The sequence below is a fragment of the Zosterops lateralis genome, assembly GCF_965231275.1.
Source record: "Zosterops lateralis genome assembly, chromosome: 13".
In the NCBI taxonomy this organism is placed as follows: Eukaryota; Metazoa; Chordata; class Aves; order Passeriformes; family Zosteropidae; genus Zosterops; species Zosterops lateralis.
In genome coordinates this window covers 10,221,209-10,365,387 of record NC_139773.1, presented here as the reverse complement: position 1 = coordinate 10,365,387, position 144,179 = coordinate 10,221,209, and the positions used below count along the sequence as shown (strand labels likewise).

General features: G+C 36.8%; 3 protein-coding genes and 1 long non-coding RNA gene across 8 annotated transcripts in view; 1 reads left to right on the top strand and 3 right to left on the bottom strand.

The window, feature by feature from the left end:
- Positions 1-54,299: 54,299 nt before the first annotated feature.
- Positions 54,300-63,112, bottom strand: DTWD1 (DTW domain containing 1). 3 transcript variants are annotated; one of them, XM_083871302.1, is made up of 6 exons: positions 63,058-63,112; positions 61,175-61,224; positions 60,579-60,857; positions 59,437-59,580; positions 58,328-58,601; positions 54,300-54,585 (listed from the first exon to the last, which is right to left on the bottom strand). In XM_083871302.1, exons 2-6 carry the CDS (start codon positions 61,190-61,192, stop codon positions 54,356-54,358), a joined length of 945 nt encoding a protein of 314 aa, XP_083727428.1. In that variant the 5' UTR covers positions 61,193-61,224; positions 63,058-63,112; the 3' UTR covers positions 54,300-54,355. The 3 variants fall into 3 exon arrangements, with proteins under 3 accessions (XP_083727428.1, XP_083727429.1, XP_083727430.1); XM_083871304.1 differs by lacking the exon at positions 54,300-54,585 and adding an exon at positions 56,466-56,797; XM_083871303.1 differs by lacking the exon at positions 61,175-61,224 and having other exon boundaries at positions 63,058-63,102.
- A 1-nt stretch (position 63,113) lies between these two features.
- LOC310914846 lies at positions 63,114-73,105 on the top strand. 2 transcript variants are annotated; one of them, XR_014591107.1, is made up of 3 exons: positions 63,114-63,181; positions 66,722-66,766; positions 71,828-73,105. It is a non-coding gene; the product is annotated as an uncharacterized lncRNA (long non-coding RNA). The 2 variants fall into 2 exon arrangements; XR_014591108.1 differs by lacking the exon at positions 63,114-63,181 and adding an exon at positions 65,648-65,724.
- A 5,848-nt stretch (positions 73,106-78,953) lies between these two features.
- On the bottom strand, positions 78,954-103,761 carry FGF7 (fibroblast growth factor 7; the record flags this gene model as incomplete). 2 transcript variants are annotated; one of them, XM_083871268.1, is made up of 3 exons in its annotated part: positions 78,954-79,626; positions 79,985-80,088; positions 103,476-103,761. In XM_083871268.1, 3 exons carry the CDS (start codon positions 103,759-103,761, stop codon positions 79,432-79,434), a joined length of 585 nt encoding a protein of 194 aa, XP_083727394.1. In that variant the 3' UTR covers positions 78,954-79,431. The 2 variants fall into 2 exon arrangements, with proteins under 2 accessions (XP_083727394.1, XP_083727395.1); XM_083871269.1 differs by having other exon boundaries at positions 78,954-79,623; positions 103,476-103,758.
- Positions 103,762-136,498: 32,737 nt separating this feature from the next.
- The window catches only part of GALK2 (galactokinase 2), a 46,527-nt gene continuing 38,846 nt past the window's right edge, over positions 136,499-144,179 (bottom strand). Inside the window, exons 9-10 of the mRNA XM_083870994.1 lie at positions 143,743-143,944; positions 136,499-136,970 (exon numbers count right to left, since the gene is read on the bottom strand). Of these exons, the coding sequence (XP_083727120.1) occupies positions 136,763-136,970; positions 143,743-143,944 (410 nt within the window). The 3' untranslated portion in view covers positions 136,499-136,762. The remainder of the gene's footprint in view (positions 136,971-143,742; positions 143,945-144,179) is intronic.

Genomic DNA, 144,179 nt, shown 5'->3' with positions numbered 1-144,179 from the left:
TTTAAAATGCAATAAGCTTTTGGGCAATACTCTCAACTAGGTTCACCAGAGGAAGGGATTGTTTTCAACATTAACACTGGAGGATAATAAAAATGAGGCGTTTTTACACATTTTATTCCTTTCTATTGTCCTCTGTCTTAATCCCCCCCATTTGTTTTCCATTAATGATCTACAGCAACCTTTCCCTGACTCAAAACAATCTTGAGCTTTAACTCTCTGGCTCTGACAAGAAATAGGAAGCAAACTGTTCAGCTTTCACTGTTCTAAAGAGTCCCCAAAATGCACCACAAGTGCATTTTGAAATATGTCTTACTGCTCTGTCAACACACAGGATTTTGTTATTATAATTTCAAATGTTAAAGCAATATTTTTGTTAATCCTTTGTCTTCTTTTCTCACTCATATTATCTTCTAATATTTTGTAGAGAAACAATGCAAACCAGAAATATTTAATTTTTACAAAAGTTTAAACTTTTGGAATGTCTCAGGAGTGTAAGTGATAGTCTTTGTTATATGTCTTCTTGAAACTGTCTGGAATGCTTGGTGACCTTTTACTATAACTACATTTAATACAAGTAGTATTTATTACTCAAATTTGGAATGTTTTTAATTCTGAAGAGAACCAGTTGCTTAAGTCAGGGTAGTAGTCATCAGTTTTGTCATTGGGAAAACTTACATTTTTTTTCCCCACAAAAATGGCACAGTATTTTCCAGACTATACAGTACTAATTTAAAGTTATCACTGTTTGTATACATTATACTGGAGTACAGTTATACCTCACCTGTCCATAGTATAAATGTGCAATTATATCACTTGACTTCAACAATAAATATTTTATATATCTTATCTGCAAAAAATATGGTGGATTTTTTTTCTTTTCATGTAGGATCAAAACTCTTGGTCGGGAGATCATATATTGATTGAAAGAATTATTGTGTTCTCATGCTGGTTTGTCCCACAAACTCGTGCTGATATAATTTGTACATTATATGTACAAATAGGCTGTGAACATATATCCTCAGTTAACCCATGGCATATTAAACCCCATCTAGCCATTCTGGCACAATGTTTTATCTCCTGTACTTAGCTGTAATTAAAAACAAGGTTGTAATACTTGAGCAGAGAATGGCTGTTTAAATATTCAGACTCATTTACAATGTTCTATAATGCATTGCTCTGTTGGGACAGTGATGTCTTCTAAACTTTTAATGGCTTAATAAACTTGAAATTTCACTCTCTGTGGCCAGAAAAGGGCATAATATAACTCCAATTGTTCAATTTTAACTGTAACGTGTTCCCAGTTCTGTTTATGGCCTTAGCACCACTACTCTGACCAAGGAAATTACTTGCTAGGCCCTTCTGCAATTGTTCTCAAGAACATGTCTGCTCGTAATTGTGAAATGCAAAAGGTAGACTTCAGTGATAGGTTTTCTTGGCTGGTAATTTCCTTTGAGTCTCTTTTTAGTATTCCTGATAAATTTCCTGTTTATTTACACTTTGGCTACACTGAAGTTTCTTTAACTTGTGTAATACATTTTAAAGAGACAAAGGTTGGGATTCTAGTACAAGAATTTATCATAAGATTCACTCATAAATACAATTTTTTTGTCTGGCACCCACTTTATACTGCTTCTTATTAGTTGCTGGCATATGACAAGTTTTTCTGGAATTTTCTAAGGACAGGGTCAGGAAGTTGCAAGTGTATTTTTTAGCTAGGTAGATTAGGATGTCAGTGAAATAAGTGCTTGACTTTCGGATTGACTCTGTTGGTCCCACTTGTGGTAGAAATAATGGTAGATGATTGTGAACGTGGCTGCACAATTTGAGGTGGTTGATGCGCAGGGGTCTGAAAGTATCAGAAAGTTACCAAAGTGGAGATCCTGGCTAAGGAAGCAAAGTTCTTGCTCTGAAGAGTGGGAAAAGTCAAGGCACCCATTAGGGTTGATTTTCTTGCAGATAATTTCTACAGAGTTTGGAAATAGGAACTTTTATACTTTGGCATGTTATAATATAAAATTCTGCCCAGCTCTCTAGAATACTTACTCATTTTAATCAGGCTTTCTCTCCTCCTTGTTGCTTGTAGAATATAGGTTTTCCTCTTTAAGACACTAAGCTGTGGAAGGGAGGGTCAGGAGACCTTCTTCCACAGACTGAACTGGGACTTCTGTGTGGTTCCCCTCCAGTTCTGCCCCCATTTTATATGAGCAGAAGGGTTTTGCTGTTGGTATAAGCAACTTAATGCCTGATGCAGATAAAAAAGGTGTGTGATCTGTCTAGAACAGAAGTGAAGTCTTTCAGTTACAGAAGTTGTATCAAAGGGAGGAGATATTGTAAGTCTTCAGAAATGTGTTTGGTACCCTTCGTCCTTTGGGAGAGGAGGAGGATTTCTATCAAATCAATTCAAATGAATAAATGGAACCTCCTTAGGCTTAAAACAGTCTGTCTGTAGCTATGGCACATATTTAAGCAGCTAGATACATTTAAATGTTACAAAACTGTGGCATGCTGCTTAATCTGTTTATTTCCACTCACTTGTGTATTTTGATAAACAGGGGGACTGGTACAGTATAATAAGCAGTCAAGGAGGATGTAGTGATAGGACAGTGTGGCATAAGCAAGTTATAAATTTCATTTGAAGGATTACAGTAATCTATTATATGCTTATTATAAATATAATGACTTCATTTGATTAATCTACAGGAGTTAAAGTTTTATGCTATTATGAATCTATGGTAGCAAATATGGACTTTCTAATTGCATTTTATTTCATTGTTTTGGGGATGCTTGTAGCTTGAATGAAAAGTTTTTTTCCAGTGTTTTAGGCAAAGTTTTTTGATGTTAACTAGGATGGACTTGGAGAAATATTACGTCTTTTATTGCAATATAGAAAAGGATTCCTTAAAGTTCTGTTTATACATTAAATGACACCTATTTATAAAGTTATGAAAGACTTCACAAACATGTTTTGTGAGAAGAATATTAAATTATTAGTCCTCAAACCTGTAAGCATTGTTTTTAGGATTTACTAATCTAAGTCTATGCTGGCCAGTACAAAGGGGTTTTTGTAATGGTATATTTACATCCTTTTAATAATAATGAAAATACAGAATTGGTATCTTGAATAGATCTCACTTGTTGATCTAAGAAAAAGTGTAGTTTTTCTGAAATAACTTAATACAAATTTTAAACTTGTGCAGATACTTTTAACACTGGAACAAATTTTTATACAGAATTGGATTTCATTTCTTTTGTCTCTTATTGGAATTTTATAGGCATTACAATTTACCAAGTAAGGGAAATCTAAAAATATCAGAAGCTTCACATACTTGGGTATTATTTCTGTATGAAAGTACAGTATATGCCATTGTGCATTTAATACAGTCTTGTCTAGCAGTCTGATTTTTGACTTTTGTTGTGATCTGTTTTATGTAACTTATGGCAAGTTTACATATTTTCATGACTGTTAATACTAAATTCTATACTAGCAAAAGGTTTAGGAGTTCTTTACAGGGAAACATCCAATACCATGTGGTCATTTTGACAATTTATGAAAGGGAAAAGGAGAAAAATATATAGGACCAAGCCTGGCAGAGTTCAAGAAGTGTTTGAACAATACTCTTGGGTACATGGTGTGACTCTTGGGGATGGTGCTGTGCCAGGCCCAGAGTTACACTGGATGATCCTTGTGGGTCCTTTCCAACTGAGCACATTATGTGGTTCTGGGATCTGCTTAGTGAAATATCTGTTTTATACTTAATTCTCCTGATACCATACATAGCTGGAAATGTATTTATGTTTTTCTTCATTTAAAACAGTTCAAGAACTGACATTAAAAAAACTTGAGACTCAGATCCTTGTTTTTAAAAAGAAAACCATAGGGGAGACAAGCTCAAGTGGGAATTTAACAGATATTACTTGTAAATCCCACTGTTGTGTCATCACCCCTGCCTATTATCACCAGTCACTGGGGTGTTTTGTGTTCTTTTAAGTGACATGGATGAGATTGGATAAGTTATACTTTGTTAATGTCATGTTCCCTAACCTGCAAGAGTTCATAGTTAATTCTTTGCTTTCCATGGTGAAAGCATTTAGCTTATGTGCGATGTCTTTTGGGCTGTATAAAACCCCCTGGTTTCGTAAGTGAATAATATAAAGTGAAGAAGGTAAGTTAGTTGTGTAGTACTTCAGAGAAACAGGGATGAAATCCGTGAATTCCAGCTTGCAGTCAGCCCAATGTAGCTGTGAACAGAACCCCATTACATTTACTCTGCTATACTGTACAGTCTTCTAGAGTTGAGACCTCAAATTACTTGTTTTCACATAATGCTGATGTAAAAAGAACCACTGAATAGCTGAGACTTTTGTATATTAAATAGCATTTAGCTAAGGTTCTTTTTTTTTTTAGTGGGATAAAACTGAAATTTTACTGTGACTATTGAAATTAGCTTTGCTGAGGAGTCAGATGCTCAGTCTTGTCCAGCAATAGGTCAGTGAAACCTTTACAGGCTTTGGGCTCTATCTTTACAGTAATTAGCCAGTGTAAATTGAAATAGGTGAGAGAAATAGTCTCTCAGGTTTAATTAGCACAGGCAAATAGGGAAATGATAGTCAAAGCAGAATGTTCATGTTTTCCAGACTTCACTTTGCCTCCATAGTTTATTTTTCTGGTTAAAATAATCAAGAGTATTCCAAAAGGCTGTTCAGTCCACACAGCTTAAACACCATTTCTGCATGTAGTTCTCCAGAGGAATTTCATTGGTTGTGAAGAGAAAGTTTGTAATTCCCCTATCTTTAAAATCTGATTTAGCCAGACAATGCAGATGTTTAAAACTGAATGGTGTTGCACAGAGCCTGAAACAAAAATTCGAAAGCTTTTTTTATATTCAGATTTGAGTGTGATAAATGTGGTGTAGATAAAGAGTGTCAATCAAATGGACTATATAAAGTTAAACTTAAAAATACCAATCAGATCATCCTGCTAAAAGTTCTTACTCATAATTATTAATCTAAGTATCAACTTTAAAACACTTAGAGTAGTAATAAACAAAATAAGTAAGCAGTGATGAACCTGTAACACAAAATGCATAGTTCATGATAGAGGATTTTGGACTGTGGAAAACATGAGAAGTGAGAACAAAATCCACCAGTGATTTTTAATATGAAAGAATTTATATCTATCAACATTAAACACATACTTTGAGGGGTGTGTGAAACCAAATGTGCTTCAGATTCTGTAAAAGGCAATTATTGCACATAGAATTGAGCTACAAACTGTAGCAATCAGTTAACTGGTGTTATCCAGTACAGTTGACTTTTGACATATTATATTGCCTTACGCTCTTAAAATTTAGCTTATGAATCAAGGACAAATGCTTTGTTAATTTGGAACCAGCAACTGAACTTGAGGCACTTAATTTATGTCACCTCTACTTTTGTGGGTGGCCAGTGATTTCACACTCAGTTCTCTGTTCCTCCTGCAAGCTGCAGGGAGCCATTTCTGTCATGGTAAAGAAGTGATTCCAGTTGGCTGCAACAAGTCTTTGCTTTGGTCTTGCATCAAAAGATGTCCAAGTTACTGTTAGTGGCATGTCTTTAGAATATCTTCCCATCTGCTGCACAGGACTATACATTTGCTGGTTTTCCCAAATTTGAGCATTGACTAATTAGGACCATGGAAAATATTAAACAAAAGTTGAGTAGGGAAATAGTAATAGGACAGCTGAAAAGAATCACTGGCCTTCCAATACTCTTTAAATAAACACAAGCTGTTTCATGCACTGTACTTGTTTTGAGCTTTAGCTTTCTGTCTGCAATATACAACATTCATCTAGGGGATCATATCTATTTATGCCAAAACATTTAGAGAAACAAGAAGTGTTCTACTATAAAGGCTCTGAAATTGCAGCCTGACTTTGAAGCACGATAGAATTTGGAGCTTGATCACAAGCAAAATACCAGAAATGTGATTTAAAAAAAAAAAAATTCTTCCCTTTTATTTTCTTGAAAATAGGAGTATTTCACTCTAAAATGGGGAATAGGGGAATGCTTGATAGGTACATATCTCAAAGGACTGGTATCCTTTCAGTCTCAGTGCTGTCCACTTGATCCCAAGAGCAGCTTAAGCAGCAGGTTTTTAGTTATTGTGAGAACACTAGGTTTTGTTATTGTGAGAGATGAACAGAGATGTTTCTCTAGGGGCTAAACCATCGTCAGGTGTGTCTGGAAACTGAGCTCTAAAGAGTGAGACTTATTCTTTGCTAGGTGTAATCTTCATTAAAATTTTCTGTTTATTAGTCTTTGTCTGTGCATTTCATTAGAGTTCTTTTTGTGGTGCCTAGGGCTGTCTTCTCTGAGCCAAGCAATGCAAAGAGCCTGGGAGGTACTCCCAGCAGTCAAATTTGGCACCTGATGTAATCATTTAAAACTGAGCTAGGAAGCCCCAAAGTCAGTGGAGGTAAAAAATACACTTGGGCTATTTCTGTGTCATAGCTATTTTTAAAATTGGTATGTGCAATAAAAATGCAATTAGACCTGGGAGGTAAAACAGTTTTAAAAAAAGCCCAACAACAGTGGCTAACAAACGGGCTTTTTGTTTTAAATTCTTGTTGTCTTTTTCATTTAGAAATCCCGACGATCAGATAAAGCTTCGTTGTAAAGGGAGAGGTAGTGCTGTATTTGAACAGCTTCATCCAGAAATGGGGTACCAATGTCTTTGGCATCCAACTGTTTTAGTGTAAGTGCTTCTACTGGGGATACTGATTCAAAAACTCATTAACCAGTCAACATAATCAATTTAAAATAGAAGTTTAAAATATCATGTGGTGTTAGAATACTCTTCTTAATGTAAAGATATGCATAAATGCAGGAGGACTTCTTGAATCAGAACTAGAATGTTTTGCTGTGAAGTTAGGCAAATCCAAATTCTGATTAGAGAGCTAAATCTACTGAAATAATACGAGTTCTGAGGTTTTATGCTGATATTTAAAACACATAGAATATCTACATTGTGCAAGTAATACATATCTCAGAATTCCTAGTTTGGAATCTGCAAAAGTCTATGAATGTGAATACAAATAATCCAGTTTCATGTTATTTTAAAAAGTATGCTCTCTGCTTGTTTTCAGGGGTCTACCCTAATGTGAACTTAAATAAGAATTTTACCTAGTTTTCCTTTCTTGCTTTAAGAATTCATGTTCTTTGTAAGTGTCCATGCCCAATACAAACCATTCCATGATTTTTAAAATGTCTGACAAAACAAAACCATCATAACATATATTTAATATGGATTACAAACATAACTATTGTTTTCCTCTCTGTAATAGAGAAAAAGAAAGCTTTCTTGGCTTTCTTTTAATCCTTTCCAGAAGGCAAACATGTTTTATATGAAAACAAAGTTGGAATCATAAGCATCTGATTTCTTTTTAAACATCTCCTTAGATGATAAAACCTTGACTTTTCATTCTGCCTCTGCAAGTTTAAGTTTTTGTATGTGGCCAGGGTACAGCTGCTGTCGGGGTAAGGGAACAAGCCATTGGTAGGGCTGAAACCCTTACCAATGCAGCAGGAACACACTGAATTTGATGATGATTGTGGCAAGTTGTGTTCCTTTAATCTCTTTCTGTCAGGTTGCACCTGTGACTTCAGAGTCAGTGTCTCTCCTTTTTCTCTCTTCCCCTCTCTCTTCCTCCCTGCTTTTCCTCCTCACACTTCTGCACATCTTTTCCCAAACAGTTTTTCCTTAATGCTTTATTCATACAGTTACAAAACTTTTTGTAGTTCATTAATTTTTGATTTTCATGTTCTTTTTTTCATTGTAATATCTTATACCAGAATTTATGGAATAATCGAGATACATTGTTGTTAGTGGTAAAGCATACAAGAGCCTGTTTTGTTGATTTGTGTTTAAAATGAAAAAAATTTCTGCAAAAACATTTCCTCCTTTTTAGCAATGAAACTCATGATCTTTGCACTTCAAATATATTTACTCACTAAATTTCAACTTATATGTACAGCAGTATATTTTTCTTAATAAAAATGCTTCATGTAGTAGAGTACAGTAAAAGCACAAAATTTAAATGCCACCACAGATATACTAAGAGTGATATTCAAGAAGTAAGTTATCTGAAGTTTTTGAGTCCAGTGGTCTCTTAGGACTTTACCCAGTGCAACTGAAATGACCATAGGTCTTTAGGATATCACGAAGGATAAAAATCATAATCACATGTTTCTTAATATGTTTGGAAGGCTTGTAACTTGCCAGTAAATTATATTTATTTGTGTACAGGCCAATTTTTACCTAATTATATCCTTATTTTTCTAGGTGTTAACTAAAACTGAAAATGACCTTGGGGGCTTATGTCAAGGGAAACATAATTGACTTGAACATAATTGGCCATGAAAGAGTAATGTGGAAGTGTTGTAGTTGAAGGTGATTCTGCAAGGCTTTGGCAGTGCTTAAATGAAGTTTGTGTTCTACCTCTTTCTGAATACAGTCTGTAATTACTTGCATACAAGTTTTGGACACCCAAACCCAGGATACCCTCCAAGCACAACCAATCCCTTACTGGCACACAATTTATCAAGGTTTTGAAGTGAACTAAGAAGTATTTGGTTTATAGTTAATACAACATTTATCTACAAATGGAAAATACGTATTTGCAAGAGTTACTTTTTCATTTCTGCTTGTAATGTATGTGTGGTATTGACAATGTTGTTATATCAAAATGCATAGTTTAGACTGTGAAAATGAGTTTTGCTAATCAATTGTACTGTTTCATAACTTATTTGAAATTGTTGTGTGAACAAATTTAAAATACAGGAGGAAAACCTGGCATGAGCACTAATCATGGAGGATTACAACTAGAGAGAACATACGTTCAGAATTAGGTAAGAACAATATAAAATTATTCTTTTTCTCTTGAAAACATTTTTCACTGTTAGTGTTACCACAAAGGTTGGTTCAACATGCTGAAATATCCATCTCAAACTCATTAGTGAAAGTACACCTTCCTAGGGTGTGACATTACTCAAGTAACAGTACTACAATGTTATCAGCTCTTATTCAAGACTGGAAATACGTGAATATTTTTTAATGTGGTTTCTCCCTTTGGTGCCCGTTGTGCCTCCAGGCCAGTCCGGCCTGTCCGGCCTGTCCCTCACGCTCAGCCCCGTCCCCCCCCGCCTCCCGGCCCTGCCCGGCCCTGCCCGGCCCTGCCCGGCCCTGCCCGGCCCTGCCCGCTGTGGGCGCGAGCGGCGCCCGCGCTCTGCAGCGCCCGCCTCGGCCCGCAGGGGGCGCGCGGGAGCGGCGGCGCCGGGCCTGGGGCGCGCCCGCGCTGCGCTGCGGAGACACCCTGAGCTGCAGGGCCGGCGGGGCGGGGAGGGAACGGGCATCCCGCTGCCCTCAGGGCTCCTGGAGACCCCGAACGCTCCTGGAGACCTCGAGTCCTGCAGGCCCGGCAGTGAAGGGAGGGAACGCGCACCCCGCTCCCTTGGGGGCTCCTGGAGCCCCCGAGCGCTGCGGGGCCTGGCGGGGCGGAGCGGGAACGGGCACCCCGCTCCTCTGAGGGCTCCTGGAGACCTCGACAACTGCAGGGCCCGGCAGTGCGGGAAGGGAACGGGCACCCCGCTGCCCCGAGCGCTCCTGGAGACTCCGAGAGCTGCGGGGCCCGGCGGTGCGGGGAGGGAACGGGCACACCGCTGCCTTGGGGACTCCTGGAGATCCCGAGCGCTCCTGGAGACCCCGAGTCCTGCAGGGCCGGCGGTGCGGGGAGGGAACCCGTATCCTGCTCCCCTGAGGGCTCCTGGAGACCCCGAGTGCTGCAGGGCCGGCGGGGCGGAGAAAGCGCCCGTACCCTGCTCCCCTGAGGGCTCTTGGAGATCCCGAGTCCTGCAGGGCCCGGCAGTGCGGAGAGGGAACAGGCACCCCGCTCCCCTCAGGGCTCCTGGAGATCCCGAACGCTCCTGGAGACCCTGAGCGCTCCTGGAGACCCTGAGCGCTGCAGGGCCGGCAGAGCGGAGAGGGAGCCCATACCCTGCTCCCCTGGGGGCTCCTGGAGACCCCGAGAGCTGCAGAGCCGGCGGGGCGGAGAGGGAACGGGCACCCCGCTCCCCTGAGCGCTCCTGGCCGTTGCTGCTGCCGCCAAGTACAGCCTTGCTGCTCCTTGCTGATACCGCCTGCTTTTGTGCAAGCTTATTCTTTGCATTGTTGTCCGAACAGCCTTCTGAAACGTGAACATTTTTGGAACAAAGCATCAAGAAATCATCCGTGCTGATAGCATCTGCCATGTGCTGTTGGCATTTTAGAAGCTGGCATATACTGAGACCAGTTTCCTTTATGTTAACGCTTAAGAAAGTAAGCGGAGTAATTTCTAGAATAAAAGCAGCTAAAATAAAATAATAGGTATTGGTAACACCTGTTAATTGGTTCAGTACTACAGTTACTAGAAGTGCAAAAGTGGGATAAAAAGATACCAAATTAATTTGATGATCTCCTTCGGGTGAGATATGTGAGCACACTCAGGTGTGCCTTACAGCCACAATCTACTTTATTGCCTGCAGAGCAGGTCAGCTAAGGTGGTGTGCCAAAACACTCCTAAGCTACTGTTGGGAATACCATAGGAATTAAGACATTTAGAAAACACTTATTTTAAAACCCTCTTTATGCACGTCCTGTGTGTAATGGTGTTCCATCCAAGAAGAGCTTCTAAGTAACACTTTAATTTGCAGCAGTGCCAGTATGATTTTGGTGGCTGTGCGTTGTGTTTGGTGTTTTTTTTGTTGTTGTTGTTTGCTTGCTTGTTTGTTTGTAGTTTTGGGGTTCCCCCCCCCCAGAACAACTCAGCAGTGTTTCCTTGGTGAGAGAGAAAACTTCCTGGGCAAAAATGAGACCAGTAAGCTCAAATGGTTATCAAATAAGCTCATATAACACAGTGCTTGTTTCACAGTCCTTGTTTCTACTTCTAATTTTTCTCCTTTCCTCTTCCTTTCCTACTCAGAGAGCATTACAGGATATTCATACATCAAACACCCAGACAATGAGATTAAATTTAGTTTTCATAAATTTCTTCTGAACAGCTCTATGTTAGACACAAATTTAAACTTGCACAAAACATTTAGAAAGCAAGACCAACAATATTCCTGGCAGAAAAATTCTAGTACTAAAATTAAGAAGAAAAGAAGAAAGTTAAAAGCAAGAAGAATCTGCTGACAGACTTGCTGATGACACCTCATAGTTACTGTCGAGTGGCCATGTTCCATCCTTACATTCTTCTTTTGCTTCCTTTCAAGAAAAAAAGAAAAGAACTTTAATTCTCAGTCACTCTGTGGAGAAAGTGCAAAAGTGCAACCAGGACTCATTTTGTCATTTTGTTACAAGTCTGTCATTGGTATTTAATTAATTCCTTAGCAGTTAATGGTTATGGTCTGGTAAGTAGGTTTATCCTGCCTTGTTCTTCCATTCCCACTGCAACTGTGTGAGTTCTGTTTCAGGAAGGACAGGTTTGTTTGGGTTTTTTTTCAGAACTGCTTCAATCTTTAAGAAAAAAATAAAATTAATGAAAAGGAACAAAGGTAGTATTCTGTACAGCTTTTAAAAATAATTTTTACTGAAGAGGGTCTTGTAGTCAAAAATGTTTCACACAATCTCCATTCCTTATTAAAATGTGCCATTGCTGCTGTTCAGTGCTCGTGTGGGAGTAGCCACACAGGAGCAATGCCAATTAACTGGAGTTTAGGTAAGCAGACACAGTACAGCTTTCTCCCTCATTTTTCTGAAGAACAGATCTTGTGCTTAAAATCATTACTATGTCAAATTAATGTCACTGTTACCTCCTTACTGGATTTTCTAAACACAAGCATTTTATGAGAGTGCCAAAGCAATTTGATTTGATTAGAAAAGGTGGTTCCTCTTGTAAGAACAAGGCTGTGTTCCTTTTATGTATTTAGGGTTTGGGGTCTTTAACAAAAAATCTAAATGTTATTTTTTTTCAAAATAATTTGATAGGGCTCTGGGCTAACATCATGAGGATGTTAGCTGCATTAAAAAATACAGATAATATAGTTCTGCTACTGGCCTGTTCTGATGCGTGTTCTCTGACTCTTGCATCCTTTCCTCACTTCTGAGCTTTTTTTTCATGTTTCACTGCCATATCCTGTGATTTACAGCATTCCAAGACTTCTGATATTCCTTTTTTTTCCTTTCAGAAAATTTGCTTTTTATATTTTAATGTAATCCTTTTTAGGATCAATTAAATCATGTGATATGTATATATATGCAAGGCTACAGAATTTGTGTTCCTGGCCACATACTCTGTGTTTAGCCATAGCATTAGATACAAATCCTGAAGAGGATTGCTGGAGGTTATGTAATGATAACTTCAAAAGCTACAACAGGACATTTTTCCAAGTACTGAGTCAGAGAACCACATTCCTGAACTAAATGCCTATTGAGTTGATAGTTCAATTTAGTGAGTCTTTGTTTACTCTTTAATCCTCAGAGTGTCAGCTGGAAAACGGAATGTTTTTCTCTAGTAGCCAAGTTAAGGGAGTTGTTTTCTTTTTAGCATTTAGTAGGTAAAAGTGAAATCAGTTTTGCAAGAAAATGTTTTTTAATCTTGTTTGTGTTGAGATAATATATGCTATGTATGTGTCTATATACAGACAAGAGGACAATTTATAATGTTGAATAGGATTCTCTTGCTTAAAATTTGAATTTGTTACCAAACCCTACACATTAAATTCCGGGAGTGATCAACATCATATTGTTTTATAATAGTTACAAAACCAACTGGCTTACCAAAAGTTTTCAGGCTCTTGCTGTTTGGGCTGATTTAGAGAAAATTCTTTGAACTTGACTGTCTGTGTATAAGTGTGCTTGGCTGTTGAGTCAGTCCTTTAAAAAATGCATGAGTCTCACAGCTGATTAGGAAACAGGAAGGCAGTTACTTTGGCAATAGGAGATAAAGCTAATGACATCAGCATGATCAGAAGTAAGGGCAAATTTAGAATTTAAAATGTCAATACAAATTATGGTTTATTAATGAATTTGTATTTATAGCAGGCCCATTACATTTTCATTTGAAGAATTACTTTTCCTTTTATGGAAAAAATAAGACCTACTCAGATCAACCTTTATATTTGGCACTTGAAAGGAGCTATGACAAAGAAATAAATTAGTTTATATGGGGTGAACCTAAACTGAGTCAAACCAATGTCTAATCCAAGGTCCTATCTTTAGCAGTGACCAAGAGCAGATGCTTAGGAAAGAACAAAGGAAGAGGACAACCATTCCAAGTTCCTTGTGCATCTTCCTCCAGTCTGAGTTTCAGAAAGATGTGTATTTTTAATAGCTCTTGATGGGGTGTTTTTGTCCTATATATTGGTCATGTTTAATTTTAAAGCATGGTAAATTATAGCTCCCACAAAATCTTCCAAATCGTTATTATTTTCCTGAAATGTAATGTTGCTGTTACAAATGTTTGCATTAAACACAGATAATGGACTATGATTGAAGGACTTGAACATGTTGCTGTGTTTCTAAAATAGTGGTGCTGACAACTGTTACTATTGTCCATTTTATTCACCACCCATTGCTTAAGTGAAGGATACAGCCCATGTAGCAACAGAGAGTACGAGCAGAGTTCTTGTTCTCTTCCTGCTATCCTGGACATCCTTCTCATTCAAGGCATTTACTGAATACTGCATTGAGTCCTTTCAACTGCCATCCTAAAAACTTAGCTTTTCTTGTTCTTTAAGGAGATTTTTTTTGGTTGAAAGTGTTGCATCTTTTGCTATTAGCTGAAATTTCTTTCATGGCTTCATTTTACTCATGCCTGTGTTTTAGGAATAAAAAATAATCCAAGCTTGTTGTACAAAGATGTAGTTATTTTTCCCACTGTGAGCTGAATATTCAAATGCTTGACCTGATGGAACTTCTACTGTTCAGGGGCAACATGAGCCACAGAATGTAGTACAAGGTATCTGTATTAGGGCTCACTTAGTCACATGCAATCAGCACAGAATTAATGCTTCTAGAAAGCAGAGAACTATTGTATTAGTCATTATGTTTTGATAGTCTGTAAAATTTCCCAGCTGACTGATGTTCCTATTAAGAACACAGTGTGATGGGGTTAGAATATCAGACACTATTAAGTATAGAGATGATTTATGCTTAGTTAATATTTGTAACTGCTGTTTATTTTACTGTCAGATATGTGGAAGATCCTTTTTATAGAACAATGGCTATGTGAGACTATACAGTAAAATGTAACTTTCTAATTAATTGATGGGCATTCTTAAAATGATATAAGATGACTTCATGATGAAAAATGGCCCGAGTTGTTTGCTTACATTATTTCATCTTGCTCTTACTAGCTTTGCCCTATAAATTTGTCAAAACCTTAAATTCCAGCAGCGTAATGTTGAAGCAAGAAAAATAGCAAAATAGGCCTCCACAAAATATTCAAGAAATGGATTGTTCTGTTGTAATTATATTTTATGTTTTGCTATGACCACCTAGGTCTGGAAAGGGTTATAATTGGTGTCAAATTAGGTTGCATTTTCTTACCTGTTTTGGTGGGAAGAAGAAACAATGTAAAGGGGATTTAAACAGGGTTTTTAAGGAAAGGAAGAGAAACTGGCTTAGACAAACAATAATCATAGCAATAAATTATTTTGCACAGGTTTCTTCTTAACCATCCCTCGTGGGATGAGAGGGACTGTACAAACTAAGTCACAAAGGCAAGTGTTGATAAGAACTTTGATGAACACTTCTGGTGCTTATTTCAAATTTCCTGTAATCTAAGATAATGTTTTCCATTGACAGTAATTATATCTATTGTCTGAAACTGTCTGTGCAGTAGCTTAATACCCTGACATCTGGCTTTCAGATGTTCAGTAGAAAAAAGTTTCCTCTCTTGGCTTGCAGGTGTCCACACAGGAGTTGGCATCAGTGGCTAGGAAGGAATGGAAGCAGCCTTGGCCAGTGACTGACAGCCCAGTTCAAATACCTCCAGAGGCTCTTGGAGATTCCTGGCAGGCATTCCTGTTTAAAAATGTGCAAGTTCTTACACTTTCTTCCACAAAAATTTTGCATTTACACTGCTGTGTTTCTACTCTGTCATCTGTGACTTCTCTACTCAGGTTTGTTTCACGTTTTTCAGTTTATAAGTAAGCAAAACAGTGACTTGTACATTTTAGATACCTAGAAGTTACTGGAAGTCTGAATAATGAGTTAGGCAATCTATATATTTGAGTACAAGTGTTTTGGAAGTTAAATAAAATATTTGTTTCTTTTTCTGTTTTGAAAACATAAATGTATCTCTGCAATTACTACACTTAATGAGCTCCTTCATTTTCTCAGTTTGTTGAGACATACTGTTTTCATGTGTTATAAACTTCTGCCTCATACTTAGAAAGAAAAAAGAACCATATGTTGTGCTTTAGTGGTAAATCCATGGGATTGCCTGTGTGGTTGTAAGGGGTGTCTAGATAAGCCATGACAAAATTACTGCCCCTATCTAAATTACATCTACCATAGAAGATATCTAGTAAGTAATTCTGTAATTCTACTAAAGTAAAGAGCTCTCTCAATATCTCATGCTTTTTTAGAGATGACCTAGGTTTTGTAGAGGTTTTTTTATGCTTGCTCTATGAGCATTTTTATTAAGGAAACATTAAGGTAATGATTTAAGAAATGTTGAAGGAGTCCAAGAGTGGAGTCTTTGCAATGTAAACATCATGTTTTAAAATTATTAGTATGTTGAACAGGGAGACTTTTATGGGAGACCTTTGGGAAATGTTTAATCAGATTCCCAAACTTTATCTCCTGAGCATTTAAAAGGTGTTTTATGAGAATGAAGGCCTAACTTCCCCATTTTTATATTTCTTTACTTAGTGATATGTAATATCAGAAAAAAAATTAAAATCAATATTTAATTAATTAAAACAAACTCCCTAATTTTAAAATTTGTATGTGAGATGTGCCTATACTGTAAGCAAATGGGTTTTGATATGTCCCTCATAAATACTTTGCTGTTCAAAATCTTTCCCCTCTGTTTAGGAGCTTTCAGTAGACCTTAATGGTCATATTAGCCAGTCCAATAACCTTGTATTTCAAAAATCTATACTACTGATTATTGGTATGTCACTTTTGTGACATAATTAATTCAGTTAGGGACAATTTTTCTCAAAGTTTTTTTCTGACAGTATAACTTTATTGCTCTGGTTTCTCCTGTTCTGGGATGAATGGATACAGTACAGACATTACTGGAGATACTTTTGGCATGTGTGAGATGTAGAGGGTGAAAATCATCTTATCTGCTAGTGTTAAACACAATCGACTGTAAAGAAGACATAGTTAAGGATTTTTTTTCTCCTTGTTCATATTTAAAGACATTGACTGGTAAAATCCAGCTGAGTAAGATCTGCTTATGCTTTTTCTTATCAAGAGTACTATGGGAAACAACATCTGGAAGGGATATGTATGTCAGTAAGTCATGTTTATCCTCAGGGTTATTGAGGACCATGCAGAATACCACAAGTGTATTGATAATTTACTTAAGAGAACAGTAGAGATACTGAGTTGTTCTAGTAGTGACAGAAATCTGAAACGTTAAGTCTGACAGGAAAAACACTATTTTTTCTATGTTTCAGCTGTTTATTTTCTAAAGTATCTTCCTGTGTAAGAAATAAAGTCAGATAAATATTTTGGCCCTTTCTGCAGATTAAAATTATCATCAAAATTAATGTGACTAAATAAGGAAAGAATTCAAGTGTTTGGTAAAGTTTTTCTGAAATTATACATTTGATTATTAATTGGCTACTTGTACTTTTAAAATAACTCCATAACAAATTCCTTTTGTTCTATAAAGCAGCTGCTCAGGATTAATGTCGTGTCAATGTGACATTAGGAAGAGGATGCATGAGTAAAGGCTGCAGGAAGAGGATGGATGAGTAAAGCTAAACCTCAAATGTCAGTGAGCTCTTTATTTTTACAACAGAAGATTTTTGCAAGTGATCAAAACAGCTGTCAGGTTAGATGGAGAAGAAAACCAATGACTTCAACACTCTATTGCTTTACCAGTGGCTTTTTTTTTTTTTTTTTTTTAAAACGAAATTATCTTCTCTTAATGGTACATTAACTGATTAGGAACTGATGGCAGTAACAAGGATTGATCAGTATCTGCTTTACATGCTGAGCACCTTCTGACATCTGATCTGCCTCATTGACACTGTTTTCTTACTCCATGTTGCCATATACAAGAGACATGCAAGCAGTCCACTTGATAGCAAAATAACATGCCTAATGTATCTATAGTGGGATTTTATCACTGAGAGTTAATAGAATATTCAGGACTAACCATTGGAAATTTTTTTGAAGGTTAATTATAACGTGAAAGAGTGGTAGGAGAAAAAGTCAATTCCTGTCTTTGGGAAGGGAGAGAAAGCAGGTAAAATGTTATAGGTAAGTGAATTTTAGCTCAGTTCCCATAAAAAGAAATATTTTTTTTAAAAACCCAAAACAAATCAAGGCGATTCACACTCAGAACAGATTTTTCAGGGGGAAATTATACCAAGCTGGTTTAATTTCTGTCTGCCAGGGCATTAGCTCTTTTCCTCTGTGACTAGAGGTGAAGCAGTGTGACATATATCTCAACTCTGAGGTTCATGTAACCAGGCTGGTAAAACTTAGTCTCGATGCATCTTCTGTGAGGTGGGTACTGTTGTGTTCTGTAGGAGTATTTGGAGGTAGGTGTCAATGCTTCCTTAACTGGAAAGTTAAGTACTGAGTGAGGATTGGCAGGAGTCAGTCCTGGATTAGGTGCTACTTAATATTTTCATTAGTGATCTGGATGATGGAATAAAGACTCACTCACTGAATTTGCATTTGAGATGAAGCTGAAGAGCACAGAGGTTTTATTCTAGGATAAGATTTAAACTGAAAGTTACCTTTGCAAGTTGTGAGGTGCTCGGAGAAGGGAAAAAGAATACAAGTAGCTGTGAGGATGGCAAGATCCCACACATAGTATTTAGGAGATATCTGCTACTGAAATACCATGATAACAACAACTGAGTAGGTAACAGTTCTGTAGGAAATGATCTTGATGTTACACTAAGATTGAATGTGACTTGACCCTGCTGCAAAGTTATAGGGAAGGGAGTCACCTTATGGTGTCACACTTTAGTATGACCAGGCTTGATTGTCACATTTAAGGGAAGGTGTGGACCAGACAAAGAGAATTATTCACCAAGGTGAAGGATAAGAATGACTGAGTGCTTAGGAAATATGATTTACAAGGAAAAGACAAGTGGAACTGGGCTTTCTTCACTGACACTTTTATATCAGTTCCTTGATATGTAAAAGGCTGTTGCAAACCCAAAGTAGATGGGTTTGATGTCTCTTGTGAAGATGTATAAATGCAGATAAATTAAACTAGATACTTGGCAAGTTAAGATAGAGAGAAATGGAATACATTTCCTAAGGTATTGTAGTGTCTGTGATTATTGACATTTCCAGCAATTTCATACATAGGCTTGATACTGTCTTGGGGCAGAAAATGGTCTAGATTGTCTTGACTGCTTTCAAGTCCTAAGACTTCATGAAAATAGTTTTATTTACTTACTGATGTTACTGGTTAACATTTGGTTTCAATCTTTTGTGATTTTTGTTGGAAAAGGTGTTTCATATGAGATGTTTGACTCTTACATATCTGGGGAAAGGAACACCTGTACTAATGATGATTTATAAGCAAATTAGCTCACCAGGTCAGTGAAAGTACATTTAAATTGGAGTGGTGTACAGACATAGCTGGGTGATCTGTCAGTGTAACCCTGGATAAGATCTGGGGTCCCTGCTACCATGAAATAAAGATGAACTGTCATGTTGATCACTACTTCTAGGAAGTAAAATATTTACATTAAAAGATGGAAGTAGTGCAAACTGAGAATGGAGAAAAAAACATTGTTACTTATAGGAACCTGGAGAGGAAGTAGAGCTTCTTGATGTTTTATTGTTCACAATCCTGTAATTTTGCTGTATATCAAATCGCTTCTGGGTGTCAACTTTAGCCAAAAAAATGTTTTCAACAAGGTAAGTTAAAAAGTATGCAATCTGTGTCCTTTGCATCCTGAATAAAAGAATACATTGGAAGAAAATTAATCCCATCCCCTATTTTGCTTTCTGTTAAAACTTTCCATTGAATTTGTAATGAAAAAAATAGCAAGTTATTTTTTTGTTTTAGCATAATTTCATTCCAGTACCAACAGAAAGGTGACAGTAACTTTACCACTAGCTATGAAATCTGTAGTCATTGTACATGGAATATGTAGACTTAGACCATTAAAAAAGGCTAAATTATTTTTGGAATAAACAAAATTAACTTTCTATACCTAATTTTTATTAAATACATCAGTGATAACTCCAGAGAAATGTAGACGTCAGGCAGAATTGTGGGAACTTGATGTCATAGTAGAGTCAGTGTTTTGTCACAAATGTAAGATGAATGCATTAAGTTTGCTATTTGTAAGAATTTATAAGAAACTGTTTATTTATTCAAAGCCCAGTTGGACTGGATGCTTAATGTATTTGAACTCCCAGTGAGGACAAAATGAGGTCATGAATTTCCCTAATAAACATGAGTATATACCTATGCTTTCACAAACATTGCTGATCCACAGAGCTTTGTTTTTTAGCTAATTAATCGTAAGATAATTTGAATTGGAATTATTCTTTAAAGATCCTCTAGTCCAACCCCCTTCTGTGGGCCAGATCAAGTTACTCAACCTGACCTTGATCACTTGCAGGGATGTGGCATCCACAGCTTCTCTGGACAACCTGTTCCAGTGGCTCACAGAAATATTTCTTCCTTAGAGCCAATCTAAGTCTATCCCCATTCACTTTAAATCATTTGTCCTTTGTCCTGTCACAGCAGACTGTGATGTAAATGGTGACATAACTTGCAGGAGGATTGTTCTTTGATGTGACTGGCCACTGAGATGAGGCTGCCTGGCTGGTAGCTCCCATGGTGGTCCTTATTTTCCTCTTTTTAAATGGGTGAGATATTCCCACTTTTCCAGTTACTGGGACTTTGCCTGATAGCCTTGACTTTTAAATTATGATGGAGAAATTCTTCTCAAGTACACCAGGTAATTCTTTCAGGACCTTGGGTTACATCTCATCAGGTCCAGTAGACTTGTTTATGTAATTAAGCTGTCAGTGGAATGAGTTGAGATGTGTGGTCATTCATGGAGTTGAAAATAAAACAAAAATTTTAGAGGATGTTCCTTCTCAGCCTGTCTTTGTCTGTGCCATCTTGTCCTCCTCTTGGTTTCAGGTTGAGTCTTTCAGTGTCTTTCAAGAGTGTTAGTAAATGTACTGTACTGGAAATTTTTAAGTCAGCAATCTCCCACAATCTCTTTTCAAATCAACCTGTAACCTACTGAATTTGCTTCATGACGCTAAAAAATTTATAGCTACTGGAATGCAGTTTTCAAAATGGTATGAAACTAATTTATCTGCATCTACTTCTATGAACACAGAGTATGAGTTCTGCAGTGCCTACTTTCTATACCAAGAGTGATGCATGCTGCCTTTAAGACTTGTGTATGTGCTTCCAGATCATCCTCAGGTATGCTGGGCTGAAATAATGACTCTGGCACAGTTTTATCACTGTGATGCCAATAGGAACAGGATAAGAGTATGTATATCTGCCTTTTCCAAATGTTGTACTACTTTTCCTGGTGAATAATGTATCTGCTAGAAGTTAAAACACTCATTTGGCCACATAATATTTTTATCTGGGGCATAGTCTTGTGGCAAATAAAACCAAGGTTAGGAGTCTTTGCAGAGGTACTACAGCACCTATTTACAAACTTTTTTCAATTGCATAATTTACTCCTTGGTGAAACCTTTTTTTCTGCATTACTTGTTTATCACTGTGATATTGCAATAATCATCCCTGCACTGTGAACTGAATTAATTGGTATTTCTCAACCACGAATGCAATCCAAGCAATTGTTTTTGTAATTAAACTGAGTTTCCAGTTTACTTTACTTTGCTTACATTATCTGGTTAGGCAATCATTGTCTGGAACATAATAAAATAATCTAAATTACTGTTCTTGTAAGAATAAGCCAAACAATAATTAATATGCTATTGCTTCCTTAGGGACATTCTTTGAAGATTTCAATGAAAAATTAGAGAAAACAAAGAGAAATCAATAGAATATGGGAATTGTGTTCCCATAAAGGCGTATTTAAGCACTTCATTTCATTTGAAGTGCTTAGGGAATGTTAAAGAATTAAATAAAATGAAAAACTAAAATGGCAGGAAGCCTTTGAGGCAAAAGTGTAATGAATCATGTGAGGAATATTATTCAAGTGCAGTTCTTGTTCTTAGAACTGAATGAGTGAGACCTCTCCAAAACTGTGGTGTTGTGTATACTTTTGTGTACCCGTGTGTGCTACTTTTTTTATTCAGACTATTGCAGACATAGTTAAACTAGATTAGCAGCATTCTTCACTGTAGCCCATAGTAGACTTCTGAAAGGCAGAGTAAATACACAAACAATACCTGCAGTCAGGCTTGCTGTCACTGACAGATATACACCAATGGCTGGTTTTGAGGTAATCACTAGAAAGCCAGTTGTGTGAGTACCTGTAAGTCTAAACATTTTTCATAAGTCTATCACATTAATTTCTGCTCCTAAATGAGGCCTTTAAATCCCTTGCTTTGCAAATAGTAACACCTCTGCAAACAAATTAAAAAAACCCCAAAAATCAACAAACAGCAAGAGATGATAACCCTTCTCTAAAGCAGACTGCAAAAGCATTTCATTCTAGTAATGCTTCCATGTTTAGAATAGACTTCATAGATTGTCATGATTGAAAAGATGTTGCCTTTTCTTGCTGTATACTCCACCTGTGTGGAAACAAGTTACAAATGTTCTGTGCCTCATTATATTTCTCAAATGCATTTGCCTTTTACCTGAGAACAATGGCAAACCCCTGAAGATTATCTTGCTAAATTGCTGGATGCCACTGTTCAGCTAGAAAGGAAATATGCTTTAAAAATGCCTTGCCCACCTTCCCTCACAAATATTTTTTGTGCTTTGCTGGTTTTTGCTATTAACTCCTCAATAAAGGCCTATCTTTTCCTGAATTCCTGGAAAACTCTTAGTATATTCTGTGAACAGCTACGGACAAATAACACAATTGTTGTGTTAACAACTGAATAGCTGCTAACACTGAATAGCTGCTATATTAAAAAAGGTCTTATGTCCTATTGCAAAACCTATTGCTTTATCCAGTGAACTTTGACCTGGAGTGGCTATGTGTGTATTTTATAAATATTTTTTGTCCCAAACTAACTGTTGGAATTCCTTTAGGATATAAGAAGAACATAAAGATGTAGTTTAAATTGCTGCCAACTGTATTGAGACTGAGAAGAGCTGTGGATAATCTCAATTTTCTGGAGATGGTTAGACTTGGATACCCCAAATACTAGTTGCAAGGGGATTTTAAACATTTAAGTTTCCAACAGATACTGAGTCAGAGAGGAAGCACTATAGATTGAATGCACAGTCTATGATCTGTGTGGAATGAAACAATAAAACTAGTGCTGTTATTACTAGGAAAATGAATGTAGATGTAGAAAGCAAACTCTACTGAAACCAAATGTCCAAGGTCAGCAATATGCTGAATTATGTGGTATGCATACTACATGTGAAACAGCTAAAGAAGATTTTGAAACAAAGGAGTTGAACAAATGTTTTTCGGTAATTTACAGTTATCTGTCCTTTCTTAATGGAAGGACATAACACTTGTGGTCAGAAAAATACATATAATAATGAGTTTACTGACCTCCAGGAAGGAGCATGATTGTAACTAACCTTGTACATGTATACTAAAGTGTTTACTGGCTCATATTCTTAATGACTTTTAAGTTTGTTTTAAGATGTAAAGCATGATTATTTAAAACTATTTACATAACAGGAATGTTCCAGGACCATACAATTCAGAGGTATTCCTGGTTTCGCTTATGGCACCCAAAAGTATAATCCATTAACCTATTTCATATCCTAGTTAAAACCATAGAATTAAGAAATGTATCTGAATCCTTCAAATAATACTATTATTAGGTACAATACAATAGACCCAATGTAACTTGGACCATCTGGTAAATGTGCTCAAAAGAGGATCAGGCCTAAAATAGGTAAGTTTACAAGTGAAAGGTACTCATGGGAGCTCATGAAACTCCAGATTTAGACAACACTGTGTTTCATTAGCAAAAACTTGAAATAATCTCCAGCTTTGTAAAGGAAACAAAGAGAATATAAGAGAAAGCAGCAACATTCAGCCTCAAATCCCATTCTGGCTTGATGACAGCCTGTCCTTGGGTTTAGAACGAGCTGTTTGGGTTTTAGGTTGTTGATTCTCATGGTTCTGAAGAATCATTTCTTTATTCTTTTTTTCTTTGGGGACAGCTACAGTAGTAAGCTTAGAAATGTACACAAGTTTAGGGTGAGAATAAAGGTGTTACAATGACAAGTTTACTAAAGGGGAGAAGTATGGGTCTGAAAAATATCTGTTTCACAGGCTTGCTCTCAAGCTAGTCTGGCGGTTTTCAAAAAAGTCTTAGGGAGATTTGGATCCCGTTGATTCTAGGCCTGCCAGAACTTTTACTGCTTTTGCATATATAGAGATAATAAAAAATGACGTTTTCTTTCCCCAAAAAATGGCTATGGAAAGAATTGTATTAACAGAAATAGTAGCTTTAAAGTGGTTTTTTTTATCTATTCTGCACGAATTTCTAGAATAGTATTTCACTTTTGGGCAATAGTGTTTATGACTTGCATGGTACTGAAGCAGTGATAGGTTGTGCAAGAGATCTGAGGATTAAGTCTTTTTAAATTTGGTGAAAAAATGAAAATACCATTTCCAATATAAGACTGGAATCTAAATTCAAAGACCAGATGCTGGTCTGTAGTTCTGTCATAACATCAAAGAGTGGAAGTCTATATAGATGACGTATAGAAATGACTACAGATTGAAGGCTAGTGCTGAAAACCAATTCTTCCTTTATTGTGCAACCAGTGTGCAAAATATTAGAATATTCTTTTGGACTCATAAATGAAATGAGAACAGTGCCTTTCTGTCTGACTTTAGAAGAATCTAGAATACAAAAATTACTGTAGGTTAAATCTTTTGTTTCTTAGACTTGTATAATTCCATTAGCTGTATGAGGTAGAGCAGGATATAGGTTAAGCACTTCCAGAATCCATTTTTGCTTCTCCTTTGGCTTACTTAGAACTTGCATCAGAGATATTCTGTTTGTTTCTTTCCTTCCTACAGCAAATGGGCAGGGATTAAGGGAGATTTTGCTTTACTTTACCTGCTACTCATTAGCCAAGCAGCTGAGATACGGCAAGTGCATTGTAAATAGTAATTGCTGATGGTGAGGAATTACTGCTTCTCTCCCCAAAGACAGGAGAGACCTATTAATTTGGGGAGTGTATCTGAAGCACTTTTTCTTTCTTTAACAAAGTTGAGTATGTATCTTCTCAGAATTGTAGCAAAAACCTCCCATTTTTCTATGGTACTTTACAAACAAAGGTTTTCCTTTTTATATTTTTTTTAAAGTATTTTCTTCTAGTTTTTGCTGCCTTAATGGCCTGAAAATATCATGTGCACACGTGCAGGATAGAACTGAGATTTTTTTTTTTTTTCCAGTGAACTCGTTATGACACTTTTCTTTGTAGAATTATAAATACTAGCAGTTATTTTTTCAGTCAATTAAAGTTCTTATAGTTGTTCCCAGCTTTGCTCTAGTGCCATGTGTATATCTTTTAAGCAAAATGTACTCTGTACTAAATGGCTTTGTTTAGAGTGTTTCTAATAGAAATGTCCCTGCCACATGTATCTGCTTGGTCTGTGTAATCTCTTGTAGAATGTTTTCTGGCATTGAACTGACTGTATGTTTAACCAAACATACTTCAGTTTTCACATCTCTGTTAGTAATTAATGTGGCTTGGGATATCCCCAGTTAATTATGGGGACAACCAAGTTTTATGAAGATGCCTGCAATCAGGCATTTGGTTGTATATAATATTTTTAAAAAAAACCAAACAGAAAAACCTTTGAAACTATGTGGGTGTGGTGAAACATTTGTTTCCCTTTTAAAAAACTGTTCTAATTTGGGGCTAAATGTTGGGTCCACTTGATGTTTGTGAGAACATTCATGTTGAATTGGACAGAAATAGTACTTAGATGAAACTGAGTCAGCTTCCAAGGTATTTCCCTTTTTCTCTGTGCCTACTATTTTAACAGACAGCATTGGATTTTAAGGGTATTCTGGAGTATCAAGCCACGAAGGTAAACCAAAATAGTTCAGGGAAGCGGAATGTAACCCTTCAATCACCCAAACCCTGTTTTGAAAGCACAGGCAGGGGTTTGGTGTAATAATGACCTTGAACCAGTGCTCAGCACAGGGAGAGTGTTAATAATTTGAAATCCAGTTTCCCTGAAGTCAATGAAAATGTTCACTGACTGGAAGGGATGTTAAGGTAGGGCAATAATAATAACAATAATCTAGGACTCCTCCTTCTGTGGATCATCATGTGTAGTATGGGTATGTGTGTACAATCAGACATGTATATTTATATATAAAAATATTTGTATGCATATATGGGCTAAGGAGGAAGAGATGTTCCTTAGTCTGCTTCACAAAGATGCTTCATTTCTTTATTAATAAAACTCACTTTATTCACATGCAAGCCAGGAGCAACAAAGTGTCCTTTCCTAATCCTGCAGTTTTGTTATTGGTTTTCTCACCTCATGTGTGAGTGGAATTGAGGTTGTCACCTCATTGTGGTCAGTTCCACACCTTTTTCAGAGTAAACAGCATGCAAACTTGTATAAGCAGCATCTGAGCCAAGGCCCTTTTACAAACCAAACTTTAATTTGTTATTGTTCTGGCATGTAGGAATGTGTGTGAGAGACCATGTGGGCTGGCTGTGGAAGGCACTATAAAAACTAACAGTGGAATGTTCATCTGGAGATGTTCTGTATTATTTATGAAAACTTGGGGCCCAATCCTGCCACCTTCTCTCACGCTAACCATCCCACTAAGGTCGACCAATTATTCTCTTTAAGAGTAATATATGTGCATAAAACTTTACTAGATTGGATGTATGAATGGAAGTTTCAAACTTCAGAAAAACCATGTCTGCTGACATCCATTGGATGTTGAAATTTGTGCCTTTGAAAGTAAATAAAACTAATTTGGTATGATCTGGAAAGGAAAAAAGCCTTTGTGTTTAGTTATATCTTCTGTTTTAGAGGTGTTCACTATAAGAACTTAGTAGTGAGCACCGTTAGTGTGGGATTTACCACTGTCCTCCGGGCATCTAGTCCTTGATAAAACATCAACTAAAACTGAAAGTGGAGCATAAAGTTGATAAAAAGCAAAATTCTCTGCTGAACAATGCAAACAAGCCAGGGTACAATTAATTAAGTTTGTAATTTGTGAATTATGTAGCCATATTTTTTCTGAAGAGTAATTTGTGTCAAATAAATATGATCATCAGTTTAGAAACTATAGCAGTATGCGCTTTAGGGATACTCCCCCATTTTCTAGCTTCACCTTTACACAAGCAGATCTAGAGAAGTGGTTTTGACTTCTTTCTCAGAAAGTTGAGCTTTTTTATTTATTTTTTTTAACAGGGCACATGTGTCATGTGTTTTGGGTTTTTTCCTGCTGCTCGAACAACAGTCTTTCTTTTTGTGAAATACATTATACATGGCCTAAGACCTATAGCTATTATAGTTATAAAACAAAACTAATTTTAGTAAATCCATTGAGACATATGGTAAAAAATTCCATTGACAGCATGATAAATGTGTCTTATATTTGGCATAGCTTTAACATACCACTTTTTATTATTTTTCCATAATAATCTCTCACATAAGTAGGGCTCTAATCTAAGATTGTTTGCAATGGGAAGTGTGAACTGATCACAACATGCAAACAGGACTGTCTGTAGCCTGAAGCATAACCCATAATACTGTCTCTGAAGCTACTGTGTTTATTTTGAGGCCTTGCCCCAGGGACAGTATGAATTTAGTGAAAGAATTTGTTACCTTCCCAAAACTGCAGCCTCTGACAACTAAAGGTGCAAAATTCTCCCTGCTGGTTCTGAATTCTGGCTCCCCACATAGTATCACATTGCATTAGTGGCCAAACAACAGTCAAGAGCAGTTGTCATTCAATATAAGACACATTTTGAAACAATTCAGATTTGGAACTGATTTCAAAGCCAGTAAGATTTCTATAAGGAATTCATTAAAAAAACTGCCAAACACAAACAACTAGTTTGAATGCTGAACCAATTATTTATGTACATAGGCTGCATATTGAAAGGGTTTTAAATTTGAACCAGTTCATCTGAAGCAGAATCAATATGGTAAAGGTATCAAACACATAACTGCTTCATTGAACAAGGCATTTTCCCTGCCACTTGCTGTCTTGCCACTGTTGTATCCATAAATCATCTGAAAAGAGTTTTTCATGTCACTGTGTATGAGATAGATTCCACTTTGGAGATAAGAGTGAATGTAGTCATCTGTGTTCCACATCATGCATAACAGGCTGCAGCAAAGTAATTTTATGCATTTCTCTTTCTCTGTATAAAGGAAAAATTTAAGTGCCCTGTCACAGTAAAGAGGATGTTTGAACCCATCTCTGGGCCACTCTGTGTGTGTGTTTTTACGTAAAAGAACAACTGTTTCCTGGGATTTTTATTTACACAAAAACTCTCCAGGATATGGGTACCTTAAGTGGCTTGAGAATCCATAAACAATGAGCTCAACTTTTAGTGTTAAAATTGTACAACATTTATGCTTCTATGAAAAACTTAATTTTAATTTTGATGAGCTTTAAGAATAAGTTGTGTCTGGTCTAATGCTTTCAGTTTTCTGGTATCAAGATTTCTCACATCATCCCAATGAGAAACCTCAGTCAGGTTCAGATGGAGCCAGCTCTGTGCAAATGGTGGCAGTGACCCCTTTGTCCAAGTACTAACTCTGACCTTGGCCAGATCAGCACAGTGGTGACCCATCTGCTTCCAAGTGGATGGAAGAAGGTCTCTCTTATGTATCCTCCCTGGTTTGGCCCTCCTCACTTTCAGAAAATCAGAGGAAACAATCTACCATTATTTTTTCCATCTTGGAGGGAGATAGTGAGGTGTTTGCAATGGAAAGAGCCTCATGATCTATGTTGGGGCCTACATTTGCATCTTCTTACCTTATTAAAAGGGGTATTCTTTTTTCTTGATGATGAAGATGAAGGAAAACAAATCACTTTTCATGTAGTTAACCACAGTGAAGTGAAGAGGAGGAAAAATTACAAGCCATGATAAATGTCAGCAGTCAATATTGTTTCTCTTTACAGAACCATAAACAAAATCATGCAACTAGTCTCTAAAAGGTCTCGATGACAGCTCTGGTAAATTTAAGCAATCTGGCTACAAAGATGAATAGTATTTTCCTGTTGCACATTCTCTCTCTCTCCCTGAAACTATTTAAATCTAATTAACCTAGTGTCAAACTCTCTGATTTCCCTCCAATGTTCTAACACAGGGCCTTAAACAATGTTGTTTTTTTTTTTTTTTTAATACCAACTTCTCTCAAAATATTTGGTTTTAACATTTATCCTTTTATTTGCCTGTGTACCAAAATAAATTATTACCTCAGTTATATGGCTATGATGCTGAATCAAATGGTACCCACAGAAGAAAAACAGTTTTTTCTCCAGTACAAAAAGCATGTGTATACAATGGCTGTCTTGCTCTGGCTCAGCTCTTGTTTTTGCCAGTCTTTCATTTTCTTCCACTGCATGAAATTTCACTTCAGTAAAGCTAGTAGAAATTTTGTTATTAAGTTCAGTAAGGAAAAAATTATTATGTACCTTTAGCTAGAAATATTAATTTTCTAGAGTTGTATAGGAATTCCCAGAATCACTGCAGTACCGACAGTGGACTAAATTCTCTGCTGTCTGTAACCAAGGAGTCAGGAGAGTTGCCCTGGATGCACCTTGCTTCAGCATTTAAATCATTGATATTAAATTGGTTTTGTATCTGTTTACTCCTTTTGGGATAAAGAGGATTTTACTCCCTTGCCCTGTTCGGTTTGATTTTTAAGCTTTGAAAGGAGCCGAAGGCTTAAATTAAAAATAGTAAAAAGATGATAACTGGATTTTCAAATTGTTCCATTTTTGTTAAGTGAAATCTTGAAGTTGCTTGACCTTTAGTCCAAAAACTATAAAGGACTGAGAAACCCATAGTTATCTAGTTTGAAAATCTTTTGTTGACAGAACAAGCACAAAACAGCTGCAGCTCTTGTTCAAATTACTACATACCTACATAACTCTTTTGAAGGAATCAGTAATTCTTTTCTTAATTCTTCAATGAGTAAAAACCCCAACAAAATCTGCAAAGAAAACAATCTACAAGCATTTTATGTTGGAAACAAAAAAGCCTGAACAAAAGTATATTCTAGTGGGGTCCATGTAGCTACATAATGTTCACAAAAACATCATTTTAGTGAATATTTTTGGGGCTACCTCCACTACTTTGAATGAGGATCAATAAATTGAAAATATTTTTGAGCAGTAACTTAGTGGGAGAGATGCATGCTACTTAAGCATTCTTGTACAATTTAACAATGCAGGCAGTCTCTGTTTTGAACATATTTCCTTTTGAAGCGAGCTGAAATATTGGACCTATTTTCCAGTTCATGTAAAGTCAATGCCCTACTTTACCAAGGGGATCTGTGCTGTAAATTCCTGGAATAGCTATGAGCAGCCCTCTGCACTGTCCATATTATGTGCAAGTGGGCTGGCAGTCAAATATAAGCCTGTCAGCTGATCCACAGAGGTAAAAAATAATTCAGATACTGCAGTTTCAAGAAGCACTTTATCCTTTGAGTCACTGCTTTCGATATACATTTTTTCCAGCATTTGTCCTCCAATGAACATTTAAGTTTCAAGCCAATGGTATAAATTTTAATTACTTTTGAATGTATTTTTTGAAAACTTATTACTTTAAGATGTCCATTATGCTATCGTTAAGAGAGTTCTGTTAATTATCTAATTGATTTGATTTATGGATCTGGCTCTGCCTCTTTAATTTGTGTCCTGGCATCTGAACCCTAGGGAGTGTCATCCACAGTGTTATTTTATCTGATGGTGTCACAACTTATCTCCAATGATATTTGTTTACTTGTTATAGGTACGAATTGGTAGTGCTGGCATCTAATCACTTTGGCTGGGATTTTACTTGTCAGATAGTGACAGCAGAACAAGTTTCTCCTGTGAAAGTACAGTTGCATTTAATAAATAAAATTTTGTACTGTAAAGGTAGACTACTAATATAACAAGGCAGTTCAGCTCTCCTACATGACCTTTTCAAGAGATACCTAATAGCATTTGATTCCTTGGGGTTTTATTTGGGTTTGTTGTACTGTACTGTCTTTAGATATTTAAGCCATCCTCTAAAAGTTGATTTAACTGTATTTGAGCATTTCTGAATACAGAATTTAATTGATCAGAACCTTTTAAGACTTCCTTGAGGGCTCAGGACTAGATTCTTCCCAGGATGGTCCCAAAAAGGATATTTTACTAGACCTGCTTCTGCGTGGGCAGAAACATCAAACACTTCTGTTTGCTCTTGTCTGCTTTAATACTGTGCAGCCAAGGGCAATTGAAATTTGTAGTGAATGTATTATGTACATCTAAATTCAGCCTTGAATTCTTAATTTATTCTTGGAAATCCTGGATCAATTATTTTCAGTGTAAAAAATGCATTATCAGATACTGCTGCAGAAGGATGTTCACTGGTTTTTAAAGGACTTTATGCCAGTCTGTTTCTTCATTCTGTGACCGAGCCCTGCCCTGTGGTTTCTGTTGCAGCATACCTGTCAAAATTAATAGTTGAGGAGAGCTACAATAAAGGAAAGCATTTGCATAACTGGACAAATAATGTCAGCATCCTTTGCTATCAAAGTTTGAGTTAAGGTCTATGTCCTGTGGAACAGAAAAAGTGCCTCTTGTCATGTCTCGTTTACCTTATTTTTTCTAGCTTTTTTCTTTTATTTTCTACATCTGGTACCTTTTGTACAGATGACCACCTGCTCTTGTAGACCAAACCAGCTGTTTAACAATGCTGTATTGTTGAGATAAGATTTTTTTTATTTCTCTGAAGAACTTAACAATTTTTGGCCTCTGACACTCTTTAAAGTTCAAGTGCTTTTGAAGATAAGGCATATTGCAGACACAGCATGTGATGGAATAAGTGAACATAGAATGCACTTTACTCTCTGTTTGATCTCTCTAGATGCTGATAATTGGTGGTGGCGTTGCTGGGCTGACTGCAGCAGTAGCTGCCAAAGCAATGGGAATTGCTGTCAGGGGATTTGATACCAGGTGGAGTAAGAAAATATGGCTTAGAATCTAGAACACTGTTAACACTTTATAAAACATCCTGGTTAAAGTTCTGCTTTGCTTTGCACTGAAGCAAAACGTTGTCATTCAAAAACAATCTGGAAGGTTTCTTTCTGTCATGAGACTACCAGAAATTTTAGTTAATTAATTGCTGATTAACACAAAATTCAAGTTACTGATTTCAATATCCAGAAAAAGGGAACATCATTTAAAGTATGCTGCCTCCCTGCTTCCCAGGTCCAACTTAAGAAAAACATCATCATCCTCCTTCCTTCCTAGACTCAGCTTTCCTCCATTTTCCCTGCATATTATACCCAGTTCATCCCAGTCCCTTTGAATGTGAGGCTGTGTGCAACTGTTTGACCCCTGACCCCTCATGGCTGTCCCTACCCCAGCCTGGGTCATCCCTGGGCTCCTGTTTCTCAGACAGTAAACTCCCTTTGGTAAGCAGTGCCTGCTGCCAGGAGTGCCTCACCAGATGCCTGTTTCCTCAGCACTCCACCTGTGTCTCTCTGTCTCATACCATCTTCTGCCTTAGGAGCTGACACGTGTGAGCAGGGGTGCCCTGTGCTGGCAGCTTTTGGAGGGTGGGAGACTGTTTATGTGTGTTTTGGAGCCAGCTGGAACTGGAGGCACTGCTCACACCTGAACAGATTAGGCCCTCATGTACCAGGTATGATTTGCTGGTACAGTGTTGAAAAGGGGTACTTGTATTAGTTCAGATTCTGCTTATGGCCTTGGAGACCTCAAACATTATGTTCCTATTAGCATAAAATACTTAGTGAAATATGTATGTATCTAGGTATTTACTAAAAACTATTAGTGACTAATGGCTTCATGATTACATTTCAGCTGTTTTTAATCAGTGATTAGGAGTATTTGCTTTGCTAATGATTTCCTAGTAATTTTCAATTCAGACTCAAAGTAATCAATACATTATATTTACTTCTGAAAGCACCCGTGTGTATGACATACTTCCCTATTTATCCTCTCTAGTAGGAGCTACCATTCCTAGAAAGAGTTATTAAGCTTGATTGGTTTGCTTTCTAAAATGTGAAATTAGGGAAGAAATCGTCAGTTCTAAGCAGGAGTATGATGGAGTCCATGAAAAAATGATCAGTAATTATACAGAGCTGGGAGTAAAGTAGAAATGACTCGTCCTGCAGAATTTGATGTTTTTCGGGTGCAGATTATACACACCAGAAATAACTGATGTGCAGGGAAAATACAAATAACATCAGTGTTGCTCTAACAAATGAAAAAGTAATCAGCATTACAGTAATAAAGATTGTCTTTCCTTGAAGTCACTGCCTTGAAGTCACTGAAGTCTGTCATGGAGTTCTTACAAAAGTGTTGTGGGGTAATAAAGCAAAGTCTTTCATAAGTAATGAAACCACAAATTGGAATATTAGTCAGAGATAATTCTCTCTGTTTTATGTACTGTGACTTTTATAAGCATAGGAACATCCTTTTAAACAGTGACATCCATAAATGCTTTTAAACTAATTCCTTCATTAACAAGAATTTCGAGTGTTCAATTGCAGATATAGCAAAAGAAAAACCAATTCAGAGATTTGCCTATTTTCACAATTTTAAAGTAGTGGTATAGAACAGTTTTTAATATGAGTGGTAGATTTTATGGGATTACAATTAAAATTAATATAATTTTTAGGTGAGGACTAAATTCTAGTGTGATGTGGAAAAGCAAAGTCGTGCAGTGTGTAATGGTAAGATGATATCAAGGTACAACTACATGTTTGTAAATACCCATTAGTTGAAGCAGTTTAAGATGCTATCATTTCAGTATTTGTGAATTTACCCAAGAAGGATAAGTTTCATCAGGAACCAACCTGGGCTGTGGGCTGTGAAGCAGAATGCTTGCTGCCACTGTCCCCCAGGTAGCACATCACTGCAATGGCCTGTTCTGGAGAGCCAGGTGAAGTGTCCAGCTACAGTATTTCAATATTACCTTGTATTGACCACTTCTGAAGCTGCCATACCTCTTTGTTATGTTGTGATTTACTCCAGGATGTGTATGGAAGCCAACGTGCGTGACTTCATATGAGATAAACTGGCAAGTTTAATGTCCAGATGGCTATCCTGGAATGGTGTAATGAAAGAAAGGAACAAAAACTTAGGGTACAGTGTTCAAGGTCAGAATTCAATGTAAATTGTTTTCAGAGCATGGCATTAGGATTTGTTTGATTTTTTTTTGATGTTCTGCTTTCATATTAATACTAAGGGATGTTAGAGATGTGGTATTAATCCAGATGTACTTGCAAGGAATTTTAAGTTTTGAAGGTATCACTATCTTCTTTGGGATTGTCTAGAGTGCAGTTAATCTGTGAAACACATTGTGCAATGTGATTCTTATCAGACAATCATGAGGTGTTTTTTCATTTGAAGAAGTACTTGATTTCTTCTTCTCAAAAATAAGCACCATATGGTTTTGTAACCAGTTCCCTGACTGGCCTCCCAGCTCATTTAAACTCTGGCTTCCTGACAAAATTGCTGAATTTCTTTGGTCATGCATCAGAGTAAGCTATTAGTTTTACACAGAAACCTTAACTTGTAAAAGAAAGCTTTAGTAACTCTTGTCTGTAGTAATATGCAAATTTGATTTACTAGCATGTATAAAGCAGGCATCAGATCTGTGGAGAACATGTGAAAAGTTTCCAACACATGAAAGCTTTGACAACTATTTATTTTGCTTTCTCATCAGGGTGTGGTGAACACTGGTTACAAGGACTTGCCAAGTAGAATGGCTACTCAAGCCAGTAGCCTTTTTTCCAACAACATCTTGAAATTATTAAAGCTGTTTCTCCTGAGAGAGAATATTTTCACTTTGAACAAAAGAACGATTTAGATTATAGGGCTATTGATCATGTCATTAGAGGAATTTGGGTAATAAAGGTGAGTTTCAACACTAAAACATTTTTGATAAAAAACATAAAATGTATTGTCTGAAAGCAGTGATTTTGTTAGGGAGTTTAATCATTCTGAGGAAATGTTATCATTCAATATCTACATGATAATGTTGGGAAGGGGATTTCTTGCTCGTTTCAAGCAGTAAAATATGGGGCAAAAAGACTTATAGAAATGTCGATACTCTAAAATTACTGCTGTCCTTTCAACTCGTGTTTTTAAAGGATGAGTTTTGAGAATCAGCCCATCCCCTGAGCTACTGAGCTCTGCCTTAGCAATAGGAAGTTCAAGTGCTAGAGTTTATGGGCCCAAATGAGCACTTATTGCACACAGGAGCTGTAAGTAGGAATAGGTGAGCTCTGTGTGATACACGAAAGGACTTCAAGCAGTGCAAGTACTTCAAAAGCCAAATGTCTGGTGACACTTACTACATCTTTGTCCCAAGGGCAGGAGGCATGTAGCATTGCTAAAGATACAGTGGTTTTCTGTTGGAGCAACCAGGGGTTTAGCCTGAGAATATCAAACATATTTCAACCCTGATCTGACATCATTAAGCTTTACCCTGTGTAGTCTCCATTGTAATAGCAGCAGCCCTCATGCCTTCCTATATCCTTCAGCCCCTTCTTTTGGAGGAGAAAAAGAACTAAATATACAGTTAAATTGGGAGACAGCCTTAAGATCTCTGGAAACTGATATTACTTGTGTGCTGACAGCAATTTTTTGTATGTAAGATGTTGAGATAAACTGATTCTTTTTCAGTCAAGTTTATTTTGGATCTAGTTAAGAAAAAAAAAATAATTTCTGTAGTCACGGTGAATTGAAGATTGACAGGAATCCATATTTGCCTGCAGGTAGCATTAAACCAATATATAGTCATGCAAAACGTTTACATATTGGCAGACTGGAATTACTTTTCAGCTGAGGAAGTGTTTGTAAAGAGAAGCATATTCATGTTAAGCTTTTAAGGAACACAGTCTAAGATATAGGTATGTTACCTTTTTTAATGTTTGTTTTCTGTGCTTTCTTTTGTGTTTGCTTTGTCTTTTTCTTGAATTTTTTGTTTATGTTCTTCCCCCTTCGGTGGTAAGTGTATTGCATCTGAATACAACACTAGTTTAGTAGGAACACAATTACTATGTTTTTTACAACTGACTGCATTTAGTAGTTGGTGCTGTTTTGCAGATCAAGTGTTACAGTAATCAGTATAAGGTAAAGGCCAAATCCCATTGTATTTACTCATGTGAGTAATCCCACTAATTTCAGAAGGACAAATAAGTCATCATGACAAAACTTTGCTGAAACAGCCAGTCCATAATATAAAGAAAGGTAAGATACAGGAGGAATCCATCATAGTGATTTTTTTTCTGCAACAGGAAGGTATAAGGCTTTATTTCAGTAACCTTTGCCAGGGGCAACACCCTTTTCTGTTAAAAAAGAAGATTAGCACAAGATCAGGAAGAGTCATATCTGTATAATCTAGGAAAATTAGGATCAAAATTGGAATTTATATAAGAGCTAAAAGAGAATTTATCTATATTTCTTGTTACTGGTTGGCATTTTGATGATCAGCCATGCTAGGAATAATTATCTAAAAATAAAATGAGCATCTGAAAGGTCGTGTGGACTAACATTGAAAAGCCACAGACAATGGTAAGTCAGGTTTGCTAACGTGTCCTGTTGCTTTCCAATTAAATTAAAGGCTAAAAATTCACTTTTCAGGGTCCTTGGTGAATCAACATATGCCTTTTGTTACCAATAAATTTCCTCTGATATTAATTACATATGAAATAAAGAGCCAGTATAGTATAGGTTAGGAACCCAGTCCAGGGCCAATTGAATTGAACATAGTCTGTTCTCAAAAGCTTTTGGATCAGGGCCTGTGTATACTGCATAACTCCAGATGTCATTATCTGTGTTGAAATATATGTATGGAATGGGAAAATGAATCATATAGCAAGGTTTTGATTATGTTCAAGAGTATTCCTCTCATAAACAAGATTGTTATGTGCTCTACATTAGAAATAATGATGGAATGAAAGAATAATACAAATGATAACAGAAAAGGATACGTATAGCACAGCTTTTCAAGGGCTCACTACCTTCAAGACTCCTGTTCAAGTTGAATGAGTAACAGTAGAAATATCTATTCGTTCCAGGAAAGCCAATTCTGGCAATATGAAAAGTTGATTTAAAGGAGGAAAGCAGAGAAGGAAGTCTGTTTCACTCATTCCTTAACCAAGCTTTGTACAGCAGCTGAAAGTCCTCCCTTACTGTCTTCTCCCAGGGTCGTGGACTTATCATGTTTTGTCCAAGGTATCAATCTAGTTTGGAGATCTATTCTCCTTGATTAACAGTGGGCAATTTTGTATATACATTTTAAAGTTTTTGTTAAAAACTTTCTTAAATGACAGTACAACTAAAAATTAAACTGTCATTTCTAAGAGTGAGATTGGAATATCTTTCTGTTTTATGCTTTGTCTTGATCAGAGAAATTCATTCTGTACATTGATTTGCTCAGAGCTTCCTTGGGTATATTGAATAAAACCTTGTGCGAGTGATGACAAAATATGTCTCCAAGTAGAATATCATATTATCTTGGATTAATTAAATGATCTGGTCTTTTCCTAAAGAGGGAAAAACATTTCCTTAAACCACTAACACATATGGTCAAAAAGACTAGTACTGGAAGCAATAATATTTTCTCCCAAGGAAGTATTGTTGAACTCTTTGTGTGGTCTGCATCTTTTAACAATGTTCAGATGCTACACTGTGGTCTGCATTTCTACTAATGCAGTAAAGGTTGTGAAAAGCCACTGGGGAATTTATGACATATTTGATTTTGGAGTTTTTTTGGTGAACCATTTCACCATATTTGCCCAAGTAGAATATTTTTTATTTCATAAATTTAGTTTGGCAGTCCCATGTGCATCTGCTGAATCCTGGGGTACACACTTTGTTCTCACATTGGCCAAGAGTCTATTACTCCAAAATTAGTTTTCTGGCAAAAACAGTGTACACAAGTTATGCATGCAAAAGCATGAGCAGGAAATGCCTTCTGCTATCATGGGTGTCTGTGACAACTTCTCTGGAAGGAGGGTTTGGGTTCTACGCCTGTTTTTATTTTATGATTAATAAAGAAAAGTGGGGTTTTTTTACTTTTCTGAGTGCCTAGGGTTTTTTTTTTAAATAGGTTTGGCAGGTATTTTAGGACTCATGCTTGTTTCTCCCAATCCTTTTTTTAATCAAATAGTGAGAAGATTTATTTTTGCTTGGAACAGTAGTTATCACACTACCCAGGGAGTCACACCTGGCCTTCTTTTGCCTCTCATACCAGAAATTGTATTTATTATTCCCAAGTGCATTGTCTGCTGCTTTCTTCTCTCATATGCTTCACTATGACAGATTTGAGTTCAGTTTCATTAAAAGGGACCAACAGGAAATCAAAACAATGACTTCTCCAAAATTAATTACAAATGAGATTACAATTTTAGTTCCTGCCTCAAAACTTTTACTCCTGTCACTAAATGATGTTTTTTTCATATTTACTTTAAATTCGTGATGCATATTCATGCACAAAGATCTACTGGCAACCAAAGGATTGTATAATCATCATATATGAATGCCATCATAAACATCAACTTAATGTTTATACCCATTGTCTCTACAGTAAATATACATAATTTTGTGAGTGATAAGATGACAAAAGAAGAAAAAGTTTAACAGAATTAATGGACTAGTGAGAAGTGATGATAAATTTTGATGCAACCTCAGGTATGTCTGTCTGTATCCTTTGCTTTTTCCTCTGTATAGGACCAGCTCCTTTCTGCCTGATTAGTCCAAAAAGGAATACATCTCCCAAATAAGGAGAGTATTTCATCAGCTGATGAAACTGCTGAGTTAAATCTTACATCTGGGGATGGGTTTGTCATGCTGATTAGCACTCCACAGTTATCTGTCTGTAATTTGAGCAGATGTAGCACATTTTTATAAGCTATCTAGCTGGTTTCTGAGTCATAATTTGTGGTGAAAAAAGAAACCTTGAATCACAATTTAATATTTTCAGTGATTAAAGATAAGAAACCTTCATTCTAGCATTTCTCCAACATACTCCCCAAAACTGCATGTAGAGACAAAGTCTGCAACCACAGAAAAGAAAGAGCTGGGAAACCTATGGAATAGACAGAGCTTACAGTAGCAGTATGGGTTCTGTTTATTGGAATATGAAAGGCTATTGACACATTAAAGGTATTATGGGGCAGTTTTCAAAACACAAGACTGGGAAAAGCAGATAAATTAGATAACATAATCTAGCATGAAGTTCTGTAGCTCTCAAAGTAAAACAAAGGTAGAATTTGTTCAATAGCTAAGTAACCCAAAGCTAGGAGGGTGGTCTTGGCTAGCAAAATGAGTAATATGAGCAAGTAAAGAGCTGGATCCTGCATGAAATATTAGTGCTACAAGCAATGAGGAGCAAGGCCTGTGTGCAGAATCAGGCCCTCTTGAAAAACAGCCCTCTAGGAAAGCCATTCACTTATATGGGCAAATATCTGTCATCCTTCTTCATTAGATCATCTGTTATCCCTAGGGCCAGGGAAACAATTTTATAGCCTTTTTGTTTTCTACTGTCCTTATTTGAGCATATTCCTTTGATTGTGCTATGTTTCATTCAAGAGAAAACAGCTTTGCGTTTCCAGTTCTCTAATGTTCAGTCTGTTACAAAAGCAGCAGTATTCATTGTGGAACTTAATTCATTTGCTCAGGTACCAATCTCTAGGTAGTTTAGAGTTTTTCAGAAGACCATATTTGCCTTTATCTGCTATTTTTAAATCCACCTTCAGGTGCATTTCTTTGCTCTTTTTTAATCCACATCCAGATGCACGTATTGTTCAAAACTTATTAAAACTGAGGTATTTCTTATTAGAGGTAGAACATAACTTTTTCACTAAAGACAGAGAAAGGAAGTATTTTGGGAAGACAAAAATCTGATAGTAATCAGACATGAATTATTTTTTTACCTGCCCTTAAGGCTTCCAACATCCTAAAAAATTGTTCAGCACTTACTCTAGAAGAAATGAGGTGTTGAATTTCATTAATTCTTTAAAGTTTTTCAAACAGTACCATCACTGGGGAAAAAAATCAAATGGATGTCTTGGAACTTGGCAGAAGGTTACATAAGATGTAAAAGCACTGAAGCTAATTTTTTTCAGTTGTCTTATAAATGAGTACTTGAGAGGTGTTCTGGGAAATTTTTGTTGCTTCTTGTATTGCATCCTTTCCACAGGCCATAGTAAAAGCCACAGTGATACAGTCGTACAGCTTTTCTGTTTAACCCCACATTTCCTCAGAGTATAATATCTGTAAACTTGCTCCATCTCAGGATTGTTCGTATCCTTATGTGACAGTTTTCCTTCTCTCAGCTTGAAGCCTTTGGGCTTAGACTCCTGAAAAGCCCATAAATAATTCTTGCAGATACCAGCCAACACATGGTCTTTGGCCTTTACAAATGTTCCAAGAATGTTGTTGAATGGTTATGATTTGAGCATCATGGATTTTTCTGACTATATTGATTTGGATCATACTTTCAACTCATTCAGTGATGTAGGTTAAAGGACAGTTTATTATTTAAAATTGTCACCATGTGCTCTTCAAATATCAGATGGATGACTACATGTTTACTAAATGAGGTCATGTAGGAATTTCAGAGCATTTTTTATATCAAAATATCGAAAATCAAAATGTGAGAGAATCAGAACTTCATATTTACCTTGATAAAATATAAAAATTTTGCCCATGAAGAATATAATGACCGAAACATTTTTAAATCTGCACAGTACAGGGCAGGACTAATCTAGCAAAGGTATTTTTTTCATCTTTCAACTTGAACTAATGTGTTAAGTATTTTTCTGTAAGGGCAGAGTATTAAGAAATACGCCTGAAAACCATAAAGACTAGGGCAGTAATTGAGGCGTTTTAAACTAATATTAGAAAACAATACATCAGTGTTGATGATAATTGAAAACATGTACTCAAATGTATGTCAATGGATCCTGTAGCTGGATTGCTGGGATGCTAATTAATTTCATAGTTGCTTGCTGAATTGGTGTCATAAAAAATACAGAAACCAGAGAATGTTAAGTGAGGAATGCGCAGAAGTCTAATAATCAAAAACGGATATTCGCTCACAATAACAAAGAAAGATGAAATCTTTCAACTTTAAAGACAAACTATTTGTTCTCAGTCCTCCTGGAAATTATAAAATATTTTGAAGTATATCAATACTACATGGTTGATTTTTTTCTTTGACTTTTCTATTTTTAGTTTTTTCACCTAATGTATTTCAGCTCAGTTGTGTGCTGTGCAGGAGGGATGTCAGGGCTGTCAGAACGGTTCTGGAGCTGGAAATACCCCTGGTAGGATTGAGGTGTCAAAGCTTCAGGAGCAAGCAGCAGTGAAAACACTGAAATCTTCAGCAGAAATTCTGGGCATGGCTCTGGGTGGCACAATGGGCACGTGCACTTCTTGTAAGGTAAATGTGTTCAATCCACAATATACTCGTTATTGATTAATTTGTTTTTTGAGATGACAGGAAAATATACAGTATGAAGACAAATTCCTAAAGGTCGAACTTCTATCTAAGGGGTGAAAGATCTTAATTGCTGATTAAAAGTTTGCTCAAATCAAATATTGTTCCGAAATAAAAAATAGGTGTTTTTAAAAAGCACTGATCTAGTTAGATGTTTTTGGAACTTCCCATTTGTTTTCTTACATGAAACTATATTCTTGTTATGAATTTACCAACTACCTCAGTTGATCTAAATTACAATAAATTTATGGGAAAAGAAACGTTTGAAAATTTAAAGTAAGTTTTAATGCTGATTTGTTAAGGAGGATTTTGTATCCAATGCTAAGGAGGCCAACAGAAATTCTCAAAAGTTGAGCCTGAAACTTGGTAAGAGAGAAGAGGAGAAGGCACTACTCTGCCAATTTGTCACTTAGATTGTGGCAGTCTTCTAAAGCATCCAGAGCTGTTTTTTCTGCCTTGATTCTCTGTAGGCAGAATGTGTTTGGAAACTCTGGCGGGTACATCCACACAACTCTCCCATACATGAGAAACAGTGGCTTCAAAGGAGCTGTACTGGCTCTGCTTCTTACAAGTTGTCATCCCAAAATGTTCTAGCAATGTATTTTTGGAAAAGACTTAAATTAGGTTAAAATTTCCTATAACTATTATATTTCTAATTCATTGTATGAAGAGAAAAACAACATAAGTAACTAGTCCTTTCTTGCTCAATGGTCTGTTTATGTTTTGAGTATGAAACACAATGTAATATTTCATTTTGGATCAAAATAATTTAATTTTGCAGGTTTTACCATTGCAAAATGAATTGAATCTCTGACCTTCCTCAGCCTGTAGATGCATTTCACAGTCTGGTTGGTTTGGCAGCAGCAACTCTTACATGAACTGCCAAATACAGAATTGAATATCCACACCTTGATATTCACCCTACTGCCAGCTTTCTCAAAATTGTGGCATATGGGCACTTTATTGGGGTGTAGTTTCAGTGCTTCTTTAGTGACTTTTGTAGAATTGCTGGGTACCCTACTGTAGTCAGTCATATAAAATTTAGAATGCAGTTCACTAGAGGCCCTTTTCTGTTTTCCTCAAAATTCAGTTGGCTCCTAGGAGGAGCCAGGGCATAATTATCTTAGGCCTTTTACAAGGGAAGCAGTCTTACACAATTTAGCTTAACAAATTTGGTAGGACTGGAACACAAGGGAAAGGAGGTTAGTGACTTTGGCTTTTGTGTTGATTAGGAGAGATGATGATGTTGGTCTCAAGGATTTTTTTTTTCTGGATTTGCTAAACAGTATTTGTTTAACTGAGAATCTGACTTAGATTCCATGGATCTTTGTTCCTAAGAGACTCATGTGAACAACTGTTGGCTAAAGGTATTGTAGTAAGAGATCTTTTAGGTTCCTAGGTAGAAATTATTTCCTACTATGAAGTTATACAACTAGTCAGACTTCGTGTTCTGCGTAATTGCTGTCCTATTTGATATTACAAAGCAATCATAGCAAACTGCTTTTGTTTTCTCATCATTAACAAGAATGATAGAAGGAGTCACAGACTGTGATAGGAAAAGGAGCTGGAGCACATCCATTTTTGAGAATTCCTTCCAAAAGAATTCCTAAGTTTTTGTCTTCTATCTGAAATTGGTGGATCTTTCCTTCAGCTAAACTAATCACCAAGAAGACCAGTATCTTCGGTATTTTTATTCTCTACTGTACCCTGTCTTAGTTTCTAGTACTTTAGCATTAAAAATATTTTAGTGGTAGAAGCAATAGAGCATTAGAGCAGGCATGCTCACTTCCACATGTGCTGAACTCAGAACCATTTCTTCCTTGGGCACCACTAGCTGGCTTGCTGACAGCATTCATGGCTAATATGATCAATTTTTGCATTGGGTTCAAGCTGCACCCTTGGAATAGTATACACTCTTGGTGTTACAGGATTCTCCTCAATTATGGTAGAAGTCTCCAGAGAGTAATTCTTGAACCGTTTCATTGCAAATGTAAGTTTTTTGCACGAACATCCAGCACTTGGGAGTCTTGCATGTCAACGGAAAAAATTGGCATAAACTATGAGGAATCAACAAAGCATTCTGCAGAATGTTTATCTAGCCCTATAGAAATCCCTTAACAAGTCTGAAAGACCTTGTAGGATGCCACAAACCACACTGCAGAGATCCAAAACTTTCTAGCCAGCAGCAGTGCTGTAAAATAAGCTGTGGATGTTTATCTAGTCAGATGTATATGTAATCCTAGCCATTGCTGTAATTGTGTACTCATTTTGGAAAGAAATAAGTGAGTAAGGGTCTTGTCCTGCAAACTAACAAATGATTTCAGCTCCTATTATGCTTGTATAAAATCTTTAAGCAAAAATTCTAAAGGCATATTTGCTTATGTGACCAAACCCAATAGAGGTCATAGGTTACAATCTTCTGCTAACTGGGTGATTAAATGAACTTCTATTTGCTTTTATTTCACTTAGTAAATATTTTAGAAATGATATCATTTCTTGAAATATTAGTTCAATTTTTATTTCCCTTATGTGGTGCATACTAGATTGCAGGGGTTGACAGCTGTAGGTGGAGCAGCTATGTCTGTTACTCAAATACCAAACAGTCACTCTGGCTGAGCCTTGTATGCAAAAAATTTTCTTGACACCAGTCTTGACAGTGGTGGGTGTCTTGATTGGTTCCTCTGGATGGAGCTGTCCTGTTGTGCACTGTGTGTTCAGTAAGGAAATTCCACTAGTTTTTTCCTCTTTTCTGTGTGAAAAAAGACAAAGGCATCTAGTTAGGAAACTTTTACAAATAAGCTGTTGCAGGAGATTGGATGACTGGACTGGCTCTGTGACAGAATTTTGCTCATATTGGTAGTATAAAAAATGAACTTATGACAACTGAATATAGATGTCTGGTGGGTTTTCTAGAATCAAAATTTGGCAACTCCTAAAATGCCAATGACGGCAAAGAAATCAAAATATGTCTGGGTTGCATGATGTGTAACACTGTAGAGATATCCAGCCAACTGAAGGATTACAAGCAATACATATGTGCTAGGAGAGCTCCTCCTCATTTTTACCCTGCTTTTTAGTAGCTCCTTTATCCAGAGCTCATGCACTTTCACGTGGCACTTCACTGAACAGTGTGAATGTGCCATCAGTACAGTTCTGGTTGGTCACACCCTGGGTCATGACTGGGATTCATGTTGGCATAGAGTACAAACCAGTGGCCTTGAGACAGTCGATTCCTTCTGACTGAAGTTGTGATCTTATGCCATAAGAGATCTTGCACAGTTTTGCATGAGTTCTAGCCCTGCTGTATGCAAACAGTTCCTAGTACACTGAGTCTGGCAACTGAAAACTTTAAAAACAACTAGAGGAAACAGTAACAGCAATGTGATTTACTTGTGAAACCAGCCATGTAAGTTAATATTTTATAAAACACTGAATGGCCTTCACTGAAAGATCTCACCCAGCAACTGGCTTTGAGGGAAGTGTGAAATGTGCTGTTTCATAACATGCAAGATGGGAAATGTTATTTAAACAAAGAACATCTTTGTTTCACTAGTGAAAAATGTTAAGGTAGTTTAGGGAGGAGAAGAGAAATAATTTTAAAATGTCTGAAAAACAAAGTTTTCTCCAAAGTGTATCTGACAATCTGTTTGAAATGTAATTTTTATGCCAAGTGGGATCCTGGAGCTTAAAAAAAAAAAGGGGGGCAGTGCAATATTGAACTGTTGAACCATTTCTGTATCAGCTTCACAGCTTGTTAAAGTAAACTTTAATGAGCTGAAAAATAATGCAGTCTGACTTCCCAAACAAACTACATGGGAACGTACAGCAAATGCACAAATGAACTATTTATTTTGGGATTCTTTTAATGAACTTGGAACTGTTGTTTTGACCAATATACTAATTTAATATATTCACATTTAGGCTTGATCTTTGCCAAATGTCACTTTTGGGTGGATATGGCACAGCATCTACAGCAGGAAGGAAACCTATGAAAATTGTTGCAAGTTGCACTGAAGCTGGATTAGACCAAGTTATTGAAGAGATAAAGGAGTCTCATTCCATCATTACTCTGGGTGAGAGTTCATATATTTGCTGTTCAAATTACTCAACAGCAGGCTTTCCAAGCCACCTCACATCTTGAGTAACACTGGATATTTCACTGTTCACTTCACATTAATCATGTCAAAATCCTGTTGCTACTTCCTTTGAATCTATCCAATTCACACTTGTAATCCAAATACTGAAATTGTTAAATACCTCTCCTCTCCTTATATTCCACCTGTATCTCATCTGATGTTAGCAGTCATTCCTTTCTTGCTTTTGCCCATAAATTCAGACCTTTACAATTATTAGTCAGCTTCAGAGTATACATCTTGGTAGCACTACAGTGCTCATTCTGCTGTAATGATACAACATATGGCAAAAGGGTTAATCAAGGCCCTAAAACTAATTTCATCAGATTTACACAATTTGTCATAATTGTGAAATTTTGAGGTTTTGCAGTTGAAGTATATTCCACCTCCAATGTAAGTCAATCCTGTTCTTTATGATTACACCTTAATGAATCACTCACTTGATGTCTGTGAACTTTTCTGGGAATTTTCCTCATCTTAAAAAATAATGAAGGCCTTCAGTGCAGGACTGGGAATAGTGGAAATATAAAGAATTGGCCACAAACCTAAATTGTTTTGGTTTTTTACCCTTTTTGAATAGTACTAGTTTATAGCAAAGAAATGTGAGATGAAGTCACTGTTACTGGGCCTCCCTCATTGAGTTAATTCTTATTAAAAAAACCCCCCCAAACTAATTTTTCCTAAAAATGGGTACTGTCAAAATTTATGCAGGGTAATCAGCTATTCAGTCTGAGATTTCTCTAAGAATGGCAAGCTTTGGCCACATCCATTTTCAATTGCAACAATAACAAAAAAGTTTGTGTCATGGTGTTTCAGGACAGTTTAATTTCTGTAGCACAAATATACATGGAAAATATTAATGGAAATCAGGAAACATTCAGTTTTCATGCATCCCATCTACAGCACTAAGCCACTAAGTTGAAATGTGCCAACTAATCATTCCTCTTTCATTATAAAAATTGTAAATGCCTATGAAGTCATGTGAACAAAAGACAATGGTTCCAAATATGTAGCAGAAAACCCTTAAATATAATTGGTTTTGTACACTGGATTGCCTGAAGCAATTGAGTACTTGCTATGTAGCCAGCTGAAGGGTTCTGCACCTCTGCGGAGACCCGAGTGGAAGCCTGGGTGTTCTGTGCCCTCAGTCCCAGGCACTGGAGGTGCTGTACATCCCTACAGCTGGAATGAAGCCGACTTCTCCAGCTGACCCGAGAATACAGTTGGCTTCTTTCAGAGACAGCTGCATGCAGCCTGTAGCCAAATGAATGGGTCATCATGATGAGGGGCCTCTGAGAGGAGAGGGATATGGAAAAAAAGGAAGAGAATTGCCAAAGTGCCTCCCCCAGCAGAGCAGGCTGCTGTAGAAAGTAGTATTAAGTGCAGTTTGGTATAGTCACATTTAAAAAAATCCAACAGAAAACACTCAAAGTCCTAGAAATTGGTTATTAGTCAAGATGTTGATATACTCTTCCTCTGAAGATAAAAGAAATTATTTTTAAAAGGGTCAGAGGCTTTACTTGTAATAAAATAGTGAATTCCAAGTAGAATGGTGCATTGTTAAAAATATACACACAAAAATCTCAATGTTTAGGGTGTTAATGATTTGTGGTTTTAATTTTCACTCACTCAATTGTCTCTTATGGATTTTTTTTTAGGTGTAAGTCCTAAGTTTGTAAGGATGGCAAATATTTCCTAATATATTCAACACTGCATAAGTAAGGAAGGCAAAAAGAGCTGTGGTTATTTCTTTGGAGATGTATATGAGCTGCAGCATTAGGAGGAAAGGCAAGGATGGCTCTGTGCTACCTCTGCCTTTCACTTCCTTCTGAGGCTGCCGACTATTAAACTAGAGACTACATAGGCCACTGGCAGGTAGGGATCTGGTAATTTCAACAGCACCTTTTCAGAACTTTGTATCACCTTGCACTGACCATATGTCCTTCACAGAAGAATTCTTCACTGCTTTATCTGGTTTAGAGCCGCTTTGCATCACTGGACCCAGCTTTTAGATGATTTTGTTCTAAGCAACTATGCAGGAGATAGCTCATAAAGGAAGATTTACAAGCTAAGTTTAGTACCATGGGATCTTGAATTTACTGCTTCTAGAAGACTCAATGTCAAATGTTTTCATCTGCCAATCTTAAAATGTTTGACTCACTTTTTATCCTATAAACTCAGATTGGAAGGACAAGATTATGTATCTGTGTTTCATAAACATCTGAAATAGGTGTGTCTTCATTGCTGTCAATGAGGATAATCTGCTTGCGTTGATGTATTCAATCCTGTAAATTTGTTGACATTACATTTGCATGCACTTTAGGAACCTGGAAACAGCAGGGAAATCAGACATATCTGTATTAGACTGCTTTTATTCCCTTCTATGATCAAAGTAGACCTATGGTTGCCCTAGACCTGGATGTTGCTCTCAATGTAACAGTACACTAAATTCCTTTGGCTCATGCCCCTCAGTCACTTGGAGGGCTGTTGCAGAAGAAAGAAAAATGGTACAGCCAAACATTCTTTGGTTGCCAGGCTCCTGGGAGACATAGCCAGCACTGTAGGTAGAAAGGTCAAGAGAAATGGAAGCTCTAACATGGTACTGATTTTAATACAGACTCCAGGACACTGAACAGATGTACAGACCATTAAGCTTGACTTTACTGGGCAAACTCTGAACAATTTTGAAAAAAAAAAAAAAGGTAGGCACATGGGTAAGTATGTTGGACCTATTAACAGTTCCTTGAAGGATTCAATGAGCATGAGGAGAACAAGGGAAATCTATTCGATACTCCTGGTGCTAAACCTCTAAACTAAACCCTGTATTTTTATCAATAGTGTTACTCTAGAAATATACCTTTTATGACCAGCATGGGTAGAGGTTTTAGGAATTATAAGCAGTTTTTAGAGCTGTGTTTTACTATCTTAAGTGGTGGAATCTCTTGAATTACTAAAATGTTGATTCCTGGTGCTACAGTGGATTGGGTGTAAATGGAGTGCTTCTTGCATGCAGATCTGAGGAGCTGATACTGGACAGACACTGAGGTTTGGCCTGTAAGTGAGCAGTGTTGAAGTTCTGTGTGGTATAACATAATGCACGTCATCCTCAGATCACACTCGTGTGCTCTGTTTAGTGACCTCACCACAGCCTTGTGTAACATGGCCTCTTAAGTCTTAGGAGTATTTATATTTATGATATCTTGCATAGAGAATGCATGAAATTTTTTTAATAGTTTTCATTAGCACATGGAACTGCCAAGATTGGATTCTAGGTTTGAACACCAACAGATGGATTTAATTTTTTCATTCAGATGAAACAACAAACTGTCATCATTTATTGTATGCTTGATTAATATGCTTTGGTGTTGTCTTGATAACTTGAAGTAGTGGCTTTTCCTTTCATAATAACACATTTTGTAATATATTTCCTTTTTGTCTGAGATACAGACTTGGCTCTGGTCACTGGTGCAAATGACACAGTAAACTCAGCAGCACAGGAAGATCCCAATTCTGTTATCAGTAGCTTGCCAATCTCTGGAAAACAAAACAACAATGTGAAAGACAGTGACAGAGTTTAATTCAGAATTAGTTGTGATATATTAACTTTTTACAATAGAAGTGCCAACACACAGAAATACAAACAAGGAATGTCTTTTCTAAATCAATGCCTCAAAGTTGAATATAGATGGACACATGTTTAGCTGAAAATGACCACTGCCTATATATAGAGGGCAGAACTTTGCAGAGGCCTAGAAAAGCAAATCCTGGCCGTTGCCATCAGAGCATCCATATGTTGAAACAGCTGAAGTATTGCATGTTACCTTGATTGCTTCAATCTACTGTGTTAGTTTTCATGGGCTTCAAAAAATTCAACCTTTTTTTTGTATCTTACTTCATTCATTTTTTCAATGAATTCTTTTAAAATGAGCAAAATCAGCTCAGCCATGCCTAGCTTAGAGAGCATTCTACATTCAAGAGTTTGACACTACAATTTTGTTGACCAAGTCCCTGGAAGCTGCTTCAGGCATTGATTTTAAACCAGCTTCCTGGAAAAAGTAAGCCATATTCAAAGAAAAGAGGAAGCTTTTGGTGATGTAAATCTATGTTATCTTTTTTTACTAACACAGTCATGATAGAATAGAATGCAAGCACTTTTGTATTCTTAACCAACAGAGGTATGCAGATGAAAGCCAAAATTGTAACCACACTCAGACAGATGTGGGGTTAAAAGAGGAAGTACCTTACTTCCTCTTTTCAATGATCCAATGGCTTCTAGTAGACTGAGGTGGTTACATGATGCTTCTGACAACTGAAGCTGTATCAAGTTGCTTCCTTGTCTGCTGTAAACATGAAAAAAAAGAAAAAGACTGTACCATTGATTCTGCCCAAAGAAACCTGTGAACAGAAAAACTATACTGCATGTTTCAGCTGCATAGACTAATCACTAGAAAATGCAGTTTTGGGTCAGCTGAAATTCATGCTGCATTTGGCAAACAATTTAGTCATGAAACTGAAACCTCAAAAATAATTTTTGAAATAAATAAAACATTATTATGTTCTTGAAATACAGAATTTTTATTTACATTAGGAAACAAAATGAAGACTGAGTTTCAGCTTGAGCAAACTTCTTTTGCTGGATCACAAAGTATTGTTCTTCTGTAGAAAAGACAAAAGAATGGGTTTTTTTTAAATTTAAAGGAGTTTGATTCTCTTCAGTTCATTATTATCCATCTCCAAAGGAAATAATTTCAGAAATTGTACTAAAGCTTTTAGATTTCACGCCAGTTAAACTGGCTTATGAGCCCAGTTTCATAGATAGACACTTTTATTCAGAGGCAGAAATTACTTTTACAGGTAAGGGAAGCACAGTGCACAGGATCAGAGGAGCAGGACTAAGTCTGGGGTATGTTGGTGGAGCACATTCTCTTCTGTTCACTCTTCTGTGGTATGTTTCTAAACATCCTATTGCAACACCAGTGGTCTGAGAAGTCAGCAGTAAAATCATGTGGCAACCGCACCAGTATTGCTAAAGTGAGACAAAAATTTCCACTTTCCATGAGGTGAAAATACAGTCTGCTGTCTGTTTCGCATTAGAGAACTAGTTCCCACCTCTTACTGTGGAACTTCAGAATTATTTGAATTTATTTCTGGCAGAGAGGGGTGAAGAAATCACAACACTATGAGTAGTTTTACTTTAATGAGATATACTACTTCCAAAATTCAACAGCATGTCATTTCTCCTCTGAATCTGTAAAATGTGTTATCTTTCCCAACAAGTGAACAGGAAGAATGTGGTAGATTTTTCATATAAACACTTCCTTTAAATGTTGGTATTACTAAGTTTGACCAGTCACAATTGACATTCTTAATGAAAGCACTGGAATTTTACTAAAATGATCAAGACAAGGAATAACAGTTTAGGAACTATGTTGAGTCTTTCAGTACCTTAGCAGGTGACTTCATATTCTGGTATCAGTAGATCAGTTTAACTGCCACATATTTTGATTTTAGTGGGAAAGCTTTCCTGCTATAATTGTGCTGCAATCACCATTAACTTATGTGTCCCAGAATACTCTGAGACACAAGTTAATGGCACCTGAGAGTGTATTAACTGCATTATAGAAAGTGATGGGAAATTAATAGGAAGTTTCCCTCCCTCCCTTCTTCTTTTGAGACTTTTGAAGTAGGGGTAGGTAGGGTGGATTTTCATATCACATTACATTTTATACAAGTATGCTGTAACCATCAGTTAAGAAGACTGATTTTTAAAGCATTCAAGCAAAGTACTGAAACACAGCGTGAGGGAAAGGTAGTAACAGATCCTTCTATTACTCTGCAGCTGGGCCTGAAGAAGGCTATGTGGAAAACCAGATGGATTCAAAAATTGCAAGAAGCAGTAGCAAAGGATTTAAATCAGGTAAGATTACAAGTGCTTTGGGAAGTTGTGCTGTAGATTCCAAGTTGGCATCTCTTTTCAATCTCAATGTATCGTTACCCCATGCACTGACATGACCCTTTATTCAACCTCGGCTTGGATGACATTTCTGCTACCTTCCAGGAAAGGAATTGTTTTTTGCAGCAGCTCCCTCTCTTATTCATTTTGAGAAAAGGATTAAATACTCCCTCTGACCAAGCTTACAGGCATGCTAAAGTGAAGCCACTTCATGCTCCTGGCCAAACAAAGAACAAAAATACCCACAATAAGCAAAAGCAGATGGCTTCAGTGGCAGGAAATGAATGAGCCAGAGTGCAGGTAAAATGGTTCTCTGAACACATTGCGGAGTTTTGCACTGACAGGTTCTTTGTTATCTGGGGCCTTCCCACAGAAGGCCAGATGTCTTCTGTTGTGAGAGGAGATAGAGATGCTCTTCCTTTTCCTCCCCCTTTAACTTATGGCTGTTTAAGTTACTGCTAATGGAAGCAGAAGCCTGTTTTTCCCTCTTGGTCTCTGATGTTTTTGGAAACAGAAGAGATAGTGAAGGGGTATTCTGATATGAAAGAGAAGGCCCAGAACTGGCCTTTACCTCCCCATGACCCTCAATTTAAAGAACAGGGAGGTCAGTGCTGCTAATTGCACTTGAAAGGATTAACCACTTGATTGCTTTCATTTAGTGGAACAAATTTTTTCTTTAGTCTCAAAGCTGGGGAAATGTATCAGGGGTACTGAGATGCTTTCAGTGTGAGATGGATGACTTGGTTTGGCCTCTTGTACCCAACATCAAAATTAAATAGAGGATGTAAATACTTTTATATATATGAGAGAAGGGAGGGGCAACTACATCTGCTGCTCAGACAGGACAGATCTGCAGCAGAAGTGACAAAAACCTCCTTCCTGCCCCCATAAAAGGTTATCAGAGAAATAGCAGCAGACCATAACAAATTACAGGTATTAGGTGTGCCTCTGTCCCTTGGTGTAACAAATGACTCTCGCATTACACTGAGACTGCACTGGAAGAACAAGAATCTGAACCCAATTCCTGGACACAGTGTGCCAGATTTAAAATCCTTTCTGTACATTGATTTCATCTGAGAGCTAAAACTAATTTTCTTTTGGAAAAGGTTCTTAATTCCCATTGTTCAAATAAAGTGAGGTACAAAAAACTTAAATTTGGAAACAATTTTTCACCTTATGAAACTATTTTCCAAAAGTAACAAAGAACAGCTTTTACAAGCTTTTATCTGACCTCTGCTTCTTAAATAAAAAACATGTTTTCAGGGAAATGTGTCTTGGAAGTAACTCCCCCTCTCCCCCCAGATTTTTCTCTCTGGTTCTTGTAAAACATTAGGTCAGTGGGTTCATTTTATTTTTGTTTGTTTAAAGTGGGTGAAAGTTTCCTTCTCAAGCTATTATACTTGTGTGATTAAAAAAAAAAAAGTATAACAATCTTTGTTTAAGAAATACAAGAACAGATGGAAATGTCAAAAGACTATCAAAATTCATACCAAAGGAAATAACATTAATCATTTTAAAAAGCCAAAATAACCTTTCAATAGCAATAAGAACCAAATGAATAGGCAGTGTTGTTTCAATAGCACTGAGACATGACTGCTGATTTTTCTCATTGCTTGGGATATGATCTTAATGTATAGGTAGATATAAAAATTACCTTTCGCATTCTGACTTCAAGCCTGTGTTTCCTGTGGTGCTGTTATAGTTCATGCACATTGCATGTGCACTCACGTAACATAACCAGCATTTTGTTCTGCAAATGGGGATATGTTTTTGTTGTCCACTGAAATGCATTTTTATATACACTTATGCAGATAAGCAATCAAACATGAAGTATGATGTAAGAGAGTGTATTTGTATCTTGTGTTTGAAGCAATATTAAGATTTCAGTCCTGAAGCATTAAAAACGCAGTACAAACCAGCTGTTTGAGCCTGTATGGATTGCTGTGGAAGCATAAAAACATTTTCTTGAAGTATTTTCCAAGACTGTTTCTATACTCACCAAAGTGTGTGACTGCCCTCCTAGAGAGTATGCTACAAGTGATAACAAAAACCTGGATGTTTTGTTTAGAAAATAATCTATTGTAATTTTTCAGTCTGTCACTGAAAAGATATATTTTGTCTTAAGTAACACATTTCTGAGAATATTCAGAAATATTTATCCATCTTACATTGTACCTCTAAATAAACATTTTTTTCTACTTAAGAATATAATTTTTATCAATGTATGATATAAAATATACTCATACAACTCTGCTCTAAAGTTGTAGCTCAGGTCTGTTACCTCTAGCAGCACTGGCTGTGCTGGTACAGCTTAGCAAAACTACATTCACACGTCATGACTCTGACAGCAGCACTACACCTCTGACAAAACTCCCATCAGCACAAAGTCTTACTTATGCTGTTCTAACCTGCCCCACTACTGCAAAAGGAAAAGCAGAGCAGATTCACAGCCTGCCTAATTTAGGAAAGCCTTGTCAGAAATGTTGTGGTTAGAACCACCATCTTTTATTTTTGGTTCCTACAATATGCCATAGTGACATTTGTTAGGTTAGTGCTCCCCCAAATAATGATACTATATAACAGTAACAAACACTTGATTTGTTTGAAGAAGTCTAAAATTACCCAAGAAGTTGGGAATAATCCTAATATAACAATACATGAATGGTACTACAGAAATCATACACTGTATAACAGTGTTTAAAGAGACCACTTTTTTATTACTAAAAGAATTTTCCAGAATTAATCTTGAAAGTATATAATTCATATTCAATTAATGTGCTCTTTCATTCTGTATTGCTGCCACTCTCCCTGGCAACTAAACACCATCTGCTCACTTCAGTAAGCCTTTGATGCCATGAAGGTGAAATCAGTATTGCTGTGTAAACCACAAAGAAAACATCTGACATAAGTATTAGTAACAATGAAAAGCCAGCATGCTAATTCCTTCTTACAGTTAAAAGAGATGAATCCTTATGGCAAGAGGTGTCAAATCCTCCACTCCCATCTAAGGAAATGTGCTCATCACAGTGAGCACATCCGGCCTGTAGGTTGAAGTACAGCAATATTTAGCAAAATGTAACTGATTTCAAATAAGTAACTCTAATCAGACTGCTCATCTGAACAGTTCTACAACCTCAAGTGTGCAGGATGAGGTCTGCAGCTCACTTTTAGACATTTATTTAGAGTGCAATCTATTTCCAAAAAAAATCTCAGTAATGTTTGTGCACTTTATTGTTACAAAAAAGTAGTGTCATGCACCAACAGACGGCTTACTCTTTTCCTGCACAACACTTGGCATCTTTAATCAATGTATACATAAATGAAAAGAAAAAAAGCAGATTATCATATTGTCCTTTGTAGCTCTCTTTCAAAATCTCCTGATGATAGTCCACAAGGAAATAATAAATAGCTTCTATTGTGGAAAGGTATGTATCTGGTTTTCCCTTCTGATGACGCCAAAAGCAAGTTTTCCTTGTCTTCAACTCAATTTGCAGTAAGCCTGTCAAGGAAAAAAGAGCTTAGGTTAGATGATGTGGATTGGTGGCCAGAACGTCAAACAAGACTTTAGTTTTGTTTTCTGACTTTGCTTGCTAGCCTGCTCAGTGCCTGCATTAACAAAAATTTCCTCTTCCTGTACCTCCCTTTTTCATCTGTAAAACCAAGGCAACAATTTTATCCTCTTTTTTGGACCACTTTGGAATTTGATGAAGTGCTGTAAGTCCTAGGTTACAATCTTCATATCTGCAGCTAATTACAGGTTACCCTTTCACTCAAACAGCCACACAGCCCTCAGTAAACTGCAGAGCTGCTTCACATGGCAAGAGTGAATGAAACCCACACCTACCACGACTCATCAGTCTTCATAAAATTATTATTGCATCTTTTGCAAAGTTAATACTTTTCAAGTGTAAAACAGAATCCCTCAGACTGTTAGTGTTGCTGAAATGAGGACTATTTACAAGAGCCAGGAGCATTTCTTTTATGCTTGTTAAATAACTGAAATCTCACTGAAATTCCTCAGGAGTGTGACAGCATCTCGTGATTAACTTTATTAGATACTAAAAGCATTCCTACTTAAGATGAAAGAGGGAACTTGGTTTCTGAAAATCTTTAATCAACTTAAGTCTCTGTAACTATTCTATTACTCAGATGAATTTTGAACATGTATCTTGGTTTTTAAGTTTCCTAAGATGCACAAACTATTCAAAACTGAAACCACTTTAATGTGTTATCACTTTGTAAACAAGATGGGCAACTGGATAATGAAGGACAGGGTACACACCTGTCAACAATATCAGAAGCAGATTGTCAAGTTCTCTTTTTCCATCACAATCTGATACTCTGTCTCATGGGACAGTTTAGTACAGGTAACAGTACAAAAACCAATATGGTCTAAGAATTGCTTCGAAGTTATGGACAGACAAGTTTCAGTGAGGTCAAAATTCAGGCTAGAGCCCAGCACTTGCAATTCTACACTTTTAAACTAGAAACTGTGTTTAATTCTTTTCAGTGTAATAGCAACAGGGATTTAGTTGTTTGCTTTGCAGCTAGTAATGTATGGTATTCTGCATTGTAGAAGAAATCTCAATTATAGCATTAAAAAAAAAAAACAACAAACTTGGACAGGAGAGTCTGTCCCTGAATTTAAATGTTATTATTGGCATTTCAGAATCAAAATGTCAAAATAGCATAGTCTAATTATTACCTCTAATAATCCTACACCTGTGAAACTTAAAATAGCACTAGGAAACTGCATTAAGCTTGTTGCCCTCAAAAATTTTCCACACTTGAATTCTCAGCCCTAACCAAAGTGAAAACTTCATCAAACCCAGCAGTGCTTCCAGCCTAAAAGCAGTGAAGTAAATCTCAGGGATGATTCCTTCAACATAAACTCCCATGTAGTTGTGGTTTAAGTACAAACAAAAGGTCACTGAAGGCAAGACCACGGACACCACTGAGCTTACCACAAGTGCAGTATCTGTTACTTTCAAACAAAAGATTTTAGGACCTTTCATTAAAAAAAACAACCAGAGGGGGTTAAGGATAAAAGTTTACTGAGCATGTAGTGTATCTGTATAGAGGCAAGGGCAATGTTTGCTTACAAATAGGCACCATTCATATGAAACTCCACAATACCAGTGTATAAGCTAATAAAATATTTGGCTAATACGAAGCAGTTCAAACTTACAGGAAAAAAACCCCAAGCAACCAGTTTCTTTAAAAATCATGGTGATATTGCCAAAAGCTCCATCGCTCATGTGAGAAAGTCATCATTAACATTAGATTTAACTGTTTTCTGATCTAGAGATCACTTTTAATGAAGTAATCAATCCTAGATATTACCAACTCTCATATATTTCTTGTATTTAACTGATTTAGTTTTGTTTTCTAAAGATGTATTAAGCACTTTTCCAAGATATAGAAGTATTTTTTGTCCAAGTTCTCTCAGCTTATTTTAAGATTGATGTACTCATTTGCTTTCTCGTGCAGCACAATTTACTAGATTTACTGTCTATATAAATATAGGCTTACAAAACACAAGGCTTTTCTTTACATTTTCTTGGCTTCGTTAATGTTTTCATTCAGTATTTCTTGTAACTTACTCTAAATAAGTATGGCAATTACTTTTTATTTGGAATTATGAACACTCCTTTTTGAACTTTAGCTTATGACGAATATTTTGTTGGATGATGACTTCATTTGCAATTGAACTGAAAAATGAAAACAGTTTTTTATTTTTCATGTATGTACAACATAAAAATGTCATCAGTTAATGCCTAAGGAAACTCTGCCCCATTCATCTTGGAAGTGAAAACTTCAATCTCTAAAAGGGGTATTAATGCAATTTATATTCTTTATGACAAGTACTAAGGAAAGCAATGCTTGCACGGGCTGTGCACATTGTTACACCCAATGTAAAATTCTCCCATACTAGAAACTGACTTACATGACACTATTAAACCTCACAGCAATCCTGAAAGGTGCTCAGGAACCCAGAGAGCTGCAAAACAGCTGGAATGGAGATGTTTTAGAAAGGAGAGAGTAATTCACCAAATCAGCATTGTCATGGGGAAATGGGAAACCATTCAAGAGCTCGAAAGTAACACCAACCAGGACTTTTTGACTAATATATGCATCGGCTTCCATGGAAATTTTCAGTTGCCCTGGCTGCCTGTTACTTTCCTTGAATTCATCCTCTTACGTTTCAAATGCCTTATATGAACTTGCAACATGTAATTCCCCTAATCTTTACAGTAATACTTCAATGTAGCTGATAGAGTATGTTTTGTGTTAAACTAAATACTTGTAATAGGATTTTAATTAACTAATACATCATACTAACATGAGGGATTCTTTAATAAACTGACTAGACAGCAAGGCAACATTCATCATCTATGTAAGAAAGTCTGTGAAATTCCTTGTAGGACCAGCGCAAAGCAGTAGTAGTTTATGTGTATGTATATATATGTTGCATATAAACTTGACAACCTGCCTCCCAGCTAAGTGCACTTTTTGTATTAATGAAAGTATTTTCAAACTCCTATTCATCTCAAAGGAAATGGAATGCTATTGCTAAATTGTTTTGTCTTTTGTGGTTTTAATTAGAATGCTTAAATGTAAACTTCTTGTAAAGGACCTAAGACAAAAACTTTTTGCAGAATTACAGTTTCTGCTCTCAGAGTTGGAAGGGTGTCGAGGGCAAGCAGCCATTCCCTTTTTGTTTGGAGTAGTGAGATCATGGAAATATCTATTAGCAACTTCAGGAGAAAGAGAACCCAAGCAAGGACAACCCTGTGCTGAACATCCTAAATCCCTAATTTACCTTCCTGGGGCCTGTCTGCCACCAACATGTACACAAATGGTCCTGTGGGTCTCTGGAAAACAGGCAGCCACCTGCAAAGGAAATCTTCCTGACTTCCTTCAGAGCTACTGTTCTAATGTCTAACATGACAGCTCCCATTCTCTGAGACTGAAGAAATTTGCTTCAACAGAGAAGTGAGACAAATAAATGTAAATGCTTTTTCAGTACTAGGATTATCATTTTGCAAAATAAATGATATGACATGAAAAGTAATGGTATCTTTGGCTCAGAAGTCTTCTATAGCCCTGGAACAGGCTGCTGAATCCTTCATATATATTCATATTCAGATATAGGGGTACTCAGGTCTGTTATAGACAGACGGTCCCTTAATAATTTCTGCAGCAGTAACATCTCAGTATCAACTTGTATTTTTTTTTACCTTGAAGTCGTTCATCAGTTATTATCTTGTTAGTTTGATTCCAGGTACTGTCAATAAATATTATTTTCTTCAGTCTAGTGCCTTCACTCCTGCTGTTTGAGATGCCTTCATTGGGATTTTTTTCTTCTTCAGGTTCTATTTTTGCTTGTTTAAGAACTGGCTCTCTGGAACAGTCATCGTCACTAGCACAGACACCTTTCTTTGTGTACTTTTGGAGATGGAAAGCAATATCTTTTACTGAAACTGAATTGGGGCCAGGAAATATAAGTGCAATCTGAATGAAGAAAACAGAGATCTGAATGTCAATAAAATCTAATAAAACAGGAATTATTGTATTAAAGAACAGAAATTTTCTACCCTGTCTATAAATATTTCAGTCAGGACAAGATGAAATAGTGTCTCTTAAAAATATTCTGTTGTCTTATATAGTGTTAATCCATGTTAAAAACATGTTAATGAATTGAGATCCTTAACAGAGATTTTTTATTAATGTTACTTCCAGGCCTCTAACTCTAACACTTCTGTATAAAAAGATTTTTCCAGTCAAGACAATGGTGTCAGCCCTGAGGAAGCTCAAATATCACTTGTCACTGCAGTATATGGGGCAGGAGGGCCAAAAAGAATAACTTGCCATTTAAATGAACATGTACATCCAAGTTCATGACTCACTTTTTTTATGCTCTATGCTATAACAGACAAGAATTGCATTTTAGTTGTTTTCCTCTATCACAGTGAATATTAAAAAATTTAAGGAGGTTTAAATACTGCAGCTGCTAAATATGAGCACAGCATTCAACTGCTGTTTAACTTTCTCCAAGTAGAATATTTTAATTTTTAGGCAACATTTCTTCAGGTACACAGCAAATCTAATTCTCCATTATATGAGGTGATGAACATACAAAATTCAAGGTGGTTAAATAGTGCTGCAGTCTTTCTCAGCTTTGGAGAAAAGGTTCCAGTCCAGACCTCTGTGTTTGCGGAGCTTTGAGAGAGCACAGGATGGACTGCACTAATGGAACAGTGGTTTCCTCCCAGCAGGGCACTACCACTGCAGGAGGAAGCTGCACCTCCCCAGCATAAAGCCTGGCTATCTCTAGAGAATCTCTTACTTCGTGTCTCTTCTCTTCATATTCTGGAATGCAAGGGTATTTATAAATGGTAACATCATCAGGTGCCAGGAGCTTAGCATGCACAGCCGTGCTTTTGCCGTCGGTTTCATTTGGGTGTTTGATAATGTCAATCTTCAAAGGTAACTAGAGTAAAAGAAGACAAAGGCACTATTTAGCATCATATTCACAAACATCTGTACAGAAACTTATTAAAAATTCATGAGAAATTCCTATGGGTGTGTAATTAAAACATCTGATAATTTTTGACTGGTTTAGAACTAAACTAGAGGCAAGTTAAAAGAAGTACCTTTTACATTCAGTTTATGCAAATACCTAAGTAAGCAATGATGCGCTTTGGAATGCTGCCAGAAGTAGTGTGGTAAAATCTCCAGAAATAGAATCAATAAGGTAAGTTAGATGTGGTCTTGAGCAATGTAATGGTTCTAAATATGAATATCTATCTCTATTAGGCATTCACCCAACTGTGAAAAGGGCTATTTCAATGAAAATACACCTAAGTTTACTAGGTAAAATTTTCAAAGTATTTCTAAAGTCTTTTTATGATGGTTTCAAACTCCAGTGTCTTTAAAATGGATCTTATCTCCTAACTGATTTTGCCAAATGTCTCGGCCCTCTCTGACAGCTTCCCCAAGTATCTTAGCTGAAAGGCATTACACTATTTATATTTTAAGAGCAGTTATCTGAATTATAGAACCATGACATATAGGAATGTCTTTTAGGTCACATTTTATGTAAAATTCACTCTTGGTTATGGACAAAGTTTTTGTTCACATTATAATGTGTTCTGGCCAGAGTTATTAGAAACTGACGAATGCACAAGAGCACCATAAAGAAACTTTCAACAACTAAGTGAAAACACAGTTGCATGAGAAGCTGAGTGACTTCAGCCTATATTCTCATCTAGGAGATACATAAATGTTTATGTGAGGATTGGAACATTTTCAGTGTTTGTACATGTAATTCCTCAAGTAAGAACAGTAATTTTATCTAACTGGAGTTTATTCATACTTATAGCTGTGTTCAAGTTGAATGTCTGTCAGAAAAGAAATGGCTGCAGACTATTCTGTCCACAGTAACTAAAACCTAAAAGATATTATAAAAAATCATTAAGAAATATTAACCTTCACAGTTGGAATTTCTTTGGTAGGGACAGTTTCAACAGGAACAAAGCATGTATAACAATAAAACATCCTTGAACTATTGCATCGGGGGCATTTTGATCTCCCACTCTTTTTTGCCTTTTCCAGTACTTCCTGGGATGCTAACTGTAATTGTTGAAGTGGATTATCTTCAACGGATGATGGAGTCTGCCGTAGGCTTTCCAAACACTCAGGATTTCTTTTTGCTCCTTGAGCGTTTTCTTCATTTAAAAGTGTAGATGAATTTAAAGACATGGTTTGCTGAAACAGACAAAATGTTAAATAAAAATCCAATTACTATGAACTTATCTACTGGAAATTATTCTGTATTATACCATTTAACAAAAACATCTCATCAAAGAAGATATTTCCTATAACAGAAAGAATAATAAAATCATCTGACTCAAGAGATTTCAGGAGCACATGAGATAAACAGCTGGAAAGAACCTGAGATCTGCGTCCTTAATGCACAGATGCACATTCATTATCCCACTCACTGGACTCCTGCAGAAGTCTATTATTTCTCTTTTAAGATCTGTGCCTAAAAGTTTATAAAAACACAGGTAAGCAGTGTTTACCTGGATGAGCAATCCCATTAGTCTCCAGCATGATACAAGAAATTATATGCCTACAGGACAGAAATTTGTAAGACAAAAGTTAATTGTGCTAATTTAGATCACTATCCTAAAATTTATTGTGTGTGGGCCAACCAAATAACCTGAATGAAATCCTGCTTGGTTAGAACTTTGTGAAATAGAAGAAATTTTCCAGGAGAAGAGTTTGAGGCTGAAAAGAAACAGCTAGAAGAACCCTTTGGTGCCTCATGTACCAGATAGTAAGTCCTAACCCAGTCTAGACTTTTGCAAGTTTGTGTTTATTTAGTACCACTGATGGATTTTTTTCAGGCTTTTTTTGAGGACAGCTGTTGTCTCACCCTCTGCAGCTGGCACAGAATTTTCAGCATGTACTGTGAGTAAGGCATGAGAAATATGACCGTGTGCCCACCCCAGGGCAGACAGAATTAGTGCTGCTGTGCTGTGACAGCCCCTTCTGACTGATCACTTGGGGTGCTCTCTCATCCTCAGAGCAGCCCAGGATGGAGGCAGGAGCCTGCACAGCCTGCAGTAGTTACAAACTGCCTTTGGCCCTTTGTGCTGCATCACTCGCAATGAAAGAAGTTATTCTCAGTATTTACTTTCAGCTAATTTAGGTTTACTTTTCCATGTCAAGGATCACACTTATGAAATGATGTAGCAAAATCATGTTTAACAAAAACAAACAGTTAGTCCTGAAATGTAATCCAAAATTAAGTGATTAAATAAATTCAAGTGTAATATAATTGGAAAGTAACAAAACCAGAAAACTCAGCTGGGTTTCCAACACAAAATTAAAATCAATCCCAGAACAAAACTGTTATTTTCTGGTAAAATTAAATACTCATGCATGTTATGATACCTTCTCCTCCCCCTCTGCAAAGGTCTAACTTTTGAAAGGTCAGGGATGTCCACTCAAACACAAAATCTAAAACGCATACGAATTTTCTAGTGCAATTCGTTTTCAAGTTTCTCTGAGATAAAGCAAGTATACTTTACATCTCCGAGTAACCTGTGCTATTATCAAGTTTCCTCAAGAAGCAGAGAGCGAGAGGCCCTGGAATTGGACATGCATTCCCAGCCTGCAAACTGATTCTTTTCAGTGTAATGTCTTACACTCCGTGGCGCTCAACGGTGACACCCCGAAGCGCTTTTGTTATCGATACTGACAGGGGATACACTGTGGCCCCAAAGTAACAGCGGTGCCCAGGCTGCAGCACTATCCATTCAGTACAGTACACTTCAGAAAATGACAGACTACAATGCTAAGACCCAACTCTCTCATCTCAGACACATATTTTTAAGACTAACTAAAAACTCCATCTGCACCTCATCTCCAAACCCCTGGTAAATCCGTGCCGGTGGAGGGTACCCTACACACTCGAGCTGCATTTCTAGGACAACTCAGAACGCGGGCCGGTCCCCTCGGGGGTTTGTGTAAAGCTCCTGGGACGGCACAACCTCCCTCTGTGAGCTGCTGGCTGCCATCAGCCCGGCGGGCTGAGCGCGGCCGGGCCCGGAGCTCCTGCGGGCGGGGACAGCCCGGGGCCGCTGCCTCTGCCGGCGGGAAAACAGCGCGGTTCTGCCGCTGGGGCGTGTGTGAAAGCCCGTCCCGCCGCCTCTGCCAGCGGGGTAACATCGCGGTTCTGCCGCTCGGGGTGTGTGAACGCCCGTCCCGCCGCCGCAGCGGCACCGAGGCCCCTGTGGGCGCAAAGCCGCTTCCTACCGCAGGCCGCCCAGCCCGCCCCGCGCACAGCGCGGCCCCTCGGCGCTGCCTCCCCTCTCCTGCCGCCACCGCCGCGCTGGGGCGGGAGCTCCTGGGCCGCTCCCGGCCCGGCCCCGGGCCCCCCGCGCCGCCCGCTCCTCACCCGCCGCCCGGCGCGGCCCCGGCAGGCCCCGGAACCAAAGTGCCGGGCTCGGCCGCCGCGGGGAGGCGGGAACGGAAGCGGCCCGGGGCCGAGCGCGGGTCCCGCCGGCGCCTCTGCCTGAGGGGTTTGTGTTTGTCTGATGGCCCGCACGAGCTGTTCTGTGTTTAGTGGCACAAAAACCTGGCCAGAAACCACTTCCAGCTACCTGGGCAGGGGGAGAATCCCTCCGTTCCCAGCTGGGCCCTCGCCAGGTGTTTCCTGCCCTGTGTCCCGCACCCAGCGCTGCCCCCTCCGTGAGGCGGCGCCGCTGGAAACCGCTGGGCTGTGAGGCCGCGGCTTTGGCTCCCGTGAGAACTACAGGAAAGATAGATCCGATTATATATATATATATTTTTTACCTTGTATTTTTCCCCCACCCAGTAGTATCCTTAGAGCATATTTATTGCCTGGAAGAATAGTTCTGCTCCATTCCTCTCTTGTTTTGCGTCTCTCTCTCTCAAGGGAACACGGGATCTCCTCTCTGGGGTTCCTTGACCTGGTTGAGGATGCTGCTCCATTATGGCATTTACCAAATATTCAGCCTTTAGGGTGAACTTCGGCTAATCTGCAACCTTCATAGAGCTTCCAGCTCGTAAACAAAATACTGAATACATTAGAAGAGTGGCAGATCTGTCACTTTTTTCTTTAGTGTGCATTTTAGAAGTGCACGAATAATAATAGTATAACATTGTGGAGGTAGTGAGAAGGAAATGGAAGTTCTGTCTTTGTGATTAAATGCCTTTATGTATCTTTCACATATTCACTATGTGTCTTAACAGCTAAGGATGTGTAGTAGTATTTTATATATTTGAAGAACCTACAGTGAACATGCTCTCAGTTTTAGTTGTCTAAATGTGCTAATATATGTTACCTTCGAGGTTTTTTAAAGGCATTTGGGTGAGAGCAATTCTTAATGTCTGTCAGCAGAAAATACAAAAGCCTCCTTTTATTTTTGAACAATTATTAGGGTCTCAAGACTTGGTGAGTCCAATTGGCTGTTGTTGTAACTCCCCATGTGCATGGAGAAGTGAACATGTAGGAGTCAGGTCCTGAGCAAAACCCTATGAATGTAAATACTGAGAATTGAGTTTGAGTGTAGATTGTATTTCCAAGAGCCTTGGGCACTGCAAAAGAGCTTTGTGGAAATGGCAGACCTTGAAGAGAGCAGCCTCTCTGCCGTTGAGTTTCGTTTTTCTCAAAGCTGTACCATGGAGGACAAGGCCTGTCTGCTGTACAGCAAATTTCTGTGGTTGGAACGTGCTGGAGTGACCATACTGAATAAAGCTTTGTTTGAAAGATTTGGCCAGGCCATGCCATTACTAATATAAGAGAAAGTCCTGAGCCCTGAGGCAGAAGGTTCTGGTGAGGATGAAAGGGGGAATAAATAGTTGGTTCTGATTTTACCTTTCTCTCTTTTCTTACACTAGTGAGACTGCTGGGGAAGTCTTTGACCATATATGCCTTTCTGGTTTGTTGAAGAATTCAGTATAGTGCGGTTACCAGTGATTTGTCAGAGTGACAGTCTTTTTGGAAGAAGCAGGACATTCCTTTTGACCTGCCTACATTATTTGCAAGTATTGATTCACTCAAATCTTTTAAACCAGAAAATTTGCTCTTTTGAGCTTTGAACCAGAACTTTCCCCCCCACTGGAACGAAGAAACAAAAAATGTTTGAAAAGATGTGGAACATTTCATTATCAAATTTAATTATTTAAAATTATTTATCTAGGAGGAGGAACCTGACATAAAAATGGAAACACTTTAATTCAGGATAATATCAAAACAAAGTATTGAATAATTTACATTTTTAATTGGTTTTACTTAACCATTTTACTCTGAAATCAGAGCATCACAGAATGAGCATGTGTGTATTAATGGTTTCAGTGCAGTCAATAACATTTCACTGATTTACCTTTTTAAAGAAATAATTTGTCTTCCTGTCCTGCTATTAAAATAGAGCATGTGAATGTTCTTCAGCAATACCAGAGTGCTTAAAACCACACTGATTACTCTGTTTTAATGCTTACTAAGTAATTTCAGGAAAGTGATCAATTCGATGATCAAGTTCAAACAACTACCTTTTCTTCCAACAATTTGCTCAAATATTTAAGCTGCTAGTTTAAATTCTTTGCTAGATCAAGGAGCAGTTTCCTCCTGTGCTTCCAAGGCTGTTCTCAACAGATGGAAGGCATTACTGGCCTTTCCGAGAACTTAAATTGCACATGATTTTATTTGTCTCTTTAGAAACATAATGACCCTTTTTTCCTGAGTTATCTCCTTCTCTAACTAAAAAGTTATAGTCTTTTTAATTACTCTGTGTCTGCTGTGATGGGCCTCCCTGGTCTATTTCTGTTTTTCTGGCTCTTTGAGATGATGTAATCCTCTCTGAATGCAGTACATGAGAGAGGAGGAAAGCACAGACTGCATTGCAATGTTGCCAGAATTGGAGATTCTTAGATGTAAAAGGCATTTTTACTTGTATTGCAAATCTTTGTGCAAAATAAAGTTCACAAAATTACTTAATTTGATCTCTGCATTTGTATAATTTTTAGAAAAAGCTGTTTTTAAAATGATTGCAGAAGGAATGGCTGAGTTGTATCTCTCTTGATGAGCTTTACTTTTTGGTGGGTAAGTTACAAAAAGACTGTTCCTTTAGTGTTCTATGTAAATATCTGTATGGACATCAGGCCACTCTCATACTTGGAGAAGAGAATAAACACATGGCACTGAAGCACAGAAAGGAGCTCAGAAAGTGTTCTCAGGCCAGTGTGGCCCAGTGTATCAGAGGAACATCTCACTGCCCTTGAGCAGAGCACCCCACAGTATTGGCCAGTTAAGTGTTTACAGCTTTCCCTTGGTCTGTGAGTGTGAAGTGTCAAGTTTATAATTTGAAAAAGCCTAATAAACTAAAGTCCCAGTTCTGCCTGGGTTTTAGGAACATTTTGTTTAGGCCTAAACAAAGTGCAGGCAAAAGTCTATGCAGGCACGTTCTCCCCACAGATCGTGGTGTTAGTAAAGGAAAGATGAGCCTAAAATGGTAATTTTTAAGCCTTGTAATCCTTCCAGTGATGGAGGGGACCTGTACAATGTGTTAAGGTTTGTGTGTAGACACATTTAGGTGTAGATCCAGATATATGTAAGGTCTTTGCCTGCTTGGAGTTTTTAATCAATAAAATCATCAATCCAGCCTCAATTTCTTGCTAAGCCTGGCTAATTTTTTAAGACATTGTTACTGAGCAAATTACTGCAGAAGAAGCTCTGACTCAGGCAAGTGAGGTATGGAAAGCAAAGGAGTACTAAATATTTATAATTTTTTATGGATAAGACAAGAAAGATCAAAATTTCTTTTTTTCCCCCTTGGATACAGAAATGGAATTACACCTTTCTCAGTATGTTTCTTAGGGGGTAGAAAAACCCAGCTTGAAAAACTACTTTGGTTTTTTTTATATGTCTAAGAGGAACTTGTAGTCACCTTAAGTATCCTTGTAGTCACCTAAAGTATCAGCTTTAGACCTTTGTTCTTTATCTGAAATACATTCACAGTTCATAGTGTGAATTGTCTGAAAATACTGTTTATTTCATTGTGTGAAATAGAATTAATTATAAATAAGTACAAATTTTTCAGGTTCCCAAATACATTGCTGAGGAGTCAATGGGTAGAATTGTACAGGTGACTTTCTTTAGCTTGTATGTAAAAAAGTACACAGCATTCTGTCTTATGGATATGGTTTGACTTGGAAATCAAAAAAATATCTCTGACAGCAAACTAAGTCAGTCAGTTTTTCTTAGATTACATTAATTTAGATATATTGGGTAATGGAATTTCCAAATACTGTGTAAATATGCTGACTGATTCACCATAAAAAAGTAAATTTTGGGGTTTTTTTACTCAACTTCATGGGTATTAGTTATGGCTTTAAATACTTTAGAAAAGGCAAGTAAGTCACAGTCTTTTCCCGTGATTTCAGGATTTTAAATAACAGTTGAAAAAACAAGGCTGATTTTGGGCTGTGTCTGTGCTGCCTTTGTGATCTGCTTCAGGCAGTTCTGCTGTTCCTGAGCAGGTTGGTGACTGCCAGGTCAGGGTAACTCTCTCCTTGGGAAGGTCGGTTGAAAGGCCAAGGTTCAACATTGTTTTATAATTTCAGCTTTAATTGGAAATGTGTAAGCTTTAATTAATATTTGTCTTTAACATGTAAATGCTTGATATAATAAAAACAGACTAGATAAATATACCCACTTAGAGTATAAATTAAACCATAAGTAATATATTTTACAACCAAATTTGAATTCTAACTATAAAAATATATTTTACATTTCCTAATTAGCTATCAAAATTTACTTCCTTTGTGCTGTAGGATCAGTAACATTATATTGGTACAGAAATATATATTAAGAAGAACAGATTCCCAATATTCACCAGATCATTATCACCAACATAAACCAATCTCTCTGAAATTCTGACTTTTGACCTTTTTTCCATATTAAGTTGCTGTTATTCATAAAATTATTTTATTATTTTTTTGCAAATTAACCTATCATCAAATAGTATTGCACTGATTGAATTTTGCAATCTGTGTTGAAATAGTTTCTAACTGATAAGCCTTAAGAATATTGTAAATATTGTGATTGAATTTTGACTGCTTCACATTTATAAATGTAGGAAACCTAATTCCTGTCATTTGTCCAAGTCCAAATACTGTCAAGCTGATAAAAACAAGTTGTGCAGAGTGAAAGGTAGATTTAAAATTCAGGTGGCTGAGCAGCCGCGATAAACTCTGTGTCTGAACACTGAACTGATAGCTCTTGCCACAAAACATGTGTGGGCAAATGCAGCATTTTTGAGGAAAAGTGTTAAAAACACACCCAGAAAAGCATGCTGCTTGAGGTTGACAATGTACAGAAGTAATTACTAGTCCTACAAATTTTAATTGTCTTTTTTTTTCCCCAATAAAACCTGATGTCTTGGCACCCAAAGAATGGCTGTACATCTTACTATTGCACTGGGTAAAAATCTTACATGAGTTTATAATCTACAGCTATTCCTGTTAGAGACATTTGTAATACACTGACAGAAGCTGATAATGCTTTCTGAAATGCCTCCTTTGGTGGACTGATTTTTTTTGTTTGTTTATTTGTGCTTAACGATGTGCAAATATACCCAGATAAGCAAGATGCAAGGGATATGGAAATCCTATTAGCACTTCTTCACACAGTTTTGGCACAGCTTAGGATCAGTGCTGGCCTTGTAGAATGTGTTAGTCCAGTGCCTTCATCTACTTTTTAATTGTGGTTATTCACAATAAATAAATGTTCTTGCATATTTTTAAATTATGTTATAAATTTAATACAGCAAGTATGACTGGATGCCTTACTAATTTTGTGTCTAAGAAAAAAAATTCATGGTTCAAACTTTAGATGTTTAGACTTTTAGACCTAGGTTTACTGAAAATTGGAAAAAAAAATCAGTAACAGGCTGAGAGAGTTGCAGGTATCTGGCAAGTGCAGATCAGTCCCTGTATTTTGACAGCCTAGTGTTGAGATACTCAAAGAAGCTGCTTTTGTTCCTCTCAGTAAAAGCTGAACATTCCCCCTGCAAGTTTTTCCCTTCAGTATTTCTGCAAGCTGAAAGAAGCTCTTATATACTTGCAGATCGTGTTTCAAATTAAAATCCTTGTGCTTTTTACCTTTATCTCGTTATGATTTGCTTTGTGGTTTTAGGAGTTTTTAAATCCCTGCATTCAGTGTACTGAATATTTTTTTCATTGTTTTGATAGAAAATTGTTCCCAAAGTCTGGAGAAGTCTGTTTCTCTCAAAATAATCTATTGCAGTGCCTCAGGATTCTTTGTGGTCGTGGTTTCTCCAGAAGTTTAACATATAAATTAATTCTAAGTGTTCTTAGAGGTATTATTATCAAACAAATAGTCTGCATATTCCACTAGTACGAAAATGAGAGTGTTTTACTCATGCAGCTCAACTGCATCAGCTGTGGGTCCAAGATTAACTTTTTATGTAACTTTAAGGAGCTGTAGTTGAACCTATGAAGAATTTAGTTAGCAGGTTTGTATCATGAAGCTTAAAATAAACTTCTAGATTAAATTGACTGTTCATTTTACTTTGCTTACTTTATGTAATGGTGCTAAAATTTATAAAACGTATGAGTTTGGAATATTTAGGTTAAGAGCATAAATCAAAAGTGTATGAGTTCTGTTACCTCAGGTGATCACTATGTTCTTTATTAGGAAGAGGAGGAAAATATTCCTATGCCAGGAGGCTGTGATTGTGTACACTGGCTTTGGTTGAGTGCATCACTTAGATTCCATCTTAATTGTTGGCTGATAAACTTAACATATGCCTCAGATAGTGTGTATCTGTCAGTGCCATTCTGAATCAGGAACTCCTTCAATATACTCCAAACCAATTAAACACTTAGAAGTTGTTAAAATGTTTAGAAGAACGCTGTGTTGGAGTAAAAGAGGGCACTAATTTAGGGATATGTGTTTCAGTGCTGTTCCTTTGTGTTGGCTGTGCCCCACCTCAGATAGCTGTGAGCTTTAACAATGTTGTGCATCACTATTCTGCATACAGCCATATCTGAATTTATGTAGATATCATTGCCCTGATTCCACCCCCTTCTGAAATCTAACCAAGAGCACTTGTTTGAAAGAATGGCAGATTTTGTGGCACATTTTCTTCCTGTTCCCAGGGATGCTCAAGATGCTTTTTCTCAGGTAAGACCTCCAGTAGCATTTTCAGTGATACATGGGTAGCTGCTGCATTTTGGCACATAAAAGTACTAACGTGGCACATAAGCCAATGTACCTGCATCCAGATTTGCAGCTTTTGGTTCCAGAAGACAGCTGGCAGCACATGCATGTACCTACCTGAGAGAGAGGACAACCAGAACTGGTGAGGAAGAGCTGGAAATTATCATGGACGGTCATTAAAGGGAATTTTTTTGGCCCATATAATGTGTGAATGGAAAAATTAAATTATTATATTAAATTATGTGATTTTTAAAAGCTTTTTTTCTCTAGCAAAAGTTTGTTGCAATTGCTGCAGTTCACTTGAATATTTTTACATTACTTAAAAACTTACAAAATGAAATCTCTAGACTTTTTAGATGTGGTGTTATTTTGTCAGGTATATCCTGATTGGTTATCACAAGTCATTATGTTGCTTTCTGGGAAGTATTTCCTGAATCTATTAAATATTTTGATGATGACTTTAAGGAAGGATTGGTAGACTTAATTTTTCAGTGGTATCAGGTTCTGGTAGTTTTTTTTAGTTTCCCTAAGGCATATTTTGTCCAGACTTCCAGCTGTGCATTTCAGTGAGAATCTATTGCCTTTATTATCTGTTGCCTTATATGTGTAATGCCATACATGTATATACATACATAGAAAATACAGTACTAGAAATACTGGTGTCAAAGCTGCCTTTTTCTGCTCAGTAATAATAATTATGATGATTTCTTAATACTGGCTGTAGGTATATAAATATGAATAAATATTTTAAAACAGTACCTTGGAAAGGAATTTGAATTAACTATCCTTGGTATTATTTCTCCTTAAGGAAAACAAAACTGGATCAAACATCTCAAAATGTTTTTTACAAAAGCAACCATTTGTGGGTGGCCTTAAAGGTATCTCTCTATAAAAAAGAGGCACTTTTTACAAATATTCTTATAGAATTCAGACTATACCTGTCCTAGAAATTTCTATTGGAAGTAGTATTATATTACCATTAAAGGAAGTAGTATTATATTACCATTAAATATCTGCATGTTTTGACAGTAAAAGTTTATGATTTTTAGATTGCATATGTCATTTGATATCCATTCCAAAACTTAGATTTAGAGCAGATTTCTATCTTTAGTGCTCACTTATTTAGATTTCATGACAATGTGGATTTCATTATCTTGTATATTGAAACTGATTGACAAATGCAATAGAAATATGTTTTTGAAGTAGATGTAAAATACAGAAATATTTTCTCAAAACCTTTATCTGTGTCAGTCACTGTTTGTTGGGCAGAATTTTCTTTTTAGTTACAGACAGAGAAAATTGTATGTAGAAAAAGATCACCCTGAAAAATTTAATTTAGAGAAGGTTTATATACATCAAAGTTATACATGCTCCAAACTCCTAAAGGGCCTTTAACTTGGAAGAGCTGGATAAGCCCACAGCGTTCTCTGTAATGTGTAACCACTATAAACAGATAATGGATGGATTTAAGTGAAATTTAGTCGGACCAGAAAAAATCCCAGAACTCGAGGAGACCACTGCTATGGCACAGATTCTGTGTCTGCATGAAACTTACGGTGTGGGAGCTGTGTGAAATTGTAGTGGAATGAAGACTGAAAACCACGGAATAAAGTAAATTAAGTATTGCTGCAAGAGCAATTCGCAACCTCAACAAAACATATGCAAATGTATTAAATTACCAGAACTGGAACAAACACAAAGTAAGGGTATTCACCCATGTGCAAACCAAGTAGAAGCAGAAGGGAGATAACAAAAACTGTTCTGGTCGACTTTAAGTATATGAATATAATTATTTCACTTAACAGGCTTGGATCTCATGCCTAAAGTTCACAGTGGCATAAAAAAAATTTGCACGTTGGAGACAGGAAATAAAGCAATTTTAATTTCATTTGGGAATATTCATAGGGGAACTTTCAAAATTCACATAAACATTTTTCTAAATTAATTTTTTTTTTAATTTTAGGTCTAAAACCAAGGAAATGTCTGTGGAAGAAGTGGATTCTGAAAAACCTTAAGGCTGCCACAGTAAATCATGCTAGTAAAGACGCTACTGCTAAAACACAAGCTGGTGCATCTGCCAGTTCTGCAGCAGCCAGTCTGTAAATATCTTAAACACATAATGTATGTGACTATAGATTTTGGGGTAAGACTTATGGTACACTGCAATATCTTAATTGTCAACATAAATTACTACTAATATTTTCAGTTTATTTTGCACAAAACAAAAATGTTAAAGCAATTCAAAATTAATTGTGAATTTTGATCACCTCTAAAACTATATTCTGCCAATATGTTGATAAGTCCATTTGATGAAGTTGTAAACAATATTACAAAGTATTTAAAGAAGTTGCTAATACTCCGTCTTGGTTCGATTTGTCGGTTTTCTTATACTACTGACAGTCACTCTTTTTTCTACTCCTTTCTCTGGTATCTGGATCCCATTTTCAGTATGTTTTGCAATGTAGCATCTTTTACTTCCTTGTCTTCAATGTCCCAATGGATCAGGCCTTGATTTTTATTCTTTCAGTCTTGCATTCTCTTCTTTCTCATGGCCACTATTTTAACTTCTTTTTTCTAACCTTCTTGTGCTGATGTTGCTTCTAACTTGCTCCCTTTCTAAATGTTTTCCAGAATTTTGTTCTTTCAGGATAGCCAGTTTCTTCTCTCTTCCCTCTTCCTGAAATTACTGTTTTCCTTCAAGCATCTACAGCCACAATTTTATGCAACCAATGTTCTCTTAATCCTTTTTGTCGGTCTGCACCAACCATAACCACAACTTTTCCTATCCTTGCCTTTTTCCTCCCTCATTTCTTTTGTTTTCATGGGCTCATGTGCTTTTACTGAATTTAGATCATTCCCCATTCATCAAGGTAGGAAAAGCTTATTTTTGTTGCAAAACAATTCAGAGAAAAATGTCTGAGCAAAAACTTGTAAGTTTGTATTCCTAGTCCCCAGCCCCTACTGTTTTCAATGATACCACTGTGATATGTTTTCTCTGCAATTAGGTTAAATGCTTAGGAAATGATAGAGGACTGTCCTTTGTGCCTGTTAACGTTAAGGAAAGGAGGTTTGGAACATGCTGTACTCAGAAATCCTGAATTAATGAGGTACTGCAGACATGCCAGAGGATGGGGAAGTGTTCTGTCATGTGCCATGATTTCCACAAAGCTTTCTCTTGTAATGTGGATGTAAAAGAGCTGTGTGAGGCTTTCTAAAGAGGAGAGTTCCTCTTGAGACCTAGCTGAAGGATTAAGTCTCTGCAAATGAATATAGCTTTATAGAATCTTTATAGATTGGCTATGCACAGCTGTGACTTAATAAAGTGAACTATCATACTGTCATTATGTATTGACTGTTAGATTTCCTGAAAATTTTTCCTTTTTTACTTTAGTGTTTCTTTATAAGTACAATTAATGTGGTTTCTTTAAAACTGAAAGTCTGTGTTGCTGTCGTCAAATTACAGTCTTGAAAGGAAATTCTTGTTTACAGAATCCATTTTTTGTGTGTTGCTCAGTTTGCAGTACAGTGTTTAGAAACAGAGATGTGTCTGTGTTTTTGAACACAGGAACATTTGGGATTTTTTTAAACGCAAAAATCTAAACCCAGTGGAGAGATTTTACCGATCTTTATAAAATTCAGTCCTTTCATTCCAGTATAATCATATTTCCTTTTAGAGCTTGGTACTTTAGTATATAGAAACAAGAATATAAAAACAAAAAGAAAGTGATTATTTGTGAAGCTGGTTCAATAAATCACCTCAGCTGTTGATTGGCACTTCTCACCTCAGGAAGCCTGTTTTAATGACAATAATTTTGAAGTCACTGCAGCTGTTATCTTGACTTTTTTTGCCAAAATAGAATTGTTTTTTCCTGTGATAAGAAAACAAAAGGGAGAAGCCTTACTGTTTTAGTCCTTCCAGCACTGATCTACCTTATTGCCTTAAGCTTTCAGGTGCTCAGAGTTTTGTTTAATAATCACTTGTTCTCTTTCAGGACCACTGAGAAGTTAGTTACTTGTTTCAGACCCACTTTTGTGCCTGGGTTTTGGTGAAATCAATAGGAATAGGGTGCATATGCAAGGTAGCTGAACTGTTAATGTAACTTATGCAACAATCGCGTGTCCATGGCTTTCAAATGTTCCCATTCCTCTAACAATCTTATCCCATTTTCCTGTACTGTGCAGTAACATCAGAGCTTGCTCTGTTTGCTGGGGTGAGCAGAGACACTGATCTGCCTGTGGCGCAGGGGTGTCCTGGTAGCAACAGAAGTCACTGGGAATGTGGGCACAGACAGCTGCAGCTCCTCTGCTGCCCTGCTGTAATTAATCAGATGATTTCATTAGCCAGGCAATTTGCGTGTTTGATGTTTTTAGGAATGTGTACCAGACTCAGACTTATTTCTCTTACTTATCAAATAGGACATTGAAAGGAGCTTGCTGAAAGTTATATAAGAAATCTGTAGCAGAGTGAGGTTTCAAAGCCAGTAGATGAACCCTTAAAACTCAGCAGTCACTAGCAGAGGACCGGATTCTTGTCCATCAAAACTGGTGCTGTCCAAGGTAATAGTGAATTGTGTTTATGTTTGGACAGCCAGTAGTAATTGTAAAGGGAATTGCTCCTGAATTATGATTAAAATTATATGTTATAGCATTATAAAAACATTACAGAAGACATTTCTAGGGATAATAAAGTTATTACTGGATTAGCTGGAAGAGAAGGGAAGTGGTTCTTTTGCTCTACTCAGTGCTGGTGACTCACCTGGAATACTGTGTTCAGTTCTGGGCTCTTAGTACAGGAGAGACACGGACATACTGGACAGAGTCCAGTGAAGGGGCACAGAGGTGGGTAGGGGCTTGTGCATCTCTGCCATGAGGAAGGATGGGCTGTTTAGCTTGGGGATGAGAAGGCTTAGGGGGAAACTTAGCAATGTATATGAATTCCTGAAGGCAGAGGTGCAAAGAGAACTGAGCCAGACTGACTTCTGTAGCACTAACCCTCATGTGACAGATCTGTACGTCTTCATTCTAATTCCTCTGCCTTTCTGGTTAGTGCTGAAGTAAAATAATTATTTTCATGGGAAAGTAATTTCATCTGAAGTGAGTAGTTTTGTTTTTCCTTCTGTAGTGGGTCAATCTTTCCAAGTGCCAGACCTCTAAATAAAAAGGTCTAAATTAAAGAGAAACAACCAGTCTTGGTAAGCTAGGATTGGCCTTCCAGGCAGAATTGAAGAAAATCTCCCTTTTTAGGCCTGGAATGTAAACAGTTATGGAATTTCAGTGTCTGGAATGCTTGAGATTTACAAGCTAGCTTTCCTGAGACAGGTATTGTGAAGTTATTTACAGAGCTCAAACTTAAAACTTAGTAGTTTTAATTCTATATTAAGCCCCTGCCTCCCAAATATTTAAAATTAAATTTTGTTATTTTATGAATTTCAATGTATGGTGTTAAAAATCTTTTTTAGAAACTTTGCTGGGGCAATATTTATAAAGTTAGTATGAATGTCACATTAAAAACCTTGTGCAACTCCAACTCTTTTAATATTTTTCCCATCTAGTTTCTGCTTTAAGGACAGTCCTAATCTTCAAAATTATCAGCATAGAGAATTTAGATTCTTTTCTTGCTAGTAAATTCCCCTTCTCCTCTATATTGAGTAAACGTGTGATTTAAATAACTGTTACCTTTTAAAACTCATCCAGTGATGTAAACAATTGTACTTCCTTTTTTTTTTTTTGTTATTAAATGTTAGTTTAAAAAAATATTATTTCTAAGTATAGATCTCACTTCTGGTAATGACTTTTCCTATTTTGTGGGAAGTCATCTAACCCATCACTTCCTTTTTGTACATGTTAAATGTTATGAAATCATTATGGTATTTGAAAAATTAGTAGTGAGGAGATGGATTTCGTAAGCTTATGAAATATTTAGACTACTCAGATACTGGTCACTGAGTGCAATGAAATAATGATGTTCTGATGTTCTCATTACTTTATTGATTTAATGTCAACTTACATCTTGCTTCAGCTTATTAAAAGAGAATATACATATTTTCTTCAAAAAGTAATTTAAAACACAGACAAGTGTATTTTAATAGTTAATCGATCAACCATTTAGTAATGTGATTATTACAGATGCTATGCAGAGCCGTGTTTTAAAGTACCTGCAACAGAACTAAAAGTGAGACTGTATTGTATCATATATATTTTAAAAGGTCATGGATATTGTCCAATTGTCATTTTTATTGTGTTATGGAATGTATTTACACCATTTTACAAGCTATGAGACAAATGTGTAAGTATCCCCCTAACAAGGAAAATGTGTTTTGTGTAACTGTTTGAAGGGATTGTTTCAAGAAAAATAACTTTCCCATGGAATCCTAGACTCATTAAAGTAGGAAGAATACTGCAAGTCTCTTGTCCAATCTCCAGCTCAAATCAGGGCCTACACTGCTTGTACTGGGCTTTGTCCAGTCAGATCTTAAAGCCCTCCCAGACTGGAGAGTCTGCAGTCTTCTCTGAGATTCCTCAGATGAGACTTGCTCATTTGTGTCCCAGAGTGTTTATCAGCAGTAATACAGAAGTAAATCAGTAAAACCTTTTTAATTACAGGCCCTGTGTAATGGAGCAGTTTCTGTGAGGCGTGAGTGGCTCTTGTAGGTGGCTGCTTTGACCACAGGAGTTGTATTTCCCTTCTGAACCCAGTCTGGACACACTGGTCAGTGGGAAACAAAGAAAAAAGCTCCAGGAAAGCCAACACCTCTGAAAGGAAAGCAAAGAAATTACACTTGAGGCTGGCTTTTATAACCCTCTTTGCTTGGGTTTTCTTGAACTTTTAGTATTATACAGGTTAGTAATGAGCCATTTCCAGACAGGTGTATCAGTTTCTTTATGTATAAACATATTTTTGTCCTACACAGTATATTGTATTTTGGTGTTAAGATTGCGTTAGATTGTGATGTAATTTATGTAAGAGACTTTTGTGATGATTTCTGACATATTTTTGAATTCCTGTTAAAATCTATTAGATTACTCTCATTATTCTTATCTTTTAATAGTTTGCTACTGGAGATCATCGCTGTAAATTTTCTGATTACTATTCTCTGGTTTTAGCACTACACTGATTTTTCTTTTTTTTTGAGTCAGTATTTGAGAATAGATTTTCTAAGGTAAAGGAATATTGAAAATTGCTCGGTTCTAAGGACATATGAGTGTGATACTGATGAGTTGCAGCATTTACAGTCAGGTGTCTTTCTAGGAACAATTCCCTCACAGAACACATTTCAGTTGTGACAGCTGTAAAACAAAGCAGTTTTGGCTTACCGGAAAATGGAGGTAACATAGTGATTCATTATATAAAGCCTTTAGCAGTAAGGGCTAAGTACAATTTGGATTCAGGATTTGTTCAACTAACATGCATTTCTATATTCTTGAATTACATAATTAAAAGATTGTTTAAAAGAGCCCATCTGCATCTGGTTTAAAGATTTTTACATATATATATATTAACGTGCATACATACATTTTAATTAAAACGTCAGTAAAGCTTTTAAGCACAAACGATCCTAATGGAGTTTTGTGTATTTTCATTTTTATTTCAGAGCTTCCACTAACCTAGTTAAGATATAGAAACTTCTGCTACTATGTTAATGTTGTTCATAGGTGTGAGCTTTGTTTCAGTGTTTAAATATTCACAGAAAGTAGTGCAGAGAGGTACCAGCAAAAAAGCTTCTTTTATAGTACAGTCTGTTGTATTCAGTGAACAAATAATAAATAAACTAGTAAAAGCACAGTGAAGTTTTACTTATACAGCTGTACTGACAAACTTTTTTACATGGATCTGTTCATATCTTCTTTGATTTTTGACTTGTTATTATCATCATTGATTTTCAAATGGGACTATTTGTTAAACAAGATTTCTTTTAAAAAAATAAATATTTGCCAAAGGAAATTGTTGCTGTTTTCTGTGAGTGCTCTTAAAATGATAGTGTTTCATGTAGGAAAAAATGGTTGACTCTAGAAACTTGTTATTCAATGTAGAGCATTTAAGACCATTTTTAATTAACTTGACTCTATCCCAGTCATGTCAGCCACTTTAGCTAGTTTTTGGTGATCTTTATCTAAGTGCAATTATCACAAACCCAAGGAAAAGTGTCAGGAAACTGAATTAAATTATACAATGCATAAGTCAGGTAGGGCTTAGTTAAGCACTTTCATAGGTAGAAAATTAAGATGGTCTTTTCTTCATCAGGTCACAGTGATTTTAGCTGTAGTTTCAGACTAGTCCCGCAGGCTTGCACGTATTTCTGTATCTGTGAGTGGAGCATCACCCATCTGAGGATTATTTCCAGTGCCTGCTGGAACCGTAACCTTCTTCTACCTGGCATAACTCTGAGCATGCCAGTAATTTAATTATCAAGAGTATGTGGCATAGATTTTTTAAATTTTTGCATTGTTTCTTTTGAGATGTCCATTGTGTGATTTGCTGCAGGCTGTCATTTTTGTCTGCCATCCAATGTATGTTGGCAGGAGGGTTGTGTACTAGGCTTTGTGTCTGGTCACAGAAGAAAATTCATGCATCTCAGCCAGACCATTTTGTTATTCCTTTAGAATTAAAAGCATATGAAACAGATGCAGCTTAATAAGTATCTTTTTTATAAATAACATTTAAATAACTTAAAACAATAAAGTTCAAATACAACTTAAAATAAAGTTTAATGCTGTAACAACAGAAAAAGCATGTATAAGAATGGAAAAACAATATTGAAAGCTGTATGCCCTAACAGGAATTATACAAAAGATAGGATATGTTGCATAAAAAACCTTAATATGTCTGAATTTTTGCTTCATTGTTATATAAAATGTTAATTTGTGAAAAGTGAGATGAAGTACATTATTTATTCCTATTTTTATTTTACATACACTATTTGAAACATCTTTTAGAGCAGCATTAGGTATTTGTTTCATTAATAGATAGGAACATTTTGTGTTAGAGTAAACTTAATTTTTCCAAACTAACTCTCTTATCTGAATACAACAATAAACATTTACAAGATTATATTTTTTTGATCATATAGTTTATGTATAGGATATCAGTTTCTTGGGGGAAGTATTTAAAATACTGCTCAGCCTCCACATTTTCTATTGACTTGATAATCTGACAACTCATTCCAGCAGCCTTAAAGTCTGACATATTTTACACAACATTATCATCTGCTTATTATTATTATAGCAGCCATATTTAAGAAGCAGATAGTTTTTTAAATAAAATATTATCAGATAATCAAGTAATGACTTATTCTTCAGGGTAAATTAATTTAAGAAACTACCCAGTTACAATGACTAAGATAATGATTGTACAACTCTTTAGAATTTTTTACAACTTTTAGTTAGTAAATCTGGTTTTGTGTATATTTTCAAATCTTTTTCATGTAGTCTCTTAAAAATAAACATAAATGCGCAAGTCCAGCTTGTTCAGTTTCTCAGTAGTATTCCAGCCTTTCTTGGTATCTTGTCAAACAGTCTTCTTAAAATTAATCTTCCTGCTGGAACTAGTTCTTTATAGATCATTTGTGATTAGGATATTGCCAGAGGAAGAAAGTGGGATGCTTTGTGTTCTTTCTTTGTTTTTTTACCTTTCATTGGAACCCCTTTGTGGTTTAGTGTAATAAACATCTCCTTTCCTTTGTGTGTCCATTTTGCAGAAGCATATGTATTGTAATGGTTTTCTTCAATCAGTTCGATGAAGTTGCAGTCCTCGTTGCATACCTTCTGTTGAGAGTAGATAATAAAGTAAGGTAATTTTTTAAATACTTAGAATAGGGAAGATGGGAGAAGAATATGCATTATAGACCCTGCGTATTATGAATATTTTAATAAGTAAATTTGACTTCTGAAATCTGAGTATTGAAAATTTTAGCTTTGTCTATTCCATTTTGAAGGAGTATATAGGACCAAATCACTGTATTTATTAAATGGTCATAAAAATCTAATATGGGGTGCATGGGCTAAGTCCAGAATACATTTTACGTAGTTAGGAATCTTTTTATAAAAAAACATACAAATTCTACATCTCAAAATACCTCTAAGATTGTAGGGATGTACACATAAGAGATGTTTGCATCCATACCTTTCCATAGAGTCGTCCTGACTTGTTCATTGCCAGGAAGTATTCACTTTCCACTCCTTTGATTGCCACTATTCCAACTGCCACCGTTCGGATTTCTAGAATACCTGCAAAGGTACACAGTCAGGGCTGTAAAATGGTTGGTTGTTCTCCAGTTAACTTAGAAGGGTTAGTTGAACTAATATTCTGTAATATTTCCATGTTTATTGGAACAGAAAAATTATGTGTATTCATGTGGAGAAAGGGCTAGACTTTAAAAATTCCTTCTGTATGATCATGTCTGCCTAGAGCCAGTTTAGTATTGTATGGTGGTAATTTTTAAGTCAATATATTGAAATTACGATGTCAGTATAATAAGTAATTTCTCTACTTTCAGAGAATCAGTGTAGCTTAGAAGTTATCAGGATCAGGGTTTCGTTTGGAATATGTAGTTAGCCAGCAAGGTTCACAGAATTTGTGTAAAGCCTTTATTTTGAAGTCTTGTGTAGCAGTATCATCCCCTGGAGTGTAAACCTTAGAACTTGTGAGTGATAGAAAACAGACCACAGTGTCTTAAATAAGATAAAGTATTTGCTTGACCTTTGTGTGCTTTTATGACTGATTGGAGCTGTAAAGATATGTGTATTTGAAAATCATTAAAGGCTGCCCTGAAAGCTTATTTATTCAAAACCAGAAAACATTTAGTGTTGTTTTCTATAAACTGCTTTATTTTCATCTCACTGATACATATCAGCAATACTTTCTGTAGTCACTCTGATACATTTAAGTTACCTGCAACATAAAAAATATTCTTGTTTTAGTATTTAAAAAAACAAAAGTGAAGGCAAGGGGGATTATGCACGTTATTAAGGAACACTAAGTTGTTTTCAAGTGTAAATGTTATTCGTGTCTTAAGCATTAGTTAGAGTTATATATCTGAATTTGGGCTGTTTCTTTCCATTTTGAGTCACTGACAGAGCTCTCAGCCATAGCAACTGCACTGTGACTCCTCCAAAATGGGATTTTTCAAAGGCAGCCAACTTGAGGCAAATTGCAAGAGCTAAGCATGGGGGAGACAAGTGAGGAAAGTGGAAGAGAGGCATGTGTTAGATTATCACCTGAATCTCCTCTTTAACAAAACATTTCCTTTTCTTCCCTTTCAAGCTGGCGTTGACTTTTCACAGCCACATGATAATAGTTTCTCTTTAGTTAGGTTTTTAAGAAAGACATTAAATATCTATGATATTTCTCCTTCCCTATACTTTTTTTATATCCTCTTGTCTTTTGCTTTCTTTCATGTTGTTTTGCTTTTCTCCTTCATATTACTGCTGTATCAGTCCTAGTATGTACAGGTATTTTTTTCTTCCTATTTTCTTTAGCAGATCGGTTCCCTCTTCTCATGGTGTGTGAACTGCTGGGCATTCAGCTCGGAGCACTTATACTTCTGTACTCCCTTATACTGCTAAGGCAGCTTTTTTTTTTAAGTAAAAGTCTTAGAATTCTTTGACAAGTTCCACTCTGCTGCAGGCCTAGCAATAGTTCTAACAAAGGGCAATTTGTAACTGAAACTTACAAAAATTATATTAACTTTCATTTAAATTTCACTTTAGAAAAACCACAGTGAGGCTAAAAAACAGATGAACATCTACATTTAGCCTAATGAAGAACATAACAGTGGAAGGGATCTCTGGGTCATCAAGTCCACTGCTCTGCTAGCCTGGGAATTGCATCAGATAATTCTCTTTTCATAAACTTTGCCAATACTAAATTGGAGTTGTTATTTCTTTGCCCCCAGTGTTTCTGCCGAAGGCTGTTCCAGAGTTTGATTTATTTTAATGGCTAGAGACTTTGTAGTAATTTGCAATCTGCATTTCTTCAGTGACAGCTTATATCCATTTGTTCTTTTGCCTCTGCTGACCATTAACTTAAGGGAAGTTTAAAAAAAAATTCTATGTTTGAGTTCTGTGTTTATACAGAATTTTAAAAAATGAGAGATTCAAAATTACTTTTTAAAACAAGTCATACTAATAGGAATTGAGATTTCCTTGAGTAAGCTGATGTTGGCTGATGTTACAGTAGTAAGAAATCCTACTACTTTAAAAAAGGAAATGCCAAAAGGTTTTGTCGAAAGCAATATTACTATTGTTGAATTTTTTATGTTATTTTTTTAGTGTTTTCTTTTTTCCTGAAGTAGATTGTGACATACTAACTTTTTGGAGTTACTTTATTTTGGTTTGGGGTACTTGTTTTTCTACTTTATTCACAGCTGAGACATCAATGTCTTTCCTTGTCTTAAATGAACAGGTCTATTCTTGCATGCTTCATTTGAAGTAAAGGGGTTTAATCCTTTCAATATCTATTCATGAAAAGAAAAAAGCCATCAAGCTAGGGTGGGAAAGAAAATTCTTATACATAGATTGTTTCATTAAAATACCCTTTTCGTACTCTAATAACCAAGATTGCTTTAAAGACATGCTTAAATTAATAAGATGTTGATGGGGAAAAATTCCAAAGGTCAAGCTTCAACAAGGTCTTAAATATCCCTGATTTAAAAATCAAAATGTAAACTATGTTCTTCAGTTGCTTTATCTAAAGCATCCCCAGAGAAGTTTGGAAGAGGTTTAAGAGAAGACTTGAATATACTACTAAGCAACTGGGGAAGAAATCAGATTGAAACCAGAAAAAGAAGAAAAAAAAAAAATAACCTAGAGATGGGCATCCAAAATTGAAAACAACTGTACTTTCTATAAAATCAGCATGAAATTCCAAACAATTTTATATGGTTGTATGGTCAGTGTATCAAATGTAGCTTAAATTCCTGTAATGAATGAAGTTTCCTGCAGAGCTGAAATTCCTCTGGTGTATGTAAAAAACACTCAGCAGAGATGGGCTATAGTTTGTCTTCAGAAAAGATGCCTATGGATGGTGGCAGCAGTCTTTGTAACCACTTGCTGCAAATTAAATAACACACAGTTGATATCCAGTACGGGAAAAAAAAAAGTAAAAAGAAACAAAGCAAGCTTTTAGGCTGAGACAACAGTTTTAGTGGGTGAAATATGTATCAGGTTTTGGAGAAAATTTATGTCATAAATGAGATGAGTTTCCTGGCATTCTGGTCTAGAATGACAGTTGCTCACCTCTTCAAAAACAGATACTTTTATGTCTAGACTTGTTCCATAACCATAGCCTGAACGACAGGAGAGTACCTCAGGCTGGAAATTTGGGTAGAAAATGGGCATTTATTTATATCATTGATATAAAATTGAGCACTGTCACATGAGATGATTCTTTCCTGGCAAGTGATATTTGATAATTTTGTTTTTATCACCTGATACTGTTTTTTCTGATTTGATTAATATTTTCAAATCAACATTTTCATCTTCCTTTTATTTGTTAGACTTCTTTTTGCTTTTACAACACACTGATGTATTTGTTAAAGAAATCTTTGCTTTTATTGCTACATAATCCATTTGCAGACTATATTAAAGTGATTTCCATTGGTATGCAGGCATAGTTGTATAGGCAGTTTCTTTGTGTTTGTCCATAATATTCTTAGATAACAGTATCTTTATAACAAAGTAGCAAGAGCCTTGAGATTTAGCAAAATCAGGGTATTTCCCTTTAATCATTTATCAGCTAAGAGACTGAAAGAACAATTGCAACTGGCTCCTGAGAGCCGAAAGGAAACCAGTAAGTGCTGCTTGTGCCTGAAGATCCCATGGGCAGGAATAACCTGTCGGGGCTTTGGGAAGAGGAGGGGCAGCAGAACCACAGAGGGAGGGAGATCTCTTTTCACATGCCAGGGAACTGCCCCAGTATGCCAGGATTGTTCAGGAAGATTCTGTGAAGCACATGCTGTGTTCAGTCCCTCACCAGCTGGCTCTGCTTCCAGACAGTTCATATGTTGGAGGTATCCCTTCAATGTCTATTGCATAAGGTTTCTGGTCACTGCTCCTCAATTTGCCAGAGTCACAGTTTCTGTAGACATTCATCCAAAGAGACATTTTGACATCCGTTACATTTTTCAGAAAGCTGACAGCAATTTCATCCCAGTACTTTTCTCTTCTGCCAGGTACATGTGTTCTGAGAGCACATATGATATGAACAGCATTGTCTTTCTTGTGGCTCTCTGTGCAGTGAAGTTGAAAAAAAAGCAGACTGTTGCTGATTTTTAGGGGTAGGAAGGCTGGCACTGACAGTTCAGCACTTGGGAGGAATGTGTTTGTGAAACACTCTTTCCTCAGAATTGTCTTTAAAAATAAAGTATGTGAAATCTTAAATAGGGACAGAGGAGCAGAAAAGTCTTGGATGGAAAACGAGTCAAAACAAAATGTAACTTCTAAATTTAACTAACTTGTGTTTCTCATTAATTGAATTCGGAGCACATATTTATGAATTCAGATGACCTTTGCAAATGATTCAAGGTCAAGGAAAATGGTCTCGTCTTTGCTTAGAAGACACTGTTCAATGATACGTAATGTAATTTGTTCTTTTGTTCTGGCAGTTAATAAGTTAATGTTTGTGTCTCTTAAAGCCAGAAAATACTATTCATGATGGTCAGTCTTGGAAAACTTTCATGATGGTATTGGTATATGTGTGCATTTGGTAAGCCAGCACAGTAAATACATTCATTAGCTGGTGTATTACACTTAAACGTTTTTCCAGAAGAGTCTTATCAGTGAAATGAATACTTTTATTGGATAGTTTTGAAAGTAATTTGTTTCAGAAAATATTTTTCCATCTTTTCTTTTTTTAAATATGATGTCTAGATTGTTAAGTATTTGTGCAGTTTAAGTTATTTTGATTCATAATATTTTTAAATGGAAGCATCTTGAAGTTCATTTTTAGGTAAAACAATTTGTGTGCTCATTCTCTCTCAAATACAAAAGCTAACAGTAAAAAAAAAATACTGCAAATAAAGGTATTGACTTAATTTTTACCTTTCACTATTATTAAATAAAATTTATAGAAAGTAGAATTTTCATTTGTATTGAGTACTTCCCTTAGCAAGAGAATGAAGGAGTTTCCTAGACAGCACCTCACAGAACTTCTGTTCATAAGCTTTTTAAGTAGAAATAAATGTACAAGTATATAGTATAATGCCTTTTGAAGCAGGAGATTTCTCCACCCCAGGAATTTTCTGTCTGTGGATATGATTTTAATAAACAACTAATTAACAAAAAACAAGTTGGTACATACATTCACTATTACTTTCTTCTGTCTTCTCTTCGTGATACTCAGAATTTTGATTTATGTCATAAACACATATGTGTTGTCATTTAGAGCACAGAAGGCTAAAAAAGTTCTTCAGGGGCTTTTTGCCATATCCGTGTGCATTTGCTGTGCATGTGCAGACTCTCTGAAGCACTTTAAGTATGAATATGGCTGTAAAAATGATCTGCACAGAAATAATGGATCTGTCAAGGATTTTCAGGAGAACAGTTGAAGCTACTGCTTCAGTGAGGTGCCAGACATCTGGATATCATGGAGAAATACTCAAAGCACTCAAAACTCCTGGGTTTGTCCCTGGGTGTGCAATTTCCAAGCAGGAAAAATTGTAATTGTCTGAGGAGACATGATTGACAATAGAGAGGAGTTCCTTGAGGACTTGATGCAGCACATTGTTCATCATCCTCAAGCAGCAGAATTTGCTTACAAGATTTACTCTGTGTACAGAACATTTGATTAAGCATAAGTAGCTGATGTTTAATTACCCTTTTGCAATTCATTGGGCACAAAACCAGGAGGGATACTGTATTAAAATCTAATAATCTAAGTGCTAAACAGAAGTCAAGGTATTACTCCATTAGATTTTTATTTAAAATTTTCTTTATTTGACATTACCTTAACCATAAATTTCTCCCCTGGTTTTTTTTCAGTCATACAAACTAATTGATACATGCATTGCTAGATGCAACAACTTTATAATAAACCATTGTCCTGGTGGTACTCAACAGCTGAAGATAAGTTAGTTGTGGAATATGAGCCATGTCAAGGTTTATGAAAGAAACTGTGAACTTGATAACCCTGTAAAAACAGTATAGAAAAGGCAAGATAAAAACCAAACATAAGAGGGAAGATACAACAGAGAACTAAAATGATTGTTTAGAAATGCTGTTGTTTTACTTACAAGATCTGTTCTTTGCATGTGTACTTGGACTTGTGGGTGTTTACCTTTATGACAGAAAAGGAAGGGGTAAGCCAAGTTCCACTCTTAAGTCTGCATTGTTCAAAGTATTTACACAGTTTCTTATGCATCAAATGTATAATCTGCCCTTCCTTGTGTGGCTGATACTGTAGTGTGAAGTGAAGAGTGTGGCTTGAACTTCCAGACTGATGTTTGGAAATGCACCTTAATTTTATTTTAAACTTTACGCATTTATTCTGCAGTGGTAAATATTTAAAGCCATAATACCTATTTTTAGCCATTGTTCCAGGTGAATAAATGTAATGCAGTGCTCCGTAAGGTTTACTCCCTTTAATTACTGTAGTGATAAAGAGGTAAAGAGAAATAAAAAAGAGAAAGAGGTAATGAGAAAACAAGGTAAGGAGAAACACCTTAAAATTTTCAAGTATTTTTCCTTGAGGCAACTTGTTTTGCCTCAGTTTTGTATTAACTCTCTGTTAATTTTGGTGAGTTAGGAGATAGTTTTATAAATCAAATGCTTCATTCTTCATTGAAAATGGTGGCATGGTAAGAATTGGTGTAGAATGTTCTGAGTAAATTGCCGCCTTGTGTGCATGTCTCTTTTGCACATTAGCTATTCAGACCACTCTGTTTCCAGTATTTCTCTTGATTTGATCTTCAGAACCAAAGTGTGTGACATTTTTCACTAAAGGAGATTGCAAAGTTGCTTTTTAGTTCAGAGGTGTGACTTGTGAATAGCAGTACAGAGTAACAACTGAATAACATGGTGCCCCAGGCAGTCCTTCTCTTGGGAATGTCTCATTAAACTTATTAGAAGCCTTTACTTCACTGATCTCTACTGCTTTATATAAATATTTTCTTGATCAGCCCCTTAGACAGCATGTAGTCATTTCTCATTTTTGCAGGAAACTACATTTCCCTCCAATAAAAATTGCCCTGAAGCTAAACATATGGTTATAATGAAGAATAATATTATTTTTTAGAATTAATACTGTCATGTAAAATCCAAGTCTTAATCCTCAGTCTGAAAAAGTGCTCTCTTATTACAGCATTAATAATTTACTAATATGAAAAATGGAAAAAAAGTGTGGAATGACTGTTTACAAAATGTAATTGTTTCCAAGCAGTAATAAAATTAATGATTTAATAGTTTAGAGCTGAACTTGCACAACAAATGCTTTCCCTACAGCTCAGATGAAGGCTATTTCTAGTATTTAAATATTTTGTGCTGGTTTTACTAGAATAAATGATGTTTTCAAGCTCTCCAGTCTTTCAGAATGTAAGTATTTTCAAAATACCAAAGGTAAATATAAAACATTGCTTATTAACCTTTTCACAGCAAAATAAGATATATTCAACTAGAGGTGCAAAACTTACTCAGTTTCAGTGTATTCAGCTATTTTGATTATCTGAACTTGGAAAATTCCACGTAAGACCGCAGCCTCCTGTTTTTCAAATTCTTCTATAATGCAAAAGTCTTTAAATAGATTACTTTGTTTTTTAAGAAAGTTTTTGTTACTATGCTATTTTGTGTTTGCATCTGGTAATGAGCTGTATTTGCTCCTTTCACCTTTCCTGACTTAGTGATCACAGTTGACACGAAATTGGTCATGTCATTTCTATGGAAGACTTTTTCTTCTGTTTTCTAAGAAAAAAAAGAGTGCATGTTAATGTGCCTTTTCCATGCACAAATATTTCATTCTCTGAATTGAGGAACATTAAATCCAGGTGTATTTCCTCTATATCACCTGTATGAACTGGCTGCAGGCAGTCGTAAAATCAGCCTCAATATAATGTGCCAATGGGTGCTGGACTTATTCAGCTAAACACGTCAAAAATAAATCCAACATAGAATATGCTCTTTTTATATGAAATATTCCCTGGGCTCAAGGCCTTGCTGTTTTGTTTTGCATATTGTCCTGTCTCCAGCTGTTCCTATTGCAGCTTTTCTGGTTCCTCAAAGAGGCTTGACAAGAGGAAAAGCAGAGCCATATTCTGGGGACAGACTGAATCTAAAGAACTGCCTTCCTGTGTTCTTTGAGGATAACTTAAAATTATACATAATTGAGAAAAATTACTAAAAGCAAATATTAAATGCCTGCAGGTTGATCAAAATGCATTCTGCAATGTGTTATCAGTCAAAATATATACATTTATATATTTTAACTGATACGCAGTTAAACACATTTTAACAGTGTAATGACACATTTTAACAGTGAAAATTAACAGCCTCAGAAGTAGCTAATAACCAAAATTATTTATAAGAAGTAAAATTCAGAAAGTGGTTGCATAAGAAAGAAGGTGGCTGCAGTATTCCAGAGCTTGAAGATATCCTGAGGGGCCTATGGTATAGCAGCAAAGAGCTTTAAATGGTTTGAAATTTTGGACAGTAAAATTTTGTTTCACGTAGTTAAGAGCTCATTTCAGTCATAAACACTGCAATCCCTATTGAAGAGAGACATCTTTTCCCACTCTCAGTAGTTATGTAAAATGTAAGGCAAGAATAGATTTTAGTTCCATTTCCAGATCAGATCTGCTATTTTGTGCAGGAACAGATGCTGTTGGATATCTGAATATACCAATTACAGTGTCTAGAAGAACACAAGCAGGCACTACGTAATTCCTTCCAAGGTACAAAATGCAAGAAGCTGCTAAGAAAATCTTACTAACCCCTTGCTGCCTTGCAGAGTGGGAATTGATAGAGACCAGCTGGCTCACTTCTGCTTTCAAAACCCTACTGGATATATATTTATATGTGTGGCCTCTCAAATTGTTCTGGTTTCCTGCTGACAAATAATTTAGATTTAGTTGATTTTTCAAAATCTGTATAAGATGAGAGACGAAATTATAAACTAGAAGAAGGAGAAGATGAAAACCCATCAAAATCAAAACCTATGTAATAATCTAATTCAATTCTGATAAAAGAATCAGGATTTTGTAGCAGATGTTTCTTCTGTCTTGCTCAGTATATGGATCAAAACGTGTCAATTATCCTACTATCAATGGTTCTTTTTTCAAATAGCTTAGGTCATTCCTTGTCCTAATTTTGCCTAAAGTAATTATTTCCTTTTAATTACACACTGTTTTTACCAGTCTAAAATTTCAGCCTTGCTGGAAGCCTGACATTAGGGAAATATTTGCCATTACACACAGGCAGCACTTTGAAACCTCTGTGTTTACATGACCGGATATTTGTAAATGTGTCACTGTCATCCAGTTGTTATATTTAGTTGTTATCTTGATTTACAATTCTGTACCAAAATTGAGAAAAACGGCAGCATCAGCACCAGCAGAGAAAATTGTTCCTCTGCTACGGGACCAGTTGCTTTTACCAGAGCAAATAGACTATAGGAGCTGCAGCCAAACTTCTCTTTTGTTCTGTATTTATTTGTGTGACTTTTAATCTGCCTTTTTAAATTCAGCTCAATTGACCAGCTGGAAAATCTGAACTTTTCAGTTTTGACTGCAAATGCCAGGATGTAGAGGAAATCAGGTGTTAACCATTTGAATCTGGTGATAAAAGTATCCATGCACACTCTTACTTTTGTCCATGTGCATATCAGGAAGTCAGTGAGAAAAGTATTTCAGCTAGAATAATGTAAACATTTCTATTTTCTAGAGTCCACAACCTTTCTGTGCTTTGCTTTTTTGGATTAAATAGGGGTAGTGGCCTCACTTTTCAGCGACAGTTATTTATATCCTGAAAGTAGAAATCAAAGTTCTAGAACTCACATTCCAGTGTGTTGTGATAGGATAGTATGATGTTATATTATGAAAAGAAGTTATCAGTCATAGCTAATGTAAAAAAGTGATGGAATAAGTAATAAGTACTGAACAATTACTAGAGCATAGGATTCACCAAATTAAATGGTATTTCTTTAAATAAACTTTAACATATTTAAATTAATTTTAACACATTTTTAGTATATTGTTGGTCATACACAATCCAATTTCCCATTGCTTTTGTTCTAATTTTTATATTCCCATGTGTCAACTAGCACAGTTATGTTTATTTTAATTAAGTTATCACTTTATATTAACTAAATATATAGAGAGGGAACATAAAAAAGGGCATCTATGAAGTTACAAAACTGCCTTGTTTTCTTACCCACTGTTCCTTTGCATTATCACCAAGAACCACACATAAAATATTGTCTCAGTTAACCAGAGTATGTAAAATGTGGTAGAAACCACTTCACTACCTTACCTGTACCTTTACCTGTACCTTTGCCTTGGCCTTGGCCTTGGTCTTTGCCTTTCCTTTTAACTAAGGAAAGTTTCTCGTGGCCCTGAGCTGCCCAAGGAAGGGTATGAGCTCTCCTGTGCTTGTAAACTGCAATAATTCATTTTCTCAGCTCTTGAAGCACGTGGGTACTGCTGTATCACCATAAAGTGACTGTTTGTAATAAAGATACCTGTGACCAGTCTGTTAAAGGACTTAATAACTTAAATTCAGATCCATTCTGGATCCATGGATCTGGTATCCATATTGTTATATTGGTAGAATTCCAAATTTCCATCTCTGACAATAATCAACCAACCTGTTTGATAGACAACAGTGCAGTGCATTGGCATAAGTGTAAAGACATACTTTTCTCTTGAAACAAATGGCAGATTTCATACCACTCAATCATAAGAGAACAGCTTTAGTCAGGGGTCTTTGAGAATACTCTACTTTTCAATTTTTTCTCCTACAGTTTGTTCTTATAAGTAGTGGTGTCATGAAATCTTGATGAGCTCCACAGAAGTACTACATAAGTAACCTGTAGCAGAATATATGGTCCCCTTTAAAATCTGGGAAGCAGCTGGTCTGTGAGCTGTAGATATTTGAAAACATGCATTTCAGTAATGGGCTTGAACAAGGACCTTGTTCAAGCAGGGAAGAATAAAACGTTCATTTTAAGGAAACAGAGTAAAATGAGATTTCTTCCATAGGTTTATAAAGTTAGACAACTCAGGTAATGGTTAGTGGGGTTTTAATATAAGAATCTGGACTGGGTAGCAGACGCTGCATGTGCAAATAAAGGGTTTGCAGCTCTTATATTTTTATGTGTGGTGGATTTACATTAAGCTTGCATAATTTTGTGATTGGCAGATTCAGTTTGACAGCCTTTTTTGAGTCTGCATTGTATTTATGATCATTTCTGCTCCTTATGGTGCTATTCTCTCCTAGTATTTGCAACATAAAAGAATAGTGACTCCGTAACATTGAACTTAGCAGGAAATTTTTGAACTGCCTTGAAGAGTGTACAGTTAAAAGAACACAGGGCTTGGCTGTGCCTGTAGTGGTATGTTCTAAAATGTATAAAGAAAACCTGTTGTTAGTAAAGGATTTGCTATGCTTTTTGCTCTGACTGAAACAATTATGGCTATTCCAAGCACTTAAAATGGTGAAGAAACCTTTTCTTTGCGTAAAATATCTGTGACTTCAGCTGTATTGTAGCACAGAGCCAGGGAAACACTACCCAAGTTTACTGATACGATGATTGTTTTTTACCACATAAAATGAAACAAAGTAATTCTGCTGTTCTTTGTCTTTTTGTGGCACCTTAATACCACCGTGAGTATCAATATATTCTTGATTCATATGTAAACTAATAGTAGGAAAAAAATCTTACAAAATGAGATTATACTTCTATTATTAAATATATATTCACTTTAAGTAATGCTTTCAGTTTTAGTCAGTATAGAAATGTGAATATGTGGTTTTAATATAGGTCAGAAAAACGTAGAATAAACTTCCAGTTATATCTTTCATATATAAATAAAAATTTGCACATATATTTGAAAAGTGATAGCTATCTATTTTTCAAGTTGAGTATTCTAAATTGGGTATATTCTGATGTACTGCACTTTTTAGACTATATCTTAAGTAGAATAAATAGTGATAGCAGCATTACTCCTACATAGATATTGGTAAGATAAAGAAGTCATTCTGACTTGAAAGTCAGTAAGAGATCAATAGTGGAAAAGGAATTTCATTTTTCTTTTCTTTATTTCAATGTTATGAAATGGTATCTTAAAGTAAAAGCACATGGATTTGCAGAAGCAATAGTTACTATTTGCCATATTTTTAAATAAACTCCTCAGCCATGGATAGGCTTTAGTAACAAAACTTTTACTGATTTCAGTAGAGCCAGACTTTAACAAATGGCATGTATTTGTCTCTTTCCTAATATGGGTCTTTCAACTCTTGAGCAAACTTTTCCTAATGAATCACAGGGTTAGATAGCTTTTCCACTAGTCAGTAACTTAACTCCTCCACAGCTGTGCAATATTCTTTACTTTCAACAGCAACTATTTAGACCATCAGTGATAGTTTTCTATAGTTCATTTCTAAGTCAGTATGAATAGAAAAGCAATATTTTGACTTTTTGTTGGAAAGAGCTAATGCTGTACTTTTTGGCAATTACTTTCTCATGTTGATTACATCTCTATGTTGTTGAGAATTTATTTCAATCAAATACCATGCACACAGAGAAAGAATTGTTTTTTTCACATAGAAATCGATGTTAATGAAACAAATATGGCACAGTCTGACAGGGCTCAAATCAGACTTTTTTGTACAATACCACCTGTGATGTAGATTGCAGGACATGTGATTACAAGAGATGATGTATATAGAATTATTTAGGAATCCACTGACAGAAGCTAGTTTGGGGTGCAGCTGCCAGATAGCTCTTAAGAGGAAAACAAAGAAAGGAACCATCCTGCTGTGACGAGTCTGGTGTTGGAAAGTAAACTCGGGAAATGAGCACTATAACAAACAATTCTCCTTGCTAAGCTCAGTTCAGCTGAAAACACCCAGAACTGCATTGTTGAAGTATGAACAAGACAATATAATAAATTGTGATCCAAAATCTTCAGTATTTACAGTGATGTATACAGACAGAAATATTCTTCATTTTCCTACACCATCTTAAAAGAGGTGATCACCTACATTCTAATTTTGGAATCTGCGTAGTCTGTTAGGGAAATATTTTGTACAAAACAAATATTTATTCAATTTTCTCATAGATGGATAAGGATACCCTAAACAAAGTTATATCACAGACAGAAAACAGTGAACAGCAATGTGAAGAGGAAGAAAGGGAAAAAAGATTTTCATAATGGCAGTCATGAATTTAGTTGAGCCCTAGCAGGAGAAAAAAATGTCTGTATCTTATGTGTACAAGATTATCACAAGTGATTAGGACAAAGTCAGAAAACATGGATTCTGTTATTTTTATCTCACACAATTGCATGACAGTGGCAACTTGCACATTTTTGTAGATATCACCCAAAGTGATGTAAGCACTGTACATGCTGTGGGGTTTAGGCTTAAGTATTATCCTTTTTTAAGGTAACTTGAAGTGTCTCTTGAGTACTTGCCAGCCCTTTTAGACAACTCTCTATGGGTATCCTATGTAAAAAGGACAGTGTACAGATACCTACTTGTGTTTATGGAATATTTTTTTATCTAAGAAGAAGAATACACAGAAGTGTATTCCATTTCAAATGTTGAATAGTTCTGAATAATTCTCCAATATTTTCTCATTATAATTATTATAAGTTTTATCACTAGATCATTTTCTGCTTAAATGATATAGCTATTGTTACTCATCAGTTTTAAATAATTTGCCTCGATCAGAGTTAGGCTGTTCATCACCGAACTAAATTAGAGAAGTTTGCCTTATATGTTATGAATAATTTGAAAATTCTTTTTTTGGTCTAATGATAGCTTTATAGTTTTGGTATAAACTGGTTTTGCTTCCAGTGTTCCCTCTGGATTACAGTGCCATTTCAGAAGTTTTCATCATAATGTGTCCTAGAAAAATATGACTAAATTAGAGGAATTCAAATTCAAAACACTGGATTACTTAGCTAAAAAATTAACTGAGCATGATTTCCGTGAAATATGTGGTAATACTTTCCTAGAAAGATGTGGTAAATTTTTTTTCTTTAGTTTAGTTGCATGATTGTTCTCTTCAGTAATATAGATTGAATTTCCCAAGTCCCATAAGGGTGCAATCAGAAATGAAGGCATGCTAAGTAATTTTAGTTTGATATTTGGTAAAGGAGGCTGAGTGCCAATTTGCTAATATAAACATTCTGATTGAAATTAGTGTATAATAATCTAAAAGCTTGGTTTTATTAATAGCTGTGTTATTTTCATTGCTCAACTTAAAAGGCATTTAAAGGGACAAGTATAAGTGGCCTAGGACTCTTGCCATTTATAACTTGAGCAGACTCTCCTAAAGCTATTCTCAAAATTGATGTAACATTTGATTTCCTTTGAACTAATAAATAGCTGCTACGAAGTCCAACATAAATTCACCCAAATATGTGGCTGTTGCACTATTAGTAAGGTAGGAGAACATGCCAGACTGTCTTTCCCAGCCTCAATAAAAAAACTTTCCTGGCTGCTGAAGCAGATTCTCAGAGAGAATGCTCAGCTCTGTGAAATAGATGGGGTGGCAGGATGCAAAACAGAGCAAGAGGCTCAAAGTACCTGTGTACCTGACTACATACTAGTGAGAGGAAGGAGGGCAGAGCCAGGCCCTTGTAGCTGGCCAGCAGTTAGGAGAGAGGATTCCTTACAGAGAAGAGGCTCTAAATTCATTTCCTGCTGCATTTTTCTCCATGGTTCTTACATTGTCCCTTACCTGGTATGGTAATTTTGTTGGAAATACTGAGCAGAATCTCCATGCTCAGTAAAAAAACATTAGTTTGATTAGAAGAGTGGAGCTTACTTATATGGGAAGAAAGGCTTTTTGTCACCAGTTAGTTTGAAAGTACTTCTGTACAATTTCACTTTGGATTGGTAGCAATGTCAGTAGGCAGAGTGCTCTGTGAGTTCTGTCACACTTGTGGTTCAGATGTGGTCAGAGATGTGCTTAGTACATGGCAGAGACTTCTTTTAGTGCAATGTTCTAGTATGGTATTGCTAAGATGGTGCTGAACTAATGCAGGCATTACTGCACGTGTGGAATTCAGTTGGGATGAATCTCACTTGGAGCTGTCCTTATGTAAAGGTAGGTAGCATTACATTTTTTTGCTGTAGCATTGGGAATGACATGACTGTGATGACTTCAGAACTTCTCAGGTGCAGTTTTCCCACAAGCAAGCATAAAGGGCTGCTGCAGAGGGAGATCTTGTGCTGGCCTTTCCCACAGCATAAATCTCTCTTGTTGTAAAGCAGCACTATCAAGCAAGTTTCATCATTTGAGTCACTCTGTGCTGGATTTACATAGCTCATTCCCTAAATCCTTGTAAAATGTCACCAATAAGCATTCAAAAATTGCTTGGATTTCTGTGTATCATCTTTCACATTATGTGCAGTCCCCAAGCTGCCTGGGCTATTCCAAAGGAAATAAATTAGCATGGTGGAGTTAAAGTTGCTTTTGAAAGCTGGTGAAAGTTCCAGTTTCCTATTGTGTTAGTACTGACTGCACTCTCCAGGATTCAGTTATCCTTTCTGGTTTACTTCAGAGTTTCTGTCAGGAAGTACAACTTTTGTTTTCACAAAGAGCTACACAAACACTGGATGGAATCACTCCACTCCAGTTTGCTGCCTTCTTCCCTTGACTAGATCAGCATTTTCTCCCAAATCCATCTCCTTAGCGACTAGCTAGAGAGCCTGAGTATTGCCACCCTTAGAGTTCATGTAGACACTCAAAGGACAAGTCTGTCATCACCATATAATGTGAATGCATTGAACAGGAAGCCAGCAAGCTCTTGCAGGGAGCATTTCCACACACCTGCCATGTAAAACTCCACATTTGCCACTGCATTCCAGCTGTGCACACAAACAGCCACTGAAAAATGGCCCCAGCTCACCTGAGCAGCTCAGGGATTGCAGCACAGATTCACATACAGCCTTTTCCAAATTTAATGTTGATTGTGGTTATTTTTTTCCTCTAATATTTTTCAGCTCTAGATAATATGTATATTCATTGAAAAGAATTTCTGTGTTTAACAGTCATAAAGTTACCTTTTTAATTTTTTTTTCTGTAAATATTTAGTTTTGATTGAAATATCAAATCCCATGTGACATTTAAAGGTCATAATAAAACAAAATTAGCACAGGTTATTAAGGAAAATATGCTTCTTTTTAACAGTTGGGGCTATTTTTTCTGCTTTGAAATACATTATCTTCTAGTTAGACAAATATTAAAATTCCAAGGTATCGAAATAACCAAGGACAAGTCTGATCACCTTCTTTTTATAGTCTATAGCACCTCCCAGTGTCTGTTGACACATTTAAAAGGAAGCAAGCCACCTTACCAAAAATGGAAATACTAATGCTAGGAAACACCTTCCCAAAAAAATCCCCCAGGTTATGGGGGTATTCAAAAAGTGTCATTATTGAAGAGATGGAGATGAGTGGTGTATGTTGATCCCTGTTGAAGTCACTGTGGTTATTAATGCCATGGAATGTTCATGTTTGCTGTTTTCATTTATAGTTTTGAGTTGATCTATCTGTATTCTGACAGGGCTTAATTCTGAAAAACTGGACACAGAAGGAAGATTTCAGTGTTTTGAACAGAGGATCTAGACCCTTTAATAACTTCATCCTGGTTTTGTTCTTTGTTTTAAAAGCTAAATAATAGTCAAAAGAGCCTATTGATTGCATTGGTATTTTTATTGCTTCTTTGGTGTATTTTCATGAAGTTGTGGGCCACATCTTGAATATTCACTTCAAACTTTTCAACGCCAATTGTTACAAAGAATTTTTTCCATTTGCATAAATGATGTCATGTGTTATGAAAGTTTTAAAGTGTGACAATTCAGTGCTATGAATTTTAACCTCTATTATGTTACCACCATAAAAATTTTCACTATTAACTTTTTATTAATAATGTTTCTAAATTGCACAGACCAGAAGGCTAACTTGATCTTTCTTTCATATCCAGAATTAAAAAATAATGTCAAAGGTCAAACAAGACAATTGAAATACAGTTGCCAAATATAGTCATAGACTGTCAATTATGCAATGAAAGCAGTGTGCCACCCATGAAGAGTAACAGCCTACATTTGCCTAAACTTACTCTGTTTTGATGAGAAATGTGTTCCAAAGTATACAGCTAGTTGATAGATCTTGTAGTGTGGAACAGTGTAATTATCTGGTTTAGGATGTCTTGGTCTTCCTAAGCTTTAAGGAAGATGGAGAGGAAAGCCAACTCTGTTCTGTGTTCCAGGATCCTAGAAATCTGAACCAATCACTTTCAGATACTCAAACAATACAGAAAGCTGGAAGCTGTGAAAGAGAATATCTGGATTTAGGCTTTGTTTTGCAAGACTGACTGTATAAGGAATTAAGTTTTATACCAAATTCTGTTTGCCTGTATGGAAATTGCTTCTTTAAGATTCATCTGAGCTCTGTGTTTTTCTGTCTAACCACTGACTTCAGGACTTCTAGTTCATTTTCTATTAGTCAATTAATGTTCTATTTTCAAATTATTTACTATTTGTAATATTAAGACACAATTATTTTGTAGTTTGGAAGTTTTTTCACTAATACTTTTTAAAGCTCTTTACAGAGAGGTGAATAATTCTTTTTCATAGAGGCACAGAGAGTTGGAAGAATTTTCCCAAAGTTTGTAAGCAAATTGCTTAGAAGTTTGGATTAGCCTCAAGTCTCTTGAGTCTCAGGTCAGGGCCACTTCAGCACATTTTCTTCAGGATGGAGCAATAACATACTTGATGATACAACGCTGAATTTTTTGAAGATTCAAAAATTATAAGCAATGTGGGGGGAAAGCTGTGGGAGAGAAGGAGCTGCAATTTATCTTTATATGTACCCTGTAACTGCTTCTGCAGTTGGCTGCTAAATTTGATTGATTGTTCTATAAAAATGCACTATTTCTCATTTCTGATGAATTTCAGTATTGAGAGATTCAGAAAAACTGCCAAGTCACAGCTGAACTAGAAGGGTGTATCAAGGTCTAAGGGATCAGTAAGACAATATGTATAGACCCAGATTTTTTCACTGCTCAGACTGATGTTAGCTCAGTTTTGAAGATCCCCCAGGCAGGCATAGCCGTGGTGGTGTATGTTAACTCGTGGAGCTGCTGCCTGGGCCTGAGCCCAGAGGTTTGAGTTTTCCCCCACAGAGCTTATGCAATCATTTTTGTTCATGAGAGTGAGAAGAAAGTGAGTGTAAACTGCTACTGTCTGGCTTTACACATATTTTTCAGCTGGCAAATTCCCAAGACTAATAAGGTGATGAAGATTTAGGAGGTAAATTCAGAAGTTGTAAACAGTTTTAATTGTGTTCTGTAGTACCCCTCTTATACTATGCCAGTTGAGTAGTGATCTGGATGTTGATACGTGAGACTGAAGAATCTTGCTGCAATCATTCAAGGCTTCACACCCTGCTTTCTTCTCACCTTCCCAAAGGCTACACTCTCCAAAAAAGTCAATAGAAGCTGTAAGACACGTATAACTCAGCTGCTTCTGTTATCTGCATCTTTGCTAAAACCCATCTTCATCAGCAGCTGAGGGTGAAAACCTGGGATTTCTGATAAGGTGTAGGCTGAAGGATAGGCATAGATCTCTCTGCTGGCTGACAATTGAGAGTACCCCCAATGCCAGACAAAGAACTGGAGAGGTAGCAGGGGAATCTGGTATATTAGGTTTGATTAATTACTGTGGGGGAGAAAGCCATCCTTGGTGCTGTGGGCTAGGTTTCGAGAGGATATACATATATTTCCATTTGAATTAAATCTTCCTATTATAATTGAAAAGATTAGCAGAGTACTAATGTGAAGCAAAACCACTTTCGTGTTAGTGAAGGTTTGTGTTCTCCTGGCACCAAAGTGTTGGTTGAACCAACAACCCCTTGAAAAACCAAGGATGCAGTTGCATAGACAGACTTTCTGTTTGTCTGGAATGCACATAACCCTTAACTGAATCTAGTCCATCAATACCTGATTTTCAGAAGCTGAATCTTCTTGGCTCCCTATGAAATATGTATTTAAGCAATCAAAATAAAATTTATACAGTAGCACAGCATACATACATTTTTTTAGGCTAAGAAGCTTATATAAAATGGTAGTGGAAGTAATTCTGATTTCTAAGCAAGTCGGAATCTTTAACCAACTTTAATATTTTTGTGTGTATAAAGTGAATTTTGTCATCAGTTAGAGTTTACATTTGAGCAAAACTGAGTTGAAGTTCTTTTAATATTGCTGAAAAGTTTGCCTTGTTGGATTTTGGTCAAAATAGAAGTAGTTTTCCAAGATAAAATTGTAATCAAGATTTCAGCCATTTTATGTCAAGATCTCACTAGACTACTTTCTCTACTTTTTTTTTTTGTTGGCTTTACCTACTGAAAAAAAGAGGAAATAGGCACTTTCTGGGTTTAAAGCACACATGGAATATGATAGGATCAGACATCTTAGGATTCAGGTTCCGGGAAGGCTTTTCTAGTAACTAAGAGACCCTTTGAAGTCTTTAAAATGAGATTCCAGAGGCAACAGAGCATGGAAAGTCCTAAAGCATCATCCAGTCATAGTTAAAAATCCTCTTGGAGAGTCAAAACAGTCTCTGATTTTTGCTGCCTTTTTTTTTGAGCAAAATTAAGTAAATCTGGCAAAATTCTGAAACACAACCTGAAATGAAGGAAGGAGTAAACAGTGACAAGGAATGATTTATTTTTCTATCAAAGATTAAGAGTTAGCACATTGGCTTGTCTCCAAGATTTGTTCAGTCAATCTCACATTTTACAGTCATGAATTCAAAAAGTGTATTTTGTGTGCCTACTTAGATTTTTTTCCTTTAACAAGATGCAGAATTTATTTTTTGTTTAAAAGGTTCAGGCTTTGGCAAGTTATAGTAAGTTTTTGTCAAAGAGAATTTTTTTTATGAATAATGACAGGTTTCTCTGCATGACCTAACCTCTTGGCTGCTTCCTAATTCTTGTTTTAGTTTTTCAGTGAGTGACTCTCAGTCCTCACCCTGCCATTTAGTTTTCAGATTGAAAGCAAAGCTGTCAGGTGCAAAGTGATTTCCTCTGCTTAGTGGAGATCACTGTCCTCTGATTTGATTAGTTCACTCTTGAGTTATCACCTTTATGTCCACCAGAAGGCTCTACTGCTTTCTGAAATGTGCACGGAACCATATTCTTTGGGTACCTAACAAGGTCAGCACTGGTGTAAACAGGATTTGGCAACTTGCTTGCACTGACATAGCACACATATATTTCTTTAACTAAGCAATTAAATTCTAATGTTTTTAGAAGCAATTGAATGATAAATACAGATTATTTACAACTGGTGAGTGACGATTTGGTTCAGCATTTAGTTATGTCATGAAATTTGAATCCACACACATTTAATACACTGGCTATTAACTAAAAACCCTAGAAATTTTAGCACTTTCACTATTTGTGCTGCTAGTTTCATGGTGTGCGTATACATAGTTTTATTCTGTAACTAGAGAAGTTTGAAATACCATGACCCTCATTCCTCATCATCTTGGCATTCTTATAGTCCCAGCTGATAAGAGAACCTCTATGAATTTTGGCGGTTGCCAAAGTTCTGATGAAGTTATCCTTCTACAGACATTTCTCAGTGTGAAGATTGTTCTTCACAATACTCATGCTTCACACCTCATGAGCTGAAAACAAGTAGTTCATTTGATCTACAAAACTGTCAGGGCAGCTTCCTTTATGAAGCTAAGTTATGATAGGTTGTTTTTTTTTTTTCCTTATCTTATTTTAGTAGCGCAAATTGGCCAATTCAAAAGGGAAAAGAATTCTTTTTATTTATTGTGTAAGAGGAAAATTAGAATAAAATGAGAAGAAACCTCTTGGAGCAACGTTTTTCATGTCCATTGATTAGTTTGACTGCAGAAGTTCTGGCATTCCATCCTAAGAAACAGGTTTGATTTACTAACTTTCAGAACTGGAAATCATGGAAGAAGAATGTTTGAACACATAGATGAATACATCCTATTTATCTGTATGGTTTTAAAATTATGCTTTTCAGAGAACCTGGATAAAAATAGCCTGTTTAAACTTCTAATGTTACAATTTTTTCCTTAGGAGGGTGTATTAGTCCAGGTGCGCATTATTCTTTCTGGGTTTTTTTGTTTGTTTGTTATGCTTTTTTTCCCCTCATATAATACTGTTTTCTTTATGGTTATTGATTTTAGTAGAGATCCATAAGCACATCTTCAGAAAGGCTGTTTACATCTTTTGTTGAACAAAGGGTATGACAAAAAGTGTTCTTATAATAGTGCTACAGTACGAATTTCTTTAGTTTCTCAGAAAATCCAGATTATCAGTGTTCAAATTTTTCTAGTGCTCTTTGTCTATATTTGGCTATTCTACTTGTCCAACAAGAGCACTTGGGTGTTTTTTCTTAAGATACAATAGATGAATTAGAGTATTAGACTTAAGATGGTGGGAACTTCTTACATACTTCAGCCAATTTAAAGATGGTTCATCACAGTGCACAACAGTTACCAGATAACCATCACAATTTCATTTGGTTTTTCTCCTCATACTCATTGCACTTACCAGCAAAAGGATTGATTTTTTTTCTACTGCAACGTAAACGTAAGTGTTTAGTGACTTGAGTTTGCCTTTCTGTAATTTGTGATAGTAAGTTACCATCACTAAATTAGCATGAAGTGTTCAGAAAACCACAAGAGACTACATTATTGGGACAAGAGGATGTAGTGTTCTCTAATGGGCTCACTACAGAATGTTTAAAGGTATCATTAATGTGCTTAAGCAGAATGGGATCCTTCAGAGAACTGAGAACCTCTGCTTGAATTTGAAATGCTCAATTGCTAACAAAGTTTTTCTTAAGCATCATGGAACTAAGAAAGCAACACTGTATAATTAATTACTCAGCTCTGGATGCTGTCATAATGTGTTTGTAAATTAAAACAAAAAATGTTGGGTACTGTGAATATTCACTTATCTGCATTAATTCAGAAGATTCAGTTTCAACAGTCAGTAACATTTTTTCCAGTGATTTTTATGGGAACAACATTTCACTTCAAAACTAATCCTATGGATCTCTATTGTAGCAATGCCCTCCTGAAACTCAAAGGGAGTCTTCTTGAATATGGACCAAATAATTTAGTTGGCTGCTGGCCATGTGTTGTCTCTCAGAGGAATATTCACTGTGTAATAGTGTAGGAAGAAAGGAGACATATGGAAACAAATTTTAAAAGAAACAGTAACATTAGTCAATGCAGTTTTAGCCACACAAGTTGCCAAGCACTTAATGTAGTCATGAAGTAAAGAAATAAATTATGGAGCCCACTAGCCAGGCGCGTAGCACGCGAAAGTGCTGCCCTGATAGAAAACAAGCACTCAGCTTCAGCTGAAGGCTGAAACGCACTAACAGTTATTGGAGTTTGATTTATGGATTTCTTTTGCTGCTGCTGTTATAAAAAGCACACTATTATATACAACAAATTAAAACTTTTCTTAACAGCATTCTTGGAAGTATATTTGTCCTTATATTTGTCTCTAAATACTAGACCAGCATGTCCCTGGCCCCTTTTCATTACAATTTTGTTTTGAAATATGCCGCATAATCCTATGTATTTTCCTGTTGCATCTTAATAAAGTAGTGTCTTTTCAAGCAGATGTCATGTTTCTCTAAATAAACAATACATTTGTAACAACACAAAAGACAAATTGGCAAGACTAGTGACTGCAAAAATCGATGTCTTCAAATGTAAATCAAAGATTATATAGGTATTTGTATGGAAAATACATATTAGTACAGCAATTCTTTTTCCAGTTCAGAATTTATATTTGGTACAGCTTCATAAAATATTGTATGTCCATTCTCTCTAGATGAGTCATGCTTTTGGAAGCAGGGGGGGAGAATATTTTTTCAGCATCATGATCATTGTAATAATGAACTGCAGAAACTATAATAGATTTTGTTCCTGGCTTGGCAAACTATCTAAAAGATTTTGCAAGACAGTTTACATAATTCTTTCCATTGAACTTTCTAGTATTGCTATGTTTTAATTGTTAACTCAAACACACCAAACTTTTAGGTAGTTTGTGCACTATATAAATGTGGTTTAGTGTTTCAGAAGTATTTTATGAGGAGAATTGGAGGTTATACATTTTTTTACATACAACCTTAGTTCACTTGTTAAAATAGGCTGTCTGTTTGCTAATAGTTCCCAGCTGTAACTGATACATTAACAGATCTACAATGTAGTATTTAAAATGACGCATTTCAAAATCAATAGCAAATGTCCTGCTGTATGATTAATTGGAAAACTGGTTTTACACAATGGTCAGTACACAATACAAAACTCTTTTGAAATTATGGTGAATTAAGGAATAGGAAACAATGATGTGTAAATTTCTAAAAACTTAGGAAAAGTAAGAGTATTACTTACTGTAGTTGTTGTTTGCTTCTCTTGTCCCTTTCACTTTGCCTCGCTTATCAATCCTCATATACCACTGAGTTCGACAGAAAAGTCTTCTCACTCTTACATCCCCCCCTTCCATATAATCATAGCTTCTGGTATGTCGCTCAGGGCTGGAACAGTTCACATTTGTAGCCATTTGCTCTGGAGTCATGTCATTGCAAGCTAAAGATATAGTGCCCATTAGAAAGATAATGTAAAAGTATGATCTGTAGAGCAAAATTGGCAGGATCCATGTCAGTATCCATTTGTGCATTATAGTGCAGTGTTCTGGGTGTTCATGAACAACATAATGAAAATTAAATCTCAAGTAGACTGTCGCTCTTAGGTCACCGACCTGCCTTCTGTCTTTACGAGTTACAGATTCATTTAAATGAGATTGCTCCCTCTTCTAGAATTCTGATCGTTATTCCTTAATAGTTAATGGCGAAATAGAAGAGCTTCTTAAATATCTCTTCAGTCAGAATATCCTTTAAAGACACAAGTTATAAAAACCTTTGTTGTTGTGACCTTCTTTACTACTTGAATTTGCTGCTTGCACTGAAAGTAAAAGATCTGTGAGAAAAGGTGCATGTGTAAGTCGTTATGTTCAATTGTTACAAACGTGCAAGGATACATTATGCTAATGAAAAATACTACACAAAAATACATGACACGCTAAGCTTATATTTTAAAATATGCTAATACATATACGAAAGATATATCTCATACAACTTTTTACATAACCAGACATTTACACTGATTGTAAACACAGATCTCTCTTCAGTTTTAAGCCCTTCCAAAAATCTCCTATTGATTCATTTCAACCCTCATACATGATAAAATTCTCCTGATTACTTCATACCTATATATTTATTATTAGCACAATCTATCTTATAACTTTTCTCTATTTCAGGTTTCAAAACAGACCTTATGGCTTTAGCCCTGTGTTTTTATTCCTACCCTTTTCAGATTATTAGTAGAAATACTTTTCTTAATTCCTTTTTTAGTATCTAGCATATAGAAATAAAGATAAGTTATTAGCTGTTAGAAATTGTTGAATGATCTTGTAAAGGACAGATAACTTACTTGTTCCTGTTGATAAGAACTGGATACCCAAGTACTCCATTTCTGTTGTCTCCTTTTTGCAACATGAGACACTCTACTGTAGCTACAAACTTTCTCAGCTCAGAAAGACTCCACCAGAATTATAATTGTTTCCATAAATCAATGCGCCGGAGAGATGGTGTGTATGTGCTTATGCGTGCGCGTGCATGTGTGTATTGAGCCTGTTGTTCAGTCCTTTTCGATAAATACCTTTGCTGACCTCACTTGGAAGCAATTAGAATTTAACCAGTCAGCTGTCAGTTGAATGCACGAACAAAAGTAAAAGGAGACTTACATTGTATCGTGTCCAATGGTCATCAGAGGGAGCTATGTACATAGCTTATGCTTTAAATCTCCAAGAATCTTCTTTCTAAAAACATATATTTTGTGCTGCGTAGATAGAATTGCTTCACATGCTAATTAGTGTTTCTGTGCTCTGGTTTAGGTCTGTATCTTTCTGCCCTTAAAAATTCCTCCTCCTCTCTTTTGTACTCACACGCTTATCTCAGTGTGCTTTCAAATCTCTTCTGCAGTTTGGTGGATTCATAGTCTGCTTAGTGCCTTTCTGAAGGATATATGAAACGTGAGTCTGTTAGATACCGTGGAGAAGCTGTGTGCTGTAGCCATTAGAGATCATGAGGTATATTTTTATATTGTGGATTTGAAAAGAGGGACCACTGCACTGAGATTTTATTTGACCAGCCACTAGGTGAAAATAAGAACGTATATTTGGATGTTTCAAAATCTGACATTCAAACACAACCTTTATCAGCTTGAAGGAAAAATTGCTACTAGGGAACAGCCTTTCTTAGCATATGTAGTTAGTTCTGCAAACTCACAAAGGGAGGATGAAAACTGGCAGCAATATAAGAAAACCCCTAATACTGCACACTAAACAATGGGTTTAAAATCTAGAGAACCAAAATAAAGAGTGGATACGCCTGGTTTTCTGCTTTTGTGTACCTGTTTCCCTCCCTGGCACCAGCCTGCCCATGTTCCATTTCACCCCTAAATTCTGGTGAGTGTATTTGTAAAACAAACTGAAGCAGTTTTCAGTAGCTCTTTATCCTGTTTAACTGCCCCTCTGTTGATATTAGTACACCTCAGTCCCTTTAGTAAGTAATATCAACGAGGAAAGTTTGGAATCAATCCAGTTATTAAGAATAGTTTACTTACGTTTAATAGTTTATACTTGATAATATACATTCTATGCTTTTATCCCATCCCCACTCCTTTCCTCCCTCTATAACTTATTAAAAATTAAGTGAAATGTAGAGGCAGTTAAAAATCCCAGGGAGTATATATGTGCCACCTTGTGGTGAGGGGGACATAAGTTAACAGAGTGTTTTGCTGGACTGATCCAAAATTAACACCAAGGTGCACCAGGCAAACTTGTAGTACTCAGCCTTTCCTGTACACAAAGAGAATGAGTAATTTCCTTAACATCCACAGCCTGCTTGTCAGCACTCAAATGGATCAATCCCATATGTCACTCGCTTTGCATTATTTTTTAACCATTTTCACACATAGTCCAAAACTGATAGATTATTCTTGCTGTTGTCTCTATTTCAGCATATTGAGCTGTTTTCTGTGTTCTGTAGTTCAGCCTAATTTTCCAACCTTAGCAAAAGACTCAGTATATGCACCTTTCTGACATGAAAGATGTTCTGCTGAGGGCTTTCAAAGGCTGCATACCTGCAGCTGATACACAAAGTGGCTTTCATTAGTTAACTTGTAAACTGTGATCACAGCTATCTCCAGTTTGACTTCTGCCTTGCCAACCCATTGCCACCATTCTGATAAGAAGTGGGAACTGAAGTGACTTATCCCGGTTGTGGTTTTTGCAGTACATTTGCTGGATTTATATCAGCATGTTCTCTGACCCATTCCACGGTCTGAATTCAGAATGATAGCAATGAAAAAAATTTGTGGTATTTGTGGTAAGGCTTGTCTCTTGTGTATTATAAAGAAAGTAATCAAGGATAAAAGGTAATTGTGTTTTACTCATCAAAATAGGATGCAAGTAGAAATGTTTTTGTAAATGTTCTGGGTCTTCTATGTCCAACAACAACCTGCACTTTCAGATCCATACTGGTTTTAATTTTTCTTTTTCCTTGCTAACTTACTGTTCCTGACAGTTAGTACCAGGAGAAAAAATACATACCTGAGGTTTCAGTTCCAGAAAGCTGGAGCTATTCATGGTCCAGGCATAGGCATGTATTTCTCTTGGCTCTGAAAAATTAATCACTTGGTGTAAGCGAGTTTTCTTAAGTGGTGCCTCACGTCAGATCTCCGTAAACTTTTGTAGTTAAGAATAAATGATAAGTGGCTTAGATAGGCACTAGCTCGAATTTTAGTTGGTGAACAATGCAGTTATGCTTTAATTATTGCTGCTAACATTCATATCGTTGTATTTTGTAATTATAACAGAAGATCTTTCCACCATGCTTTAGCTGCAGTTTTCTTTAATTACACATTTTTATGTCTTGCTATGCAACAAGTCCAACTCTGTATTTTTAATGGAGGGATGCCATCTCACTGTGCATGTGTACATCAGCTTCTCTGCATGTATCTCCAAGCCTCTGAATGGCCCAACATGCATCTGATAAATCAAGCATAACTAATATCTCTCTCAAATTGAACTGATGCAGGTTTAGAGAAGATTTAGCTTGACTGACACTTGGTACTCTATCTGTATAACAAAATGCATGCCCAGGTCTTTGCATTGCGATCCCAAGCTAATTTTTAATATATATAGAAATTTTCCACTTAAAATATTTGTGATTTTCTGTGCCTTTGGTAAGGTGTTCAGGTTTCAGAATCACAGGAAACATGGAAATGTGCGAAACACACAGGCTGTAAGCCATCCTTTAATACTTAATGCATGCATTGGTGTCTCCTTCCTGTTGATAAGAGTTTTCTACAGGATTGTTACAGTGCACGTGCTGAAAAGGAAAGTGGAAATGAATTGCAAGCACTTTGCTTCTGATTGTAAAGATTGTGCATAGGTCTCTAGTTAAAATAGACCTTAATTAAGTTTATTCCCTTTTTCCTTACATAGGAAATTACTTGTTGTCCTTTCAGATGCAAACATGACCATAAGGACCCAATGTTTTCCTCATCTTCAGGCTGGCCTGCTGCAATTAGTGCTGCATTTAGCGCCAAGCTGTGGCATTGGGTCATGAATGTCTCTTTTTAAAAACCTCTATTTTGTCCAGTTTGCCCTTAGGGCAACACATCCGTGCTATGAAACTTATCATTCTCTTCCTCCTTGTTCCTTGATCCATTTAAAATCTGCTTTAGAACGTCTTCCAGAACTTACAGAGTTTAAGACAGTAGGAAGATAAAAATCTCTGTATCAGACTTTAAACCCAAGATCTTGGGTTTTAATGCCCTGCAGCAATAGCTAAAATGGGATTGGAAGGTCCCAGGGAAAAAATACCATAGATGTGAAGGTGCTAAATATTCTCGTGGTTAAATCCTTGTCCACGGTTTCCAGATCTCAGAAATCAGGATCAGATGAAGGCAGACTGTTATTACATGCAAAAGATACAAGAAAACTGCTACAATTTGAGCAATTTTTTGGTCAGCATTGCAGTATCTGAGAGACACTGCATGGAACATAAATAAGAAGGCAGTGGAAACAAGAGGGACAAGGAATATTGCACTTCAGTTTGGATGTGTCTTTTCAGGTTTGTAAGGCTCAGATTAAAAACTATAACTATGAATCCTTTGTTTCCCTGACTATAAGAATGTCTTTTTGGTTTTGGTAACTGGTATGGGTTATTAAAATCATATTGAAAAGACAACAGCATTTTTTTCCTAGCAATTTTCAAAACAGATCTCTTCAACATCATTTCTTTTTTTGTTTTCTGCTATTCATCCAGATCATATTGAGCTGATTTAAATGTACAGGAAAAATTGAAGAGATGCAGTAGATACTTGGAAATAAAAAACCCCTTCAAGCTATCAAATAGTTTGACTAATTCCTTTTCTTTTAATTAGTTACAGCAAATGCATTTTATATAGTTTATTTTAGGGGAAATGAAGGCTGGGAATACCTTAGCTTAGTCAATAGTAAACTTAAAGGTAAATCTGTCCAGACTTTTTTCACTTGGACAATAGAGTATTGTGATTCAATCTTTTGAAGAAGATAGAATAAAAACAGAATGCAAGGACAGCTGGAGGAATCCTTCCTTTCTGAATGGAATGGTTATGCAAGATCTTGTTATTCATAGCTTAATAACCCTCAACTTCAGGGGATTCTAGTTGTGATGACATCAGGACACTCAGGCTATGTTTATGATAACCTCAGCTGTTGATGCAGAATTGTAACAGTGGATTTTTGATGGAGAGATTAAAAATAGAGGACTGGTGTGAGAAAATACTGAGGAGACCCATTTGATTAGTTTCATTTATTACCATGTATGATGTTCAGAGGTCTCTCTTCTCTTTCTGAAGTGATCCATACATTTGTAGTAAAATTTTTATTTTACCAAAATACTTAACCATGCAGTGATTTCTTCTGCCTGACTTTAAATATTTTCTTTTTACAGAATAAAAAACTTGTAGCATCTTTTTATATACACAGATGGTTGGATAAGAACCAGCTTTAAAACGTGTCTCCAATTAAATAGGTGTGATAGATCCAATATCTACTGCCCCTGTTGCATACTGTAGGTGTCAAAATGCCCCTGGGATTGATTTCTAAAACCTTGGGCTCACAGTTATACACACCATTTACTGAAAATTTCTTAATGCTGTAAAATAAAATACTTAAAAGGCACAAATTCTGGCTATCCATCTCATGCATTCAGTCAGGGGGGGAAATCCTGAAGAGAACAATGATAATAAAGTTTAGTCTGTATCATAGAACGTATTCTCATGCTCAGCCAAACCAGTGTTTATCAAAGTAAACTCTTGGCATCTCTATATAATTCAGTGAGTCCAGGATTTCACCCAAGGTTTAATGTAAATTCCTTCTTTATGGTTCTTTGTTATTTATGAGTGTCTTAAGGGTTGAGATTTAACTAGACATTTTTTCAGTGGCTTTCTCTGTACAGAGGCAATAAAGCAGGTTGGTACAATCAATACAACAAATACAAAATAAAAGATGGGACTGTGTGTGGCAAAAATGCTACTGGATTACTACTGTGTATTTATTATTTTATTTTGGGAAACAGCTGGAGTAGGACCTTTCCTAACGTTCAGCTAATTATATGGACTATTGTTACATGTGTTCTAAAAGCAAAATAACTGCCTTGCTCCCCAGTAAAGCTGTGGTCCTTGTAGAATTCAAAACTCATCAGTTGACTCAGAGTAAGAGCAATTCTCCGTAATGATTGCTTTATTTATTACCCATCTGTCAGAGACAGGGACACCACTTATTCCCCAACAAGTGAGGTTTTCCAGCTGTTTGCCATTTGAATGGTAGATAAGCATTTGCTAAACTGAGGGAATCTAATAAAAGAGTGTCATTCCTAGGGAATCTGTGTTAGTAATTGGCTTACAGAGTGAACTCCACCACATTTCCTCACTTTTTCCATTCCCTCACTTACTGATAATGAAGTCCATGATATCCTACTAAATCCTATGTAAATTCAGGCCAGAATAGTCATTTCATAATCTGGTTGGGGTGTGAAAGAAGGATGTGAAGTGCTAGGATCTGAGTGCAGTTCAGCATATCAAGTGCAGGGTTAGAACAAGCATAATTCCTGAGGCATCTGGTGTGGGCATGGACTGGTGAGCCAGTTTTTCTAATTATAAAAGGAAGAAAGGAAAGTGTCAAAATACCTTTGCATTCAAAGGGCAAATTGAGGCTACGTCAAAACTGCATTTTATTTCAGTGCTCCCTCAAGAGAGTTAGGCAAGAAGGGACACTATTGATTTCAAACTGGCCGTAGTTTAAAGATGCCTAGACTGAGGGTTACCAGATAGTGCTGTTTATTTGCAATATGAACCATCCTGCTCCTCTGTACGTATAGTTTGTAGATTGCAGGAGTGATCCCTTCTTTCTGGGAATAGCTGTGCTTCCAAGAGTTGAAATGCCTGCTGGTGCAGCTGTTGCTCTGTTAGATGATTATTTGCCTGGTTTATGGCATCAGCAAGGATTGAATTTTGTCAAAATCTGATGAGGGTCAGGCATTGAAACAGATTATTATCAGACTTGATGTTGTGATCTGCCTCCCTACTCCTAGCTTACTTTGCTTGTCATAACTATCACATTACTAAAATAATTTCTAGCCCTTTAACAGTAATGCCAGTTGCTAGTTTTTCACACCTTTTACAGAGACTGTCCATTGCAACTAAAGTATTCTCCACAAACCTGAATATTACTGTTCTGTGAAGCTAGAATGTGGAACATTTGGGAGGTGATAGACAGAAAGAGCTGGGACTACAGAATCTGTGTATTTCTTCCTTCTCTATGAAAGAGGAGGAAAAACTTGATTGTCTGATAGGGATTTGTCTAGTATAGTGGTAAATTCCCTTTATCAGCCTTTTATGATACTGGCTTGAGTGTAGCATCTGTTTAGTTTGTGTACCTCTTGCATCCCGTTATCTCTGTTGTGCTTGACAGTGAGTTATTGCAACAGAGGCCTTTTCTGCAGTAGAAAACTTTTATTGACATAACTTTGTGAGAACTTGTTTCACTGAGTATGTGTATTGGCTCCAGTGCTGAAGTCACTGTGCTAAACTCCACCATGCTGAGGTACAAAGTGTGGTAGTCCCTTGACACTGCAAGCAACTGAACAAGGTTTTGTGGGTTTTTTAATCCAGTAGACTGAAGCCCCAAAATAAGGAGATATAAATATTAAAGGGAAGTTACTGAAAAGCTATTTTTTAAAGAATTTTGACAGGCAGTTTTTTGCTAGTTAACCACATTTCAATAAAATTCCTCTCTGAAGATCATGCCATTGTTTGTTTGTTTCGTAGCATTGTTAGACATGAACAATAAGTTGGCAGTGCCTGGTATGAATTCTTAGTCTCTAAAAAGTCTCTGGTGAGTGGTTTATCAAATTGAACATGTGTTCTACAATCTTAAATTAGACATTAGGTTCTTTTCCTCAAGTAAGTCTGCTGTGCCCTTCCTCATTATTCCTAATGGTGACTAACACATTTTATATCTTTTCTTGATGAGATATCTGTGGAGGAAAAGACAGCTCTCTCAAAGTGTCCTGAAAATTAGGGGCTTGGTACAATTCTGACTCTTCTGTGAGCATTGTGAGGTTTTACCAATAATCCCTAAGACTAACATGATTTTGATAGCCGTTACTTCAAAAGCAAAAAGAAGGTATCTTCTATAGGAGCCTTGCGTTATACAGATGTGGAAAAATTATTGTAATGCAAAGAAAGATCAGCTGTGCATACACGAGTTGAAGGAATGGAATGATTACTGTACTATATGGTGACAAAGCTTTGTTCACCCAAAAAATAAGATGCTAATAGCTAAAAGAGACAAGTTATTTCTAAGTTATCCCTTCTGCCTTTATATGGTGTGCTATTTCAAGTTTTGCAGGCCTGATTGTGTGGCTTCTGCTTTTCCCATTGTAAGTGCCTCTCAGCTGCAGCAAAATTACCTGGCACAACTGAGAAAGTATTCATTAGAGCTAGTGCTGAACAGGGCTAGCCCAGTTTCTCTTCTAGTTCTTTTGAAAATGGAGTAGAGATGTGTGAGAGGATTTTTAAAAATCTGTTTTTGAAATTTTCATTTTATCTACCCAATGAAGAAATCCCTTCTTCTCCATGCTTGCCAAAGGAGACTCCCACCCTCTTCACTGGTCTCTGGTTCCTGGCCTAGATCTAAAGGTGCAAGGGAAAAAATATGATTTCATTAGGGCCACACTATCTGCAAGAGAAGCTGTGATGTTGAGGAATGGTCCTGTATTTTCCTTTGCGGTTTGTCATCCCTGTTCCTTTGTGACTTGAAATTTTGTTCTTTTCTATTCCATGTAAAGAAGCAGATAGTCTACTCTGCAAAACAGTGCCATTAATTCATATTTAATCTTCAAGATTGCGGATACTGGCCTGCATTTAGCAGAAAAAGAGCTCCCATCAGGATTGGCACAAAGATTTCCATTTTGTGCCTCTCTGGAGTTGAAGATTGATATGTAGGTTCCAAAATAATTATCTTACTTACAGTCCAGTAAACCAAGCAGTATTCCTATAAAACGCCAAGGTCTAAATTTAAATTAGTCTTTTTCCTGTGAGCTTTATCTCTTGCGGATTTATGAGCGAAACTGAAAATAGAGATTTTTCTTTGTTTTAGTGTTGGCCGGTACACCCAGTTTTAAGATAATGGTGCATTGGAGTATAATCAAAATAGGTGTGTAAAGAACTAGATTGCTTCATGACTCTTAGGGATTTTTTTTTTGTGAAAGAGGAGATTTCTGAGTTTGAGTGTTTTTCAGTTCCTACCCCACCCTTCTACAAGATACATACACTCTCCCTCTTCAGTTTTGAGAAATACCCCCAGGGCATCCTTTTTATTTGAATTGATTTTCTGGTTGTTTATCTTTTTCAATCTGGTCATGAAAAGCACATCTGGTTCCTATTTTAATCAGTATTCCAGTGGGAGCAACATCAGATTATAGAAGGCTAACAATGCTAAAATAATAATCTGTAATGATGCAACTTCTGGTAATTTAAAACTGTTTTATCCACTGTTTGTAGAAGTGTGTTAATGATGTCGGCCAACTGATCTTTTTGTAGATTAAACTCACCCTGGGTCCTCATAACAGAGAATATCTGACATCCACATAGGCAGACCCTTCGAACTGTCAGCAATTCCTGAAGTGTCTGAGCATTTCTCTACTTACAGAAAGTGCAGAACTGACAGTTGTGCAAACTGAAGCAATCACTTGACAAAGAAGTTGGGTAAAACAACCCCAGTGCTGGTTTAGATGTAAAACACTTCTGCCTTTTATTTGACATAGTTCTGCCTCTAGAGGTGACAGAGTTGGATGGAGGTCTTGCTCTTGTTTTTCTTCACTTTGTTAGTTGATTCAATACTCAGCATATATGGTAAGACTGCCAGAAAGCGACAGTGGTTATTTTATTACAAAGCTGCGTGCAGGCAGATAAACTGAGATGGGTTGCCAAACAGCCTTCAAGTGGTAGGACTTGTTTTCTGTATTTCCTGTCTTGGTTTAAACCAGCAACGAAGAGGAGAGACTTCTAATGTTTCTCTAACTAATGCATACTTAGCAATTACGTAAAAGTGAAAATTTATATCTCTGCAATTCCGACATGAGTGGTCCAGCAAAGCAGCCACCCCCAATATTTCTGCTGACAAGGTGTTTGTTGAAGTGTGGACCTCTGAGTCATGTTCATAATTGCATTGTCACTTTAAAGTGTGTCATTCTGATGCCATCTCCAGACTAGAATGCCGCATGAGTCTGTCCTTTAAAAATAACTTTGAGAGGTGAGGAGAACATAGTCCTATTTGTTGAGAAAGAATCCTTTGTTATCAGAGCTATCTAAAAATTTCATTCAGCCTTCCAAATATTTTTTGGAACTGTCTCTTTGCTTCTACCTTGGCTCTTCAGCAAAGTTTCTCAATTAAGAAGGTTGTAGTGTATCTTGATTGGGAGGTCAATCTTAATACTAGTGTGATCAAGTAAGAAGTGGCATTCTTAACAGGATGTTGGAGTTATACATTAATTATTTTAGAGACTAAATTTACAAGTGATAGTTGATGTCTGTGACCTTCTTTCTTCTCTAATGTGGTGTTAGGAAGAGCTAAAGCTCAAAATGAAAAGAAACATTGATATTTTACAAAATCAGTTTTTAGATAGGAATGGTTATGTTTTGGAGAACAATAACTGCAGTCACTGTTAGTGGAATCCTCGGAAAGGTCTGTGTTCTTGGTAAGAGAGTATGGAGAAGGTGTACAAGTGAACCACAGCAGGGGGATTCTCTAAGAAACTCAGCTCTTAATTTATCAACTTACTTTCCTATCTTAAAACAACCGAGTCTTAACACTTCCATGGTTTTATTCTGTGGAATAAAACAAGTCATTTTCCTCACAATTCTAAGAGAATAAATTATATAAAACATCAGAGCAAAGCAATGCAAATTTCAGAGAAGTTCTGTGTCTGAACTTCTGTAAGTAATCTGTGCTCAAGGTCAGAATATCAGGTCAGGGATATCCAGTGACTGCACACTAAAGCAGGGAAGCTGCAATATCTCTCATCACTGAAGTTTTTGGTTTGCATTTTTAAATAAACCAGGAACAAGTGCAGGGTATATATAGTATCACAGCCTTATGCTGGCAGAGGGAATCTCTTGAATTATTTTATTCTAGCACCTTGAAACCTGGAGTTGGTTAAACTGGTGAAATGTATTTTCAGCTACCCGCTTACAAGAGAGAATCTCCAGAAGATTATCAAGTGGTATTACTTGCTCTTATTTGAACTGATGCTACATTCCTGGTTACTTCTGTGAACTGGATTTTATAATTTGTTTTACTTTTTTTCCTGTTTTGACACTGTATAATTTCAGAATTTAATCTGTATTTTAAAAACTGTTCTCATCTTTAGAATGTTTCATTTTGAAAGGACTTTAATGAGTCAAAAAATATTTTTGTTTCTACTGAAGGAGGGGGTGGAGAATTGCTGTACTGTCCCTTTGGCACATTTAGATTTCTCTAGTAGCCAATTTCAAGCTGTGGATACTGAAACAAGTTTCCAGTCTGGGTTGTTCTTCAAGCTGTAGATGGTGTGCATTGTTTCTGATGTTGAAATTGTGTCCTGAATACAAACCAAATTTGTCTTTTCGGTTGTCTTTGTTGGTTTAATTTCTTGTGGTCTAACCTTAAGTGCCTCCTCTAGTATGTTTCTCATATGTATCACAATTTAAGTTCTATATAAATGCTTTCAGGATACTTAGGGAATAACTGTGTAAATAAGGAAAGGGAAATAATGCTTCCTATATGTACATATATGATTTCTGATATTTGGTGTTTTTCTTCAGAAAGAGTTTCCTGACTGCATACCAAAATACATATGCAAACAGCAGGCATTCTGAAGAAATGGCAGAGAAAGTCCTTGTAACTTGATATCATAGCTGGGGCAAGTGAGGTACAGAGAGTACATTCTCCATGGCTGTGAGGTGATGCGGCCATAGATCTTGGAGTTAAGTGCAGGTGGCCTCACTGCAGGAACTTACAGAATGACATCAACTGCTTGGGCTGTATCTCGAGTGTGCATTTTTCTTCTGGTTTTCCCTTCTTGTCATCATATTTTTCCTTTTTTTGGTACTATTCACAGGAGGTGAACATATCTGTACAATTTTCTGTGTACATGTACTTAGAGACAGCATGTAAATTGTTAAATAAAACACATTCCTAGAATAGGATAAAGGCTCAGGAAGTTATTAAGTCATGGAACTTCTGCAACTTTTAAGAACTAAATTGTATCCCACCTCACAACCCAGCTGGTTGCAGCTCAAACATGTAGTTTTTCACAATTCTCTTCTTGACTTCATTGGCAGAGCAGATGTTCTTTTTGCAAATTTTTTTCAAAATATTTCCCCTTCTTTTCTCCCCTATGAAAATCATTAGCTACACCTTTTATTTTGAAAGATGGCTACTCTCTTGTTTACGGAAGCCATTTCAATTTTTCCTTTGGCCCAAGGAGTGTTTGGTTTCCTAAAATTGTTTTTTCTGTGTGCATGGTGCCAATTTGGAATTTTGCTAAATAAATGAGTAATTAAGTTGTATGGTAAGTAGAGGAAATACTTAAAGAAGTATTTGGTGTGAACTCACTTTCTCCAAGTAGACACTGTGGAATTAAGAGTTAGTTTATAAAGCAACATTTCTCATTTTCTTAATGGGCAATCTATTAATAAATCAGTGGCATAATACAGCCTTTTCTGTTTTGTTGGTTTTCTTTCATTTTCTCATTACAAGTAAGAGGATAGTGGATCACATAACTCCTCTATTCTGAAACAGAAAACCCACCTGACTTCAATGATTTTTTCTTAAAAACTGATGGTGTGATAAAGTCACTCTATTTAACATCCAATATTATAAGATAAGAATATTAAGAGCAGCTTTATTGTACAAAATGAAAGCAGATAAATTATCTCTGCTTTATCAAAGCTTTACACGTTTTAGAAACAGATGCCTTTTTAAACCAATACAAAATTCCTAGATATTAACTTTTCAAAGAATAACAGCTGTTAGAAATCAATCCCTTTTGATTAACTGCTCTTGGAATAGGCCAGATTTGTTTTAAAATTAAACACTATCACAGAATTACTTTCTAAAATCAAAGTATTGTTTTCATACTCAGTCCAAGGAAATTCATATTAATTCAGAATTGATTGTATATTTAGCCCATATTTCATAATAAGTGAAATCTTTTGTAACCTAAGTTAAAAAGTTAATTTTGCATTTTCTCACCATTTAAAGGCTGTGTAATGCAGCTTTCCTATTTAATTTTTTATGGTTGTTTTATTCTATTCTCAAGAGTGACAAGGGAATTAAGACTGGTATGGATTCAGTCAGTTGTATTCCTTGAGAGATTAAATTTTTCTGGCATCTTCTTGAAGAAATGAGTCAGTTTTGGAGTTTAACTTGTTGGGGTTTTTTATTATTTTTGATTGCAAACAGATAAATGTGTAAATTAAATATTTGGAGATAAAGTTTCAAGTTGTAGGAGAGTGCCTGGTGTCACAGAGCTGGATTCTGGCCCTATGCTCTGCCACATGCCAGTGTACACATGCAATTCCCTGGCCCACTGCACCTGTTCCAGCTTTTTGCTATTCTGAGAATACATTTGTGTGTGTGGCATTGAGGCTGCTTTTTAAATGGAGATGGATTTCTGGTGCCTCTGGGCAACAGTAACCAGTGTATTCAGAGACTGGGATAGCATCAGACTTTCCCAGTCATTATTCATTTTAAACGAAAAAAGTAAATGATCCTTCCTTCCTTCCTTCCTTCCTTCCTTCCTTCCTTCCTTCCTTCCTTCCTTCCTTCCTTCCTTCCTTCCTTCCTTCCTTCCTTCCTCTGATCTTACTGCAATTTTAGACTAAAAGGTTTTGGGAATTTGGATGTTCTGATCTATAAATTGATGGTATAGTTTAGTGAGCAGTACTAGAGATAAGGAGCAAAGCTAAAATGATATTCTATTTATAACCCTCGTTCAAGACAGTGTTTTCTATAAACCAAAACCACCTTCTTGCATTTCAGGTGATCAAAAGCAGGATGCAGATTTACATTAAAAAGAGGAGGGTCTGTGCTTTATTGTCCGTCTTGGGGTGTACTGCAGTTCTAACTTTCCCCTCTGCTTAGAAGCAGACTGCACTAATGAAGTTGCCAATGGTCACTGCCAGAGATACTGTCATTTGCAGGGATGTAAATCTTTCCTGATTAACTTAATTACAATGCTTTTCCTTTACTTTGACACTGAGACAAGTACAATGCATATTTTATTTGACACCTCATACTAGATTCAAGCATGGAAGCCAGTAATATACCTACAGAAGTACATGCTATCTTTGCTCAGATGTTGAGTCTGTATCCAGAAAATAATTGTGTGTGAACTAAAGTGTCAGACCCTCAAAATAATATAATCAAGTATGATTAAATTTGTGTTCAGCTTGGATGCTTCCCAAGAAGGCATATCTGTAATGAACTCTTCTTCTGGTGGTGATCTTCTAAAAGCACTCAGATTGCTGTATTAGTGGCAATAATTATTAGTGAAGGGTTAAGAACTATAAACTATCCTCTGGCATTCAAGCAGACAGGAAGAAAAAAAGCAGACTTTCCATTACTGTGCAAGAAATACAGAAGTGTGGAAAATCTGGTATTATATGTTGACACTTTCAGGAAAGAAACATTAAGTAGTTTTAGGTATTTGCTCTAAGAAAAGTAGATCTCAGAAAGATTTGAGTTCCAGCTACTGCACTACTGCACCAGTTCTTTTCTGCTTCCATCTTCAAAAATAGGGGAATGTATTAAAGTGTTACCAGGTTCTCATCACCTGATAGTTGTTAATTCAAAATTACTGTAATAATTAGAAACAGAATCTTAGCTCCTTCCTTTTTCTAAGCCTCAAATAGCCCCAGAGAATAGAAAGGCCTTGGAGTGTTTCATAATTTAATGAAAAAATGGAAGCAGGCTGAATTCCTAAAGCTTCTTGGACGTTGCTCTTTCACTCAAAAGTCTCTTGAAATCTGAGTGGCAGTAATGGGGAACAGAATTTCTGTACCTGTTTATTGAGGTGTGGGGTTTTTATGTATGTATATTTGAATGACCACAATACGCTACCCACTTTCCAAGACTCCCATATAAAAACTTCTGCCACCATGTTAAAAATTCATCAGCTTTCTCTTGCCAGAACTGTTTCTGCTGTTAGTCAGAGGGTTACATCCAGTGTTTAATCAGAAAGAAAGAAACAATACACATATCTTCTACTCCTTTTATTCTTCTATCATGCAAAAATATTCAAAGCACTTTATATCAATTACTTCATGGCCAATAAAAAAGAGAAAGCAAATTTATTTTTTTAATTTTTTATTTTGACTTGGCCCATTTCAGTACCCTAAAATTGCTGCTCTAGATTGTTGAAATATTTTGTTAGTACCTCCCAAGCTGAAGACAAAGAGAGACTTTTTTTCCCTGCCAGCATGCAAGTGCTGCTTGGAGAGGTTCTGGAAGCATTCATCCACCGTGTAATCTCTCTGACAGTGCACACACTGCTGGTGGAATTTCCTAGATAGGCATGCAACACTCATTTGCCTCATCTCATCAAAGGAGCAGGGGAACTTGAGCCATCAAAATTGTCATACTTTTTTGACTAGGTAATTATAAATAAAGCCTCAGTTTCAGTTGTTAATAATTCCTTATTTCTTACTTTCATTTGTGGTTATTTCATGGCATGCTGCAATAACCAATGACAGCCTAGGTACTCTGGTTTTTAAATCAGAAACATTTTTAAGGGTTAAATGCTTTCATTTAAGTTGGAAAAATCCCAGCAGAGTAAAAGCTTATATAGTACAATTTGTGCATGATACTAGAGCAGGCTCAGAGTTCATTCTAAGTTTCTGCATGCTAAGCATCTACTGAAATCAATGACAGCTGCACATGAAGAGATACTGCAGAACTCATCCACAGCTTAATGATAAATAAATAGTAAGTATGAGATAATCTGACTCTACTTCATTTTAATTAGAAAATTTTGATTCAGAATTTGGGATGAAATTATACCTAGACTTCCATATGAGTTTCTAAGGTATGAATTTACTTCTGAATATGTCCTGTACAACAGGATCAGGTACTCATCTCAAGCAGTGTGTGGCTTTTCCTCTACACCTTCAGATTATAGGTCTGGTTTTGAAATCAACTCTTTGTACATATGAGATATTTTCAACAAATTCCTCTGAAAATTTATTGTAGCAAAAGTGATATTGTTTCCAGCTGTTTCTATCCAGAACTGATATTAAATACTGGAAGATAACACAACCAGATCACTTTCTCTATCAGACCTTGACACTAGGTCATGGAAATTAATAATGTTCAAAATGTATCTCAGATTGAAGCTGGAAAGGCCAGTCAGAGATATCAACCAGCAGCAGATGTTAAAGCCACATTCTGATCCAGTTATTACCTTGCACTGCAAAGGAGGCAAAGTCCTCTGGAGGTCACTCACAATGTCTGGTCTGTCTGGGTGGGCTGCATGTCTTCTCTGCAGCTGATCTAGTCCAAATATTGCTCAAGATGCTTTCAGGTCACTCAGATAGGAACACATTTCCTTCCTTCCCAACATCACATTATGATATTGGTGAGATAAGGTGTGGGTAAAATACCAAGAAAGACTCTGCCTGAGTTAGTACCATCAGTTTTGTTTCAAGTTTTTACTCTTACTGGCATGTTTTGTTAGGTCATAATGTAGCTGTAGGTAAGTTCCCATACTATGTCCTAATTGTGTGTGGGAGATAACTCTAAGGATGATATATTAGCAAGCCTGAATGCCAACTACAAACTTGAGCTGCACCTCTACTTATTGCTGATATTTCTGGTGTGATAAAAATACCAATGGCCACTAATATGTGTCTGCTTAGACATTTGATCATGAAGTAAGGAGTTTGTTTTGCTCATATGGAGCAGATAATTTGCAGTGCTCACTGAAGACTTCAGACTTGAAGAACCCTGTTCCTGAAATCACTCTGGAGAGCAGTGCAGTTGCTGTGCCACTTAGATGAAGAATACCTAAAACAGCCTGCTCTGAAAGATTTCCCATACTTGCTGGGAGGCAGAATTTTTTTTAAAGGTGATCACTGAACTCCAGGTGTTTTTTTCCTTATTATGTGTTGTACAGTAAAATTTGGCTTCTAAGAGACAAGGTAATTGAGGGGAGAATAGATCCTTGTGTTGATAGCAACAATATTGAGTCTGTAGAGGGAGAAGTCTGGGCAGCAGTGGTAGCAGCAGGAAGATATTACACTGCAGTAGCTGGCTTGCAAAGAACATTCTGATGGTATTGGGATACTTGTGGATTGAATGTACCTGAATGCCACGTAACAGTTTGACTTGTCTGTAGAATGAGTAATTTTTGTCTGGCTAAAAGATGTAAAATCATCTCTCAGAAAAGTTTAGTCTAACATCAAAATATTTGATACAAGTGCTATTAAAAGTTTTGTTTATAGTGTAAGAACTCAGAAATATTCACTCCAGAAAATGGAAATTCTTCTCTATTAGTTTGGGACTATTAAATGAACAGAATCAGGAAAAGGAACCTGTAATGAGGAACAACTTTATGTTTGCATGATACCTCAATATACAAAAGTCTTCAGCTGTCTATAGAAAGATTTTCTATGTTACAAGAAGTCCTCTGATTATTCCCTAATGTCTAAACAACCAAGACTACCAGAATATCAGATTAAACTAAAAATAAAAGAAAAATGGCTCTTTATGCAATATTATTAAGCACCAAAGGACACTATAGATATTAAATTTTAAAAGGTTCCAAAAATTACTGAAGTAGTTTGAAGAAACTTGTACAGAGCTGTCAAATAGAGTCACTACCTCTGCTTCCTGAGCCACAAAATGCTTGTGGCCAAGAGAGAGTTCTGTGGAAATATCACTATGTGCTTGCCATGTTTTTGGTCTTCCTGAGGCATCCGATGTTGGTCAGAGCTGGAAACTGGATCTTGCGCTCTGTGTACCTTTGGTTTGACCGAGTACAGCTATTCTTGTATTCTCCTGTTGTAACAGGAAACAATCCAGATATGTTTCATTTTTTGTTCTGCTGAGAGAAATCAGATTTTTAAGTAGAGTAAAGCAGATGCAGCATTAAACCGTCTGGTGACACTTAGTCATACAAACTCTCAGTCTGTTAATTTTGATTTTTAATGTCTTCTAATCTGCTGATGCGAACACTTACTAATCTATAGATGCTACATTTTAATAAGAAGGAACTGATAGCAAATTTTATTGATCTTTAAATTATCTAGATCCACTTCTACTCAGAGCCTGCGTCATTTGGCTCCATAGGCTTGTTTAGAAAGCCATCTTTTTCTCTCTCTTTTTTATTTTTCTTGAGGGTTTGAGAAGATTCAGAGGAATTGAGTAGTTGACCAGTTCTTTGCATTAGAACTGTGTTAGAATGATGTGTTATGTTGCAAAATATCCTTCTATCATTGGTCTCTTCCTGAGCATCGAATTTTGAATGTCCAGCCCCTGTGTGATGCTTTGTGGTTTACTTGTCCTGAACTTATTCTTTTCAGTACTGAATGTCTTTCCCTTTAATATTCCTTGGGTCACTAGATTTTACTTCTTTTAACAAATCAATGTTTCCCCAAGACTCGACCTGCAATGTAAATAATTTCAAATAGGAGAAACAGGTGTTTCATATGTTTCAATATGTTTGCATCATATTGCATTTTGTGTCCCTTATACAGTGAGAAAAGGTAAGTTACCCTTACATAGGGAGGATAAGCTCTTCAGCTTTTTTTGATGACAAAATAAAAGAATGTGGATTTTAATGTAGTAAAATATGCTCTCATCTATAAAACCCTTAATGCTTGTTTAATTCTATTGATATAAGTTATTTAATTAGCCCATCAATACTGCTGTTTTCAATTTTTCTTTTTCTATTGGGAAAGTAAGAAGTTAAAAAAGGTGCATCTCCAAGCCTAGTCTGACAGTGGACTATGGCCAGCTGTGATGCAGAAAACCAGATTACAATTTCATTTATGAGGCTGTCATGCAAAAGAAGCCATTTGGTTTGGGTGTCCAAAAGGGTGTAGATACGTCCTGTGAAAGGGTAGTTTAAAATTTCCAAAGCTGCTTCTACAGACTATTTTTTTCTTTGTAAGAAAAGATCTTGTGAGAAATAGTGACTGGCTTTGGTTCTCGTTGAGTCTGTTCCATAATGGGCTGTGTGAATGAGGTGTCTGTGAGGCAGTTGTTGCAGCTCACTTTAAAGCTGACCTGCTTTAAGTTTTTACTTGCTTTTCAGTATGGCTTTTGTCATCCTAAAGAGAGCTTTGTAACCTTTTCACTAAGCAAACCAAATTTTTTCTTCTCCGTTCATTCCACTTCTATTTCCTTGTTAGGAACTGAGTCCTGTTGAAAAGAAGGCACTAATTCCTTACCAGTAAGGGAAAAATCGAATAAAATGAAAGCCTGTGAGGCTTTTCTCTGTAGGATGACAAGTTGTAAAAATACAACTGTATGCTGAAAAGTGACTGTAGAGATGGCATCTTGGGAGTGAGTGGGGGAAGGTTATGTTTATTATCTGTTAATGACTTCCAGATCAAGTTTGCTCAGTTTGTGAGCATTAAAAAAAACCCATCCTTTTTTAACTGCCTTCTCTGCAGACTCAATTTGGGATTTAAAAATCATGCTGTGCTAATTTTAATCCAAGTATTACTGTCAGTAATAAAAAGGTTCTTCAGGGTATATTGCCTTTAGTTAAACTGTCCATCACTGTATTGTAAGTGAATGTTTATGTTGTTGATGAGCTTATCAAAATCAGGATTTGTCTTGTCCTGATAAGTCTTAATTAAGTCTTCATTAATTAAGTCTTATTAACCCTTTTAAACACATCTGTTTTATTGGTTTCTGGACTTGCCTACTGTGGAGGAATGTAAAAAGAAGAGGAATAAACCTCAGAGATATTATTTTTGTGTTGCATGTAAGGATTGTTGGGTGAGGTCTTAGGAGTTATAAAATAAGTCCCATTGACATGCTGCCATCTTGCTAAGTTTAAATTCCTCAAGGATTTGAGTATCTAGTGCTCATATGTAACACAAAGGAGATATTTGTGGGAAGAGTCAGTATTTTAATTAAATCAAATGATGTAATTTGAAAAATGTCAGCTTTCAGACATCTTGGTCCTTCCTTAAATCCAATTGGAATCATGTTATCAGATAAAGAGCCAGCAATCTGGAAAATGTTGGGGTGCATTTAAGTGTGGCCTCTGAGGGTGCTTTGATGGCAGCACCACTGAGCTTGGTGGTTACAGTAAAGGAAAAAAAGGATACCAGTGGTGATCTTGCACTCCTTCCTCTCTCTGACAGATACTCAGTGATCCAAATTGTACCCAAATGTTGTCAACAAAGACCTTCTTACTGACTCGTCAGGCTGCAGGGCTCATGCTCTGAGATGTGACTTTTCCACTGCTCTTCTCACTAGAGTGGCAAACTGGGCTGGATATTGCCTCTGTCTGTCTCTCTTAACCTGGTACACTGGGATTCTTTCAGGGTCAAGGGAGGAGGAGAAAGTGTTCATCTTCTCTGTCATACTTCTCTGGTTTTGTTCCTGTGAGATTATCTGGCACTCTGGATGACAGTAGCTTTTCTTTAGCCTCATGTTGTTGGTAACTGATCCTGTTTCATTCTGTCCACTTTCTTCTTTCACTGCTGCAGAACAGGAGAGCACTGCAAGGATTTGAGATCACTCCTGGTTTTAATAGGCAGTAAAACTTCTGTCCTCAGTACTCTATCAGAGGAGTTCCTCATCTTCCTTGTTCCTGGTATGAGGGTGTTTCCTCCTGAGCTGAACCCTGCACCCATGACTTCTACATTTGTTACTTTCCTGATGATCAGACTTTCAGGCCCTTGTCTTGCTCGCTGCTGCACCTTTCCATGGAATTGTTTTTTTGTGCATGTCACTTCTGCATGCAATGGGAGATTTTTGTGGAGCCCACAGATTCCAGATAGTGTTTCTCCAAACCCCACACTGTGAGTAAGGTTGGATTATAATTCAGTTTGAGTCAAGACATTATCCCTTTTCTTCCCTAAACTCAAGTTTTGGAGCTAAATAGTTTCTATGCTTATGGGTTTCAAAAGTCCTGGGCTAGGTCTGGAAACTCAGGCCTTTTCTAAGATCTTTCTAAGAATTCAAAATTACTGATTTGGAAGTGCTTGGTAGCTTCTTCCCCCTCTTGCTAATTTTCAGCAATCTGGAACATTGTTCTCACACGTATTCTTCTTGTGAGTATATAAATTGTTTTGAAGCCCTATGGGATAATTGTCATTGCTGGAAAACTTTTATTGAATGGTGTTTGTCTGCCAGCATCAGAACTTGAGGAGGTTATTTCATCTTGGCTTTCATTTCAGTTCTATTTTAGCAGTTCTTTGTCTTCAACTCCATCATCTTCTCTGTGCACTGAGCTGCTGTGTTCAAAGACATTTTTTGAAATAAAATTCTTCATTTTGTGGTTCTTTTTCAATGATGTTATTTTTTGTTTTAGGAGCTTTTGTATTTCTTTAAGGCAAATGAGACATGTTAGTGGTTTTTTGTAATTCTTTTTTGTTCAGTGGATTTCCTGTTATGCAAAAATGTAAAGCTTTTCTCACTGTTCTTCCAAACTTTTGTTTTCCTGTCTTGATAGTTTTGTACATCTGTATCTACTTTATAACCTGTTGCTAAGATGTACTTGCCCAGTTAAGATCTAGCTTTGTCTTTGTGGATGTCTGACAACTTACTGTAAAACTGCAAGTTAGAACTCCTGCTTGTTTGTTTCAAGACCTTCAAGAAGTGAACAACTTTGCTTTTCTTTAACAGCTTTTCTGAATGAACTCGGGGGTACTGAAGATCTACGTAAAATTATCAGCATGTTGTGCTCACATACCATGTGTCCAGTAATAATTTTATTCCTTTGTTACTGTAAAAAAGAATCCTTGGGGAGGCTTTAAAGCATAAGGCTTCTACAGGGGCCTGTGCACTGCACAAAGTGCCACATTTGTTTATGGAGCACAGGAAAAATCACAGTTACGGAATGGTTTGGGTTGGAAGCAGCCTGAAAGGTCATCCACTTCCAACTCCCTGCCACGGGCAGGGACACCTCCCACCTTCTCAGAGCCCCATCCAGCCTGGCCTTGAACGCTTCTGAGATGGGGCATCCACAGCCTCTTTAGGCAGCCTGTTCCAGTGCCTCACCAACCTCTCAGGGAAGAATTTCTTCCTGTTATCTAATCTAAACCTGCCCTCTTTCAGTTTTAAGGCATTGCCTCTTGTCCCATGACTTTGTGTCTTCCTAAAAGGTTCATCTCCAGCTCTCCTGTAGCCCCTTTGGATACTGGAAGGCTTTGGACACATCTCTGCTTTGCAGTTATTTTTACCTTCATGGGCAGGTGGGGTGGGGACAGGCAGGCAGAGAGACACCCACCTTCTGAGACTGGATAAATACTACTCTTTACCACCATAGAAATCCAGGATTATTAATACCAGTCTGTCCAGACAGAGTCTTTAAAAAACATCTGAGACAGATCTAAGTATTTGTGTTTCATTGCTAGTGTTTTAGTGGATCAAATAACCTTATTAACACCATTTTTTCATTAACCAATTCACTATCTGTAGTGAAATCTCTTTGCATAGCATTTTGTCTGGGAAGAAAAAAGTGTACCAAGGGGAAAATGTACTAAGGGGAGATTTAGTTTATTAACATTTCACTGGAAGGGTGATGTGTATCCTAAAATACCAAGAAAATTCTAAGTATGGTTTTTGTATTTTTGTTAGAAGAGGATTCAATTTGCAAAAAATCTACCTAAAGATAGGAAGTATATGCCAGATGAAGAAATAAGTGAATGTTATGAACATATAAATACTATGCAAAGGAATCTAAAGTCATAACAGGTTTGCTTTACATACTTCTGATATTAAAAGGATCATACCATGGGTAACATGCTAAGAAAAGCCGTGATTCTGTCAATATTTATAAATTGTACTACAAAATGCTTGACAGAATACAGAGGATTATGGGAGAGAAACAGCAATGCATGTAACTGAAGAAAAACTCAGCAACAAAGTGTTCCTTTTCTCTACTGATCTGGCAGCTGAAGGAATACTAGGTGTGGTATGTTTAAAAAATCAGGCAAAAAAGCCAGAGGTGAACATCATCTTTAAGTTTGTTGTGTAGGTTATACCATCAGAGGTTTTGAACAGTGCTGCATTTGTGTTGGACTTTTCCTATTACAACTAGTATTTGAGCTGGTGTTTATTTTACATGGGTTTTTTTCAGTTCTCCTTTCCAACATATTTTAATGATTTCAATGTTCACAAAAGGAAAATGCTTTTTGCTGGAGATAAGAATCAATTAGATTAAGGTAAGGGCATGATTGTAGTAAACTGCAGTTTAAAATATGATATACTAGTTTAATTATTGATAAAACTATCACACACCTTGATTCTTCTTAAATAGCTGTACACAAAAGTCAGCATTAATTTTGAAAATAACTCAGGCTTGCAGGTATTTATGTTCCATGCTTATTGTTGTCTGCAGTTTTTCTGCTTGAAATGGAGAATGGTCTCCTGTAACATATTAGATCATTGCCATCAATCTTTGCCAGAAATTTTGATCCCTCCTTATACTAGTATCACCATTAAGTAGTACATAACTTCATTTTGGTGAAAAAAAAAGTCCTAGTTAAAAAAATCTCAATATAAATATTTTGGAATATGAATGTAGAATTTCCTAGTTCCTTCTGCTAGTCTTCTCAGTTTGAAAATATCGTTTATTGATATTTCTCCCATTTTTACAGCCCTCTTGTACTGGCTCAGAGTTGGATGCCCCTATATACTCCCCAGTATTTGGTGGCCAAAGTCCTTTATCTCCTACTTTCTTCATGCCCACAATACTGATAATACTGTGCCATATCCCTTGACCTGAAGAGTAATTGTACTCAAATTGACAAACAACTATATCCTTTTGGTCTCCCTGACCAACCTGTGTTGTGCTTAAAAACCTTTCTTCAGAAGGTTTTGCCAAGATGGTTTAAACCAGCTGGGGCAGGGAGGAAAAGAATGCATTACTCAAGTCTCACCCATTTATTTTGTTTCCTTTTTCTGCTATGATCCACAATAGCTGGGACAGTTTTCTCTTTTCTAGACTGAGACAGACCACAGTAATGCAGACAATCTCAGCAAGTGGTTTGCCTAAAAGACAGAAACTTAAAAATACAGAAAAAAGGTTTGATTGGTTCCTCATCTTGTTATCCTTTAACCTAACATATGATTTAAAATGTCTGAAGTGAGACTGCACTTCAGCTTAGTTACTTTATTTGTGTTCGATTTTTGGAGAATACGGCTGAATGAGAAACATAAATCAAACCTCCCAGAATGTAATGAAACTCCTCTCATAGCTGGATTCTAGCTTTATATATGGATTTGGTTCTATTATGGCCCTGAATTATATATACTCTTTGGATCCAAACATCTATAAATCTTGAGGAAGCTTAGAGTATTTTCTGCATTTGGCCATATTTCTATCTGGCATGTATCCTTTTGAATGTAGAAAGGACTTATCTGTTGTGTGGTACAGATATTCAAGCCCTTTGTTCTTTTTATCTTAAAACAAAGAGGTTTCACAAGCAAAGATTTGCTAATTAATTCAATTCCTTCCCTGACACACATAGAACTTCTTTAATTAATGTTTCTGGAGGATTTAATGAAGACTTACTTGAGTTTCTCTGGAGCCTTTTCTCAAGGGATCCTTAGCATTTTGGTTTTTCTGTATATTGAAGAGTTTGCACACAACACATTAAAGGAAAACCAGTTTGCTACTGCTTTTCAGCATATTCAGCATAGGGACGCCTCAGCTTGCTTGTAAAATCTCAGCAGCTTCTGTTACAACGGGACAGCCCTTGTTCAGTGAATTCAGAGGTCAGTTTGTGTTATGGTAGTTTAACTTCACTGACTTCAACAAATTTCGCAACATCATATAGAAGAGTGGAAAACTGGGTTTTTTTCCAACTTTCAGTGTGGCATTTTTATATTTGTCATTGCTTTTATGAACTTCACAGGGACAAATTGTAAAACTTGTTATTAGGCTGACTAATGGGATAAAAAGAGAATTTTAGACTTCTTGTGAAACTGATTATGTTTTTCTCAGCAGATTTTAGGTGACTATTCGCATTATGAGCACAATTCTGTCTAAAAATAAGTTCTGTCCACTTCTTTATGGGTTTATTGAAAACAGAAATTTCCACACCATTCTCCCTTTAATGTGACCACAATGGGTAGTCATAATTTGTTCACTTATAAAAAAGAATAAAGTAGCAAATTGGCCACCATAAACTGTTAGTATATCCACTTTTGCTGACATGTTTATTGTAGTTTGCAATATGCATGATGTTGATTTTCAAAAATGTTCCATTTTCTTTTTTGAGAGTATGAATTATAAATTCATGAATCACAAAAATCAAGACTGGAATACAACTCAGGAGTTGGAAACACTACATCTATGTCATCCTCAAAAAATGGGGATGTTGAAATTTTCATAGTTTGAATAAAAGCCTAAAACTTTCTATTCATACAGTTAAAGCCGAGCAGGTCAGATAGTTTTTTATGCATTTATGGAATGAGCAAAAGGCAGCTAATGAACACGTCAGGAAACGTTTAGAGAAAACCTAGAAAGGGACAAATATGTAAATTTCAGTCCCCTACCTGAAACCTTATATAGCATAGAATCTCATAAAATAAACATATAACTTTGCCTAAAGTCTGAAAGTATTTTTAATGTTTTGTTTTCATGGTATGTTTCAAAGGAAACGAACTTGAATATGAAAAACACATCTAGGAATTAAAGATGGCCCCTAATGAACAGACAAAGGAACGAAAAAAGCAGAAGCCTTTGCAGCCTTAAAAGTAGAGTTCAAAATATCATCCCTCTTACAAAATATTTCCTGAAAATAGGCTTGTGGAGCACAAAAGTCAATTCTGGAAACGCGAGAACTATGAAAGCAAGTCCAGTAGTCGGCACTTTCAAAAATAAATAAAACCATCAGGCAACAACTGTATGCTAATTGCATTTAAGAAATAAAAGACCACCTACATAGAAATAAAATAAATCTCATTAGTGGAGCTAAAGCAGATAGTTGAGATTCAAACTCTGCTAACCAAAACCTTTAGGCTCCCCAGAAAGAGCTTATGAAGTCCCTGCCTTTTTCCTTGGGCTGGGGGAGAGCTGTGCAAAGCCCCTCTGCGCCCCTCACTGCAGCTCCAGTGGATTTCCTGGTGTGCATTTCCTGTCATAGCTGTGCCCTCACTTCCACAGCAGCCAAGGATTGTTCTTGCTGAATGAGCACAGCTAAGGCAGGAAGAAAGAAGAGCACCCAAAGCAGTTGTGTGCAAGGGGCTGATAGCTGAGGGTGGTACTAAGAAATTGTGACAGGGTTGTTCTGCCAGAAAAAAATCTCTTTATTTAACCATTTAATTTGTTTTATGAAAAATCAGCTCTAGTAAGGCATACCACTGCAATCTTATAATCAGGAAAGTTAAACATTTTATGACTTTTAGGCAGGGCAATAAATTTTGAAGGTTTTCAGTAACAATAGCGAGAGGCCTGTAGGTCCATCTCCTGAAGCAGCTCCCAGAAACCATCCTATTCCCTCTAGAGGAAGTATTGAAAATCATTTGCAGCCAGTGACCCCTCTCTCCCCGCTGGCCATCATCGGGTTATAGATCTTCGGAAACAAAAGCTGGCCAGGCCTTCACTCACTCTCTTAAATGGTCTTCTGAAAATAAATGAAAAAAAAAAAATTTTTTTAATCAAGGCTATTCAAAGCTCCTCATCTATTTTGCTGCTGACATAGTTAGATTGGCTGTGGAAAGATTGCAGAGGAATTTGACTGGATATATTTGTAGGGCCAAGGCCTGACCATAACCAACTTGAAAAAAGCCCAATAGGTATTTTTTCTTTGACCTTTAACCCTTTGTCCTCAAATTTTTTCATTCACAGTTAGTATTTGGCTCTGACTAAGTTTATGATTCAGCTGTGGAGCTTTAACTTAATCTGACAGAAGTTCTGTAAATCCTTGCTAGATGTTTTCGGTTCTGATTTTAGCTCCTGGTTTTGGTTAGACTTTTTAATTCAGCTATGAAAGTTAGAGCTTTATGTTCCTAAATAAAATTAGGTTCAGCCCTTCATAAAAAACTTCTTATTCTTGCAGCTGCTATATATGTTCAGAAGTGGTACTCTGATTTTTAATTTTTTTTCCCTCAAGTGAAGGGTCTTGTCTGAATTCTTTTCTAGATAAAAGCCTGAAAAGGAAGGAGACAGAAAAGAATGTTCCCAGGGAGAAACTCAATAGAAAATGCTTCAGCATTTAATGAGAACAATTTAATTCTGTAGATAATCAATCAATAGAACACAATTTAAAAATCCTGCTCAATGTCAGAACAGCTCAGACAATAAAAATAAATACATGTATTTGTCACATGAGGGGCAGATAAGAAACCAGGAAATGTAGAACAATGTGAATAAAACCTTCCAACATATTGAATTTGGCAAAAAAAAAAAAGATATTTAATAATATTCTTGAGGAATTATTATAAAAGCTTCATACAAACCTGCTTCAGTGTCCCTTGAAAAATTAATTTGGATTTAAAAAAAAAGAAACCCACACATCTGGCTTGATCATTGGCTGATAGAATATATTTTTATTCCCACCCCAAATCACACACAGCTTGCCTGGAAAGAAGACAGCTGCTTGGGCACTAGTTGTGTTTCAGTCTGAAGTACATCTAATCTTTATTGAGTTATTTGATCCTCGTGTGCCAAGTGCAGAAAGTTGTGCTTTAGTGGGAAAAGATTTTTTTTTTTCCTTTTAATATTAATGTGTCATTTTGGCCAACAACAAAAAAAAAAGGTTTAGGAGATGATAGCCGTTCTCAAAATGCATTAGACTTAAAATCCAATAAATATATCCAGTGCCTCTGTATGAATCCTCATCAGTTTGTTGCTTCTACAGGAAGCACTGCTATTGGAAATCAATCTCAAGCATTTCAATAATCAATTAGTTCTGAAAGCTCCTTAATGTTCTCTCACCTGAAGCTTAAACATTTTTTACTTGTCTACAGTTTTTTCATTACTATGCCTGACACCTATGATGGATTTGGTCTGAGGGCCTTAAATTACTGGTGAGATTTGGGCACGTTATCTCTATGTGCAAACTCTCACTATTTGTTATTGTATTGCTTGAACTGTTTGCTGGGAGTATGGGCTGGGTTATGCTGAAATCAGTGACCAAACCTGCAGAGGCTTCAGGAGCTCCAGAAAACGTTCCCCCACAGGTTTAACTGGTCAAACAGGCGTAGGTGACCAGAGGGAAGACTCGTGCTCCAGAAGCAGCGGGTGCCGGTGTAGCAGCTCCGGCTTTGCCCTGCTGGCCCGGGGAGGCTGCACAGGAGCTGGCCGGGCACTGCCCACCCTCGGCACAGGGACAGCTGTCTCTGCAAACCCGGGGCTGTCAGGGGAGCCTGTGGTCTGTCGTGTCTCAGAGAATCTCAGTTACTTGTGACACAAGCCCAAAAGCACAGGGCAGAATACAAGAGATAAGATCCGTACCAGAATTAATCTCTTGTCTCTATTTTACGAGATATTGAGTCTGAGAAGAGCTGGCTGAACTGCAGAGCTGAGGAAGGACAGATGTGCCGGCAGCATTGCCTGGCAGTGCTTCCTCTGCCAGTTCTCTGTGCACTGGGAAAATCTGTCAAACAGGGCTGTATCACAGCGAGCAATTTGCAGTTGGTTTTACATTCCCCTCTGTAGTCCTTTCTGCATTGTGAACTAGTCTCTCTTATCAATACCTAGCCTTCAATCTCAATTTAATGTGTTGCATGATGCACAGGTTTCATGACATTGTCTTACCAGTCAAGTTTTCATGCTACTGATACTTTTTAATGTAAGATCTTTTATACAGTTAGTTTTTTCTTGATGAACCTTATAATGACAAGAATCAGGGAGCACTACTTCAGTCCTGCCCAGAACAGCTATGATTTGCAAGGTATCTTTTTTAAGAACAGGATAGTCTTGTGAATGTTGTGTATCTTTAACTAGATCTGGTTGGGATTTAGCACACAAAATAAGCTTCGTAGTTAGCTGAAAATACAAATCTTTCCCTTGACTGAAGCTGTAGTGCAGCAGTTGCTCCAACATATCAAGATGTTATTAAAGAGACACATGGACTCAGAGAGGAATTTCAGAAGGATTATACTGACTAAGTACTCAGCAGTTGCTGAAATAAAAGTTGGCATTCAGATCATATGAACTAGAAACCAATATTCCCGAAAATGTTATGTAAGTAATTATTATATATTAGGTTGCCATATGTCTCTGTGTGTGTGTGCTGTGTCCAAGGCAGCAAACGTCAAATGCACGGCCGTGATCCCCTCCCGTTGAGTGAATGGTAAAATTGCTCTCATGCTATTTCAGAGGTTGAGCATGTTCCTGTGTACAGAGACACAGTCAGCAAATGCAGTGATGAAGATGTACATGTCAGTGGGATTACCATAATACAGAGCATTAATATGGCACCAGGCAATGATGCTGCACCCGGATGTCTGTGTCTCCATTCCAGATCCTTTTTGGAAAGGTTTAGAGCCCATTTACCGCACACTAAGATTAAACTTGTGATTGAATGAATTACAGTCAGGCCTTAAGATACAATTACATTCCATGGATAATCATAGCTTGTGCTAACCTTTATTGTGTGCAGGGGGTAACATAGTGATGAAGGATGAGGAAACGCCTGAGGTACTAAAGACTGAGAGAGGCATTAATAGTAAGATTAAGGCATTAATAGTAAGAGCAGTTGTTCTTGGGTACCAAACCCCCTGAGCTGGAGGAGAGGGACAGGGGTCAGAATGAAGCACCTGTAATCCAAGACAAGATCATCAGTGACTTCACTGCCACTTGACTTCAACATTCACAAGTCTCTGGCACTGGTTGGATCCACCAAAGGGAGCCAAGAGACCTGGTGGAAGTGCTCACTGAGCCACTTTCTGTCACTGAGCAGCAGTTTCACCAGAGGAGGTTGAGATTGGATATTTGGAAAAAATTCTTCATGGCAAGGATTGTCAAGCACTGGAACAGGCTGCCCAGGGCAGTGGTGGAGTCACCATCCCTGGAGGGATTTAAAAGATGTGTAGATGTGGCACTTGGGGACACGGTTTGTGGTACACTTGTCAGTCCTGGCTCAATGGTTGGACTTGATGGTCTTAGAGGTCTGTTTCTACCTAAACAATTTTATGATCTGATTTACCAATTAACATTACTCTAGCTATAGAAGAGATTTTTAAAAGGTAGTCAGGAAAAACTACTAAAGATACAGACCTGGAAAGTCTTGCTTAGGCAATATGCTCTAGACTTAGAAATTTTCATCCAAATCTCCTTGGTTTATTGTTAGAGATGCTACCAATATCTTTGCCCCTTATCATTCTCACACTCTGATCATTGGGAAGTTTTACCATTATGTAGAAACACGTCTTTAAAGGTTTAAAAAGCAAAACAAAAGAACCCCCAAACACTTTCTTGTTTGTTTGTTTAAAAGAAACATTTGCTTCCCATATATAGTCAGTAAATAAAAATGCCTGAGTGCCCTTTTTATGTAAATAGTTTGAATTCTGTAGGTTTTTCTGTGAAAGTTATGTCTAAAATTTTCCTGGGAAAGAGATTCTTAAGAAGTTTAGAACTTCTGGTTTTATTCTTTTATACTTTTTTCCTTTTATATCTGGTTTCCTTTTCTTTGTTTATGGGAATATAATTTATAAGATTGTCAGAAACATTTTGAAATGTACTGCAGCCTGCGTGTTTTGGGGAAGATTCTATGACTTTGTGTGTCATGCTCAATTTTAAAAAAAAGAAGAAAAAACCACCATAATATATTTTTATTCCGCTCATACACTGACTACTGCTTCCATGAATCCAGCTGAACTAAAGTTCTATGCAAATATCTTAGTGAAAGGACTGGTATTTACTGTATTCTACTGCATTTTTATGACAGGATAATAAATAGGAACTCACTGGAGTAAGCTCAGCATTGTATTTCATTAGGCAGCTGGTAACAAAGCAATGGCAATATTTTCTTTAAAATATCTGTGGTTATCTTAAACATTGTTGAAGATACTTACTTGATTTTTATTTTTTGGGGTCCTATATTTACAAGTTGATTTCAATGCACAGTATATCTACTGTACATTACAAATGGGTTACAAGATATTAAATTTCAAAGATGGCAATAGGGAATGTTTAAGATTAGCCCATTCTGTAATGCTGCTAATTGTTCAGAACTTTTCCCCTTTCCTTTGCTTTCCCTTCTCATGTGAATCCTTTTAACTGTCCTCTCTCCAAAGTGTCTTTTCATCTCCGCTTCTTGTGCCCAGTGTTTAATTTACTTGACCCAAGTACTCTGTTCCACTTTTCCTGGTTGTCAGAAATAAGAGATCTTCTCTACTGATATTACTGCCATGACATTCCCCTCTGAGGTTCCTGAAAAGATCTCGTAGTTTGCATTGGCTGTCATTCATCTTCTGTGCTCAAATTTGGCAGAGTCTTCTCACAGAATTAGGAACCTCTGAGAATTTGGGTTTGGCCTGATTTAGCATGGGTAATGTACAGAAAATCTGAGAGATCTCTAATTTGATGCAGACTTCTGGACATTAACTTGTGCTTAGCATCACAAAAACGTGCCCGGGGCCAACTCCTGCTGTGTCTTTTATGGCTGCAAGGGCTGTGACACGACCAAATCTTCTCTTTGGTTTTCTTTAGAGAGAGCAGAGAAGTGGAAGTTTGTGCAAGAGAGAGGCCGCAGGAGCCTGACTTTCCCCTTGGGAAGAGGGTTAGGACATCTTTGGGGGAATCCTGATGTACAGTCCCCTTTCTGCAATCACAACCATTTCTCCTGCTGAGGAGGCATGTTATGAACTGTGGGTCTGTACTGCCAGAGCAGTTACAGGGGGGAACAAGGTCAGAATTTGTCAGTAATGTCAATGCCATTTGCCCTGAGTCCTACCTAGAACTTACTTTTGCTTAGTACAACTGAGTAAAGTCTCTCATTACTTATTCCTTATAAATTTTAATTGGGTTTTTTTGACATGGTCAGCGGATCATATTTAGTCCTTTATAATAGTTTTGCATAAAATGCAAATGTTCTATGATGTAGATGCACAGCTGGGACTCAAGCATGAGAGTATGGTGTTTGGATAACTCAAAATCCAACTTTGCTTCATTATTTGCTCATTCACTTAGGTTGTCATATCATACAGCTCATGAATAGCATTCATTTCTGTTGAAACTTTCATACCTGCACCAAGATACCTAAGAAATATCACAAGGAGAAAAGTTGTCCTACATAATATATTGTATTCCTAACGCTTTACTTGGCCTGCAGCTGCTCCTCCAATATTATCATTAATTACAACAGTAATTGTCCTACTTGTGGAGAGTAGAAAACTTTGAATGTTTAGCAAGGTCCTTCCAATTTTTGGAATGCTTCAGTTTAATCTTACTTTTTTAAAGAATGCTCCAAGCAAAACGATGTCCAAAACCTGAAGGGAAAAAGCACTGAACAGCCCTGCAAACACTGCAAGGTCCCCTCCCTCCACTGAGGCAGCTCATTGGACACCTGGTCTCTCCTTTATTACAGGAAAGGGAAAAGAAGAGACAGACACTGTAACAAATCATCATTTTTATTTCAATTTCAGTTTTCCCTGTCAATACATTTTAGTAAATCAATATTTATAATCAAAGATATATTTAATAGAGGGAAAAAAGACTTTTATAATCAAAGAGTTTTCTTTTAATTGCTTCTTCAGAAATATATTTTGATAATAGCAACTGCTCATTACAATACAAACCAGAAAAAGCATTCATGTACTGTGGCATGGGAAGTACTGCCAGTTCTACATGCTCTACATAGTTTCTTTAAAATTTTAACGTTCTTTAGGCCTCAACAAAAACCAAAGCTCCCCTTCCAGGTTTGGTAGCAAACAGACTGTTATCCTCCACTGCTAACCTTTGGCCATCCGTTTGGTAATAAGCTTTTTTTACATTTTTTAGGAAAGTGTTCAGCTTGTCAGTAGGCACCATTGACACAGTGCAGCCACCCCATCCAGCTCCAGTCAGACGTGACCCGATGGCCCCAAATTGCCTAAAAGAAAATAACAGGGGAAAAATAATGTAAAATAAACCAAAAAGAGGTACTTTTTCATATATAAATTTTTTTATAGAAAGCTCAGATTGTTTTGAGTATTCCCATGTCATCAGACTTTTCTGATGTTCACTTGCTTGTATGTAACACTGCAGCAATTTGCAGTTACCCTTTTGGACCAAAGAAAAGTGCTGACGCTTTAAACTGCAATATAGTAATTTCTATCAGTTCCAAAAGTCCCCCTGTTTTGTAATGTTTCAGCATCAGCTGTTTTTAGGATCACAGCGCAGCTGAGATGAAGAAAGCAGGAGAAGAAAGGAATTGTGTTAGCAACATTCATAAGACATCAGAAGTGAAAACAGAAATACATGACAAAAATAACAAAAGAGGGTTCATAAACTAATTGCACAGGATGTAGGCATGCAAGCCATTTTCTAATGTGGCAAAGACAAATAGCTCTATTCTTCCAGGACAGATCTAAACCATGCTGAAGATTCACAGGCTTCTGCAGGACTGCTGAGCATGCCAGTCAAGAATAGGAGAGTTCAGAGACTCTCAAAAAGTCATAGAGTCACCGCACTCTGTATAAATAAACTCACATAAACTTCTGTTCATGCTGAATGAACAGAGTTGGGTAGTTGCTCATGAACTTAAGACTGACAGCAGCAAAGGTAAAGTATGAATGTAGTCCGAAAAGGAAAAAATGCTCTTAATGAGGAGTGTGAACAGAAAGAACAATGACAAATGAATGACATGTGAAATATAAACCATTCCCAGCCTCAAGATACTGGCCTGCTAGAAATGTCCTAGACCAAATCCCATACGGTTACGCTTCAAGACTCAGATGCCATCTCATTAGAATTTGGAATTGTTTTCAATAGTTTGCTTACCTGTGTTCCTGATCTTAGACTCAGAAAAAGTAGGAAAAAAGGAAAAGTAGGAAAGTACCATGTAATAAGTTACTTTGGGGGTTTTTTAACCTACTGAGAACAGAACCAGTCAGATTTAGAAAACTCATCTGAAATCTGATTCTTATGGGAGATCTAATCTGACTTACAAACAAATACTTTTGATGTGTTTCCAATAGTCATGCACAGAGAGATTCACCAGCCCTAGAATATGTTAGAGGGAGAGACAACATCATGTGAATAGCATTGGAAAATGACAGCTCATTTGGAGTGGGCTGTTGTAATTTTTCATGTGTGCATTTTATGTTAAATGAATCTGGTGTAGTGCTGAGTTAGTAGAGGTTAGGTCATATTTCAAGCAAGTACTTGCATATGTGTTTGATTCTAAACACACATCTCTTGTTGAACAGAAACACTTTCTTCAGTGTGTCTGTGTGGTGCCACCCTTCATATTGACTCGATTTTATGTTCATTCTGCATTTCCTGTTGGTGTTCTATTTTACTTATTGTTATTCCTGTAAGCCACTCATTCTCTGATGCAATTTTGGTAGGTTCTAGTCCATGGAGCAACCTAAAATGAGCAGGATCCAATCCAGTCTCAGTTGCAATCAATAAGGAAATTCCCATTGACTTTATAAGACCCAATGCACTTTTCAGAGTCTGTTAAATCAACTGTCTGTACTCATTTGGTCTGTTACCTCAGACGGAACTTTGTATTTCAGATGGTGTCTGGCTTTTATTTTGGTAGGCAACTGAAATCCCTTCAGAATTGTTCTGAACCTTTTATTGATTTCATAATTCTCTGTGGTCATGCTCATGCCTCATTTTTACTGAGTCATTTTTGAATACTTAGTTGAAATAAAGCATAAAGTAGACAGAAAATATCCTTGTTGCTGAGCTGAAGTCACTGTGTTTCAAAACACTGTGGCATAACAGTGTCAAATGTGGTGATAGCAGCCACTTGGGGCTGCTGAGGAACCTGATGGGCAGTGCTGCACCATCTGAAAACCGGGTACCTGATACTACATCAGGATCCAGGAGGGAGCCCCTAATTCAGTGTCTGCAGGAGATGTGGTGCCTGGGAGGTATCTAGATCAAACACAATGAAGTTGTCTTTGGAACAGGTCTGAAACTGCCTCATCAAAGTTTTAATCAGTTCAATACTAAGCTGGATCCCTCTTGTAAAGTGGGATTCCTAGCCAGACACTCCTCTTGTGTACTGGCATCTGGATGGGTTTTGAAGAGGAGTGTGAGCAGACAATCCTGGGGATGAGGAGCTCAGCTGTGCCGTGGGAGGTGTGGAAAGGCCCTGTGTGCTGCTGGGCTACAGCACAGTGACACTGGATCCAGGGACAAGGATCATGTGGCTGGAGTCCAGTGCTGGGGGCACTCAGCCCCCAGTCCAAGGTTCTGGCCTTTGCTTCTGCAAGTGTTTATGTGTCTTGTTCCAGTCTTCACTGGACATTAAGAGATTGGCTTAGGGGGGTGTAAATGAGAGCAAAAATATGAGTACTGCAGCAAAGGAAAGAAGAATAAAAGAATAAAAGAGAGTAAAAATGAAAATCCCATAGTTTGGTATATGGAAAGTAGGCAAGACATGGCAGTAAGTCCATTTTAAAAATAACTGTGCTTTTAAAAGGTGAGAAACCCCTGAGCAATATTGTTAATTTGAGATACTTAAAATTATTAAGTGGCTTTTCTGAAAGCATGGAGTTAACATGGTAAGATTTAAATATATAAATGGAGGGAGGGGGGATTGTGCTTGTTCTGCTTTGTAGTTTAGATTGTATTTGAATAGAAGCTTAATCATTTCTGGCTTTGTTGAAATTTCAAATTATGCCATGATCGCAGGCTCTGCAGCTTTAAGAAACTCATCAGTGGAAATGATAAGAGTCTTGATAAAATGCAGAATTGTGTTGGCTACCATAATGCATCTGGATGTAATGTACAATCTGTATCTTTTAAAAGTGGTCGGAGGGGATTCAGCTGTCTGTCGTGTAAGAGGCATGGCTGGGAACACAAAAATTATCAGGATTTATAGCACCAAAAGATGGAGAATAAGAAAACGAAAGTAAGTTATGTGTAACACTAAGGACTGAGAGATTTTCAAGAGTACCTAATTTACTTAGGAGCTCACTTACTTAGGAGCTCACATCCAATTTTTTGTCCCTTAATGGTTTAGTAAATCTGCTGTGTTACCTGCTTTAGAAGACTAACAGGTAAACTAGCTACTAACAGCATGAGGTGGGTTACAGAAAGCACAAGTCTTCAGTCTTTGCAAAATGAAAAAAAACAACTGACCAACTCGTGGTTACAGTTTTCAGCACTACAAACCACAGCAAGTATGGATCCCTTTCTTTCTTGGCAGAGGTTATACAGTAAAACATAAAGATCTAGGCAAAACAGAAAACATCTGGATATGCAGATTATTCTTCACAGTTTAAACCTTGTAAGGCGAGAGCAGCAGTAGACTCAGGCAATTCTGTGGAATGTATTTTTGGAAAAGCTTTTGAAAGTTACAGGGCGGCTGTATATCATCGTAAGGAAAGAATGTAATTTATGTAGTTCCTGGCCATTTCTATAATCACATCAGCCAAGTCTTCCTAGAGTGACTAGTGATTTTATGTCCTTTAGGTTTTTCAATGTACAACTTAAGAAAATGGGGTTTTTTTCCAAAGATTAAATGCTGGCTTAGCTGCATTCATACGGAATAGCTATACACTTTTAGAAATCTAATTACTGCATCAGAAAAAGATTTAGTACTAAACTTCTAGAGAAGAAAGATGCATTTCTTAGGAAATATTATTGGTGGGACAAGACTGCAAAGAATAATGAACAAACAATTTCCTTTTTTCTGTGCAAAGAATACAATAAAAAATCCCCAGATGAAATAATTTTAATCTATAAATTTGAAGTCTTTCCATGTGAATGACACTGTGCTGTGGTACTTAGCTCTGCCCATCATATGCTGTGGACTCTTCTGCTGGTAAATCAGAAATCTGATGTAACGTGGGCACACATATCACATTTTTTCCTTCACTATTTATATTTTGCTCCCTGGAACAGAAATGCTGTGATGAATTTTAATTTAATTTAGAAAAATCCTAACTGCTGCTTTCCTTTTGGTGCTGTGGCTGTGCTCCTGCCTGCCAGCCAGTGTCCCCCTGCCTGAGCTGGCTGGAGCTGTGTCACCATGGGAGCACAGAGCTCAGCCCAAATGGGGAAAACAATTTCCATTCCTGTGCTGAGCTTCCTGCTGCAAGAGGCTGTCACTGCCATCCTCATTGCTTCACTGCAATGTGGAGTTACAGTGTGTAACTCCACACTGCAGAGCACATCTGGCCAGGCTGTACCTGCTTGTTTTCCCCTGCACAGGGCAGGACAGTTTCCTCCCAGCTTTTCTGAGAAGAGGCCCTGTCAGAATGGATTCCTCAGGTCTGCCAAGTGTAGTCATTGGATTTCACTGACTGAGGCACCAGCCCTGGGCAGTTACTGTACCTAAAGCAATGCAGATGTTAATTTAAGGCTCCTGCCCTGCCAGTCGTGCCTCAAGAAGTGGCAGCGCCAATGCCCTGCATGGGATCAAGACTTTGTTTCCCAAGATCTTTGATAATTCAGTAGAGCTCAGTTTCTGTCTTCAGCTGACCCTGGAGATAGTTATCCCCTCTCACACACGGATCAGCAGCTCCCTTTGAGCAGCTGGGATAACTCTGGTGGAACTGCCCTGCTGAGTGACTGTCACAGCTTATTTTATGATGTGATCACTGTGTGATACAATAAACTGAACACAGCCTGAGAGTTACACACCCTGGATTGGGTCCCAAGAGAAGAATCAAAACTTGTTCTCCTCAGTTGCTATCAGTCTGTCCAGTGGCTATCAGGCTGCTTTGTGTTGTAGCACAAAACAGCACGTGTATCCCACACGCAAAATAATCTGTCAGTGTCCAGAAGTCTTCTGTTCAGTTTTTGTACCCTTCTGCCCCAGAGGCTATTCCATCTTGTCAGCAAAAGAAATCAGACTCACCTAAATAATCATATTTTGTGGTCTATTGATTTACAGACCTGATAAATGGGTACTGCAACTTAAAAAATCCATGAGTGCAGAAGAAAAAAGCATGTGGTAAATTGCATGCTTGTAAAATTCATATTTTCATTCTAAGCCAGACTAATTTCTCAGTTATTAAAAAAAAAAGCAAAAAGCTGGTAAAGGTGGTAAGGTATTTAATTTTTTTAACTTCAAACTGAAACTGTTTATTTTCTTCAAGACAAAAAGATGTAGAGAGGTTGGGATGTCTGCTTCTAAAAGACAGTGAAACAACACTTCTTGATCTCAGGCCTGCAAACACTTGTGTAACCCCAAATTTCCCTTCTGGCTGGGCAGTAATGCTCTGACTTAGGGCAGTTTCCCAAACTAAGCACACCCTTCTCCAAGGAGAAGGAGGAACAATTAGGGGCACAAGTTAGGAGGGTGGCATCACCAGGGAGCCCTTATGGGGCTGTGGGAAGCAGCTGGGACAGGATGGCTGGGGCAGAGGCAGGGACAGAGTAGAGGTGGGACTGCCCAGGTGGGAAACTGTTTATTTCCCCCAGCCACTGTTAAAAAAAATCACCAACCACTAAATTGCTTCTATAGGCAATGAATTTAGATCCAAGTTAGCATCAGGTGTCTGTCCTGGGATTAAATATACCATAAAAAGAGAAATAAAGAAGGACTGAAATGTGTACATTGTTTGATACTGACCCTGTGGGAGGGATGAAATGCTGTGTAGGATGTGAGTACTAAGTGCTTGTTTTCACTTTATGGATTAACACACGACTGTACCAGATCTCATCATCCCCTGTAGCTGAGTCATGGAAACAACAGCCTGATACCACAACAACCTGTGTGTGGGAGAAGAGAAGGGACAAAATGGCACTCAGGGAATGTGCTTTGGAATTGAGATTGTTCCCTCATAACCAAACTGAATTAGAAAGGGATCACAGCTGAAAGAAGAATGCTGGGGTAGAGATGGGGCCTTAATTATATATGGAAAGCTCAGACAGCACAGAGAGAAGCAGAGTGTCAGCCCCTGTAACAGTGAGCACATTCGATTTCTAAACAGTGAAATGCTGGACAACCCATCTGATATACTGGACAACTTATTTTTTAATTGAAAAAATGCAAATAGTATTTCACTACATTTCATCATAATTCCAAGACAACCTAAGATTGTAGGACAGCTTGCTTATGCTCTGGAACTCCTGTGGCAGCAGTACTGAACTGGTATATTTAGATTAGGTATTGGAAAGAAATTCCTTCCTATGAGAGTTGTGAGGTACTGGAATAGATTGCCCAGAGAAACTGTGGATGCCCCATCCCTGGAAGTATTCATGGCCAGTTTGGATGGGGCTCTGAGCAACCTGGTCTGGTGCAAGGTGCCCCTGCCCATGGAAGGGGAGTTGGAACATGATAATCTTTAAGGTCCTTTCCAACTCAAATCATGTTATGATGCTTTAAAGAAATAAAGAAAAAAGTAACAGTTCAGATAGAACAAGTAAGATGATGTTTTAAGAAAACCACTTATGACTTCTTTTGCAACTTACAAAAGAGTAGCCGACAGTCTAACGTAACACTTGTGACGATGAGTCAGTCCAAAAGCAAATCTGTAATAAAGCCATAAACCGTAGCTTTCATCTGAAAGTATTACACAGATGTCAGCAGGGAAACAATTGACCATGTAATGTCCCTGCAGGAGATTAATTTTGTAAGAAGAGACAAGAATACTTTCGTTTTAAGATTGCAGTAGCCAAGGATGTCATATTTTCTCCTCAATTCGAGCTGTATTCTCCACAGAGGATTACTCTTCCTTGTGGTCAGAACTTACAGGCAGATGTCGACCAGGCGATCCAGTTCAGGACAGCTGCACTCATACATCTCCCTGCAGCTGATATGGCTCTGCTTCATTAATTCTCCCAGCAGCTGGAGTGCGTTGGCAGGTGCTTCGCTGCAAATCTTCTGAAATTCCAGCACTCTGGCAGCCTCACTGTACACGTGCTTTGCACGCTGGTATAGCTTAAAGGTGGAAACTGCACAAAAAGAAAACTGCATTATTATTCACTACAAAAGCAATATACGAAAACATAACAAAATTGTGGGGTTTTAGCAATTTATCCTTTATATGAGAGCTCTATAGGCTGAAAGTCTTCTGCAAAAGTTCACCTATATCTCCTTTAAAAGCCCTATTAAAAAATAATGTTTAGAGGTTATCAAAATGGGATGTCCACATCTTTTTTGGTTTTGACAGCTTCATGCAGGTGCTCT

Bases quoted from the DNA above. Each gene is read 5' to 3' on its own strand.
- DTWD1 (XM_083871302.1), bottom strand. The intron at 59,581-60,578 runs GTTAATATTTCT...CTTTTACTCTAG, and splicing joins AAGAAATTCCAACTGTGAAG to TTACCTTTGAAGATTGACAT. The intron at 54,586-58,327 runs GTAAAAAAAAAT...TTTCCTTGACAG, and splicing joins AACTGATGAACGACTTCAAG to GCTTACTGCAAATTGAGTTG.